We start from the raw sequence: 144,179 nt of genomic DNA, 5'->3' as shown, positions 1-144,179 counted from the left end.
TGGCTATTCGGTTGGTCTTATTCCACAGGGCCTCCCATCACAATTATAGCTGATCTGAAGTTTTCAGTCCCAGCAGAAAGGCCTGAGATTAAATGGATCTCTCTCTACTGCCCTTAGGGTCCTGCACTTAGGACGGAAGAACCCAATGCACAGCTACAGACTAGGGACTGAATGGCTAGGCAGCAGTTCTGCGGAAAAGGACCTAGGGGTGACAGTGGACGAGAAGCTGGATATGAGTCAGCAGTGTGCCCTTGTTGCCAAGAAGGCCAATGGCATTTTGGGATGTATAAGTAGGGGCATAGCGAGCAGATCGAGGGACGTGATCGTTCCCCTCTATTCGACATTAGTGAGGCCTCATCTGGAGTACTGTGTCCAGTTTTGGGCCCCACACTTCAAGAAGGATGTGGATAAATTGGAGAGAGTCCAGCGAAGGGCAACAAAAATGATTAGGGGTCTGGAACACATGACTTATGAGGAGAGGCTGAGGGAGCTGGGATAGTTTAGCCTGCAGAAGAGAAGAATGAGGGGGGATTTGATAGCTGCTTTCAACTACCTGAAAGGGGGTTCCAAAGAGGATGGCTCTAGACTGTTCTCAATGGTATCAGATGACAGAACGAGGAGTAATGGTCTCAAGTTGCAGTGGGGGAGGTTTAGATTGGATATTAGGAAAAACTTTTTCACTAAGAGGGTGGTGAAACACTGGAATGCGTTACCTAGGGAGGTGGTAGAATCTCCTTGCTTAGAAGTTTTTAAGGTCAGGCTTGACAAAGCCCTGGCTGGGATGATTTAACTGGGAATTGGTCCTGCTTCGAGCAGGGGGTTGGACTAGATGACCTTCAGGGGTCCCTTCCAACCCTTGTATTCTGTGATTCTGTGATTCTATGATTCTATGATTCTATGATTCTGTGATTCTATGATTCTGTGATTCTATGATTCTGTGATTCTGTGCCCTTTCTGTAGGATATGGAAACACCACTCACTTTCAGAAGTGGGCAGATCTGAAATACATTGGTACAGAAGCTTGTGGAGTCACAGCTCAACATGCTGTACCTTCTTGGTACAAGCCTAAACTACTCTATGTGTGATTCACCACTAACACCCTATGAAAAACAAAAATGTGACAAGGCAAGGAGTAAAACCAACATTGACTACAATGAACAGGCTGACAGACTCACTTAGAAACTAGTTACAGGAGCTCAATGCAGTGACCGTGATTATTAAAACAATATGCCATTGCCGACCTAGCAGAGGAAATTGCTAGGGATCCAATGTTCTGCTACTGCTCAGAAATGTGTAGGAGAGAACAACATGTAAGAATCCAGAATCCACAATTAAATGTGGCTGTTGGATCACTTCCCCCTGATTCCCCCTCCCTCAATCAAGCCATGCGCAAAGGCTGGGGATTACAGTATCTCCTGAGCCATACCCAAATGGGCCAATTGTTTTCCCTTCCAACCCCTCCCCCACACCTAAGCATCTGTGACACCCAGTCATGCTGCCTCAAGCTGCTAGGTTGCCCTCTGGGAGTCCTCCAATGAGGATCACTGAGTAAAGAGCGGTAGCCAATTTAGCCATATTTATACATGGGCTTAGGTCTGCATGGAAGACTGACCACTCCCTCAGACCACCTACATTTTCTACACAGATCAACCTGCAGCTTCTCTGGGGATGGGGTGGGGATGAGAAGGGCAGGTGTCTTTGCTTTCTACTGGAGCCCTGTGGCTTTCCCACAGACTCTTCTCCTCTCCACACTGCAGCAGAGGAGGGGAGACTCCAGTTTAAGAAAAATCTGTGAGAAACAGAAAGGAAGACTCAAAGCAGAGTATGGCGTTTGGGGAATATATTTTGATCCTGTGACAGGCAAAAATGTTTCCTCGAAAAGGACAGTTAACCAGTGTGTGTTTCCAGCACTGGTTATTTAGGAGTGACATGTGGTTTTGAGGGACATGCTGAAGCAAAGTGGAAGTTGTACAGCTGGTGATGGAGTATGTGATATTAAGGATGGTTTGGTGAGAGAGGAAAACATCTGGGTTAAGAAACAAACGGGACTAGAGGATGCTATGGGGGTTGTAAGGAGGTAGAAGGAAAATGGGAAGGATGTGTGGCTAGCAGGAAATAAAATAACCAGAAAAAAACTATGGTAGAATTACAACATCTGGGTTAGTTACAAGGACATTTTGAGATTACTCTGAATTCAGCTCTTTTCTGCCTAGGTGTTGCTTAGCATGTATGGGACTGTTCCAAACCTCTAGCCTGGTTGGTTCTTACTGACTCCATCAATTATAATACTATATAAAACATGACCAAGAGTGGACCTAATGCTAGAGGACAAAACATAGTTTTGTATCTGAATGGGATCACTAGAGTATAACCTAGTCAAATAACCACAATGTATAGTTAACACAGAGACAATGAGTGGAAGCAAACTTGGCAGATAGATATTGTACAATATTTTGTGCCAAATGGAGGCTGCTGGAGAGAGAAGTACTCTGGGAGGAGGAAGCTCACAGTGTGAGTGGCAGTGACTCGTAGGCATTATGCTTGCGAAAGCCGGGAAGGGACATAATGCTACTCAGCAGCTTGAGGAGGGCACATTCACCACTGTTCTTTTCTGTATCTTTTGAATAGGTGTAGCATGCGCTCTGTCAGGATGGTGCCATGGCCACGTCTTTCTCCCCTGGCCAGGGACGACAAGATGGGAAGAAAGGGGAGACAATTTTAATGGGCCCCAATCTCTACCCCCCCCCCCAAATGTCTGTAACTGGGATGAAATCGGGGTGACGTGGGTGGAGCCCCAGTGAACATGATGTACCAGGGTGCCATATTTCTCTCGACAGGCCTGCCCCCAGCCAGACTTGCCTCTCAGGGATTAGCACAGGGTGAGTTGGCCCCTTAAGGGAAGTTTCGCCCAGTCTCACCTATACCTGTTGTACCTCCCAGTGCAGGTGACTACGAACCAGGCCTGCTGGGAGCCGTAAGAGCGCTCTGTGTTCAGGCTGGGAGAGCTGGCAGGAAAATCAGTGGGAGAGTCTCTCCAGGAGCTGAGGTAGTGGCTGTGTCTCCATGCTGGGAAGAAGTATGCTCCTATTGCTGGGAAGTTTTGTACCCCTGCAGTTAGGGAGTGTGCAGAGCCAAATGATGGCTGTCTTTTGTGTGGCAGCACTAGGGTGGGTGGTTGAAGTGGAGAGGGTACTTCTGTTCCCGGGTAGCTGGTAGCTATAACTGAACCCTTTATGACTTTTTAGACCCTCTTACCCCCAGGATTAGAGGGTGCTGGGAGCAGAGCTGGTTGGAAATTTTCTGACAAAACAGAGTTACATTGGAAAATGCTGATTCATTGAACCTGAAATGGTTCATAAAACCATTTCGGGTTCAATGAACTTTTTTTGACTCACAGGCAGGAGTTCAATGAAAATCTACCTGGTTTCTGGTGGGCTGCTGGGAATCCCATGGCTCTGGAGTAGTCCCATTATGGCGACTGCCCTGGGGTCAGGGACCCTGGGGCTTCCAGGGTTTGTGGCTCTGGGGCAGACACGCCATGCCAGGGTTACCCTGCCATTGAGCTGGGAGCTTGGGACACCCAGATGGAGCTGAAACTCTCAGTCTAGGCTCCTGGCTCTGGAGCAGGGAGCCTAGAAGGCGGGAGGGCTCTCAGGAGGTTCAATTCTAGCCAAAGCTGAGCTCCTGACTTCACTTAGAGCTGTTGCTCTCGGTCCTCCAGACTCCATGCCATAGAGCTAGGAAGTCCCGGGATAGGTTCCTGAGGTCTGTGGCTCTCCATGTGGACTGCCCTGAACTGAAAACCCCAAGGCTTTCAGACTCCTGGGACAGCTGGCTCCCCATGCTGCCTGATTTCCAAGCAAGAATTAGGTCAATTCAGTCAGCATCCAGTATTTCCAAAACAATTTTTTTTTTTTGCTTTTGGGGAAATTTTGAAAAAATCGGTTTTGTTGTGAATTGGAACTAACCCAAATTTCTAAATATCCTATTTTTCCATGACCCAGAAATCCTGAGTTTCAGCCACTTCTAGTGGGGAATGCTGCAGACAAAGCTTGCTTAGGCCAAGGGAAGGAGTGAACGGGGTGCCTTGTGTCACTTGCTTGAAAACCCTCTCATAGGAAGAGAGATACAGAGGGAGTCTACCCAGAGTCACATACATTCTGACCACTAGCTCTCCTGTGATGTACAAATTTCATTTAACTGGGAGCTTTTGAGTATAAATGAGAGAAATTATACCCAACAAATAGAATAGTTGTTCCTCTTTTCATAAAGCCCGCTAAAACGTACAAATATGCTGGTGCCACTTTATGTCCCAAACTTTTTATACCTCCCTTCTAGTGATCACCAGTCATTACTCTTCTTCCACCAAACCACAACCTCTCATTATAGATAGATGTGTACCAGGAAAATCGTACACACCATTACTACTATACTCATCTTCACTTGGGAGCAAATCCTTCCCCTACTTCCGTGTCTGTGGAAAGGCTCCTGACCACAGAACATATGTGGTCCACTGTGCAAGGAGGAAGAAGATGGAAAAGCTTAGGGAAGTGGTAAAGGGGATCCACACTGTGTGCAGGTTCTGGGGGTGAGCAAAGGCTGCAGATATTCCAGTAATTCCCCATTCAGCAGAGATATATTAGAGTCATGTTGCCTGCTAGGTGTTAGGCTGGAATAGTCTCTGTGGTGTGGCCTCACCGTCACTTTGCAAGCTTTGAGAGTGGATTCTTCCTCTCGTCTCTTTTGGATGACATCAGCAGTCAGCTGAGATGTTTGGGCACTGTGCTGGGGATTATCTTGATCCTGTAGGGCACAGCTAGAGCAGAACCATCTATTTTCCACAGAACAGTTTATGTACATTATTCTGCCATTCTACAGCAGAAATCATCATCAAATTATAATAAATATGTATAGTGTACTTTTGTGCCAGCTGGAATGATCGGGGTTCATAGTATCTCATCACGCATTGTGTAGTGAAGTTCCCAGATCTGGCTCAATTCTGTGCATGCATGAATCTCTGGGACAGCCCCACAGTGTCTTTCCTGTGTCTTTCCTTTAAATAACCATTCTTGGCACTTCTGTCATTCCAAGAGCTTAAACCAGTTTGTAAGGTCATTACTATCATCTTGATTTTTCAGATGGGGAAACAAGGACACAGAGAAGTCAAGACCAGAATTCTAAAATGTGTGTGCCTAAGTTTATGGTCCCCTTATTAGGCAAATAGGGATTTGGGTGCCTAACTTTAGACACCCCTCTTTGAAAATTTTGACTTGAGTGGCTTGGGCAGAGTCACCCAGGGTCTGCTCCAAAGGTTAGTGAAGTCGATGGAAAAAGTCCCATTGTCTTTAATGGGCTTCAGGTCAGACCCATGTTGAGTCAGCAGCAGAGACAGAAATAGAACCCAGTGCTGCATTCTAACCACTAGAGAGCTAGATCTTGTTTTTGCATAGAGCCATATAAATAAAAATTCAGGTATTTGTGCGACACTTTCTTCATAATGCATGTATACAAATATCTGGGTGCAGCAATGGTTCAGAGGAGCCTGAAAAGACTACTTCAACTGTGATGTTTTCTGGAACCAATCCAGTACTTTCCCTTTGTGGATAAAGGCAGTAAAGTCTGCAGCCAGAAGATCTCTTATGTAGATTTAATCTAGCTGTTTTCCTCCCTGGGGAGTGGAGTTCACAATAGAGAAGTACAAGGCAGCATGTGCCTTGAGTTTTGTAAGCAGAATAGACTAACTTGTACATTCCAGCTTTCCTACAGAATAGGTGAGTAAAGAATAAGTGGCGCTTTTAATATTGACTGTATCCCCATGTTTAAATACTCATATCTAGTTCTATGTTATATTTCTATACATATATATATTAAGTGTTTAGAAATATAACATATATATATAATGTTTATAAACATTGCATTGCATATATACACAGATACTACTGATGATCTTTTTATTCACCTTGTGGCAGAACCATTTAAATGAAAATACGTTACCCATTTTCCTTGCTACTATAAATTCTATGCTATGGGAAAATAGTGAAGTGCAATCACAGTACATCCATAGAGAAATGCCCTGTTGAGAAGAAGAGTATTATACGGGGAACAATTGACAGCCCTTCACTTCAGTGGGTACATTTCTCTGTACAGCTGCATCACCACTAATGATAAATGAGTAATGTTTGATAGCTGGCTCTGTTGCCTGACAGCTACAGTTTTGGCCAGAGGGCCACGACAGGCTTTAGACTTCTGTTCAAAATGAGTTAAACATATTAGGTATTATGAAGGCACAGAAGCCTCAAGAATGAGTGCTGAAATGAGTTATCAAGGTATGCTCCTGGGTACACAACTTGCAAAGCAGATGTCATTCTAATAATGTGTGATATAGAACATGTCTGGCCTAAACCCTGCTGGATGAAATATGAAGCCCCGTTGGTGATATTTAATACCATTTTATGAGGTGCCATCTTATAAAGACAATGCCCGCCTTATGTGGAATGCTTAAGGTATTTTGCCAAAGGCACTGGGAGGTATCTGAACTAAGTAGAATTTTTATTATTTTATAAGCCTTTACTTTGTAATATTTCTGTTTCTACATTATTGTGGTACTAGCTGCACTAGCCCTTTGTCTAGTGAACTTCATGAGTGGTTTACTGATAGACTGACTGATAGCCATTGCTCTCTTTGGATGTAAAGGCCAGTTCCTACCTAAATATATTCTTTAAAAAAATAAAAAGACGCTGACTGCTAGAGGAAAAACAGCTTTTCAAAGGCATTCCTGGAAAAAAAAGGACTGTAACATACAAGTATTTCAAGGTTTTGAAGGGAGCAAAGCCTAGAAATACCATATTTTGTGCATTGTAAATGCAATGTTCTTTTCTTTTTTTCATAGATTCATAGATTCCAAGGCCAGAAAGGACCATAGTGATCATCTGGTCTGACATCCTATACAACACAGGTCATAGAGCTTTCCCAGAATAATTCCTAGAGCATATATCTTTTAGAAAAACATCCAGTCTTGACTTCCTGTTGTAATCTTGACCTTTGGTTAAGATTTTTGAATGACTGTGCAGATATCCCAAGGAAACAAATGTAATTGTTTAATACAAGGGAAGTGGCGAGAGCTCTCTCTCTGTCTTTTTCTTAATTTACATATTTAGGTTTAATGCTATTGTCACACACAAAATTTCATTCTCGTTCAATTCAGGGTGTATTTAAAAATGAATGCAGAGTGTAAGAGAATATTTCAACCCACTTTAGTTACCCCATTCGTGGGGGGTGTAAGGCCCGAGCTAATAGCTGCACCAAGTTAAAGACCTCAGTGAGGGATGTGTTGACCCGGCTGCTGAGTAGTGTAAATTGGCACAGTTCCACAGCTGAGGATCTGGCCCAATATAGCTATAGAATTGTTTATTGTCTCTCTATTCATGTTTTTCCATTTTGCCACTTACCTCCTCTGTCAGGGTGCAAAGTGGCGCTGTAGATACCTAATTGTGGAATAGCTTCCTTATGTGCCAGTTTAGCAATACTTGGTCATTGGGGATTTAATCCTGTGAGGTGTATCTTGCATTTCTTGGGCTGCATGGCTCTCCTCTAGGAAAGGTTCTACTCTGTTCAGTGAAGGTCAGATTTTATATGGTGCTGAGCATCTTCAGTTTCCACTGGGGTTAATGGCAGGAGGAGCTCAACACTTAGCAGGATCAGGCCGATGTGACTGCTTCAGGAGATTCCCCTCTATGGAGTAAATAATGGGTCTAAACAATTCTTCCTTTGCCTGAGCTCTTGGGGGCATCCTTTGTACAATTCCCAGCTCAAAAGGCAGCACTCTAATCCAACTTGTGGCTCTTGCTCTTAACGCTAACGCTGTAGAGTGGCGAGCACCCCATTAACTTTTTTCAGTCTAAGTGATCTCTGAGCTATAGTAGCTAAAGAGTCTACTGATTTGAGGAGCCATTAAGCTAATTTGATAGTAACTTTTTTGCCCTTGAAAAACTCACTATCCCCTCCAAAGGCGTCATCCTCTGAGTCCAAGGTTCACAGATACTCAGATTCATCTTCCCTTATACCATAAACATGCCACGCAGATATAATCCATTTGGAGTCTGGCAAGTGATAACTGTCACAGGCAGAATGGGTATTGAGGGGCCCACAGTTAGACACTAACATCAGCATGGAAGGAGCCTATCCATCCTGCTGAGATGATCTGTCTCTCTCTCTGCCTATGGTTTGTATCACATAAAATAAATTTTCATGCCAGCATAAAACTCAGACCAAATAGTCAGCATGTGCTGCCATAGTTTCAGCCTGTGCTTCCTACTTTTGTTTTTAAATGACTTAAAAGAATAAAAATGTTGAAGACGCAGCTTTTGAAAGAAATTTCTGAAAGTCACTGACGTGGCCATGAAGTACCAGCTTATTGCAAAATATCATAATAAAAGGGGATGTCATGTTGTAAACTGTTTAAGTCAATGTTTTTGTTTATCCCAAAGTGTATTTTGTGCAAAATTAACATTATATTTAGAATTTCTCACCTTTTCTGCCTTGGATTGTGGTTATCATACAATCAGTCTGAACATTTGGGGCACAAATGCAGGGCATACAGCAGGTCAGCCTTAATGACAATATTTATGAAGTGCCTTTCATCCTAAAGCAGTACTAGGCTTTCACAATAAGGCCCTACAGTAGTGCTTGTGATTATATTATGATATTCAGATAGGACTAGATCATGGCTGTTAGCCACAGCCTTGCATTGCATGTAGCGCAGTCCTGCCTGGTCCCAGGAGGGATTATAACTCAGAGGGGCACAATGCTTCCTGCGTGCGTGCCCCCCTCCCCCCGCTAGTGTCTGATGTGGATGCAGGTAATTTGAAACACCTATTTGAGAGTCCCAGCTCATGTGGAGGTGGAAGCAGGAATCCATAATGGAAAGCAACGCGGTAGCAGCCCCTGTGCTCCACTGAGTCCAGAGGACAACAGAGACCCTGTGCCCACTGAGTCCAGAGGCCTTTGTGCAAGCCATGCAGAGGGAAAAGGGTCCTTACATCCTCTCCATCTTCACAGTGGCATAAGGGCCAGCCACATTCCAGCCCATACTGTAGTGTAACATGTCCATCTCCTGTGGCATGGCCTCCCCCACTCCTCTCCCCCAGAGAAAGCTCATAAACTAGTTTGCAAATCTGTTATTTTAGCTGTACAGGTGGCTTGTGTTTATAGTGTTTTTTAACTCAAAGCTCATTTCCTTAAAATCTGTCCTTATGTTCACTAAATTCCACACACTCCCTGTTCCAGGCTTCATGATGATTTTATCTCCCCCCACTTTCCCCTTTTTTGCCTATATTGTTGCAGCAGTCAATGGGAAATACACAGAAACAGGAGATTAAAAATGTAAATTTTATAAACTGAAATCAAAGGTCCTAAATCCTTAGCAAAGAAAAGCCAACATAAGTAAGAACATTAAAAACATACATAAATAGTACTTCAAGGCTGAACATGTTAAATAATTCAACAGTTAAGTCATAAGTGTTCTTAAACTTAAGTATAAAAATGCCCTTGACAATATTTCATAGCCATGCATTTCTTTAAAATATTTAGCATTCTCATTAAAGAGAATGACTTTATTTTATATATTAGTTACACTCCTGCTTGTTAATATAAAGGAATTTAGAAGCAAGGAGCATTCTTATGTATATAAGCAACAGACAATTTACATATAAAGTTGGACAACTATTCACTTTTTATTTATTTCTGGATCATCTGCATCCACATACAACCATCCAGCATTTAAACAAATTTGTTCCTTAATGTGTAATATTAATATTTCCTGCCCAAAGTGTCATTTGCTAATGCTATCATGAAGACAGGTTCATTCAAAGCTACATGGACGTTCTTGCCTTTGAAAGACTTAATGAACCTTACATTTTTTGAATACTGCACAATGTAATGCCTATTACATATTCATTGCCAGAATGGAAGATTTCCTTTAACTCTGAGCTTCCTGGTCTAGTTCACTGTAAAACATTGTCAAAAGTCACAAGAGACTTTCACTGAAAATTGTGACGCTTGATAGCAGGATGTAATAGGAAGGTTTAGAGTAGAAGAACCTGTGGTATATGGGCCCTATGGGAATAGCTCTGACAGACAAATGGATGGATAATACAATTTTTGACATAATGGGATGAAAAAGTTTATGCCAGAAAGAACTAAATTAAAGTTATTACTTTAAAGAAATTCTAAAGTTTTCAAGACCATCAGTATTACCTGTGTGTGATTCATTTTACTGCATCTGTGCATAACAGATTTTTAAACAGGGTTGTTGTCAATTGATTTATAAGCTTACTAACAAATCTGCAATAAAATGTTAGTTACCTCCTTGGAAATACTTGCAGTAACATCATTTTGCATGGTGTTTTGGGGTTTGTTTTAAAGCAAGCCCTGTATACTCAGTTTTCTTCTCAACTTCCTTCTGTAAAGAAATATGGAGATAATTTTCGGAGTTTTGAGGAGGAGAAGTTATAAAACTATGTTATTTTGCCCTTTATACTTTGAATATGCTTTCCAAAGCATACTCACAGGTTTGGAAACTAGCAGCAGGTTATGAGCAATCTTTGTCTTAATCCTGCAATGACCACTGTGTATATGCAGGTATCTGCCCATGTAGAACCTATGGCAAGATATTGGCCTTAGTTAACTGCTTGGCTTTTTATACATACTATCCATCTTCCTATATATGTATATGTGTGTGTATGTATGTGTTTAATGCAAGCAAAGGGTTGAATTGCCCATCATTTTATTTGTGAGTAGGTGCCTGGATTTGACCACATGTCTCTAGAGATGGCTAGTTCACTAATAACCACTATGGCCCAAAGCTCCCACTTTAACTACGTTTAATTTTAGCTGACAGGGACTAAAATTAACCCAAAGGCTAAACAGAAGACATCAGTGTGATGGAGAAAGGCAAATAGAATATATATTTTTTTCTAATAATGATAAAGATGAGAAATCATTTAGCATAGAACACCGAAGTAATGCTAAATTTGAGATTCAGAAACCGGTCAGCCCTGGTGCCATGCTACTGTCTGAGCTGTGGTGAGATGTGTGACAGAGCATTGAGTAAAGGTGACTAATTATACTGCATTATTCACTCTTACTCATTAGATTTAGTGCAAAGGTTTTACTTTTTTATTTATATACCTTAAAAGCACAGTGATGTATTGTAATAGATAACTTGGATGTTTCTTTTGTCTTACTAGCGGACAGTTCAGATGGAATTCTCATTGTAGGTTACGTCTGTGAAAAAAATCACATTTTCAGGGGCTCCCAACTTCCCATCCTCCAGAATTATAGCTTTCACCTCACAGCCTCTCAAAAGCTCCGGAAAGGCAACTCTCACAGGCAGAAACACATGACAATATCCTGGCTCCTGGGGCACAAAGGGACAGTAGAGCTACATTAATGGTCAGATAGGGTTTCCTGTAGCATAGGGGTTTTCCAGTCTAGCCCCTCCTCAATGCAGGGGTCATATCAGGGACATAGCTAAGGAGAGGACGAGGGGCTGCCAGGAAGAGGTGGTGGTGTCAGCTGCCTCACCATACCATTCACCCCATGTATGTCACACTAGTTCTGTCAGTGTGTGTGTGTGTGTGTGTATGTGTAGGTTCATCCACCTTCTATGCACCCCTCTGAAGTGTTTTATACATGGACAGAGTATTTCCTTGACTCTCCTAAGGAGGGAGACTGTGACTGTCCTTGGCATTGGTGTTGGGCACTCACATAGAAATACTCCTTGCACCCTTTCCTCCTTCCTCACATATACACCCACTAATTTCAAGGACAACCTGGCAGCAAGTAACCCTTAATCCTAGCCACTGAGGGAAATATCTTGGTCCCATCCCCCCATGGTGTTGTTACTCATCACTCAGTCTCATAGAGCCACATAGTCCTTTGCTGAGTGTCAGTGAAATGAATTCAACTATTTAATAAACTTTGGCTGGCACGTATGATGCATTATCTGTTAGACATTCTATCTGCCCTACAATCCTTGTATTGCATTTGGATCAGTAAATGACCCATTAGGCAAAGATTAACAGAAAGGTGGAGGGTTTGTTTTATTGATATTATTTATATATGAGAAACACCTGATTTTTAAAATGTCTCTTTTATGCACAAGACACAGAGCAGCACACACAGAATCTAAAAGGAGGAGAGGAACAGGTTAAGTGCATCCACACTGGTGTGAATGAAATCAAATATGGGTATTGTAAAATACCCTTTTCCACTATGAAAATTGCCATGCTGTTCTAATTGTGAGTATCACAAAAGCCACTGCTTCTATACAATACCCTGGAGCTTCACAAAAGGATTGACTGGAGAAGCACACATCTACCAATAAGTGGCACTGAGTATCTACTCTATTTCTCACACAGGTTGGCATGACTCTCAGTGGTACATCTGGTAGAATTGGATGGCATTTATCAGGAAATAATCCAAACGTGGCATGCCAAACCCCTAACATAAAAAGTACTTGTGCCTCATGTCAATCATTCACCCTCTGACAGTTCAATAAACATCCTTTTTGTGATGGTTTTCAGCAACGCTGACACCCCAAATGCAGGAAACAATGCCAGAGATGGAAAGGACAAAGCTTCTGCAAAACATCAAAAGGGAGGTACACAACTTGGCATGAATTTTGCTAAGTGTTGCTTAGCAATACACTGCATGTGGGCCACCGGAATGTCAGGATTAGCCTCAAAGGGAGTGACAGTCTCACCTTCGCTGAAAATACATCATTCCAAAAAAGAATAAAATCGTGGGGAACTACAGCATCAGTGGGAGAATGAGATGCCAGAGTCTCAGTCTACACCTCTAGGCTCCTAAAGATAACGTACCTCCCCAGTCATCAACCTCTCTCACACACACAAAGAGGAGATCTGCAATGGGAAGAGACCGTTTACATGTTCACTTCCCTAGCACATAACAGGACACATTCAGTCTCTCGGACCGAAGAGCTACTTACAAAAATTCTTTGAAAGTAGTTCAAGGCAGACATCACTTGGAGAGTGTTAGTAGACTGAGTGCCTTTATCATTCTTTTCTCCATGATGATCAGAAAGGGCCAAACTCTACCATCAGCTGCAGGTAGCTCCCGCTGATGTCAACAGGAGCCATGTGCATGCAGAATTTGTATTGACTGTTGAGATTTAGATGAGGATGAGGATGCAAAGAAAGTTTTTTAAATTGCAGCTGCCCTGTAGGAATGAGTAAGTTCTCAAATGGTGCATGCGTTGGTCCTAGGAAAAAGGACCTAGGGGTGACAGTGGACGAGAAGCTGGATATGAGTCAGCAGTGTGCCCTTGTTGCCAAGAAGGCCAATGGCATTTTGGGATGTATAAGTAGGGGCATAGCGAGCAGATCGAGGGACGTGATCGTTCCCCTCTATTCGACATTGGTGAGGCCTCATCTGGAGTACTGTGTCCAGTTTAGGGCCCCACACTTCAAGAAGGATGTGGATAAATTGGAGAGAGTCCAGCGAAGGGCAACAAAAATGATTAGGGGTCTGGAACACATGACTTATGACGAGAGGCTGAGGGAGCTGGGATTGTTTAGCCTGCAGAAGAGAAGAATGAGGGGGGATTTAATAGCTGCTTTCAACTACCTGAAAGGGGGTTCCAAAGAGGATGGCTCTAGACTGTTCTCAATGGTAGCAGATGACAGAACGAGGAGTAATGGTCTCAAGTTGCAGTGGGGGAGGTTTAGATTGGATATTAGGAAAAACTTTTTCACTTGGAGGGTGGTGAAACACTGGAATGCGTTACCTAGGGAGGTGGTAGAATCTCCTTCCTTAGAGGTTTTTAAGGTCAGGCTTGACAAAGCCCTGGCTGGGATGATTTAACTGGGATTTGGTCCTGCTTCGAGCAGGGGGTTGGACTAGATGACCTTCTGGGGTCCCTTCCAACCCTTATATTCTATGATTCTATGATTCTATGATAAGAAAGCCAGAAAAGCACCTGGTGCTTTATATTTCTAGCAAAATAAATCCTAGAACTCAACCTGAAGAGTAATTACAATAATAACAAATGAACATTACCTAGCTCTTCACCCACATATCTGAATGTACTTTACAAGGTAAGTATCATTATCACCATTTCTCCACAGATGTGGACCTGAGGCAGAGAGGGAAGTGACTTGACCAGTGTCACCCAGTAGGCCAGTAGCAGAGGTGGGAATAGCCCTCAGGCTTCCTGCCTCTCAGCCCCTGCTGATCCAAACCTGGCAGTTGTTGTTCACAGGATCCAGATGAATCACTGATTTTATCAATACTTCATTTGTACAAGTGTATTAAAGAGAGATGGGACCAACGCATGCATATTAAAATCTGAATAGGGGCTATTCCCAACATTGGGGGTGTTTGGATCCAGAAATCTGGGTGAGGCCCAGAGTATGTGAGCTGCACGACTGTTTATTCATACTGCAGCTATACATACAGGGCTAAATAATTATTTGGACTAGGAGTGAGGGGGAATATGGACCTTCCTTTAAACTGGCCCGTGCAGGTGGGTGGGGTAGAAGAGGGAGGCACCAGACAGTGCCAACACATCTGAACTGCCTTGGGGGCTCTGCTACTAAATTGCTGCTTTCCTAGAGCAAGGGAGAATGAGAGAGGGAGTTGTATCTCAGCGGGATGTGTCTGAGGGTAACTCTGGGGCAGAACAGCTAACCTACCACCCCTTCTTTGTTCAAGGCTGTGCCTAAAAGGACAATCTAGCGAATAGATACTATGGTAGCAGGTGTCCTAGCAATACTATTGATTAGATACTGTAATCAGACAGACAGATGGCTATGCACAGAAATCTTGAGGTGTATAGATTCTTATATACCCTTATGACAGTTTTTCAGGGAGAAGTGCTAGCTAACTCCATCAGTGCTTTTGAGCCTAGACTTGTTAATTGGCATTACTTCTAATTCCCAGCTATATTTTAAGGCATGAACCTAAGGAATTTTAAAGTCGTTATGTGGGTGAGGGACTGATACAAATAAATCCTTCAGGTTTGAAAGTGGCAGAGAGGGACTAAAAGGTGTTAAGAAATTCATGAGTTTTCAGCCAGTTGGTTCAAAAAAGCACCAGGGTGGACTGAGAAAGGTCACTGAGAGCACTCTGGGTGCCTCCTTTTATCAGCTTTATGCATCCCATAAAATAAATTTAAAGCAGTTTAATTTAACACTCTAATTAGTAATGGGGCTTTCATTTGGTCTTTTTAACTGTATGTGAAACAAAGAAAAAGATAAAGGGCCAAATGCAGCACTGGCATGAGTGCACAAAGCAGCAGTCAAGTCAGTGAAGCTGCCACGCTGGATTCAGACCTTAGATATAAATGCTGACATTAAGAGTCAAATTCATCCCCGAGGTAACACAACTGAAGTAAAGACAGCTTTACCACAGAGGAACTTGGTCCTCCAATATTAACTACTCACTGTAGAGCTCATCCTTAGATCTCTATCTGCAGAGCCTGAGAGAGACAACTTTAAAAATTCTTCTCATTGATCAAACACTTGGAAAAAAACAGTGAAAAATCTGAAGTAGATCTAAACAAAACTCTTCTGTGCTTTCACTTCACACTGATTCATACAAACATTTTCTTCAGTTTCAGCCCAATGGGTTCATACACCCTGAATTTCACTTCAAGTTTCTGTATTCAAATGAACTCCACATCTCAAAGCAAACTGCAATCACAGGGACACATCTTCAGCTGGTGTAAATCAGCATAGTTCCACTGACTGTGTTTATGGCTACACCAATTAGCACCTAACCTCTGAGTTTCACCTTGTATCACATCATAGAATCATACATAGGTCTGGAAGGGACCTCGAGAGATCATCTAGTCCAGTCTCCTGCACTCAAGGCAGGACTAAGTATTATCTAGACCAGTGGTTCTCAAAGCCTGTCCACCGCTTGTTCAGGGAAAGCCCCTGGCGTGCCGGGCCGGTTTCTTTACCTGCCGTGTCCACAGGTTCGGCCGATCGCGGCTCCCACTGGCCGCGGTTCGCCGCTCCAGGCCATTGGGGGCTGCAGGAAGGGTGGCCAGCACATCCCTTAGCCCGAGCCACTTCCCACAGTCCGCATTGGCCTGGAGCAGCGAACCGCAGCCAGTGGGAGCCGCGATCGGCCGAACTGGCGGATGCGGCAGGTAAAGAAACCGGTCCGGCGCACCAGGGGCTTTGCCTGAACAAGCGGCGTCCCAAGTTTGGGGAACACTGCTCTAGATGAGGCCTAATCAGCGCAGAGTAGAGTGGAAGAATTACTTCTTCTGTCTTGCTTACAATACTCCTGCTAATACATCCAAGAATGATGTTTGCTGTTTTTGCAACAGCGTTACACTGTTGACTCATATTTAGCTTGTGATCCACTCTGACCCACAGATCCCTTTTTGCAGTACTCCTTCCTAGGCAGTCATTTCCCATTTTGTATGTGTGAAACTGATTGTTCCTTCCTAAGTGGAGTACTTTGCATTTGTCCTTATTGAATTTCATCCTATTTACATCAGACCATTTCTCCGGTTTGTCCAGATCATTTTGAATTTTAATCCTATCCTTCAAAGCACTTGCAACCCATCCCAGCTTGGTATCGTTCACAAACTTTATAAGTATACTCTCTATGCCATTATCTAGATCATTGATGAATATATTGAACAGAACTGGACCCAGAACCGATCCCTGCAGGACAGGACCCCACTTGTTATGCCCTTCCAGCATGACTGTGAAAATGGGCAAAATCACACATTTTACAAGGATGAGATACAAAACCATAAATTGGCCCGTAGTGACCTGGTGCCAAAGTTATGGGGATGGAATCGATCTCAGGAATCTTTAGCGAGTAAAATCTTAGGCCAAACATTTCAAACATGGGTGCCTATCCATAGTTAGGCATGGATTGTTTTGGAGTGTGGGGTAACCACTGCTATTGTTCATGAAATCAGTGGAGTTAGTCCTCCAAACTAGATTTCCTGAAACCTGATCAAGAGCTGTTAAAAAACAGTTTGCTTTTAAAACCAACTTGCATTTATTGGGGCACAATTATGACCTCTGTTATGCACCTACACAGGAGAATAAGGGGGCAGAATGTGCTAAGATACCCATACTTGTAAGATACGTGTGGGTTGCAGAACTCAGTGGAGAACCACAGATACTCCCTCTCAAAATAGGTATGTAGGGAGAGAGCGTTCATGGGTAGGGAGTGGGTGGAGTCTTATTCTGAGCTCCACTCCAACTGGCCTGCTAGGGCAGCTAAGCTGGTACAAATAGGGAAGGTACTGAGCTGATACATATTTTTTCCTCCCTAAAGCAAGGAGGAAATTGTGATTTTCTTTTGAGTCACAATATGATCCTCGGTCTGCTCTTGGGACAATGCAGTTATGTACTGCTCCTTACTCAGGGCTTGAGGTAAAACCACCATCTAGTTCCCAGTGATTACAACAAACTACAGTTATATAAAAATTCTTATGAAGGTGAAAAAAAATCAGATATATAACAAAGTTCAATGAAACTCACAGCTTTGGAAAATATAACCTCTCTACAAACGGCCCCATCAAAACAGCAAGTACATTTTGTCAACACAACATAAACAGATATTCAAAATCCCTTCCCTCCCCTTTGTTTAAAAATGAAAGTTCTTCCAGTTTCAAATTGTTTTGCTATTTGTTCAGCTACTGTGCCTCAATTGGTAAGGAAGTTGCATGAATGGGCACAGCTCTTGTAGTTCTGCAAGTTTCACCCTGAAAAATGCATACTGAGTCAAATTCATCCCACAGATCAATGCTAATGAAGTAAACTGAGTTTGACTATACATGAACTTTGCCTGCTGTACCTCTCTGGTGGCTCAGGGCATTGGGCTATAGCTGTAGTTTTTCACTTCTTGGTTACCAGTTCTAGCCCACGATTACAAAAACCAAAGTTTGTTATTATCTCCAATTACAGTAGTGATGACCTCAATCCCTTCCTAAGGGACAAGTGTCCACATCATAAAAAAATACCTTTTCAATTGTACTTTTTTGTCAGTCTAAACACGGAGATAAAGGCATATAGAGTGAACCATCCCCTCCCCCTGAAGGCTGATCCTTCTAGGTCATGATTGAGCAGTGTAGGAAAATTTATACCATGGCCAGTGTTGTACCTGGTCTGTAGATTAATAGAGGATTTCAGTCTCCAGAGCTCTTACTTTAGCTCTTTCATGAATACTAAATTCCCACATTTTATTATTGTTATTTTAAACTTTTCTCAGTACTGGAAAACATAACTTTTCTCATGTCTCTGCAAACCTATATGCAAGTCATTATTTGAAATAAAATGATGAACTACCTACTGAGGTTCAGATCTTCAACTGGTGTAAATTGTGGTTGCTCTACTGAGATTATTGGAGCTATGCTGATTTACATCAGCTAAGAATATCATCCCAAATTGTAAGGACATTTGAATACAAAGATAATCAACTGTAATGAGAGCTTCTTTAGTTTGGATCTTGAACCTCAGTTTAGGATACCCACATTCAAGCTGCAACTTAGCCTGACACCTAACAACCAAGAGGGTTGAGTGTACTCAAATGTATCGAGTGTTACCTCAGGTTCTGCATATTCTCCAACTTTGAAGCAGGCTTTATCTGCTTCAGGCTTGTAAACCCTGAGATGTATCTAATCTGACAGCATCTGAAATTAATTGTAAGGGTTTTTCTCTACCCACCCACAGAGATATATGCAGAGAAACCAATTTGGTAATTACCCTGAGTCCTGGTGCATTTCTGAATTATTCCAGAGCCAAAATAGACTAGGACTAGGAATATTTATCAAAAGATGGAACAAACATTTACATTCACTCCATCTACAACAGGAATCAGATTTCTCCCTAGAAGGGCAGAGCCAGATGGGTAAAGAGTTGGGAGAAATATTTGGGAAGGGGAATCATGGTCTTGTGGCTCAGATGTGATGGAGATCATTACAGGTGGTGAAGTTAATGGAATGATGTTGTCAATGGCACAGTGAAACTGTTCTGATGGTTTCACCCAAGCTAGCAGATTTATTTAATTAACTTTGAGAGAAACTGCTACAGTGTTTCATCACTCAGCCCCATAGTGCTAGACATCCTGGAGTAAATCAGCAATGTTTATTCTGATCTCCATTTTTCTGTTCTGTGTGTTTAAAATTTGGTATTGAAATATTGATGCAAGTGAAGAAGGCATCTCCTAAAGGAGAATGGAAGAGATAAAAGAAAAACAAATATTTTTGAGAAGGTGGGGGAGGGTCTTCTATAACATACAGTCATAGGTATAGTATGTGATCTACTCTTTTTTGTTCTGAAGGATAAAGGATGAGATAGGTGAGGGAGGGAAATTCAATTTAAAACCAGCTTTTTTGCAGGCTATAGGTAGGCAGAAAAGTGAAAAGCAGCATTGGCACCTGTTAGTGGCCATTAAAAACTACCATGGACTGCTAATCTCTGATCATAAAAAGGCCATCTGCTAATGCTCAAAGGTCATTAAGATACCAGCCGTGTTTACACTGTGCTTATTGGCTGAGCCAATCGTTTCTGAGAAAAGAGGGCTTAAATGGTTATTATGGTGGCGCCTGCTAACACATCTATATAGTTAAGGATCTGTCAGCATTTTCATTAGAAACCCCTACTTTCAGCGCTTTATGACTCAGCCATTTAAAAATAAACCAACAACCTCCCAGCCCCCTGTGGGTTTAATATGTCTTGTCAAATTTCAGGAGGAGAGTGAATTCTTTTTTGAATTTTTTTTTTTAAAATCAGTCTGGGCTCTTTTTAAATTTGGGGAATCCAGAAATTCAGAAAGATTTGTTTCGGATGCTTTGGTTAGTGCTTCTTTAACTCAGTCAAGATTATGCTTTTGCATGTAATGGTTTAGTGGGCATCAATTTGTCATGGAGACTATTTGTTATGGCAATAGTTTTTTTTCCTTTTTGCATTTTGAATAAAAGTGATCAGAGATACATCTGTGACTCTCTATGCCAATAGAAGCAACACAGATGCGTCTGAGGGTAAAATGTGTCCCTCCCTAGAATAGTCTCAAGCCTCAGTAATGCACACAAATAGCTACTCTTTTTCAATGCTACAGTGTTCTTACAGTGTGCATGTCTGCTGTCTGTTGCCCTCTTCCCCACTTGGTAATGACAACAGGCATGACATCTGAGTTGTCTATTTCCCCCCCTAACTACCCCGGAGAATCCCCTCCCACTTCTGATCCACCAAGCATTGCCCTCTTGTTCAAATATTTCCTTAAGACTCACTTCATCTGCCATGCCCATGAGCTCTGAGCCAACAATAATAATATGTATAGTAAAATAATTACCTGAACCATTAAGATTTGCATATACCTAAACAGGGTAAGCACGTGATTGCAATACTTTTAAGGGCAGGGACTATTCTGTTCTATTTGCTCTGTAAAATGCCTAGCGCTTTATGAGGTGCTGGCAATTAAATAAATAACAAACTAAGCTGCTGTCCCTGCAAATTTCTTCATGCAGTCAGATCCAAAGTCCTTTGCTGTCAACAGGGGTCTGTGCAGATGTAGGGTTCTGCCACATGGTGCCAGGATCCGGGTCTAATACTATAAATCTTTGGGGGTTGAGTCTGTCCCGGTGTTTGTTCAATTTGTATATTGACATATTACTGCTTTTGGACCAAAGTAAATTTGGTCCGACCCAATGGAAACAGGTTTCCATACAATTCTTTTTATTTTTCATTGTGCTCTTCCTCCAGTGCAAAACTCCCCTAAAATAACTATGGAAGAATGCATAAACAGACCTCTACATTAAAGAAACATTTGGCATCTGATTTAATAACACAAAAGCAAGTTATGTAACTGTAAAAGACCATACTTAACCCACCCATTGTGCCTGCATAATGACGGTGTCTCCAAATAGAGGGGGATTTTATGTACCATATGTTTCACAATACGTAGGCTCAATGGGTGGGTTAAGGAGAGAATTGGAGACTGAACTCCAGATTGCCTTGATTTTGCAGGTTTGAGTCAAACCCTTAAGGTTACATTAACATAATTTTTGTGGTTAAATGGAACTATTAAAAACTTAGACACTTCTTTTTTTTTCTTCTGAGATAAAATGAGATATTGCTGTTCAAGTTTTTACCCTTCATTTCTGATAATGACAACATCTCTCATAAAAGCCTGACTTTTATCTTCTCCAATTAACTGGCTAGCTGCACCCTCATGTTGAAAAGTTCTGAGTAGATTTCACCGTCTTCCTGAGCAAAGTCAAAGTGCCCTTACTAAACCTCTAAATGAGAAGTATGTCCACAGCACCCACCCTGAAATCTCTGCTTGTGTGAGCATCAGTTCAATCTTTTGCTTTCAGCAGAAGAGGAAAGAAGAAACCCAATTTATTGATTAATGGAAGCTCATTCAAAACCTGAGAAGCTTACAGATTGGTCTTCTCTGTCTTTTGTTCTGACTGGAGCTTCTCTCAGACCTTGTTTAATGGTTTTTATTGTCCTAAATGCAGTTTGGCTGTGGTAGGTTTTCATTGGCATGCATGGTTTGAGTGAGTTCTTCTGGTTGTAATGGTTTCTATTGTTGTTGGGGGCTCCATTGTGTTAGACACTGTATATCCAGTAAAAGCAGCTCCTGCCCTGAAGAGCTGACAATCTAAACAAACAAGTTATAGAGTAAGAGAAAATATGTATTATGATTACCAGTTTACAGATGGGAAACTGAGGCCAAGAGAGATTAAGAGACCTGCCATGGAGGGAGTGTGTGGTAGAGCAGAGAACAGAACCCAGATTTTCCAAGTTTTAGTCTACTGCCATAATCACAAGCATGTCCTTCCTCTCCTTGTTCCAGTTGGTTTCCCACATAACAAATAAATCAAATGCTTCTTCTGTCTTTTAGGGACAATGTACATTTGGTTTACACATCCTCTGATTTCTGATATGCAGAATAATGACTCAGTAGGTAAGGAAGAAAATATCTCATTCCCAAACCCAGTTCCCTTCAATGCACTGTAGTTTTCTTGCAGCTAAATTCCATATTTAGCTAGTTTATTGTCCCTTTGGTCATACTGTACCTTAAAAATGGATCCAAAGTATTATAATGAACTGAAATAAAATGTCCAAAGTACTCTATAGTTCAGCAATGATGGTTTTGCCAGAACCATCTTCCCACCAGCCACTCTTTCTTCTAAATATAACAGCCCGACAGGTAGTTAAAATGGTCTCCGCTAATTGTAAACAGGAATGCTGGCTTGTTCTGTGCCTATTGTTCCAGGGATATACCAGGGCCAAAAAACTTCAGGAGGTCTATAGACAAAGTTGTTAGTGTATCCAGTGAGAACGCAAAACAAGAACAACTGCAGGCCTGGGTGTTTTTTATTAGAAAGTGCTACAAAAGCAGTGCCTGGGTGTCTGTTATGATGTGGCAGAGTGCTCTTTAAAACCCTTATTCCAATGCTTCCCCTGTAACTATTTTTAACCTTATTAAACAGGAGAGAAAGTTTCGGCTTCAGTGTCACTCACTTGATTCTCGCTGTAAATTTCTTTGGTTTTTAAATCTATCTCTATACATGGCGGCTGTATTGGAGATTTTGAAGAAATGTAAATTGCACAGAAATCTGCTGTTACAACCATGCACTGTTAGGAAGGAGAGTGAGACCAGTCCTGGGATTCCAGCTGGGTCAAACAAGAGTGAGCTGTTCCCCTATTTGGATTTGGCTGTTCTATCTTCAATTCAATCTTGTGAAAGCAGAATTTGTGGCATTTGTGTAATAGAAATACAGACAGAAGTCAGAAGTATGCACCCCGACAGGTGATGTCTGATAACTTCAGATCTATGTGACTAGCTGTGCAGCACAAGGTCAGTGGTCCTCCAGCAGCCAACAGGAAAAGCGACAGGCAGAACTGGGGCTGGTGTTACAGGTCTGCATTTTTTTTCCTTCTGAGTAATGCAGCTCCCGTTATATCACTGTGTAGTGCTAAAATCTCATTTAAAACCTGTTCACACTTCCTAGTTTGGAAAGTCTGCTTGCTTTCTCTTTAAATAAAGTTCTCTTGGGCCTAGTCCTCAGTCTTATCTAGATTAGGGAAATTTTCAACAGTGTAACTGCAGCTTACCCCTACATCAGTGCATATATCCCTACCCTAGACAAGTCCTTCGTCCTGGTCTTTGTCTTGAATCTTGTGAATACCTCCTATTATGAGTCATTCATTTATTAGATCACACATTTTAGATGCCTGGCTTTCCAGATATTGAATTTCAATAAGTGAAATTATAGACGCTAATCCAGATCCTATGGGAACCAAACTAGTTTTACAAAAATAAGCATCATATCACATCATCCTGATGTATGTTATTTAGGAAATCAGATAGGCTACAGCATTGGAAAAGGGAATGTGTGTGATGTTTTCCGTTGTGACAGGGTCAGGCCAAATGGCTATAGGAGAGTAATTTTTTTTTTTTGAAGCAAAAGATGTTTTTATTTGCATAACACACTTACAAAGTAAAAACAGCAGCATATGCAATGTGTAACACAGCAACCAATCACAATTGTTTTCTCATTAGCTTCGGGAAAGGGAAGTGTTCAAGCTTGCCTGGGCCCAGAGCGGGGGGCTTCCTCGACTCTCGTGGTCTTCCACCCTTCCGAGTTACCTGGTGGCCCAGAGTGGGGCGGCTTCATCGACTCTTGTGGTCTTCCACCCCCTCGAGTTACCTGGCGCCACGCCCGAGTGTCACCAACAATTCCCTCCTCTGAAAGCACCCAACAAGAGGGGCAGGCTGTGGGTTGGACAATCCGGGGGGGGGGACATGTGCACCCACGTGTGAAAGGACCCCTCTACGGTGGTGGTGTCCGCAGCAGCAATGGCTGGGGCTGGGGTCCCTTACTCTCTCCCCCAATCAAAGGGTCAGACAAAGGGACCCGGATGGGGACACAGAGCAGAGAACCTTGGACAGTGCCCACCGCTCCTCAAAAGCATCAAGGGACGGCATCAAGAGTGGACGCCGCCCAGAGGAACTCTGCCCGGATACGTGAACGGACTGAGGATCAGAAAATGTCCCCACAGTCACAGGAAACTCCATCGGCCAACCTCCTCTCTCTGGTTTTATAGATGGCCATTTTAGCCAGGGCCAGGAGGAGGTTAACTAGGAGATCCTGCGACTTTGTGAGGCCACAGCTGGGGAGTGCATAAATAAAAAGGTGAGGGGAAAAATGCAACCAAAAACCTAATAGGAGATTTGTGAGGAGCTGGAACAGGGGCTGCAGCCTGGCGCACTCCAAATATAGGTGAGCCAGGGTTTCCCTCACACCACAAAAGGGACAAGTATCTGGGACGGGGGTGAACTGCGCCAAGTAAGTGCCCGTGCTCACAGCTCCATGAAGGAGCCGCCAACTGATGTCCCCGACGGGCCTCGGAACCAAGGTGGAATATAGGCTGGCCCACTGGGGCTGCTCACCCTTCAAAGGTGACGGAAGGTCTCGCCACTTTGTTTCGGGGCGGGACACTAGGGTGAGGGCGTGAAGGGTGTGGAGCACAAGCATGTATAGATGTTTCCTTGGCGCGGTTTGGAAGTGTACCGGCTGCAATTCATGCAGCAGGCTTGCAGTGAAGGGGTGAGGGGGTCGATTGGGTCTGCGGGGCAGGGGTCCAATTAAAAGGTCCGGCGGGCCTGGGGTAGAGGGGGGGCGGGGCGTGCCCTCGAGCAGGACCCGGTCGAGGTAAGCTCGAGCAACGGGCGGCAAAATTGTCTTCACCTCCTGAAGTGTGCGCCAGGGGGTGCGAGGTCTGGAGAGCCCCATGCGCCGGGCGAGTGTCAGAGGATCCAGCCAGTCTCCCCGGTCGTAGTCCAGGAGGTCTCCGACTCTCGTGACTTCTGCCAGGATCAAGCTCTGGCGCACCGAGCGGGACTCCGCCACCTGCACACGGAGCTGGGGGTTGTGTAGCAGGGGCTCCGCGAGGAGATCTACCCCCCCGGTGGCAGCCACGGATCTGGTCATTAAAAACAGTTTCCAAGTCTGGAGGAGGTCCTGGTAGAAGACTGACAGCCCCGAGAGGTCTCACAGAAGACCTCCCGGACGGAGATAAAAGAGCTGCTGGTCATATCGGAGCCCTCGGATGCGTCGCAGGATGGCGTGCGCCAGTGTGCTCCACGCCGAACTGCCTGCACCATAGAGGAGCCTCTGTAGGGCCTGGAGGTGGAAGACACGGACCTGAGTGTGTAGACACTTCAGGCCTGTCCTCCTTCCTTCAGGGGTAGATGAAGAACCCCTACAGGGGCCCAGTGCATTCCTGACCAAAAGAACCCCAGAATCGATGTCCGGAGGTTGGTCAGGAAACCTGGGGCCAGGACCAGGGTGTTGAGCCGGTACCAGAGCGTAGACAGGACTAGTTGGTTAAGCACCAGTGCTCTCCCTCCGAGGGAGAGACATTGGAGTAGTCCCATCCATTTCCGGAGCCGCTCTATCACCCCGCCATCTAAATTTTCCCAGTTTTCCAGTGGAGAGGGATGCGTGGCAGAAAAGTAAACGCTGAGGTAGAGCAGCAGACCCGCGCTCCACCGGATGGTCTGAAGCGCAGGTGGGAGGGAGCTCGCCTGCCGCCAGTCTCCTACTGCCAAGCCAGAGCTCTTGACCCAGTTGACCCGGGCAGAGGAGGCTGCCGAATAGATGGCCTGGCAAGCCTCCACCCGCGCCAAGTCGGTGGGGTCCTGGATCAAGAGGAGCACGTCATCAGCGTATGCTGACAGGACCAGCTGCAGCTCTGGCTCCCGCAGCACCAACCCTGTCAACCTCCTTCGGAGGAGACAGAGGAAGGGCTCGATCGCCAGAGCATACAGCTGGCCCAAGAAGGGCACCCCTGCCGTACTCCTCGCCCGAAGCTGACCGGTTCAGTCAGGGTCCAGTTGAGCTTAACCAGACACTCTGCGGAAGTGTCAGCACCCAGAGAAAACCCACAAACTGGAGTCCGAAGCCAAACGCCCACAGACTGCTCAGGAGGTACCTGTGGTCCACCCTATCCAACGCCTTCTCCTGATCTAGGGACAGGAGGGCGAATGACAGACCCGTCTCTATGCCCGAGTTCCAAAAGGTTATCAAAGATACTGCGGTCCGGGACAGCGTAGGTCTGGTCTGGGTGGATCACGTCCGCCAGCACAGACCCTAGCCGCAGTGAGATTACTTTCACTATGATTTTGTAGTCCGTGCTGAGGAGCGAGACGGGACGCCAATTTCATAAATCGCGGAGGTCCCCCTTCTTCGGCAATAAGGTGAGCAGAGCTTGCCTGCACGAAAGAGGGAGGACCCCACTCTGCAGAGACTCGGCCCAGACGGTGACTAGGTCTGGGCCGAGGATGTCCCAAAACACGCGGTAGAACTCCACGGTCAGCCCGTCCATGCCTGGAGACTTATTAGTGGGCATATGACGGAGGGCTTCCGAGAACTCGGCCAGAGTGAGAGGCAACTCTAGCCGGCCTCGGTCGCTCGCGCTGCCCATAGGGAACTCCTCCCAAAGCACTCTGCAAGCTCTAGGGTCGGTCGGATCTGGGGAGAAAAGACTTGCATAGTAGGCTCGGGCCCTTCCACACATCTCTGCTGGTTCCGTGAGGGGGGTGCCGTCTTCTGCCAAGAGGCAGGTGATATGTTTCTTGGCCCCTTTGTTTTCTCCAGGGCATAGAAGAAGCGGGAAGCCCGAAGGAGGCGGATGCGGGATCGAACAAAGGCGCCCCGGGCCCGATGGTCCTCGAGGGCTCGGAGCTCCTCCCACTTCTCCCGGCATGCTCTGCAGAGGAGCGGGTCTTCGGGGCTGGCAGCCAGACGCCTCTCCAGCTCTAAGACCTCCCGTTCCAGCTGCTCTATCGCCACATTTCTCCGTCAGCTGGTGCCCCGGGTGTAGTTGTGGCAGAAAAGCCGGGCACGCACCTTCCCCAGGTCCCACCATCACTGCGCCGAGGGAAAGGCACGCCACTGCTCTCGCCAGGCCAGCCAGAATTCCCAGAAGGACGTCACGAAGGCCTCATCCTCCAACAGGCTGTTGTTAAAATGCCAATAGGCCAGCCCCGGCCTCTCCGCACAGAGGGAGGCTGTCACGGTGGCTAGGTGATGGTCAGAAAATGGGGCCAGCCGAATGCTGGAGGAGTGGGCTCGTGAGAGATGGAAGTGTGATAAATAAATGCGGTCCAACCAGGAGTGGCTCGACCGAAGGGCTTCCACCCAGACAAAGGTGAACGTGGAAGTGTCATCCGGGTGGTGGTCACGCCAGATGTCCACTAGGGAGTGATGTTCAACTATCTCCTGGAGCGTGTCCGCGGCGGCCGGGCACTGCTCGGTCCCCAAGTGGTCTCACTCCTTGAGGGTGGTATTAAAATCCCCTCCCAGGACCAGGCACTCTTGAGAATCTAAGGTTCCGAGGAAGGCGGACGCCTGCTGATAGAATTGCAGCCGCTCCGGGCCCGATGTCGGGGCATAGACGTTAATGAAGTTAACCACGAGCCCCTCTATACGGACCCGGAGATGCAGCAGGAGACCCTGCACGGCCTCGGTGACCCCTAGCACCTCGGGCCGTAGGTCGGGGGAGAACAGGGTCGCCACTCCAGCCTGCCAAATCGTGGAATGTCTAAAGTAGACCCTGTCCCCCCACTCCAGCCACCAACTATCTTTGGCGGTCGGATCCGTATAGGTGTCCTGCAGGAAAATCACAGAGTACCCTCTCTCCTGAAGGAAGGAGAGCACCTGGGACCTGCGGAGAGCCATCCTACAGCCCGGGGTGTTCAACGTTGCGATGGTGAGAGGTGTCATGGGGAGGGCCGGGGGGGAATCCTCACTGGCAGGGATGCTTGCATCCCCCAGAGGGCCGCGCAACAGTCCTTGACCCATCCTGTAGGTGAGTAATTGGTCACGGAAGACACGGACCCGCCAGTAGGCCGCGGCATCCTGCTTCCCCGTCCCTTTACCTTCCCCGATGAGGGCCCTTGTGGCCCGGAGGATTTGAAAAAAATCCCCCCATCGCTGGAGAGCAAACTGTACCTTGTTGCGGGAGCCATGGACATCCTCTAAAAACTTCCGCAGCTCTCCTCGCAGCTCATGGGGGGGTGGGGTTATGGTTTCCCAGTTGTTTCCCGGCGGGGCCCTTGGTGCAGCCCTGTGGCCCACTAAAATGGACAAGCAGGGTGCAGACCCCCGACGGGGTGCCTGATGGGCTGGAGCTTCTAGGTCCGCCTAAAGCCCTGGGGCGATAGGGGGCGGTGGAGGGAAAATAACAGCCCCTAATGGGTCGGGGCAGGAGAACGCAAAGGCTGCTCCCTGGGAGTCATCGGTTGGAAAAGGGAAGGAGACAGCCCTGGGGGTGGTGATAACATCGCAGGAGGTAGGCTGGATAGGGGTAGGGGCAGGGGCAGAGGCGAAGTTCTGGGTTTCGGGATGCAAGCAGCTGGATGGTGGCGCCTCCTGATCAGGCTTGAGGGTTAAGGGAGTGGGGAGGGAGCTCTCAATAATACCAGGCACGGGCTCTATGGTGGATTTAGCGGCCACAGCATCAGGAGGTGGATTATCTTCTGTTGGACCCCCGCCTGGGAAGGAAATCGATTGCTCCGCACCAACGGGGGGTGCCCCTGGCGGCTCGTGTCCCGGCCGCGTGGCGCTGGCTGTCACCTGAGCAGGCTCGGTGGTCGTCAGCGGGGTGCCATCAGCGGCCGGGTCGATGGGGGAGTCCGGGGCTCCTCGGAGGTGGGAGCAGAAGCAGCAGTTAGGGAGAGGGAGCATGGGGAAAAGAAGGGTAGAGTGAGGTCACCCAAATCGAGGTTTGCTGGCAAAAGGTCATCCTCCCCCTGGGCAACCAGGGTCAGATCTAGGGCCTCGATCTCCTCGAACATGGAGGAGAGGACACTTTCCGTCACCCCGGGGTTCTCCCCACTGGCACCCGCCACGACGGTTGCCTCAGGGTTCATGGGGGCTTTGGGTAGTGTGAGGACAAAAGGGGCTTCCTCGAGGGTCTTGGAGGGGAGGGTCTCCTGTGGAGAGGAGACACTACCTTCCAGTGCTACCACGTCTTTCCAGGCTGACACCGGTGGATGGGACGCACTGGTGGGCAAAGCGGAAGGTTCGGCATTGGTGCCCCCCTTCCTGGTCTTCTGGTGGGCCTCCGCCTCGGGTAGATGAGGCGGAGCTTGAGCCTTCCGCTTGCCTTGCTTCCTCTGGACTAGGGCCCAGTCCTCCATGGCATCATCTGGGGGCTGGTTAGCAGGGGTCGTATCAGGGGGTAAAGGCGATGGCTCAGGGACTTGGGGGGGGACGGGGACGGTGGGGCGGCATAAGGGAGGGAGGATTCTCCCTGAGGCAGGCTCTCTCCCATGCTTGGTGGTATCTCTGCCACATCCTCCTCCATAGGCCCTGCCAGATTGTCAGCAGTGAGGGCGGGGCTCTCCCGCTCATCTGGGCGTTGTAGGGGAGGTGCCCCTTGGGCCTGAATGGGAGAAGTGGTGCTCCGAAGAGGAGAGGGGGCGGGTTCGGGTATCGGGCGGCCAGGGGCGTCGGCAATGATGGGGCTGATGTTCTGCCGGGTCTCGGGGATCCCAAGTGCCCCTCCTTGCCGGGTTAAGGGGCAGTCCCTCCAGACATGCCCTGACGCCTGGCAGAGGTAGCACCGGGCTTCCCCCGTGGAGAAATACACCCAGTAACGGGCCCCCTAGTGGGGGACTAGGAAGGACCCCTCGAGCGCCTCTCTGTCACACGCCGCCGATGGCAGTAGAAGCTGCACTTGCTGGCGGAAGGAAAAGATGTGACAGAGGGTGGGGTCCTTGCAGCCCAACGGGAGAGGGCTGATGACAGAAACAGGTTTCCCCAGGGTGGGTAACAGGGCAGCATTGGGAAGAAAAGGAGGGACAGAGGTCAGGACCAGGCAGACGCCCAGGTCCTCCAGTGGCTCTAGGGAGACAAACACCCCCCCCCCACCACCAGGCCCCTCTCCACTGCCTCCTGGGCGGCAGCCTCCGATGGTAAGAAGAAGATGACCTTCCCATACATTTTGGAGGCTGCCACAATGGCCGAGGGCCCCACCACCCTCGCCAACGCCCGCATGTAGGTCTCCACGTGGGGCGTGGCAGGCACCAGGAGGCATCGGACACCGTGCTTCCTTGTCATGGTGGGGAAGGGGCCCCAGCCATTGTTGATGGTGGCGGAGGCGGTGGGCGGGAGAGATGACGAGGCGGCAGGCGGAGGGGCTGCCGCCACCCGGGCATATGTCCTGGGGGGTGAGGGAGGGACACCCGCAGAGCCGGTGGAGGGGGCAGCGGGGAGGGATGCCGTGGTCGGTGGCGGGGCCGCAGCAGTGGGGGTGGCCCCTGCCACGGAGGACCTGGTGGTTTTAGCGGGGCCCTTCCCCTTCTTCTTGCCCTGGCCTTTCCCGCCGGCTGGGGGGGCTCCCCTAGAGTCTGGGGAGGCGGTGGGCCTGGCGGCGGCGGAGGTCACCCCAGTGCCCTCCATTGCCGATGCCCCAGCGGGGGCGGTGGCAGGTGGTTAACAGGAGTTGGGGTCAGGTAAAAAGGGACAGGCATTGGGATGGGCAGTTCGGGGGGGCCCAAGAAGAATGAGTTGAGGAGGAACTGAGAGTGTTGAAAGCAACATATAAATCAAGGAGTATGACAACAGAGAAGATGCTTCTACACTTGGACAAGAAGATGTCATTAAAGACCTTGATTAGAGTGGCTTTAACACTGTGGAAGCCGTAATAGAGGGGCTCCAAGAAAATTTTAGAGGATTTGAAGTCAAGACAATGGGAGAAGACAGCACAATCAAGGAATCTGGTGGTAAATGAAAGAAAAAAATGGTGTAGGATGCTGGAGAAGCAAGAGGAATGGAGGAAGGTTTTATATAATAGGTGAAACAAGGGCACAGGGACAGTAAGGTATGAAAATTAGAGAAGGCACAACAGATTCTGAAGTTGGGGTATGAAACACAGGCATACTGCATACATTGGGTGGCAAGTTGGTTATAGAGGAGAGAACTAAGTGGTGAGGTGATTCAGGGCCAGATCTAGGATGATTGCTTTTTAATGTGATTATTAATGACCTTTGAGCCAGGCAAAGTAACAATTTTCTGGTGACAATAAAATTGGAAACTTTCAGTAACTAAATTGATCAACTATGGAAGGCCTTAGCTATATGATAGGTGAAGGAAGCTAAGCCTATAACTGTTGGGACAGAAGACCACAGGAGGACTGTATTGCAGTGTACTATAAAAGTATCGAAAAGGGGACAAGGACATGGTAAAGGGGTACTTTGAACTAAGTAGGGTTGGGAAACATGGGTACTCATGGATATTAATCCCCATTCCGTAAAAGTTAAATTAAGTACATAGATTATGTTTAGTTTGTGCAGTAGATGGTAGTCAAGGGAGCCAGCATTTGGAATTTTCTGTCCCTTAGAGATATTGGCAGAATCCACCTTGTTAGGATACAAGAAAAAATGAATTAGGCAATTCATTGGACATCAATTATATCTTGGGCTATAAATGGGATTAGATACGTAACTATGGTGATTCTTGCTCAAATACACAGGGCTAAACTGATCCCCAGTTACAGGGTTGGAGGAAAAATTATGTCTAGGGCGGTTTGTGGCAGGGGATTTTAGTTTAGAGCTTTGGTTCCTAGTTGTCATTTTCTGAGGAGCATTGTGTAGATACCATCCATTAAGAGCTGATGGACATTATGATCCATGATCAACTTCCCACCTTTGTAGGAAAGCAAGCATTGGTGTTTATCTAGCTAGCTGCTTATGGCCTCCATCACCATTGTACCTAATTTGTGACAAAGACAGGTTCAACAACCACAGGAGGAATTTTAAAGGGCCAGGACAGTCAACACAATTTACCAATCCCTTTTCCATCTCCATGGAACCTATCATATTAGAATGTCTAATTTATTTATTATTTGGCAAAAAATCTTTCCCTGTATTCATATTTCCAATCCACAGCTTTATGAAAGCTACCTTTGATATTGAATAAGATACACTGAAACCTTTTCATGCCATCAATAACATAAAAGTTTGGATTGAAAAATTAGCTCATGGAATAAAATAGAATAATGAAAATCTGTCATTATCTATGTTTCAGAAAAGGACTGTGTTTTGTTTAGCATTTTGGTTAGAAATGATATATGGCTACATCATAAGACATTTATATTAAAAAGATCTTCTCGCCCTGCATTCAAAATATATATTGTACTCTCTTATCATGGAGTCACTTTAGAGTGAAAGTTAAAAATGTTCACCGTGTGGTAGTAGTCTTTGACAGTAAATCTTATAGCTGATATATTCTTCTAATACTTTTACTTAAAAGACCTATTACTCAGTACTTGTGTGCATGACCATTCATTTTGTTACTGAAAATGGTAATTCTGCAGATAGTATTTTTGTATTTAGGGTTGCATTTGCAGCATTTTTCTGCATGCCATCCTGTAACTTAGGTTCGGCCCAAATTACTCTTTGGATTATGAAAAGCAGTTGCAAGAGCCTACTCTTCATTTGTACAAAGATTTCATTCAGCTGCTCCTTAGGCCTTAAACTTCTTGCTCAGTGTTGTTGTACATTGTCCTGCAGGATAGCTATTGGGGGCCTGATTCTCCACTGCCTTGCACTTTGTATCACCCCTTACACCTGGGCAAAGGAATGTGAAGTGCTGTTGTTGTTAGTAGCATTTTATACTCAGTTTGTGCAGGTGTCGATGGGACAGTGTATGTGCTAAAAGTTAGGAACATGCTCAACTACCTTTCTGAATTGGACTCTAAAATGATTACATGAGATAGAAGGGAGTGAAGATTCAGCTGAGTGGCTTCTATGATTTTGTTTGAATGACTATGACCTTTTTCTAGGTTTTCATTTGTTTCAGACACATTTCTTCATGTGTTCCTAAACATATGGAAATACAGTAAGTAAATACAGTAAATTATACCCACTATTAACTAAAATAAAATGGGATTCCAACCCTGGTCCAAATCCTAAAGTTCTGAAGAGCTAATGGAAACCCAGGAAGCAACAGAAGGTTTGCCTGAATAAGATTTGAGTATGGATTTAAGGCTTTGGTTCCAGGTTAAGAATTAGGACACATAAAGTGAGGCTAGTCAGAATTAACCCAGTATGTAGAAGGGGAAGGAAAGGTGTCTGGGACGCAACTAACTTGCATGGTCCTTTCTGGCCTGCAGAACCATTTATTGAAGGGATGGTTAAGTGGCACAGATTAAGCTCTTTAAGAGTTCCTATTTGCTCAGTTTATACAATGCTGTCCAGAAAGTTATATTGAAGGTTGATAGCATTATCATAATTATTTATTTTGCTATAAGCCAGATTTATAGATATTTGTAGCATTTGTAAAGCTAAGCATCAGAAACATTAATAGCTTTACTAATTATATCACTACTTTAGAGAAATAAATAGTGATAAAAATGCCAAGTAAAGTGAGCTAGTAAAACATTTTAAAGAGAATTTTAAACCAAATTGCTGATTGATGATCCCTTGGGTGAGTCTTAAGTTTCTGGATGTAAAAATTGGGTTTCCCATTAGGTTATGAGTTCTACTTACCTCTACCCACTACTGCTTGGAAATTAAAGCTGATCATATTGAATGAGGGATTACTAAATCCTGTTTTACTGGGTGCTGCGACTCCTACTAATTACACCAAACAGAATCGTTTCACTATGACCTTGTCCTCTGCCCTTCCTACCTGTTTGACTGCTTTTTCTTCACTTCTTGTCTCTCACTGCATGCTAAGACTGTAAACTCTTTAGAGTGGGCATGTGATGATCCTGTGTCATGGTGTTATGAAACAAACAGAACTATCCTGTGCTTTGGGACTCAATTATCAAAATGTGGGTAGAAGGAGAAGTTTGTGTTTGACTTCTAGTTGGCTGAACTTTATAGTCAACACTGAACCCAAAGTCAAAACTCTTTGAGTTGCCCCCATACTCCCTGTACTAGATATTATACACTGTAGAACAGGGCTAAGGTTATTAGAGGCAAAAATAATGTAACTTTTTGTGAGCTGCATATTCTGAGGAGAAAAGGCTTAAGGTGTGGCTCTACTCTGGGAAGTGATGAGGGGAAAATGACACTCTCTTAGTTGGCAGACTTGACCCTGATGTGTACTGAGATCTTGCTGAAACAAAAGAATGTTTTTATTGCCCTTTACTTGCATGAAGCCAACATAACTAAGAGGGAATGCAAACCTGTGAAGGGCATAACTTGGCTTGCAGAACCTTTATTACAGATGATTAACAGAGAGAAAGAAAGAAACCAGCTTGACTAGAAGGTCTCTGGTTGAGTTTGCAGGCTGGCAACTAGCAGGGATTTGCTGGGGCATAGAGAAATCAAAGCCAAACCCTCCTTCTCCTGCCATAACCCCTATACTGGAGGTGAGGAGGGGTGTGGCATGGGAGTTGCTCTGCAAAAACGTGAAGGTTTACCCATGCACAGAGAATTCTTAGAGGGCGTGATCTGGCAAAGCAGAAGCCGGGATCTGGCCAAAGTGTCTTTCCCAAATGTCAGTGTTATGTGGATCGCAGTATTCTTGCCATTTCAGTTGACTGTCTGCAGTTTGCAGGCCCACATGCTCCCACTGGAATGTATTGCAGTTCTGGTCCTGCCACATACAGCAGAATGGAGGACTTCACTCTCTCCGATTTCCCTGCAAAGCCACTTGCTTCCAGAAAAGTTTGGAAGCACTGCAGTCATAGAATCATAGAATCATAGAATCATAGAATATCAGGGTTGGAAGGGACCCCAGAAGGTCATCTAGTCCAACCCCCTGCTCAAAGCAGGACCAATTCCCAGTTAAATCATCCCAGCCAGGGCTTTGTCAAGCCTGACCTTAAAAACCTCTAAGGAAGGAGATTCTACCACCTCCCTAGGTAACGCATTCCAGTTTTTCACCACCCTCTTAGTGAAAAAGTTTTTCCTAATATCCAATCTAAACCTCCCCCACTGCAACAGTCATCTCCTCCAGTTCTCTGCCAGGTTACCCGAGGGATTCATGTGCCTTTCCTAGCTCCAACTGTGCAAATATTTAGTTTTCTGCCGGCACTATGTAGGTTAAGCTGAACCAAGCAACAATCTCCTGCTGGTATGCTGTGCTGAACGTTTACTATTCCAGAATAGCCCAAGGTTGGCATCTCATATACAGTACTTTCAAATCTCTCCATATTTGTTCATGCTTCTTCCTGTTCTTAATGAGGGGAAGTTTCATGCTAGAGAGGAAGGATTCACAATGGTGAATCAAAGGACTGTTGAGATGTTCTCTGACGCAGTTAGTTTTTTACCATCCCATGGCTACCCTTCTTTAAAATAACAGAATCTCTGCATTCTATAAATGGTTGCTTATTGTATGTAAAGTTCAGACAGATTGAACTGGTTAGACTTATGCATGCTTATGAAGGAGCATAGTAGTCTATGACCGAAGAACAGAGGAGTAAGCCAGCTTTCAAAACCATGGTGAGTTGCTGAGTGTCCAAAAGGTGCCCTCTGGAAAAGGCTTCACATTCCTCAGTGTCCACAGGACCAAGTTAGCCAATCCACGCTGCTTTGCTGGATATGACAACCGCCTTTATCCATGTTAGCAGATGCCCGCATAGAACTGCACTTTCTGATCACAAAATCTAGTGATATGGATGTTGATGGGCCTGATCCTCCTCTTACTTGCACTGGTTTTGCACCAGAGTAATTCCATTGACTTAGTGAAGTTAATTCTGTTTGTGCTGGTGTAAAGAACTAAAGAAGCTGGTGTCTTACACCAGAAATAGGGAAATGATCCTGAACAATGAGATCCGCTAGACTATGAATATGAATGCTAGCTTCGCCTTTCTGCTGATGGGTAGCAAGACCTTTTAACCTCTTGGCCCTTCCCATTTATCTCCACTCCCTTGAAAGTAACATCAAGGGTTACATCTATTGAGAGAGATGATGTTCAGCACAGGGCTTTAGGGTTTTTTTTCCTGAACAGAAGTTTTCAGAAATGATCTTTGCCTTTGCATCGATCTTTTGCAAAATTATGAAAATATTATAGGGGCTGAATGGCTGGATTTGACCTTGCCAAGAAATACCGACACTGAAGTTTCAGAAGGTTAATGATGGCCTCTATATTGATAATAAATACTGCCCAGTATAATTATCTTGCCAATAAGGATAAGGGACTAGCAGTTTGATGAGATTATGTCAGGCCTAGTCAGATAATGCAGATATTTTTATCTCTGCACTTTTTTGAAAAGGGGGATGCTGCAGCTTTAATTAAATGTTATATGAATACATTTCACATAGACCCAAACATAGGGCAACTGTGTTTCAGAAATGCTGTTTCTACATTTAAAATGCATTTGAAATGTAATTTTAAAAAAAAGATAATGGAAAAAAACCCTAAAATAACTAGAAAGAAGCCAGAATATAGTAGCTCATCATTACACTAATATATCAAACAATATGAGCTTAGCTTAATTATCCCCTTTGAGAGTTGAGAAAACTAAGCACAACCTTCAATTTACAGCTGTTTGGTGCCGGGAACCTGAATTATTATTTAAGAAGAAGAGAAAAAAAAAGTTTATTTATTGTGACCTACACTCAGTTTTTATTCATCATGGAAAATCTGTATATTTACAAATGAGGGCTATTCATCTGCAGACTGCAGCATTCTTCAGCTGTCCGGGGCTGTATCAGCCGCACTTCTTCAGCTTTTGTGTTCATCTCGAAGGCTCTTCATCCAAATTGTTCATCATCTTGATGGCGGAGCTTTATCTTGCTCTAGTGCAGCTGCATTCCACTTATCCAAAGTGCTGAGAGATACGAGAGAGAAAGAGAGAGAGAGAGAGAGAGAGAGAGAGAGAGAGAGAGAAGCAGAATAGAAAAGAGAAAAGGGAATGGCCAGTGCTCATATGAGGATAATTTGTAGTTTCTCAATAATAATAAAAAAAAGGAGGACAGGCTAATTACTGGCTTAACTAGGGCAGCCTGTGGATCCTTATGTCAAAAGGACTGGCGTAATTATTTGCCATCAAAGCACATTCATATTGTGGCACAAAAGAAGGGCCTTTCGCAAATGGATCTCACTAATAAACAGGGCTGAGAGGAGCATTATGTGTCTCCCTGGATGCAAGCGCATTAACACAGTGACATGGAGCATAACTCTGAGCCTGGAGGAGGAAAAAAAAGAATGATAATTATCCGCTCTCCCCACCCTTCCGCTCCTTTTCCTTTGTGTTGGACTAGCAATCCGAACATGACCCATTTGAAGGCCCAAGGCAGGCTATTAGTGACCTTTGTGCATTGACAAGGTGGCTACATTCGTAAAAGCCTGGATCTTGATGTCAGGAGGGTCACATGAGCCAGCCAGAGTAGCTTTAAATGGTCCAGCAAACACTTCAACCTTAAAGACCCCTGGAAGGTCATGACCAATTTAATGTAGATGAATCCTGCATGAAGAGGGCTCTTGTGAATCCACAGACAAAAAGTTTTGGAGAATTTTTTTTAAACAGGCCTTACTATTAGAAATAATTTTTTTTAAAAAAAAGATTAAAAGGAGAGAGAGAAGAAGAAGAAGAAACTGGGTCAAGAAGGTCATTTCTGCAGCCAATAAGATATTATGGTGTAAGGAACTATTATGGGATGCAGATTTTCATTTAGAAAAAAGAATGGCCTTTTAAAAATGAATAAATATTTATATAGCTTTTAGGGATGGTTGTTACTATCTATTTTGGTTGATAATGGTTTCAAAACGGGTCAGAAATAAATTAGAAGATTTATTTATATTGCTTGTGAGAACAGAGGGCTGTGGATTTGCACTGTGGATTTTTAAGACTAAGCTACAATGAGTTGTTCACTGGAGAGTCAGACTGGCAAATATACCCAAGTTACAAGTTTGCCAGCCACTGAAGTTTATCTGTTAGGCTTGTGTTTGGCAGACAGATTGCTGCTGCTGCATATCATCACTGAATGAGCTGGTCTTGTTCCACACTGGAGTAGTCAGTTGAGCTATGTTAAAAGGATCAGCAGTCTGCCTGAGAAAAATGTTTGGAAATGTTAGGGGTTTTTTTTTCCCCTCTCACTTTACATTTTCATATGAAACCTCTATGAGGTGCTTAGGCTGAGTACCATTAACTGCTCCCAGTGGATATACACAGCACCCTGTGCCATAAAGGAGTTGAGGACATTCAACAGCCTACAGGAAGCATTCATTCAGTGCTTCATGTCATTGGGTGAAGGCTAGAGGTGGTTAAATTATATTTTCTTTTTAATTGGAGGGATTTCAAAATTTTGACGTTGTCTCCATTTCACAGGGCTGACAAAGGATCCATTTTTCATTGGGCTGCTAAATGAAACATTCTGATAATGGTTTCAATTAGAGCTGTACATAGGACAAAAGTTCTGTTTTGTGAAGAATTTCATGATTTCAAAATTTGGCTTTCTTCTAATTTGGAATGGAAACCGAAAATTTCAGATTTCTCTGTGAAGAAAACTCAGAGTAGTTTTTTGTTTTGGGTTGATTGAAAATTGAGGAAATTGAAATTATTTCAATTTTGACTTTTTAAGAATTTTATTATATTGTAAATGTAATTGAGAGAGAGAGATTCCAAAATAAATAAAAAAAAAAACCTTAACAAAAAAGTAATTTCAAACTGAAAAATAGAAATGCTTCGTTCCATAAATGTAGAAACTGGACATTTTGACATTGTCAGAACTCCCCTCCCCATTTTTCTTCCAAAACAGAATTCTGGTGAAATCAACTCAGTTTTGCAAAGCATTTTGATTTCAGCAGAATATGATTCCTTTGAAGATTCTCCAACCAGCTTTAGTTTCATTTACATTTTCTATTAAAAAAAAATTTAAAATTCGCTAACCATTTTGCAACCTCTTCCCCCGCCCCCATTTTTTTTTTTTTTTTTTTTTTTGTAAAAACATCAGGTTTTTCAAGAGCTTTGCCATTTTTTCAGTGTACAGCTTTTCACTTTAAAAATTCCAACCAGGTCTAATGGGTGTGCTTGGCTCCCTGCAGGAACAGGCCTTTTGTTAAGTGTGGTAGAAATAGCAATCGGGGCTGCATACTGTACCAAAACAATGTATCAAGGTGAACGATTCTATTTGAATTGATACATTGATGAGGGAAGTGGATAGGTCCGCAGCAGGTGGGATGGGGCAGACAATAAAGATAACTTGATTATTTTAAAATAAATCAACCTGGCTACAGGACAAGAGGGGAAGGGCAAAGGGAAAACAGAATTTTCATAAAGCTATTGCTCATAGATCATCTTCTCACACTTTGACACTATGGAATATTTTAATATAACTGCAAATACTTTTCATTACTCTGCCCTTAGACTCATGGTTTTGGAGAGCTTCTCTTTTTTTTTCTTTAGAGATCTTGCTCTCTAGATGGGGCTTTCCAGGATCTCACAGCTCCATTTTGTGCAATGGCAATTAGTGCAAAGTCTGCAGTGGTATTGTGTCTATGCATAGACACCATTCAGCTGCCCTGTACGTTGCACTCCAAGCCTCTGGAATCGCTGCTAGTTTATGCTGCGTAAGTTCTCCTCCGCAAGTGGATTAGGTGTTCCCTTTAAAATATCCTAGCTCAAATGTTGCAGTTTGAAATCAGGGGGAAGCAGCATGGATTCTTCACAAAGAACAATTGACCTGATATTGATGTTCATGTGCTATCAGGATTGTTAAACTTGTTACAAACTGCTGTGTGAAACCAGAGGCCTGCTAAATTGAACTACAGTTCAGTTCAGTTGTTACCCAGCACCTACACGAGGGAAAAAGGTAGAGTTTAGGTTGTGTTTAGCTAGTATATGTTAGCTAAGCATGACTTAAGCTTGCCCACTTTTTTTAGACAAGACAAAGCCGTCAGCAAGGGGGTGTCTGGAAGATAGCACTGATAGCTCCCAAACTACCTTTTACTGTCGATAAACCATATAGAGAAACCTCAGCCTCTAGAGCTGTCTATCTGACCATTTTCACAAGAGCTGAATTCACACGAGAAAGCAAAAGTATCATAAAAAAGAAAAATAGATTGGAACTTTTCAGCTAGTAATCTCATAAAACTACTTTAAATAGTAAACCTAAAGCAATCATTAGTGCTGTTATTTATGTTGACATTAAGAAAACCATTAGCCACTTCCCTGCTGGATTCCAATACAGCCAGTGTGGTGGTGAAATGTGGTAGTATTTTTTAATGATTCAACATTCCACTGAAATGTCACGAGTAATGACATGTTGGACCTAGTCCATGTGGCAACTCTGGAGGTGTACTTATAACATTAGGCAGCATTTAAGTGTCCAAACAAACCTGGAAAACCCCAAACAAACTAAAAATAGCCGAAGCTGAGTTTTTACTTTGAAAAGGGAGATGAGCCAGAGATTCCATAAAGTCCACTAGGGCCTTACAATTTAACATGAAAGGTGCTCAGGTTCTATGGCAATGGGTGGCAGTATAAGAGCCTGAGATAAATAGACTTTTTGTATTGACATTTATGGAAAGTCCCTTATTTATAATATCTCAGACTATATAAAATGGCTTTGGAAAAGTATTTCTGATTAACACAAAAAGTTGTCTTTATTTTGTTTATTTAATTTTGTTTAATAACGCTGAATAGAGCGGGAGCCTCCAGAGACAAAAGCATTTGAGGACGGTCCTGCAGGCTCTCATGTACTTCTGAGAAATGCTAACTACTCTTGACTCTAGTGGGTGTTAATGGGAGTTCTGAGTGCTCAGCACCCTTCAGAAGTACTCAGGACTTTACCAGATCAGGCTCTTGGGGGCCTATTGATAGTGCCAGTATTTTATACAACTTACCTGTCTATACTTCATCATTGTGGGACTATTCCAGAAATGCTCGCTCAGACAAATCTCCCGTATACTTGTCCTGACTAGTCATTCCCAGAATTGATGCCACTGGGAAGCAGATGCTGTATCATATATTTCCTGAAGCTCCACTTAGGAATGGTGTAAATATTATAGGGGACTTTGCCTTTTTGTGATTGGGCACTGGCAAACAGAGTGTTTAAGGGAAAAACACATCCTGCACCTTGTCAAGTCAGATATCCTCAGAGTCATTGAACACTTGTAGAATCTGCCTATGTTGCATCATTTTGTTTTAAAGGTAGTTTAATAGTTTAACAATTAGTTTAACAGATATTCAAGCTAGAATAGTATTTGCAATACATGCTCACAACATCCAGCATGCTACAGTAAATCAATTATATTTACAGTTCTTTGTTCCCATGGTACAATTACTTTAAAACTGCTGTCACAGGGCCCTGTTCTTGAAAATATATGTATGTACCAAAGTAAACTTTGAGGCTTTATGACTGTTACACAAAAAGCTTACGCTGAGTGACTCTAATGTACAGAAAACTAAAAAATTGGACCACATGCTAAAACGATGAGGTATTCAGCTGACATTCAATATTCTGTTTATGTATGTGCATCCCCAAACTAAGCATCTGCCAACTAGATACTAGTCATCAGGAAACAGATACCAGACAGGTACCCACCTGGAAGTGGGAAACCCTGGGCCCTGCTCCAACCTCTCTTTCATTCTTTATACACAGTGGAACAGCTTCAACAGGGGAGGCTGAGGAAGCCTCACATTCCAATACCCCATAGCTCAGTAGTTAGAGCACTCTTCAGAGAGGTGGGAAATCCCTGTTCATTTTCTTTCTCCCACTCTGGCAGAGAGAGGGAAATTGAACCAGGGTCTCACACATCCCAGGTGAATATTCTAACACTCAACTAAAAGGTATAAGGAGGGCAGCGCCACCAAAACCACCTTCCTCTCAGGATTTTGAATGGGATCCGATCCTGTTGGTGACCTCTGAGTTTGCCTACCAGATCAGGACGTGCATGCGACTTAGACGGCTGAATACCTATCTTCCCCTGGTTTGGGAATTGCTCTGGGGCTTAGATGGGAAACAGGCATCCAGATGCTGTGACAGGGTCAGGCCAGACGGCTACAGGAGAGTGATAGATATATTGGCCCCAGGTTAAGTAGGTCCCTTTTCCCTGGGTAAGGTAACAGGGAAGGTTCCAGAACAATCAGGAACTTTCTGGAAACAATTAAGGCAGACAGGCTGATTGGCTGCAGGTGTTCTAATCAAAAAGCTGCCAGAATCAATTAAGACAGGCAGGCTAATCAGGGCATTTGGATTTTAAAAGGAGCTCACTTCAGTTTGTGGCGTGTGTGCGAGGAAGCAAGGGGAGCAAGAGAAGCAAGAAGCTGAGAGTGAGAAGGTGTACTACTGGAAGACTGAGAAGTACAAGCATTACCAGACATCAGGAGGAAGGTCCTGTGGTGAGAATAAAGAAGGTGTTGGGAGGAGGCCATGGGGAAGTAGCCCAGGGAGTTGTAGCTGTCACGCAGCTGTTACAAGAGCCACTGTAGACAGCTGCAATCCACAGGGCCCTGGGCTAGAACCCAGAGTAGAGGGCGGGCCTGGGTTCCCCCCATCCCTCCATCCCCCCAACTCCCTACTTGATACCGGAGGAGTTGACCTGGACTGTGGGTTCCACCAGAGGGGAAGGCCTCTGGCCTGTTCCCCCAATCCACTAGGTGGATCAGCGGAGACTGCAGGGATTGTTCTTCTTTCTTTTCCCCATGCTGGCCAGTAATGAGGCTAACTGAGTGAATGGCAGATTTTAGCCACGAAAATGGCCAAACTGAGGGCTGCAGTGAACCTCTGAGGTGAGCAAATCCGCCAATAAGCGCAGGACCCACCAAGGCAGAGGAGGAACTTTGTCACAATGCCCACAGGGAGGCAGCAGTACATATGTTCACAGGTGGAAACATAGGTTCCAGGGAACTTTTACCCTGAAAACCTAGATGCCAAGTGCATTTAGGCACCTACAGCATTCAGTAGGAACCCCCTTTCTCTGTGCATCACATTGGTCATGGAACTGGAACTTTGGGTCGAAAAACAGAGCTTTAGATGCCCATCCCCCATTTTGGAAAGTGCTTTAAGATTCTTTGTTGGAAGGCTTTGTATAGGCATAACATACTATTGTACTAGAGAATAGGTTCTCACACGGAGTTCTTCTTTTACCTTGTCTACTGTAGTCTTGCAGAGATCTTATACTGGTTAGTGAAAACCAATATATACATAGGGTATGTCTACACTACGAAATTAGGTCGAATTTATAGAAGTCATTTTTTTAGAAATCGGTTTTATATATTCGAGTGTGTGTGTCCCCACAGAAAATGCTCTAAGTGCATTAAGTGCATTAACTCGGCGGAGCGCTTCCACAGTACCGAGGCAAGCGTCGACTTCCGGAGCGTTGCACTGTGGGTAGCTATCCCACAGTTCCCGCAGTCTCCGCTGCCCATTGGAATTCTGGGTTGAGATCCCAATGCCTGATGGGGCTAAAACATTGTCGCGGGTGGTTCTGGGTACATATCGTCAGCCCCCCGTTCCCTCCCTCCCCCCGTGAAAGCAAGGGCAGACAATCATTTTGCGCCTTTTTTCCTGAGTTACCTGTGCAGACGCCATACCACGGCAAGCATGGAGCCCGCTCAGCTCACTTTGGCAATTAGGAGCACATTAACCACCACACGCATTATCCAGCAGTATATGCAGCACCAGAACATGGCAACGCGATACCGGGCGAGGAGGCGACGTCAGCGCGGTCACGTGAGTGATCAGGACATGGACACAGATTTCTCTGAAAGCATGGGCCCTGACAATGCATGCATCATGGTGCTAATGGGGCAGGTTCATGCTGTGGAACGCCGATTCTGGGCTCGGGAAACAAGCACAGACTGGTGGGACCGCATAGTGTTGCAGGTCTGGGACGATTCCCAGTGGCTGCGAAACTTTCGCATGCGTAGGGGCACTTTCATGGAAAGTCACTTTGTGACTTGCTTTCCCCTGCCCTGAAGCGCATGAATACCAAGATGAGAGCAGCCCTCACAGTTGAGAAGCAAGTGGCGATAGCCCTGTGGAAGCTTGCAACGCCAGACAGCTACCGGTCAGTTGGGAATCAATTTGGAGTGGGCAAATCTACTGTGGGGGCTGCTGTGATGCAAGTAGCCCACGCAATCAAAGATCTGCTGATATCAAGGGTAGTGACCCTGGGAATTGTGCAGGTCATAGTGGATGGCTTTGCTGCAATGGGATTCCCTAACTGCGGTGGGGCTATAGACGGAACCCATATCCCTATCTTGGCACCGGAGCACCAAGCCGCCGAGTACATAAACCGCAAGGGGTACTTTTCGATAGTTCTGCAAGCTCTGGTGGATCACAAGGGACGTTTCACCAACATCAACGTGGGATGGCCGGGAAAGGTGCATGATGCTCGCATCTTCAGGAACTCTGGTCTGTTTCAAAAGCTGCAGGAAGGGACTTTATTCCCAGACCAGAAAATAACTGTTGGGGATGTTGAAATGCCTATATGTATCCTTGGGGACCCAGCCTACCCCTTAATGCCATGGCTCAGGAAGCCGTACACAGGCAGCCTGGACAGTAGTCAGGAGCTGTTCAACTACAGGCTGAGCAAGTGCAGAATGGTGGTAGAATGTGCATTTGGACGTTTAAAGGCGCGCTGGCGCAGTTTACTGACTCACTTAGACCTCAGCGAAACCAATATTCCCACTGTTATTACTGCTTGCTGTGTGCTCCACAATATCTGTGAGAGTAAGGGGGAGATGTTTATGGCGGGGTGGGAGGTTGAGGCAAATCGCCTAGCTTCTGGTTACGCGCAGCCAGACACCAGGGCAGTTAGAAGAGCACAGGAGGGCGCGGTACGCATCAGAGAAGCTTTGAAAACCAGTTTCATGACTGGCCAGGCTACGGTGTGAAAGTTCTGTTTGTTTCTCCTTGATGAAACCCCCCACCCCTTGGTTCACTCTACTTCCCTGTAAGCTAACCACCCTCCCCTCCTCCCTTTAATCATTGCTTGCAGAGGCAATAAAGTCATTGCTGCTTCACAGTCATGCATTCGTTTTTCATTCATCACTCAAATAGGGAGATGACTACCAAGGTATCCCAGGAGGGGTGGTGGAGGAGGGAAGGAAAATGCCACACAGCACTTTAAGCACAGCACTTTAAAAGTTTACAACTTTAAAATTTATTGAATGACAGCCTTCTTTTTTTTGGGCAATCCTCTGTGGTGGAGTGGCTGGTTGGCCGGAGGCCCCCCCACCGCGTTCTTGGGCGTCTGGGTGTGGAGACTATGGAACTTGGGGAGGAGGGCGGTTGGTTACAGAGGGGAAGCAGTGGCAGTCTGTGCTCCAGCTGCCTTTGCTGCAGCTCAACCATACACTGGAGCATACTGGTTTGGTCCTGCAGCAGCCTCAGCATTGAATCCTGCCTCCTCTCATCACGCTGCCGCCACATTTGAGCTTCAGCCCTGTCTTCAGCCCACCACTTACTCTCTTCAGCCCTCCACCTCTCCTCCCGGTCATTTTGTGCTTTCCTGCACTCTGACATTATTTGCCTCCACGCATTCGTCTGTGCTCTGTCAGTGTGGGAGGACAGCATGAGCTCGGAGAACATTTCATCGCGAGTGCGTTTTTTTTTCTTTCTAAGCTTCACCAGCCTCTGGGAAGGAGAAGATCCTGTGATCATTGAAACATATGCAGCTGGTGGAGAAAAAAAAAGGGACAGCGGTATTTAAAAAGACACATTTTATAAAACAGTGGCTACACTCTTTCAGGGTAAACCTTGCTGTTAACATTACATACATAGCACATGTGCTTTCGTTACAAGGTCGCATTTTGCCTCCTCCCACCGCGTGACTACCCCCTCAACCTTCTCCCCTCCCTGTGGCTAACAGCGGGGAACATTTCTGTTTAGCCACAGGCAAACAGCCCAGCAGGAATGGGCTCCTCTGAGTGTCCCCTGAAGAAAAGCACTCTATTTCAACCAGGTGACCATGAATTATATCTCACTCTCCTGAGGATAACACAGAGAGATAAAGAACGGATTTTGGTTGAATGCCAGCAAACATACACAGCAATGCTTTGTTCTACAGTGATTCCCGAGTACGTGTTACTGGCCTGGAGTGGTAAAGTGTCCTACCATGAAGGACGAAATAAGGCTGCCCACCCCAGAAACCTTTTGCAAAGGCTTTAGGACTACATCTAGGAGAACTGCAAATGCCAGGGCAAAGTAATCCTTTCACATGCTTGCTTTTAAACCATGTATAGTATTTTAAAAGGTACACTCACCAGAGGTCCCTTCTCCGCCTGCTGGGTCCAGGAGGCAGCCTTGGGTGGGTTCGGGGGGTACTGGCTCCAGGTCTAGGGTGAGAAACAGTTCCTGGCTGTCGGGAAAACCGGTTTCTCCGCTTGCTTGCTGTGAGCTATCTACAACCTCATCATCATCATCTTCTTCGTCCCCAAAACCTACTTCCGTATTGCCTCCATCTCCATTGAAGGAGTCAAACAACACGGCTGGGGTAGTGGTGGCTGAACCCCCTAAAATGGCATGCAGCTCATCATAGAAGCGGCATGTTTGGGGCTCTGACCCAGAGCGGCTGTTTGCCTCTCAGGTTTTCTGGTAGGCTTGCCTCAGCTCCTTCAGTTTCACGCGGCACTGCTTCGGGTCCCTGTTATGGCCTCTGTCCTTCATGCCCTGGGAGATTTTCAGAAAGGTTTTGGCATTTCGAAAACTGGAACGGAGTTCTGATAGCACGGATTCCTCTCCCCAAACAGCGATCAGATCCCGTACCTCCCGTTCGGTCCATGCTGGAGCTCTTTTGCGATTCTGGGACTCCATCATGGTCACCTGTGCTGATGAGCTCTGCATGGTCACCTGCAGCTTGCCACGCTGGCCAAACAGGAAATGAGATTCAAAAGTTCGCGGTTCTTTTCCTGTCTACCTGGCCAGTGCATCTGAGTTGAGAGTGCTGTCCAGAGCGGTCAGAATGGAGCACTCTGGGATAGCTCCCGGAGGCCAATACCATCGAATTGTGTCCACAGTACCCCAAATTCGAGCCGGCAACGTCGATTTAAGCACTAATCCACTTGTCAGGGGTGGAGTAAGGAAATCGATTTTAAGAGCCCTTTAAGTCGAAATAAAGGGCTTCATTGTGTGGACGGGTGCAGGTTTAAATCGATTTAACGCTGCTAAATTCGACCTAAAGTCCTAGTGTAGACCAGGGCATAGAGGATCAGCTTTTGTCCTTACACAGTGAGCATACCCCTCCATGCTGAACCGTATCTTTCTTCACCATCCCCCAGCTTTTACAATAAAAACCCTGATAATTGGTAACACTGTAATGTGGATGAACTACACCCTGGCACTGACGCAGAGCTCCATTGGGTGCAAGGGGTCACCACCTGCACCACATCTGATTGGAGGATTGGGGCTAGAATTCTCTTTCCAAGTGCATTCATTGCCTCAATAACACCACCTTCTTTTTCCTTCACCCCTATTCTCCAGGATTTTTTTACAAAACACGGTGGACCCAGTCCTTCCTTCTACGGGGAATTACAGCCATGTAACTGAAGTTAGAATCAAGCCTGTTCCGTCATGCATACACTAGAGTGTAAACAACATGGTTATTTTCTCTTTAAAAATATGTTTAGTAAAGCTATTTTATAGGCTTGATTTTTTTTTTAACTCAGGGTGAACGTTCCTGGCTTCATTACATTCAGCCTCGCCAAAGGCCCAGTGGCATTATTAGCAATAAAGACAATATTATTAATATTGCTACATCAGTGTAAAGAGAGTTACAGTTAACATTTGTAAAAAATACTATATTAATGGTTACTTTTTGTGCCAATAATGTTCTCTCTAGCAATATTCTATACACTTAGACAGAGTTTATGTACCTGGATATGTATTTCATAGCGTTGCCAAGAATAATCAAAGACAAATATAACAGTTGCATTTTTTTCTGATGAAATTTTATTGCTTCTTCTAAACTCAGAGTTGGCCTCCAGCAAGGGACTGTGTGTCTTCTTAAAGTAGAAGTGCCCCGTTTGAACTTTGCTATCATATAATGCTTTCAAGGCTGCTTGTCTAAAGTGACTTAATTTGTACTGCAGAACGAGTCTTGTACTCACAAATGCTCCAAAAGCCATAGTGAACTGGGGCAGCAGGGCTATTACTAATTTTTTTATTAAAATCCCTTAGGCATACGCACAAGGCCCAAAAGCAGCTTTAATAATAGACAACATACAGCACATTTTTCTTGTGTTGCCATGTAATCCAATCTAAAGCTTCTGTTCACTTTCTTTGTTTTACCTAGAGGACCAGCTTCCAATTTAGCTGTGGCCTGCACTAAACTGATTTTTCATTGTAATTAATGCCTGCTTTGGCCTCAGCCACTTATACAACTTTCCATAGAGGTTTGCAGCCATCCACAGAGTATTTCACTGAGTTACCCTCACAAACCTGCTACAGCTGCACTTTTGGTGTAACTTGATTGTTGTTATTATTATTATTATTTTGCAAAGAATTTTTAAATAACTCAGCCAAATAGGGTTTTTTTTCTTCTTCCTTTTTTTTTCTTCCCCTGTTGCACCTATTAAAGTGCTTGGGCAAGGGTCCAAGTGGAAGAAAAGCCTTTAAGTGATTTCAGAAGAGGCTAGTGGAACTTATTTAGGACCAGGGTCTGCTGTGGTTAATTTTCAGTCTGTGTTTTGTGCTGTCCATTTCCTCTGAAATCCTACCTGGGGTTTAAGGTTCCTCAGCACAGGATGTTAATAGACCTCTGCAAACATTCGCAAGGCAGCTTTCCCACCACTAACCTTAAAAAGATTGTGGCACTGGGCCCCGGGTCAGATTGAATAGATGAAAAAGTATATGCTGTGCTTTTGCTGCTCCTTGGACCTTTCCCTGTTGGCTTGTCTGACATTTTTTGGTGATTTTTCTTAGTACCTTATTTTCAACATGCTGTCTAGAACTTTCTGCTTATTATTGCGCTCTCCCCCACAACAGCATTACTAAATAGGAAAGAACAGCTATTAATACTTATACCTTGCCAGCTTCTTGAACTTTTCCTTTTCAGCTGTAAGGTGTTGCTTTCAAGTGGACCCAATGAATCAGCTAGGCCCCTCAGCACATAATCAATATAAAGCAGCAACTACAAAAGCAGGCTTGCCGATGCGAAGTTATCTGGATCTATCCCTTTGAAGGTCTTTGACATGCACCTTTCCTGCGAGAATATTTTTTGTGTGAAGCTAAAACAAGAAGTAATCATGAGTTAGATTTAATCTGATATATGTGATTTTTTTTCTCCTTCCAGACTCAAAGGGCATGAAGACATTAGTACTGTATGTGAGTTTGTGTGCGATCATGTGTATGTACAGACAGGTGCATGGATGTGTGTATGCACCTGTGTTGGGGTCTCAGTGTTAAATATTCACATGATTGCCAAGTGCTGCTGCAAATCATTTTCAGAAGGGCTTGCAAAGAAAACCAGTGAGACTGAGTGGATGCTGACATTTTTGGCTTGCTCTAATATTGCCAAATGGGAACAAAACCCATGTTAGATCCATGTGTGTGCCCTGATTTAATGCAGATATATCGACATACCTTTTAATTGTACCTGACAAATTAGACAAAGCCAATTTGAAGAGATGATGATGCCTTCCAGGCTGCAATAGCTCATTATTGATTGTATTGCTTTAATGTACTGTAATGATACTCGAGGAACCAGTTTTGTCCTCCTTTGCACAGGTGCAACTCCTATTGAAGCAGGAGCTAAACCCATGTAACTGAGGGCAGAACTGAGTGCAATAAATGAATTTTTAAAAACTTGCCTTGTTCTGATCTCCTGGATAGAGCAATGGAAAAGAATGTAATACAAGGGCTGTAACAGACCTGCACTGTATTGTCCTTAGGGCAGGCATTTCCATCTGCCAACAGTTGAATGTGTGAAGCATAAAAGGTATTTCTTTACATTTTGTCTTCAGAAAATAATGGTCATACTTCCATGACGAACAGCAGAATGATCTTAAATACTAGATGAGCAAGCTCCAGTAACCAAAATACTAACTGTGTGCGAGAGATGGCCCACAACTAGAGCCTTAAACCCAAACTTGTTAGGATTTCAGTGTTGCGGCAAGTTGTATTTAAATCCCTAGATCCCAGCCTGCTATGTTTTGATTTTGGTTCTGCTTCAAAACCAGATGGGACCCATTTTCCAGTTCTGGTTCAGGTGTAGCCTCATTCTTCTTTCATGCCTGTGTAAATCAGGAGTGACTCCATTGAAGTAAACGAAGTTACATTGGTGTAGAACTGGTGCACTAGAAGAGAGAGGGGAACCAGGCCCATGGAACATTGATAAATAGGGTGGCATCTGATTGGTGTGAAAACCATGTTTCAACAAATCAATATAATAGTGAAGAGCCCCAATATGTGGCTATCTTATTAAGCATGTTGCCCTCTTACATATGTGTCTGTAATTATAACCAAGGGACAAGGAATATGTAAGCACAAAATGAACATTTCCTGAGCACCTTTCAGTTTCAAATGAAGCCCAAACACCCACACCTTGTTCAAATTGTCCCTGTGTTCCTGGAAATCTAATGACATTTATATAATAAACCTCTGAGGTGCTCACAGCTGCCAATAGCAATTTACTACTGCCTAGCTAGGCAAGTGGTAACTTGAAATACCTTTTATATAGCCAGTAACATGTAGTTTCCAAGGTATCCATTCCCTTACTCCTCCCACGTTACTAGAGGCCTGACACTCGTTTATGTTGTTGGCAGATATCTGTCTGGTCCCATTTTTCTGCTGTAATTTGATAAGATATTGCAAGAGCTAGGAGGTTTGGGGCAGCACTTAGACTTCTGAATGTATTTGCTAATCCTTTCTCCATTCCACTGTGCCCTAACCATGTGACTTTGTGTGTCTATGGGTAAAATTACCTACCATGTTGTGAATCTTTCATAAATTTTGTCACAAAGTGGACTGTTTATCGTTCTGGCCCTGTAACATAGGCCCAGATACTTGAACCTTCCTCCTTCCCCTTTGAACCATGGAAGTGGTTCAAAGGGGCTGGAAAGCTGGATTTCCCCCTTCTATAGGGAAGTCCTCCATGGGCATACAACTATGGCAGCCCTGATATTGCTCTAAAGGTATGCTTCAGCTGTGGGCTGAAAAGGCTTCTAACTGCTCCCAGGATCAGAGGAGCACCAAGATGATTTTAAGTCACTTTTGCCCATCTCCCACTCCCCTCTGTTCCTGCACTAAGTGTAGCTCAGCCAGACCCAGGGATCTGGCCCATTATTTCTAGAAGTATGATTTTCCCAGCTAGTTCTTCTAAGAATGACCTTAAAACTCAAGAATATGCTCGCTGCATGTCCAGCAGCTCGTGAAGTGTTGTAGATAGTAAATCCCTTGCTGTACCTGTGCCTGACTGAATACCCCCTGTAGAGAAGTTCCTGATATTGTTCTAAACACATTTGTGTATCTCTCCCTGACATTTGCCCTCCTAAAAGGTCAGCGCTCCACAGTACAGACAAGAATTGTCTTCTTCATTATTACGTATTACTGTGAATTGCCATTTCTGACTCCAAAACTTCCAATGATTTCTGGTTGGCCCAGTGCAGGAAATAGAGCACAAAGCACCATGTGTCATGTTGGAGTGTCAGCTCTGAAATTAACCAGCCAATATTCAAGTGAAAAAGAAATGATGAATGGCTGGGGAATATTTGGGGAAAACCCACTGCATTTCTATCAGCAGCTAATTCCTTGCTTACTCGGACTAGGAAAAGTTTGGGAACAAGACAAATTTTGAAAAGAAATAAAATCTCCAGAAAGAGAAGTACATCCTAGACTCATTCACATGTTTTCTTCTTTTCTGGGAAACCTGTGTTCTCAGCATTTGTATCTAGATAGGCTCTGATATTAGGAGAGAGGCAAAAAAGACAGGCTAAATTTCAGTAAACATTTTGGCTTAAAGTAAATAGATTCTGGGATTTTCATTTGTTTGGGTGCCTTTATGAGGAGAAAAAAAAAACCCTATTTTTCTTCTTAAACTAAGGTCTTCCAGAAGGAAAAATACAGCACACAAAAGAGTGTGGGGATTTTGTGTTCAATCTAGAGGGTGTTTTAAAAGAGTTCACTTTGTATGAGTGTCTCTTTCTCTGATTTTAAAATGAAGTACCCAATACAACCTCAGGAACAGTTATATATTTTTATCTATAAAATGTACTGAACTGTTGATGGAGCATCATTGTTGGGTATTAAACAAATGTTGCTGTCTATTTTTGTATTCATTCTGTAATGTATCTATCAACATAGCAGTATAATATGCACAAAGAATGAATTTCCTCACATTGCAAACAAATCTCCAGGTGGCCTGGTATGCTAGCAACAGAAGCAGCACAAATCACTTACAGGTTTGGGAGTGATCTTGGGATTTTTTGCGCTCCGGCACAGCAGAATTTAGTCATGTCACAGAAGTGGTGCTTTTGAACTTTGCCAGGGAGACAGCTTCTGGCCATCCACTCTCTTCGTATCACCTGGAACAGTAGCCATTGAAGTAAGTGAATATTGAAGCCTGCCATATTACAGGGATACAACCATTTGTATCTAGACCGATGTCAGATGACTGGGCTAGGAGTCTTACCAGAACTCCTGTGTATCACAGTTTATTATATCTGCTTCATGGAAGGGCATTGTCCTAGCATACTGGCAGTCCTGTTTTCCCACCTATTGAAAATGCATTGTAAGGGTGGACACCCAATACATGTTGAAAGGTTTAGGGGCAGAGATGGGAAAGCTGATCATCCCAGAATGAGTTAGGGAGAACCCAAGGACCTTATTTATACTAACCACAGGTACTGAAGGAACCTGGGGAGCAGTCCTACAAAGAGCAATGGCTAAAGAACAAATATTGCATAATAGTTTTAATGACGAGAATTGTTTTCCCATAACAGCCACAAAGCAAACATGCACATTGTAATTTGTAATACAAAGTAACGCAAAGTAATTTTCTCATGTTCTGTGAATTAACATTTTCCTCATCTATATCACTGTTGCAGACTACAGGTCTGTACTCTTGAGAAGCAAAGTACATGCAGCTACTACTGTTCAGATAACAAGTTACTAAAGGTTATGGTAGAGGATCTGTTTCTGGATTGTGGAGCCAGCCTTCTGGATAGATTTAATTTCCAATACCAAAGTCTTTTAGAGCAGTGGGAAGGCAGTGAGAGTAAAAGCTGTGCTTTACTGAACCTGAGAATGTGTGTACTGCAATCTAGTGGAGGGAGAGATGACATAGAGGAAGAAGACACTTGTCTAGTACTTGATCTGCACATTTCTCTGAGGCTAATGGCAACTGTGCTAAGATGGGCAATATCCAAAGAACAATCACCAGAAATACAATCACCAGAAATAAATTCACAAGCAACCCCAGAGAGGCCTCCTAAAACAATGGGCCAATCATGCTTTTAATTGCAGAGGCTGAAAGAGTTTGAATCATCATGGTATCGTCTCTTCCTCCTTTTGACTCTGTAGAAACTATTGCACATGCTTTCTGTGTCCTTGGGTTTTTTAAAGGTTGTGAAAAATGGGGATGGAGCTGGAGGAAAAAGGGAGACACTGTATGGCACGATCTCCTCCAAATCTGCAGGGATTTCTGCACCACTGATAATCTTGACACTATTTATATCATTTTGCATTGGATTCTCTTCTGGGGAAAGGTGAAGACAGGTAGCCAGTGGAAAAAGAGTTGTTGGGGGATCCATACTGCTACCAGGGATGGGGTACAACGAGACTAGAGTCAAAGTTGCAGGATTCTATGAAAAGACCTAATAATCTCTAGTGTTTCTCCCCAGATGTGGGATAATCTCTGTGTCAAGAGGGCTGCTCCCTCTGCCTGATCCAGAGGGTGGAACCATCTACCATCCAAAATGCTGAATTGAAATTCATGGAATTTCCTGACCCCTCCATTGTTTTTTCCCACAGAGGACATGATTTGGCCGAATATTTTCAGTCAATCAGAGGGCATCATTTCCCCAGAACATTCATAAATGTTGTCAAGTATAATGTACCGTGTCACTCTGTTTAATATAGAATGAAGCAAACAAATAAAACTCCTTTAGAATTCTTTGCAACCCACTGACTTTCTAAGTGAAGATGGTAGGAATGTTACAAGATGCGGATGACCTCTTTTCATCCATCTGCCTCCCTATTATAGGAAGATAGCAAAAGTTAAATTGTGGTCTACCATTAATGAAAAATTCCACTGTTTTTATTAAATTTCAGAATCATCTCACCTTGCATGAAAACCATATTCAATTTCTTTCTGAATTAATAATGCATGTAACATTGGGGGAAAAGCTAACATTTACTTACTGCCTGGAAGCCAGGATACTGTGAGGCACACAGCAAACTGGAGTGTCTTTGGCCTCCTCTCCATTACATTCTTCTGGGAGCCGTGTGTGAGCGACTGTGCATGCAGAGATGATAAAAGTTGACACTTCTTGAGAGGTTTGCAAACTCCACCAACACCAGGAGGCAGAAAGCTAGAGCCGTAGCGGGAGAAAGGGTTACTTTAGTGGCTGGCCTGGACCCTGCCAAAAAATAGATTTGGGAAGGGAGCTTGGATGCTTGGCTCATGAAAACAGAAGATGTGAACCAATCCAGAAGATTTACCGGGATCCAGAGACAGGGTCAGGATAGATGGTACCTCAAATAAAATTCAGGTAGCAAGGGAGCTGACCAAAGAAGGCTTGGATGGGGGAGAAAGAGTTCTGTAATATGTGGAATGTCAGATGCTGTGGGGTTGGCCCGTGAAATACAGGGGGACTAGGTAAGAGATATATTGTCTCTTTGTATCAGCATATGCCTGCTTCCAGATATAGTCTCATGTAGTCTGATTTGTTATATTATTTTTAATACATATTTACTTCTCTTCTAAAACCCCCAGTGTTTATGTATTACATTGCTTGCCCTTAAAAATTGGTGCTGTTTTGAAAGTTTCTACTGTTTCTAGCCAAATCCCTCACTATATAAACAAGGGCTATTGCTGAAAATAGTAGAAACTTTCAAAACAGTGGAACCCTTTAGTTGTGCCCACTGAATTGAATTTAAAACCAAGGGTGAAATCCTGGCTCCATTGAAATCAATGGAAGTTTTGCCTTTGACTTCAGTGGTACCAGGATTTCAGCATAAAAGTGATATCCCTGCAGAAATTCTTGCATAAGATACAACTTTCATAGCTTTTAATAGATATTAGGAAGGGCAAAGTTTTGACAGAGAAGAATATGGCATTAGTAACATTATTTAATCTACATGTAAGAGCAACAAGAAAATATTTGCTTTCAATTAGAGCACACACTGATCACTGGAAACATAGTTTCGTGAACAAAATACATGTCATTCTTTCTCTTTTATTCCTTCATCTGGGCATAGAGGTCATAAATTGGTTACTGATACTTATTAAAAGAAATGAGAATTAGTGACAATGGAAGTTATTTTCTTATTCTATAAACCAGATTAGAGAAGGCATCCGATATATAAGGTAGGACAACAGAGCAGAGTTGAGGCAGTATATGTAAGATTTATGGTAATTATACACACTTATTAAAGGAGATAGTAACACAAATTCTTGGTCCCTGATCCTCAGCTGTGGCAAAGTGGATCTTCTAGGCATGTAGAGCCAACAGAATGGGTCCTGAGCAGTGCATGGCCAGAGATTCCCCATGTCCTAGTAATCCCTGGTTGTCATAATGGTCCCTTGTGGCAATTAGCAGTCAACATAATTTAGAACTGCCTTTAGTCAGCTGTATATTACACCACGTTCAGAGCAGCCCAAGATCTGTAGAGTGAAAAGGTTGCTTAAAGCAACCCTTGCAACCTTTCCTGAGTTGTGTTGAGCACTCCTTGGCCCAACTCAATTTATGAAGTATACTGCCGTGGGCTAAGACATCCCCCCATTTGCCCAGTCTATTTCTGAGGATCCTTTGCAGTCTTTCCTGTCTAGCTCTGCATCTATTTGCATGCCTTCCCTGGGCAAGTTAGCCATGTCCTTAGCCTCCAGTGTCACAGCCACATATATTTCTAGAGCCTCTCAGACCATGCAGTTGAGCAGGCTTCAGCGACCATTTGCCAGTGTCAGGATTTGTATGATGACTTATTGCATTAAACTGAATTTGGTATGCAATACAAGACTGTGATAAGGACAATCAAACTGCATCCCTGCAGGGCAAATGCTGATTTGTCTGGAGTTAGGACGAGAATTCCTCCACCCCATTATCAGTATAGCACAATTGGCTAAAGACAATTCGGATTTCATTTACCCCTGTGCAAAGAGCTTGTGCAAGGCTTATGCTCCACTAAATTGATAGTGATATATAGGCCTTGCTTGGGCTGTTTGTACAGGAGTTAACTTCCCCATGTGTGTTCCCTCTACCCCGACTCTCTAGGTTTCTGGCAGAAGCAGGATACCAGACTGGATGAATCAATTGACAGATTCTGCATGGAAATTCCTTCTTTACAATGAATGCTGACAAGACTGAACTGTTAATAATTTCTCCCTTTACCCATCATGGCTGTTTCCAATGATGGTTCAATTTTCCTTGCTTTAAACTCTTATACTTCAGGCTCATATTAAGTAGACTGTAAAGCCGTCTCAGTGCTCTCCAAGGAATTTTTCCAAGCTGAAACCCAAGCTGTCTCCCTAGGATCCTGAAACTCTTATTCTTTACATGCCCTTAAGGTGTCTTTATTACTATTGTAATTCTTTATTTGTAGGTCTGTCTGCCAGGTCCCTCAGGTGCTTGCAGCTTGGTCGACAACTCTACCACCAGAACACTTTCCATACCCAGGACTGCTGAGCACATTACTCCCACAATGAGAGAACTTCTCTGCCTCCTGTGAAGCAGCAGATCAGCTGAGGAATTATTTTACTAATCTAAAAGGCTATGTATGACTTTGCTCCATCATTTATGAGACCTTTTTAAACCATACCCCTAACGGGCTCTTTTAACTGTGGTTTAGAAATGCCTGACTTTTCTTCCCATTAAGAGCCATATACCTCAAGCCAGATGCCAGCTCCCATTATAACTGAGTTTTTAAAAGCTATGATTAGTGATAACATTTGTGGCTGTACATGCTAGGATAAGGATCGACGACTCTCATCTGTCATTGTATAAGCTGATCAAAACAGCGCTTAGCAAGAAATTTCCCTCCATTTCCCCATATGAAGAATTGTTTAGGCTCATTGGGGTGGGTGGGGAGTCTCTCTAGCTTTCCAAGGATAAGGTATTTTCTAGGGCTGGAGGTAGGATAGTAGATATGAAAGACCAGCACAGCAGCTATTGACATCAATGGGAGTTTCTCACACATATCAATGGTAGAATATAAACCTAATAATACAACATTTTTGGCCAGATAATTTATCATATGTGAATTGAGTTCATTGACTAATTCCAAATCATATCTAAAGGTATTGGACCAAATGTATTGCACTGTCTGACATGCTGAGCTGCTTCATTGATTTCTCTTGGGTTATGTGAGGCGAAATGGCCTGATCCAAAGCAAATTGAAATCAATGGAAAGAATCCAAATTTTGGATTCCACCCTAAGTCAAGGTGGAATTTAGCCTATATTTAGCTAATTTTTCTTTATTGTTTTAAAATTCTTTCATGTAAGTGTATTTGTTTTTATCTATGGTAAAGCATTCTAAAAATATTCACATGAAAGGTGCTGTGTAAGTATAAATGGTTGGCTGATTGGTTCTGATTAGCAGTTAGGAATTATAAATAGTCAAATACCTGATAAACCAATCTTTTCTTGTTGTGCAGCTATAGTAATAAATAACAAGTACATATTTTTGTAAGGCTTTTATTCTTAGAAAGAAAAGAGAAAGCTATAATAGGTTTAAAAAATACATGTCACATAATTTATTCCGACAAACAGATGTATTTTGTTGTTGCCATTATCATTTGATGAAATACTTTAAAGCTGGTCCTAGGTGGTACATTTTCAAATATAATATATACAGCACATCTAGCAGTTAACAAAATTTGGATGTGTAGCATAGAATGGTCATTATTTTTACTGAAAAAATAAAGGCACTAATTACTTACAGACAAGATACTTAGCACAAACAGATAAGCTTCAAAATGAAAAATTCTCGGTTTATGATAATTATGTTCTCTGCTTTGTTTTCAGAGACTGATAATTTGAGGCTTTAAAATCACCAGGAAGCCATTAATTGGAATTCTTCAATAAAAAATAAATTACATAGAAGTTCATGATGAGTTGTAAAAGCACAGAGACTGTATTATGCAGTGAGCGACATTGCTTTACTATTTATAGGCTTGCACAGATATGTCTAACTGAAAAACTGTACAGAATTTGAGATGTGCAGATAGCAATTATTCACGGATCCAAATGATCTGCAGATATTTCAAATAACTGCTTTTATCGGATCAGCTATCCAATAAAAGCAGGGCTTTATTTCCAGCCAGCACTTTTCTAACATGTTGCTTCTTATTTTTGACATCTTATATGACATTACTCCACTGCAGCCAATCTTAACTAGAGAACATAGAAACCCACATGTCACAGCAGACATTCCATTCCATTCATGTGCTAGTAAATATGGTTTTGAGAAGACTGTTGTTGCTGGAGATTCAATTCCTTTACTCCTGTAGGGGACTCAGATCCTATTATCCATGGTAATTGACTGAAAGAAAGGTTAAAGTGTTGTCTTCTCCTGACCCCATTCCCCCCACTTTTGATCCCCTTACTCCCATTAGGGTCAATAGGGATACTCATGGAGTAAGGATATGAGAATCTGGCCTTACTGTTTATGTGAATGATTGAAAGAAAAACTGCTCTTTAAGCAACTGGTCTGCTAAAGCCCTCCAGTCAGTTCTTGTTACTAGATGTAATGTGTCCTATGAGCTGCACCCAATACTCCCTGAAGTCCATTGCAATCTTTCAGCTGACTACAGTAGGAGTTGGAGGGAGCCCCCTGTCAGGATATATGTTAGCTATTGTGAGGGAATCTGGAAGATCTGCTACCAACTGCTTTAAACCAGCCAGGCAATTTAAAAATACAGAGCTGTAATGTTAAACATCAGGCATGCCAGCAGGGCATAGCATGAGATTTTGGCAGCTTCACATTGTTCAAAATAGTGGTAAATTCAATAAAGCTTACTGTTCTTTTACACTTCCTTCCCCCTGCCCGGCTCCCCAAGGCTACTCTAAGTTATATCAGGGACTGGTTCACTGTCGACCTTTCTTTCCCCCTTTCCTAAGCAACCATGCACACCCCTCAGCCATATCCAAGGATCTGGGCCAACGCCTTGAAAGAACTGCCCGGGTTCTTCAAGTATGTCATTAATATGCTTCAATGAGTTGTTTGACTTGGATAGGTATAAAGGAATGTTGTCTGCAAAGTATGCTTTTCTTCCTCAACATGGATAGCACTGATATCCTTGGTTACTACAAGGAGCTCTATAAATAAAGTGAATAATAAAAGAGGTAGTGGGGATCCTTAACATGTGCAACTTAGTAAGGGAAATAGAGCAGGTTTCAGCTTATTCACAAGTGAGATGTAGGAGATGCATAAAATAGCTTAATGGCCTTGGTATACCCTGGTCCAAAGCTATGTCTCCAGAACAGCGAAGAAGCATTTCCAGAGGAGGTGATCAAAGGCTTTCCCAGCATCTAATGCCAATAAAATCCCCTCCTCCTTATGAGCCATACATGGATGGTAACATTTAGGGTCCTTCTGATATTATGACTTGTGAGGCAGCATAGAATAAATATAGAGTGGTCTAGGTGAATTTATTCTAGTAATATCAAGGAGTGCTGCATAGCTAAAAATCTTATTTAATATTTTGTTGTGCAAATTAAGCAAAACTCTTTGTTGGTACTTTCCCCCCTAATTACCTAAATCTGACTTATCATGATGGCATGACCATGCAAATCTATGGAGACCAGGCTAATGTGAAACAATATCAGTGAGTGTCTGCAGGGGGAATATTACAGTGTCACAAAGAAATGACATAGTGTCAAGTGACAAAGCTGTACAATAAAAATATTGGATCTCTGCTGGCACTTGAAGTGTATCATAATTCTTAGAGAATAAAACCTACAGTAAATCATATAAAATCAATTGATAAGAGATCTCAGGCAGATTAAAAAGTGTTCCCTCCCCTTCATTAATAAAGATGGCTTCTGCCCAGAGTTGATTGTTGATGCAGGCCTACTTTGATAAACGTTCTTTTACCCACTGAAAAGAAACGTTCCTTAATGAGCTATCATCTTCTATTCTTTTCAGTTTCCAGATTGCCGTGGTAGAGGTATAGACAGAGTTCCTTAGAACTGACAGTACTGCTCAATGAGATGATACTCTATGTAATATTTAATAAAGTGATTGGAAATTTTTTCACAGATGCCCAGAACTTTGTGATGTCAAACCAGTCCCATGACACGGTCTTTGTGTGTCATTGAAATCACAACAGTAAATCTGCTGGATTTCTAACTTTCTTTAACACTCATTGTAATGCTAATGAAGGCCAAACTCTTCAAACTTGGGTGTTTGAACTTAGAGGCAGAGGGTCAGCAGCATGCTGGGTAGCAGGACAGGGACAGTGAGGGAGCAGGAGCACCCACTTTGCACAGCATGCTCCTTTGGGTGGAGAGCTGATTGATAACAGTTCCACTCACAGTGGCTGCTGCTCAGACCACTGACGTCCCAAAGGGGATTGTCAGGGGCTCACGAGTCCCTTGTTAGCTGCCCTTTGAAGGAGCATTGATGTTTTCATTTAACAGTAAGTGTCTTTGTATGAAGTTGTTGCAAAGTTCTTACTCCTCGAGTACAACAGCCATAGAAACCAAGGTAATGTATTTCTGAGTGTTGAAGGGATAAGCTACTGGATTCAAATCTGTATCAGGAACCCTTACCCTTCCTTCCTGCCCTCTACCCCCACTTTCAATGTTAATGAGTTAAGTTTGGGGTGTATCACAGTCACTGGCCCTCCCTCAAGTCCTTAGGCCCGGTGCATTCAATTCAGTTGGAGAATCTGGAACTGATAACTTCTATGGGAAAAAGTGATTGTTTCAAAGACCCATCCAGTCCCACTCAGGCAGCTGTCAAGCCATGACTATGGAGCTGCTACAAGGGGAGCATTCCTCCTGTATCCCCACCAGTACGGTTCATGAGGTATCCACCAGGGACAGTTACACCAGGGACAGTTCACAGGTGCTCAAGGTAAAGGAGAAGAAGAGCCAAACTGCTGCTGTCACTGTGTGAGGGTCCTACAGTGCTCCCTCTTCTTCTGCTTGTGCCTGCCTCTCTATCTTAGGTATTTGTACAGCCCTATTGCTGGAGTATATGAACACCTCACAATCTTTATTTCTTCTCACAACATCCCAGAGAGGTAGAGCTATGCTATGAATCCTCATTCTACAGGTGGGGAACTGAGGCACAGAGAGGCTCAGTGACTCTCCCAAATTATACAAGAAGTCGGCGGCAGAACAAGAAACTGAACCCAGGTCTCCTGAGTCCCACTGGGCCATCTTTCCTCTCAATTGCCCACCCCAACCAGAATTTGAAGAGCCAGAACCAGAAAGGAACCTGGAGCCTCATTCCTGTCTTTTGCTCCCCACCTACCGGACTTCCTTCCCAACATGACCCTGCCCCTCCATCAGCTAGGGGAGATAGCCGGTAGTCAACTGCAAGAGCTAATGGGGACTTATTACCAAATCATGACATCACTGGCTCATCCCAGCAGTAACTCCCTGTTCATGCCTTCTATCCTTCTTCAGGAGAGGAGTGAGGGGAAGGTCACAGGAGTTCAGATGGGGACCTGGCAGGAAAAGGGGTTAGCCAACAAGGGGGATGCTATGAGAGCTTTGCAGGGGGGTTAAATCTTTGAGATGATGGCTTGACACATACACAGCCAATGTTTGCATTGCCCATGGATCCTTGAGCTTTGCAGGCTGGCACCTACCCTCTCCTTGATCACCAAATCCTCTTCCTCAAAGAGGGGATAGTCAGACAAACACTCCAAGAACAACCCCCACAAAAAACATGTAACGATTTCGGTGGGATTTTTAGCATCACTCTGCATTATCCCCAGTAGAGTAGTGTTTGGTTACTTCACTGACTTCACTGTTCCTCCCTGTCCCTCTCCCCCTGAGTGTTACTAACTATGCCTGCAGTGGAAACTGGATACATTTTTTTTTGCCACACCTTAAGCTGGAAAGCTTGTGTCCAACAGCCCCTTGGACTCTAACATTTCTAAAAGGCATTAGGGGAAATAAAAGGAGTGAGGAATATTTTTGATATGCCACAATTTTCAAAGGATTTGTGAAATGTAATGAACTCATTTAAATAGTCATAATTGTCTCGAGTACATGTGAGAAAACTTCAGAAATAGCAGAATTAGGCATGCTCTATTTTGTAGCCTTTCAATGACCTCCAGCAAACGTGTGACCCAGATAAGAGAGCCTCCTGTCTACTTGCATAAACATGATGTTTTAAAAAGCAGGGAGGGAGAGAAATACAAATAAAAGAATTGGACTCTTAATGGCAATGGAACATAGAGAGACACACGCTGCTCTTACAAAACAAATGTCGAAACAGAAAGAGAATTGCCTCAAGACTCTAAATTCTGAAACTGCTGCAGCTTGCCGGGCTGTAAGTTGGATGGCAGCGGACCTCAACTCAAAAGATGTAATCTGCTTTGGATTTTCTTCAAGGGAGGGTTTCAAAGGCACAGATGATAGTTTTGTGCCTAACTCCCAGTTGCACCTGTGAAAATCTTCCCTTAAAACCTGAACGATGACAAGAACAGGTTCCATGGATATAATAATGACTAAGGTGAAGCCCACTTTTTATGTCATGGCCTTGGTCCCCCGTCAAAGGGCAGGGAACAGTATCTATTCACTGTAGTAGCTGCTGTTACACTGCTGACCAGCCTTCCTTTCTGCCACTTAACTACCTGCCACAGCACAAAAGACAGTTACTAATGCTAGAATAATTTAAAAAATAATTAATTAAGATATATTTTAATACATCATTGGTTTTATATTGTATTGGGAAAGCCTGCCAAATGTCGTTGGTATGATTCAACCTTGTACAAAAGTAGGCCATCATGTGAAGGCACCTCTCATCCATTAAAAATGATTAGGCCTTACCCTACTGACACTGCAGTGACCAGTGAAAGGTCTCTTCTCCCAATCCCCACCCTAACCTGTAATGCATTGTATAGGTAAACCCTATGATCAACATTTCTTATTTGAAGGGAGTAGGTGTCCCAATACAACTGGACTAGAATGGCAAGATGAGTGAAATGTGGATGTAGTAACCAAAGAAACATCTTCTTTTTACCTATGGTCTATATCTTGACTGATTTAACTGGGCCATGGAACCACAGTTTAGCTAACCTATCCTTTGGGCCCTGACTGACAGGCTTCAGAATTAATATCTCTGCCTGTGAACTGGACAGCCCCAGATGCACATACACACTAGATACTGCCACCATTGCTAGGCACCACAATTCATAGGCTGCCTGCCAAATTATTGACCCTCTTATCGGGGAGGGACAGGAGTTATTTAAATTAAGAGTGAAAGTTGGCACAAGAACAAATTGATATTAAACTGGCCATCAATAAGTTTAGGCTTGAAATTAGACAAAGGTTTCTAACCATCAGAGGAGTGAAGTTCTGGAACAGCCTTCCAACGGGAGCAGGGGGGCAACAAACAAACACATTTGTTTTAAGACTGTTCAATAAGTTTATGGAGGGAATGGTGTGATGAGACTGCCTACAATGGCATATGGCCCATCTGCTACTGCTTTTGCAAATATCTCCAGTGGCCAGAGATGGGACACCAGAAGGAACATGCTCTTAGTTACGACAAAGAATTCTTTCCCAGGTGTCTGGCTGGTGGGTCTTGTCCATATGTGAGGGTCTAACTAATCCCCATATTTGAGGTTGGGAAGGAATTTCTCCCCAGGTCAGATTGGCAGACATTTTTTTGTTTTTTTGTTTTTTTAGTTTTGCCTTCCTTTGCAGCATGGGGCCATTACATGGTTTGGACTAGAGTAAGTGATGGATTCTCTGTAACTTGAAGTCTTTTAAGGAATATATGAGGATTTCAGTAACTCAGTGAGAGTTTAAGGACAGGTTTCAGAGGAACAGCCGTGTTAGTCTGTATTCGCAAAAAGAAAAGGAGTACTTGTGGCACCTTAGAGACTAACCAATTTATTTGAGCATGAGCTTTCGTGAGCCACTGAGCTGTGGCTCACGAAAGCTCATGCTCAAATAAATTGGTTAGTCTCTAAGGTGCCACAAGTACTCCTTTTCTTTTAGTGAGAGTTTAAGGATCTATTAAGGAGAGGGTGGATGAGGTTCTGGGCCTGCAATGTGCAGAAGATCAGACTAGATGATCATGATGGTCCCGTCTGGCCTTAATGTCTATGAGTCTAGTTAAAAACAGAAACAAGAATAGTGTTCCTAGGATTTAAAGCTGTATCAGATTACCTATTAGACATAGCAAATTAGGTAAATATTTGTTCAAGAAGAATAGTTTTCAAATAGAATAGAATTCAAACCTCCTAGCTCAGGATATTGTGCAGCATTCCAAATCTGGGATATCCAACTTTCTCAGAAGGCATATATTAACCTCTTATTGTCTAATACACAGAGACCAAGATACAGTATTTGTACATATCTGAATGTAAAAATGGCACTCTTATGTCTATTAAAACTATTTCTTTTTAACAAAAATTCAGAGGTAGGAACAAAACACATTTTGTTTTTCAACTGAGCCTATGAAAACAGTGAGACAAATTCTTCCCTGACTCTGCAACTCTAGGCCCTGTAAGTCAGTGCAGAAACTGGTCCATGCTCTTTAGCTATTTCCCATGGCAAAGAAAATAGTTCTTCCCCCTGTCATTTCGGAGAAATTGGCAAACTAAAAAGAGACAAACAAGTCAATCTACAGATTAAAAATTCTTCTCCATTAGCACTGATGAAGAAAAGCACACAAAAAACCGTCACCCTCCTAACTTGCTTGGAAATCTGTGCTTGTTGTATCTGTAATGTTAGGGCTGCTGATTATGGGACAGGGCATTTTGAATTGTGGTAGTCAGTGGTAAAAAAAGGGAGAAAAACAAAACCTCATAACACCATTATTTTTTGTTTCCAGACACTCAAGGGGAAGGGGGAATGGTTGAGTTTGGTTTCGAGAGTCTCTTTCTTTGTCTGCCTTCATTGCTCTATAAAATAGCTGAGTGAGAGGGAAACAATTTTTGACCTGCAACATTTGTAAAGCAAATCCAATGTTTATTAAAAGTTTGCATCATTTCACAAGAGTTGTAGCACTGTGAGAATGGAGACAAACATTCATAACATTTTGAATGTGCAATATCTTTATAGGCATTTAGACACCCTGGTGATGAGTGTGATATAAATAGCTAGGTAGCCCTATTCTAGTGAATCCAAAGTTAAGGTACTGTAAATAATGTGATCACTTTTATTGGACTGAAGAATATAATGCACAAGCCACAACCCTGAGCCAAAATGAAGAGCATTAAAGGCCTCTTCAGCCACAAATATTGTGTATTAATCTATCGGTCTAATAAAAGTTATCTCATTATCTATCTTCTCTTCCTTTTCTTGAACAGCAATATGGCTGAAAAGCTTTTCCTGAAAAATGCCATGTACATGTTTATTTTAAGTAAATTTATTATGTTTTGCAAAAAATTATCTTACAATTCAATTGGTTGCAAAGAAATATATACATATTTTCCTCTTGACTGATAGAAAGGGGATGGCAAGGGAATGTGAGAGCTCATTATTGTCTATTGTACCATGTGGCAGGGGAACAGAAATTAAAGAAGCCAGGGGAAAGTCAGCAGCTTGAGCAGCACTGACACCAATAACTTTTCATGAGGGTGAGTCAAAGCATCCGGGATGTCAGCCCCGCGTTTCTGCCCTCTTGAACCTATTTCTATAGATCATGACAAAATAGAGAAGTGAAAGAAAGATCCTCCTCCCTCAAGCAGGGGCAAAGATGAAACCAACCACTGATGCAAATATTTCAGATGAGAAGTTAAAAACACATCCTGCTCACAGTGGCAATGACAGTCATGGCAGTCAGTGCCTGCATATTTTTAAACTAGAAATGGAGCTAAAAAGTAATAATAAATATATCAGGGACCAAGTGGGTCTTCCTCACGCCCACTCTACTGAAGTAAACTAGGAAGATCAAAACACTGACAGTGGGGACTGCAATGTACTGAAATGCAGCTATGGGGCTTCCAAAATACATTTGGCACAGAGAGTGGGAGGGGAGGTCGGATTGGGATTTCACTTTAATACAGATACACCGTAACTCTTATGGTAGATGGAATAAAGTGACAAATGAACGCTGGCCTGAAACGAACAAGAAAACTAGTGGCCAAATTCTTCATCCCGTCCATGGAAATGCAGGCCTTGAAACATCAATCAAAGTGCTAAATTCCCAGAGTGGAGGGTGCCAGGGAATGGATGGCCCATGCAGGGGGATCCTCTGTAACCCCGTGCAAGACACAGCAATAGGCTCTGTGGTTGATCTCTAAGTCGGGGCACAGCCAGAAGAACTCTGAGTGGGTGAGGGGATGTCTAGGTGCGGCCAGCAGCTTGGCTCGGGGGAAGCAACGCGCTTTCTCTCCTCCAACACATGTAATGGTGGTTACGGAGTGGCTCCCTCAGTAGCTCCTGCAGACTGAGCTGATGACTCTGTTCCTCAGCCCTGGTCACCATAACCCTGTTTATCCAAGCTGTGCGCTATTGGAGGGCTTTACCATTGTTCGTAATAAGCCCAAGGTAATGAATCCTAATTAATTTTTTAACATTCCATCCCTTGTGCTGTTGCTGATTTCTTCTTGTCATCCTCCACCTCCTCCTATTTGTCTTTCTTGCTTGTATGCAGTATGTCAGACACTAGACTTGGAGGCATTTTTACAAGCCCTTCACTGAGCAGCACTGAAAGTATGGCTGGAACCCTGGGCCAGGTCCTTCATCCAGCTAAGCAGCATAAAAGAGTCTTAACCATATCAGCATGGGGAATCTGGAGCTGGTGTAGCCTCTACAGCACCGTCAGTCTGGGGGAATATCTGGGGTAGGGCCGGGCTGTACTCTGGTGAGCCTCACCAGTGTAACAGGCTGTAGGGGGCCGTTAACAGCTGGCACAGCAGACAGCAGCTGTTAGGCTACTTTAACTTGCACCAAGAGACAGTTCCAGGATTGGGGGGAGTAGGAAAGTGGTTTAAAGCCACCTTGGCTTCCCCTTCCCCACAGCTATGCTGAGTGTGAACTCAGCACAACTGAGCACCGAACCTTGTGTTTTTAGTGTACAGCAGGAAAACCTCAGCATTTGTAAGTCTTTTAATTGTAATTTAACTTTTTTGGAGCCCCTCTCCCCAGGGTCCCTCCACCTGTTCTGAGGAGGAGCTCCACTTTTTGCTGGGAGTTGCTAACAATGGGTGGGAGCTTCAAAGGCTTACATAGAGCTCTTATCAGTTCTTCCATAGTCCCCTTGAACAGAAGCAGTAGCAGCAGCAGCTCTGTGAAGACATCTGGTTTCCACTGGGAATTACCTCCACCTTCCAAAAAGGAATAGCTGATTGGTGGGCTCTGGGATGTTGTTCACAGGGGCAGCAGGAGCGTGACCGCCCGTTGGGCATTAGAGATGTGGTGGGTAGCTGCAGTAATAGTACTGAAGGTCAATCCATTTCAAGTTGTGGACTGGTCTAGATTTGCTTTTGTTACACTCTCCCACAGTACTCGGGGCTTCTTTCTCACTACAGAGCTCTGGTGTGCAGTTGACAACATTGCCTGTGAGAATCTCTAGGGCTTTAGATTGGCCTCTCCTCACTGAGTGAAAAGACGGCAGGGGGAGTCCAAATCTGGGATCTCCGTGTGTAGACGAGATGCTGATCCTTTTTCATTAGGACTAGCATATAGTTGTGTGCTCCCATAATAACGCACTGAGTGTATCAGACCCAGATTGACTGAACCCATCAGTTCCAAGTTATCTTGCCTGTGCAAAATTTCTTTCAAAAAAGCATGCTATGACTGAGGTCCACATTGTCAGGAGTGAGGTGGCCTGCAGTTGTGAACTGAACTCAACTGAGCCCTGCACAGGATGTGATGGGAAGCCACACTGCCCCTAGGGAAGCACCAGGAGAGACTGTGACTTACCATCTCCCCTGGGGCTGCTCAGTGCACATGGTGGGTGCACGCACTACCACAGGGACTGGTATGGTGAGTCACCCTTGCATGCACCATGCAGGGGAATGGGGAGGGCTCTTTTGTGGTCTGTGCGCATTGTGCATGAGTATCTCACAAACTGGCCTTTACTGTTTCTTTAGTGATTGGAATATGTAGTGATACAATATGAAAGTGAACTAATTGTTGTTATTTTATTATTGTTCAATTCCAGTAATATTCTCAGGTTGTTCCGAGGTCTTACCCCAAGGCTCCACTGAGCCGGGGTCTGAATCACAATGCCCCTGACAAGTCCCCTTTCCAGCTCTTCAGACTCATAAGTGGCTGTGGGTCACCCAAACATTCAGTGGTTGGAGTCCCCCTGGGCTATAGTGATACCACTTGTTAACGGGACACAGAATTAGATAGTCTGTAGTATTAAAAAAGAAGTGACAAAATGAGAAGTGAGAAACAGCTGGCTTGTTCACAGACCTTTCATGAAATGGTGGCCACAACATGTCCTCCTGCTGAATTAAGAAATTATGAGCAGTCAAAGTAAGGTAATTTGAAAAACACAAATGCTCCCCCAGGATAGTATGCACATAATTTTGTCCTTATTTTAAGAACCAGAGAAAGAGAGAGAGAGAGAGAGAGAGAGAGAGATCACACCGAATTCACTCCTGGGGATTTATTGTCCCATCACGAGATACAAATGATTTCCAGTGACGGCGTCAGTAGAAGCTATATGTGATGTGTGGCTGTAGAAATGCTATTTATTTTTATTATAGGTATTACAATAGCAGTAGAGACTACAGCTGAGACTAAGGCCTCAGCGTGGTAGACTCTGTACTTTGTAAGAGACAATCACAGCCCTGAAGAGATTCCAATCTCAATGGATAAAAGGTGTGAGGGAAAACAGAGGGGAAGTGACATGCTAAGGATCATACAGACCAGTAGTAGAGTTGGAAATAGAACTCAGCTTTCCTGACTGCCAGTTCAGTGTCCTATTTCGTAGACCAAACTGCTTCCCTATACTATGCTCCAGCTGTGAATCTGGCCCATAAACACAGTGTAAGACAACAGGCTAACACTTCCTACACAGTACCCACAGTGAGGCATTTTTTAAAGCTGCACATGCAGACTGTTACTTTACAACAGACTATTGGGATTAAGTGAGAAATTTAGCTGCCGTATGTTGATATGAATTGAACAGATAAAGACTTCCCATTGCTTTTCTATATAGATATAGTCACTGGGTGAAAAGAAAAGGAGTACTTGTGGCACCTTAGAGACTAACCAATTTATTTGAGCATGAGCTTTCGTGAGCTACAGTTCACTTCATCAGAACACTCATCCATCTGTGCATGGCAAGACGTCATGTTTTACACTGAGAGGTAGATTTTCAAAGACGCACATGGCAATTAGGTGCCTTGCTCTCACTGAAAGTCAAAGGGAATTAGGACTTTTCATTGTCATTTGTGTCTTTGAAAATTTGTCACAAGTGCCTACAATCCCATTGACAGTGCTTTTTTAAGCTCTTTGGACAACTCAAAGGAACTTCTTCTGGTAAAGCAGGTTCTACTCAATTTTTGCCAATTACAGTACCAGCGTTATGACCCATGCCGCAGCTATCTAGAACTCCCTGTTACCCAAACCAGGGTCATATCCTGGCACCAATAATGCTGAAAATTCTGTAAGTCATCCAAAAACTTCATCATCCAAATTTATTTACAGTCCCTATGGTATTCAGGTAGCTCTGTGAATTTCCTAGAGTGTTTCATGCTGATTCTCCCTTCACTTATATCAATTTTCCAGCAGTGTAATTCCATTTATTTCTACAGAGTTATTCCTGACCGACAATGGTCCAAGTGAGAGGAAATCAGGCCCTTGGACTATATAATCAAAAAGTACTGCATGTTTGTAGCTATCTTCATATTTAGTATTTGTAGGATGTTTTCCCTTGTATTTTGTTCTACTTTCAGGTTTTTCTCCTTCAGTAACTTAAATATTTTTTAAAGACTATTGGAAGCTTGGGTAGCTATGCAGAGGTAGGAATGAGTAGCAGACATATTAACACCTATGCTTCTGATTTGGAATTCAATTTGATGCTAAAAGCTGTTGGAAAAAGCCCTCCTTTAACATGTCTCAAACTATATGAAAACATACATGAGTATTTTGGTCAGACCACATGATGCAAGGCTGAGAGCAAACACATGCCCCAGAAAGAAAAGGAGTACTTGTGGCACCTTAGAGACTAACCAATTTATTTGAGCATAAGCATCCGATGAAGTGAGCTGTAGCTCACGAAAGCTTATGCTCAAATAAATTGGTTAGTCTCTAAGGTGCCACAAGTACTCCTTTTCTTTTTGCGAATACAGACTAACACGGCTGTTACTCTGAAACATGCCCCAGAGACTCCTGCTGTATTCTGCCACAGAGTGACCACAGATAACAAAGCAAAATCACTATACTAAAATGAAGGGGAGAAGTACCCCAGCCAGGCAAAAGAAGCAAGGGACAGATACCCAGACCTAGCCATAACTGAAAAGAAGCAAGAAGAAGGGTCAGTGGGAGTTATGCCCTGGCCCTGCAAACATAAACTGCAGCCCGACAAATTGTTACAACATAGGGTAACAGAAAATCTGACCTCTGCAATGAACATAGAATGTGCTGAAACAAAGAGCACCCAGGAAATTATTGCAGCTCTTGTGGACAAAGTGGATAGAAGAGATGAAACAGCTGAGCAACAAATTGCAGCATCACCAAGAGGTTCACAAAAAGCCACAGAAATTAGTTCAGCACCTGGAAAGCAGACTGCATCGTACAGAAGAAAATGTGGATGAGGCAGAAAACAGCCCACAGGAGAACTCTGCACGTTATTGTAAACCCAGAAGGAGAAGAGGGCTCCAAGCTGGGTAAGAATTTTTGAAAAGATGATTTGCCAAATATTTCAGATTCCTTTAGAAAATAACAAGGTAACACTGGAAATAGCCTGTAGATCTTTGAGTTATGAGCTAACGTTTTCTTATAGGATTTAAACCCAGCTATGAGTAAGAATAAAATATTAGTTGTGTCCCTACTCATGATTGTTAATAGTAGGATGCTCCAGAGATCCACATTAATAGTAGTTTTGTTTCAATATGTTTATTTATGACGTGGAAGAGGAGGAGAATGATGAGAAGACAAAAATTGTGCATGATAAAAAAGTGTCATAGATTAATCAAATTTTGAAAGGATAGAGAAAAATAATTTTGAAATTTATAAAATCCATTGTTAAGTCAAATTAAACTATTATGTCTGTTGGGTTATTTTACTAATTGTCAAGGACAAGCACTTTTATGTGTATAACTATGAATAACCGTATTATTTTGCCAACATTAGAATCCAGTTTGAATAGCCCGTAGTGGCAAGATTGAAATCAAAGGGGACTAAAATACTTAAGAGTCTGTTGAAGAATGGCCAACTAAAATTATTTCAGGACTTCTGTCACCAATATAGCTCACCGTGTGAGCAATTCTTTATATTACTTATAACTTCTAGGAATGAAGGAAAGAAATGCATTTGATCCGTGTTTTCTAAATAAGGCCACAAGAACACTTCCAATGGAAAATTTCGTATCAAGAGCATATAACTTTTATATGCAACGCTACATACTTTAAATCTTGACCCAGAAGAGAGCAAACAATAGAGGCAACTATTAGCTTTAAAATGTGTAGTGGCCAATATATTAAATTAATACTGACTGCAATATTTTGTAAACACAATCTGTAAGGACCAAATGTTGCTCTCGGAAGCCATTGTGTAAACCTGGAGTAACTCTATCAACATCAATGTTACTCCAGGTTTACACTGATATAACTGTGGCCCTATATTTCTTACCTTATCAGAACTTCCAACTGAGAACACTATCCATACATTATCAGGCTGGCAACTCACTGATAGTTGATTTCTTAATTCTAAGGGCCACATTCTGTTCTCAGATATGCACACAGTTTTGAAAGCTTTGCACAAGTACCTGGAGGCAGATTTTGACTTTACATGGTCAATGTTCACAGAGGAAGAAAGAAGTGCCTCAGAGCCAGTTCCTTTCAATCTTTATTACTCCACACAGATACGAACTTGAAGACCCAAAACTGCAGTCCTTCCTCTGTGATTGTTTCCTTCATTTCAGTGGCACCACTTATGTGAGGGAGGGCTGCAAGACTGGGCCCTGAAAGTATTCGAACAGGGAACCATTAAGCTTCTATCTTTGAATGCAGTAAAAGGCAAGTCTGAGGCAATTGCCCACCATTTTGTTCTTCGGGCTAATAGTGCTGACCATTAGGCAGTTGACTATATGTGGCCAAAAGCCACTTTGCTGCCAGTCAGGTATTTGCCTGGAGATTGGTGCAACATCTTCTGGCGGGCAAGCTACGTTATGTGTCTGTCCCTCTGCTCAGAAATAAACATTTCATTTCTTTGCGTCAGTACATTGCAGTATGCCAAGGCAAAATCATAAACTTTTCTTTTCAGTCAAGTAGCCAAGAAATAGGCAACAGTAGAGACCTCTCTTAAGATTAGGATGGGACACCATCTATTTGGAAGGTTTGCTAATACAAGAATCATTATAAAAAGGAGACTTGACAATTGACCCACCGAGACCTAAGAACTGGCTGGTCAGCTGCTTCAGGAAACAGAAATCCCTTTGCAAGTGCTAGTCTTTTTCTGTGTCATCCAAGTTGCTTTTTAAAAAAACAAATTTTTTAGTAACATATTTTCTTTAATTGGGTCATGTGACCATTGCATATAAAGTATCATCTGGCACAGTATGAAGATTATTTTGTGCATGTGTCTCCTTTCACCTCATTAATCTACCATGTTTTTCTTTACACTTACATTTTCTCTGCTACTCCTGGTTGTGGTAAAATGGACGAACTAATTATACAAGTGAAGATTAACATTTTACTGCCCATGATGCCTTTCTTGTTGTCATGGAGGAGTCCATAACCCACCCCCCTCCAATCCAACCTATCTGTCTGAATTGCTGAAAGCATAAAACTCACATAGAAGAGATAAGTAAGTGAGCTTTCTTTCTTTTCCATAGGGATGAACTATAGTGTATGCAGATTATTAGGAGAGGAAAATAATATCAGAGCAAGGTGGCTTTCTTAAAAGGCATCAGTAGCATTAGTGTCATGTGTGAAGCACCCATTTGTGACAACTGTACAGACCTTTCAATGGAAAATTGTGCTGTGCTACCTTTTAAAGTATGAAATGCTAATTTGGGATACACAGGTTTTGAACTGGAAGGCTGCATTTTGCATGGAATTTTGTTTAATTTCCCAGTGAAAAAAGGCATTTGAAACACAACTGCCTACAGCCAACTGTCAACAAAAATCAACTGTAATAGCACACAGGCTGTCACTGATTTATGTGGTGATGTGGTAATCTTTTCAATTTAGCTAGATATTTCTTCTTCACACAAAATAGCTGAAAGTCTTGCTAGACATTTATGAATATTGGGAGGTACTATTAGGATGATAATGGGGCCAGATTAAAGAAGTGTTCACTAGTTCAAAGTGTCAGTTAAAGAGACAGGGACTAGAAAGATATATATGGCCCCTTGGTATACGTGAACTTCATATTTTTGGGGTTGCTTAAGATTTGGAAGATGGCATATTGAGTTCCATCTGCCAGGAAAGCATCTTTCAAAAGGAGGGAGGGGGGTCAGGGAGAAGTTGTTATATTAGAATTTTTTCAGAAATCTGTTTTTGTTTACCAAGATGGTGAAACGAAAATCTTTGATACTGAACATGGAGAAGACAAGCCAGGGTGATCTCCTGACAGCTAGAGTTCTGGGGCCTTTTCCCATCTTCTTTGATGGCCTATCCTTTTGATGTGGTCATTCTGCATTAGGCCATATCTCACTGAGGATTGGCAAGTGAGATGTCACACTCTACATCTTGCAGCTAAGCAAAGTAATCAGCCTCTCATACAGAACAAGAGTGAATGCAGACAAAATGATACAGCAAGACTTGAGCTGCAAATAAAGAGTCAAGTTTATGGTTTCCAAAAATGTATAATTTACCAGTATAAAAAAGACAAAAATGATAATTGAAAATAAATATGGCTGCCTACCTACAGTATATGCTGTCAGCGTTACTTGAAATAGAAGCACTTTCTTGATACAACTTCTGTCTGCAGATTTGTGAAATGTACCTTGTTAAATTGGTTTCAGTTTGAGTATTTGTTACAGAGCATCAGGCACAATTTAAGGATATGTCTGTGTATTTACATATCTGCAGGTTTAAACAATTAAATTAATTATTAACAGCATGTTCTGCAGGTGCATGCCTGTATGCATGTCCAAATGAATATATGTAATGTTACATTTATTACTGTGGGCTCCCAGAGTTGCCTGCTATCTTTAAGGTTGCTGAGAAATTCCATTATAAACCCTGTTTTTATGAGGAACAGAGTTACTAATACAGATGTACCAAAGTAATCTGTTTTTTCAAGCAGAAGGAATTCTGAATTCTGTTTTTTCTTGAGCAGTATACAAAGAGTGGATGTACCTTCTAGTAAGTGATGTTAAGATTCAACCAGAAGAGAGAAAGGAAATGTGCCCAGGAATTGTCATTTCTTCTACTTTTGTGCCAGCAATTTCCCCCGATTTACTCTCTGGCAAGGACAAGTGATATGCATCTTGGCCGTCTATGATATTCCTATCTCACAAGCCTACCTGTGGTAATCCTGAAGGTCCCCACTCCATTTCCAGAATGGGAGAAACCTCTCTCAGGGAAGCATCTTATCGTGTCTCTACATTTCTCGGTAAAGTGTGTGCTGCTACAATCTATGAGCCCAATTCTAACTGATATTCACTAAGAAAGGGAAGTGTTTTTATAAGGGTTGTAGCCTGACAATACTGAGTTCCCTTGGGTCTGTTTTGGAAGGAAAGAGGGATCCTTCACCCAGAGACTTTCTGACAGTGGAGGACTTACTCCTCTAGAAAGATGCTTTCAGGGTGAGTAGCTCCCCTGATAATGTAGAATCGCCAAATGGTAGTTGCTTAGAATAGCACAGAACTGTTTAACTCCCATATTGCATGTGTCCCACGAGGAAAAGATGGGGAAGGAATGGACTGAGGATTGGGAATGGGAGCGATACAGGGGGGAAGCTCTTCTGGTTTTGTTTAATTTTATCATTTTAAATCTTATATTTTTATGTTCTATTGACTTTCTCCAATAAGAAAAGGAGTACTTGTGGCACCTTAGAGACTAACCAATTTATTTGAGCATAAGCTTTCGTGAGCTCACCTGCTGGGGGAGGTATTTTTTCATGCTTTGTGTGTATAAAAAGATCTTCTACACTACACAGTATGCATCTGATGAAGTGAGCTGTAGCTCACGAAAGCTTATGCTCAAATAAATTGGTTAGTCTCTAAGGTGCCACAAGTACTCCTTTTCTTTTTGCGAATACAGACTAACACGGCTGTTACTCTGAAACCTGACTTTCTCCAGATTCCACCCCCACATACGGCCTGTGTTGCTCAGAAGGCTGTGGCTGTATTTGGCTGGGTCAGGCACTATGAAATTGCTTGGTCATCATGCAAAAATTCACCGCCAGTAACCAAAAATAAACTATTCGTTTTAAAATAATGTATTACACTGGTATGACTTTCAGGGGCATTAATGGGTATTCTTTTCTCTGTTATCTGCCTCTGGACTTCTTCCCTTTCCAAAATGGCTTGTGTCTAGGTGTTGAAATTTCTAGTTCTTAAAGCTCGGATGGAACTGGTGAGCTGAGCCTGAAGGGAATATTTAAAAAAATATGTTTAACGCGTTCAAAAGTTTATTTTTAAACTCCAGCTGAATACAAAAAAAAAAAAAAAAAGCCAAATTCGTGCCTCAATCACACCTACTTTAGTGGGCTCACCCACTTATACCTGAGCTTGGAAAGATTAGATTTCTGATGGCAAATGTTGGTAAATATCCCTTTCACTGTGCATACATAATCTGACAAAACCATATTTTTGTTGATAATAATCAAAATTTACAGATAGGCAAAGTAAGAAAAATACTGCTTGAGACTTTATTAGAGTCCCACCTCAATGTGACTAAAATGCTTTGTAATGCCCACATTAGTGGAGCTGGAACAGGGGTACCTCTGAGGTAACTTTAACTTTTAGAATATCATTGTCTACTGTCATTAAATAATTATTGTCTGACATGCCCCCAACACACGTCTGTGCAACTATGAAAATTTAAATTGATAAAAATTTAGAAAAAGCGTAAAAATAAACATCGACATTTTCTGTAGCCACCTTGCCCTGAAGTTCATTGGCTAGAAGGGCCATTTTCCCATAAAACCCTGAAAATCTCCACTCCAGATTTCGACCAGGACTGTGGAACAGCCAAAGACAACATGCTCAAACCATACCAGAGAATCCATTCCAGGATTTAGAGCCTGCTGAGACATGGCTTTGAAAGTTTAGTCAGTGCTGTGCGGATACTCAGGTGCAGTCAGTAATGCTGATAGTTATGTTCACAATAGCAAGACTTAGCATTTTGATTCAAAGGATACCCCATAACTGGGTACACCCCACTACCCTTCAATCTCTGTCTGATCATCTCTGTATTAACTCTTTGCTGGCCACACTGTAGCTCTTCTGCCTTTTCTGCATGTAACTCTCAGATAACTCAGTTCTCCATTGACCACCATTTCCACTGTGAACAAATAGAGTTCCAGCCTTCATTGGGATCCGTACTGCCTACCAGGACCATGCCTGAGTTCCAGGTCAGCCTTTTCATCTTCCTCCAGGGCCTAGACTCTCCTAGTCACCATCCCTTATGTAAGGCTAATAACAATGCTTCAGCTTAGAGGATGATTGCCCCCAATGGCCAGTGTGACACTGTAGCTCTTTCAAGGCTGACTCTGAAGTTGGGGTAAAAGGGAAGTGGTCATTTGAAGTCAATGGGACTGATGACTTAGGTGCTGAAGTCTTTTCAGGATTGGGGCTTAGGGCTGATAATGGCATTAATAATCATCTTCAGCCACCATTTTGTAGTGATGAAAAGTGGTTATGGCAGGAAGAAAACACAGAAAAGGAAAGAGCTGACCTCCCATTTTTAATACAGGGTTGATTTGATATGAAATGAAAAGTAATTTTTTTAAAAAGGGACAGTGATAACAACAACAGAAAAACTAAAAACAAAAGAGGAATTTCAGTAAAGCAACTGTTTGGTTTTAGAAGACAACAAAGACCCAGGGAAAGGTGTTTATAAGGCCTCTTCAATGGTATTTATAGCCTTCAACACTTGTAGATGTTTATCATATCTCTGTTTAGTAGTTATTCAGCTGATCATACAGAGATAGTAGCAAAGATTTTATAAGAGATCATATTTTTCAAGAAAGTCATACTTCATTGATTTTCTGTCAGAATAGTGGGTGATGGCTTTGTTTATAATCATCAGACCTGTCAGTTGCAGGAGCTTTATGGTATTTGTAGTAGATGGAGTCAGAGCTATAGTCCTTACTCTGGCAAAGCTCCCATTGACTGTCATGGGAGTTTTGCTTTCAGAAGGATTCTATCCTGCAAACACTTATGCATGCACTTAATATTACATACATGAGTTCTCCCACTGAAGTCACTGGGCCCTGGTCTACACTAGGACTTTAGGTCGAATTTAGCAGCATTAAATCGATGTAAACCTGCACCCGTCCACACGATGAAGCCCTTTATTTCGACTTAAAGGGCTCTTAAAATCGATTTCCTTACTCCACCCCTGACAAGTGGATTAGCGCTTAAATCGGCCTTGCCGGCTCGAATTTGGGGTACTGTGGACACAATTCAACGGTATTGGCCTCCAGGAGCTATCCCAGAGTGCTCCATTGTGACCGCTCTGGACAGCACTCTCAACTCAGATGCACTGGCCAGGTAGACAGGAAAAGAACCGCGAACTTTTGAATCTCATTTCCTGTTTGGCCAGCGTGGCAAGCTGCAGGTGACCATGCAGAGCTCATCAGCACAGGTGACCATGATGGAGTCCCAGAATCGCAAAAGAGCTCCAGCATGGACTGAACGGGAGGTATGGGATCTGATTGCTGTATGGGGAGAGGAATTCGTGCTATCAGAACTCCGTTCCAGTTTTCGAAATGCCAAAACCTTTGTCAAAATCTCCCAGGGCATGAAGGACAGAGGCCATAACAGGGACCTGAAGCAGTGCCGTGTGAAACTTAAGGAGCTGAGGCAAGCCTACCAGAAAATCAGAGAGGCGAACGGCCGCTCCGGGTCAGAGCCCCAAACATGCCGCTTCTATGATGAGCTGCATGCCATTTTAGGGGGTTCAGCCACACTACTCCAGCTGTGTTGTTTGACTCCTTCAATGGAGATGGAGGCAACACGGAAGCAGGTTTTGGGGACGAAGAAGAAGAAGAAGATGATGATGATGATGAGGTTGTAGATAGCTCACAGCAAGCAAGCGGAGAAACCAGTTTTCCCGACAGCCAGGAACTGTTTCTCACCCTGGACCTGGAGCCAGTACCCCCCAAACCCACCCAAGGCTGCTTCCTGGACCTGGCAGGCGGAGAAGGGACCTCCGGTGAGTGTACCTTTTAAAATACTATACATGGTTTAAAAGCAAGCATGTGAAAGGATTACTTTGCCCTGGCATTCGCGGCTCTCCTGGATGTACTCCCAAAGACTTTGCAAAATATTTCTGGGAGGGCAGCCTTATTGCATCCTCCATGGTAGGACACTTTACCACTCCAGGCCAGTAACACGTACTCAGGAATCATTGTACAACAAAGCATTGCAGTGTATGTTTGCTGGCGTTCAAACAACATCCGTTCTTTATCTCTCTGTGTTATCCTCAGGAGAGTGAGATATCATTCATGGTCACCTGGTTGAAATAGGGTGCTTTTCTTCAGGGGACACTCAGAGGAGCCCATTCCTGCTGGGCTGTTTGCCTATGGCTGAAAAGAAATGTTCCCCGCTGTTAGCCACGGGGAGGAGGGAGGGTTGAGGGGATAGCCACATGGTGGGGGGGAGGCAAAATGCGACCTTGTAACGAAAGCACATGTGCTATGTATGTAATGTTAACAGCAAGGTTTACCCTGAAAGAGTGTGGCCACTGTTTTATAAAATGTGTCTTTTTAAATACCGCTGTCCCTTTTTTTTCCTCCACCAGCTGCATGTGTTTCAATGATCACAGGATCTTCTCCTTCCCAGAGGCCAGTGAAGATTAGAAAGAAAAAAAAACGCACTCGTGATGAAATGTTCTCTGAGCTCATGCTGTCCTCCCACACTGACAGAGCACAGACAAATGCGTGGAGGCAAATAATGTCAGAGTGCAGGAAAGCACAAAATGACCGGGAGGAGAGGTGGCGAGCTGAAGAGAGTAAGTGGCGGGCTAAAGAGAGTAAGTGGCGGGCTGAAGACAGGGCTGAAGCTCAAATGTGGCGGCAGCGTGATGAGAGGAGGCAGGATTCAATGCTGAGGCTGCTGGAGGACCAAACCAGTATGCTCCAGTGTATGGTTGCACTGCAGCAAAGGCAGCTGGAGCACAGACTGCCACTAAAGCCCCTGTGTAACCAATCCATCTATGGCCCCACCACAGTTAGGGAATCCCATTGCAGCAAAGCCATCCACTATGACCTGCTCATTTCCCAGGGTCACTACCCTTGATATCAGCAGATCTTTGATTGCGTGGGCTACTTGCATCACAGCAGCCCCCACAGTAGATTTGCCCACTCCAAATTGATTCCCAACTGACCGGTAGCTGTATGGCGTTGCAAGCTTCCACAGGGCTATCGCCACTCGCTTCTCAACTGTGAGGGCTGCTCTCATCTTGGTATTCATGCGCTTCAGGGCAGGGGAAAGCAAGTCACAAAGTGACTTTCCATGAAAGTGCCCCTACGCATGCGAAAGTTTCGCAGCCACTGGGAATCGTCCCAGACCTGCAACACTATGCGGTCCCACCAGTCTGTGCTTGTTTCCCGAGCCCAGAATCGGATTTCCACAGCATGAACCTGCCCCATTAGCACCTTGATGCCAGCATTGCCAGGGCCCATGCTTTCAGAGAAATCTGTGTCCATGTCCTGATCACTCACGTGACCGCGCTGATGTCGCCTCCTCGCCCGGTATCGCGTTGCATGTTCTGGTGCTGCATATACTGCTGGATAATGCGTGTGGTGTTTAATGTGCTCCTAATTGCCAAAGTGAGCTGAGCGGCCTCCATGCTTGCCTTGGTATGGCGTCCGCACAGAAAAAAGGCGCGGAACGATTGTCTGCCATTGCTCTGACGGAGGGAGGGGCGACTGACGACATGGCTTACAGGGTTGGCTTCAGGGAGCTAAAATCAACAAAGGGGGTGGCTTTACATCAAGGAGTATTTCAGGCAGGACTTCACAGAGGACTTCCAATAAGAAATGGTGCACCTAAGTTATTGTTCTTATTGGAACAATGAGGTTAGTCTGGCCTCTGATTGATACATGGCTAGATTTACCTTGCTGCACCTTCTCTGTGAGTGACTGCAATGTGACCTAGAGGATTGAGTCCCCTAGACAGGGGAGGGGGGGAAGCAAATGAGTACAAAACAAATCTGGTCTATTTCTTGTTTTGATCCACTCCATCTATCTTTTACATCTTTGGCTGGCAGCAGATGGTGCAGAAGGACTGCAAGCCATCCACATCTCATGGCTGCTCGGCAGAAGACGGTGCAATATGACTTCTAGCCATCCTCATCTCTTGTCTGCCCGGCAGAAGATGGTGCAATATGACTGCTAGCCATCCCCATCTCTTGCCTGCCCGGCAGAAGATGGTACAGTACGACTGCTAGCAATCCACATTGCCTGCCTGCTCACCATAAGACGGTTCAATAGGACTGACTGCAGGACTAAAGAGAATGACCTGGTCAAGTCACTCCAAACTTAGTCCCTGCACCCATGTCTGTCCAGGAGCCCCCAGCCGACGTGGCCAGGAGCACCTTGGACATGACAATGACGGCTACCAGTCCTATTGTACCGTCTGCTGCCACAAGGCAATGGGTTGCTGCTGCTGTGTAGCAATGCAGTACCGTGTCTACCAGCACCCAGGAGACATACTGTGACGGTTACCTGAGCGGGCTCCATGCTTGCCGTGGTATGGCGTCTGCACAGGTAACTCAGGAAAAAAGGCGCGAAACAATTGTCTGCCCTTGCTTTCACGGAGGGAGGGAGGGAACGGGGGCCTGATGATATGTACCCAGAACCATCCGCGACAATGTTTTAGCCCCATCAGGCATTGAGATCTCAACCCAGAATTCCAATGGGCAGCGGAGACTGCGGGAACTGTGGGATAGCCACCCACAGTGCAACGCTCCGGAAGTCGACGCTAGTCTCCGTACTGTGGAAGCACTCCGCCGAGTTAATGCACTTAATGCACTTAGAGCATTTTCAGTGGGGACACACACACTCAAATATATAAAACCGATTTCTAAAAAAACGACTTCTATAAATTCGACCTGATTTTGTAGTGTAGACATACCCTGGGAGTAGTCGTGCTTAGAGTTAAGCATGTGTGTTTTCAGTATTAGGCTCTAAATGACCTTAATTAAAACACTGAGGGCTAAAGACTGAGAAGTCAATGGAAAGACACCCATTGGTTTCAATAAACTTTGGATCAGGCTCTGAATTTTGTCTTCTGTACTATAGCTAAGAAAAGGGGGAAGGAGGCCTCTTACTGTGTGCGAGCAGGCAGGATATCTTCATAGTATACTAAAGCATGATGGCCTGAACATAAATGTCTGAGGCTATACTGAGAGAAGTATAGTGCCTCCTTAAGAGAAGCTTGATGGACCTTGTGATTTGTGTCAGTGGATGCAGGTTTACTGTGTGAGATTCCCACCCCCATAGAAACTTCTGCTGACTTCAGTGGGGCCAGGATTCCACCCATAGTGTATAGCTATATTTTTTCCAAAATAAATATTTATTTACCTATTATCTACAGATATATTCTAATGTATATACTATCACATACTACATACATCTGCACTGCATATACAGCATATATGTGTGTGGGTGCGCACGCATGTGCATGTATTCCATGCAGGTTACTTTGCGTATTAATAAGACAATCCATATATTGTGTTAGGACATAACTGTATGCACACAATGCTCCAGGTACTGAATTTTTTTTTAATCCTGAAATATGGCTGATATGGTCCACTGCAAAATGAACCTATATTGGAAATGGCAAAATTGTAATGTAAAATATACTGGGGTCAGTGGGGTGTGATGTTTTTTGCATACATTTTTTCTCCCTTGACCCATGCCATTCTCCTGCACATAGGGAAAAAAGCTTCATCTCGCACAGAAATGTGATGTCCTTTACTGCCAGAGGCTGTTGCTGTTTTAAATGAGGAAAAAGCACAATGCATGAAGAAGGAAAATTAAAGCATATTCATTTTGGAAATTAGATATGGTGTCAGGAGACTCTCTGGAAATAGCAGTCTGAATGGAGCACCAGACTACAAGACAGTTCACTGAACTTTTGACCACTATTTATACCATGGAAGCTTTTGAAATGGGAAGATAGCAAAGCATTTTATAGCTCCTTAATAGTGGGTTGTGATTTTTAGTAGACATTTATCTTTTTCTCAGTGTATATGAGATATGTAAACAAACTACGTACTGTAATTACATTATATTGGCTGGACTTTAGGGTTTTTTTTTTTTTTTTCAATTTATGTTAGAGAGAGGCAGCTACTGAGATGTCCATTACATGGTATATCATAAATGGTAGAGCATAAATATTCTCTGGTTGCTGCTGGAATCACCATCTTGAAGGGTCAACATTCTTCCAAGAACACCATGGTATTGCGGCTTGCCATCTTTGGAGAATAATATAATTTTAAATGGGGCTAGTCACGGGCTCTATTTCATTCAGGTATCCGAGTACCCATCTATTTCCTTGGTATTTCTTTCCACCCAACCCTTCTTAGACTCTATATTAACCGGTCTCTCATTTATATGTTTATTTTAATCCTTTTTAACTGCTTCAGTCCCCCTTTAACATGCCAGGTACATTGTGCAAAATAGCCCTCCCATTGTGCCCGAGGTACCAGGTTCAGCATGTTGTCCCATTGTGACTGTAGTGATATATCAACAGAAAGACATCAGTTAAATTATATGACCTGTATGAAAGAACCTTTACTATACCTAAAACGTTATTATTTTAGTTTTGCAAGGAAAAAAAGCCCTATTATTTTAATGACTGAAATCAAACAATAATAATTAATCTGAAAATATGAAGGTAATAATTTTAGAATCATAGGTTTAGAAGGGACCGCAAGGGTCACGTAGTCTAACAACCCGCCAAGATGTAGGATTTTGGTGTAACTGATTTTCCCCAGAAGGCTATGTCCTGGTTGAGCTTTAGCATTGGCTTTCAGTGAAGTCATGTTTTTTTGGTCTAGGTGACTGAAGTGCAAGGCTTGCCTAAACTTGTACCACTAAGTTAGAATGTCAAAATTAAATGGAACCGAAGAAACACCTAGTTCCAAAACATTTGCTGTTGTGGAAGGGCTTGTTTGAGGGAAGAGAGGTTGTCTCGCAGGTGGCTAACTGAAAGGTCCAAAGATTAAAACGGTGTTGTTTTGTACTATCATAGCTGCTTCTTTCTCCTCCCCACTCTACTTAGACAATGTTGACATGATCCAGTTTACAGTATTTAAAAAGTACAACAATGCCACATTTTTTTAAAATTTGACAATAAAATAAGCTTAAGCTTGAGGACATTCATTATGAGGAGACTGGTTTGTCTTTTGTCTTTGCTGTTTAGCCTTACATATAGTACAGTACACCCCCTTTTTTTGGGGGGGGGGTAACAGACAGTCCTTCTGCCATAGATGTTTTTCTTCCTTGGACCAGAAGCTCCTCTCCTATCACTAGCCAGTAACAACCCTTCTGTTCATCCTTATGTCAAAGCCGCACAACTGCACTAATAGTGATCTCTGACAATTAGAGATGAGCTGAAATGATTTGGCAAACTTTGGGTACTGCTGAACCTAAGGGTGTGTTCAGATCCCTTCGAGTAGATTGGGTATCTTGCCAACCATCCACTCACCACCTACCCAGTCCTAATGGTGAGATATAGTAGTTAGGACTTTTAGTCCAGCTGGGCCTGGAGGATGGAGGAGAATTAAGGAGGGAGTTTTGATATAGATCCATCTTTTTAGCTCAGCAACTGTTTCTTGTTCTTGCCTGTGCATTCCAGGCACAATCAGCAGCTATTTCATGTTTCCTTTGCCTGTGTGAGATGTACACATTTGGATATCTGTGTTTCCTTCTGTCCATTTACAGCATCTAGCTAGATGGGTTATATCCTGAGATAGGGATGTCATGTAAATGACAGAGAAAGTCAGCACATTAAGTAAACTTTAAAAACAAATAAAATCTCAGTTAAAAATAACCTGACCAGGTTTTGGTTTTCAAGTTGGCTTTTTTGTTTTAAGATTTATTATGTTGTCTGTGCCCAGTGAATGAGAATGGGGGACCAGGGATAGCTCAGTGGTTTGAGCTTTGGCCTGCTAAACCCAGGGTTGTGAGTTCAATCCTTGAGGGGGTCATTTAGGGATATGGGGCAAAAATTGGGGATTGGTCCTGCTTTGAGCAGGGGGTTGGACTAGATGACCTCCTGAGGTCCCTTCCAACCCTGATATTCTATTCTATGACCATTCAGGGCTCCAATTACAATGTTGATTAACCTAAATTATATAGGCCAATAGCCTGAGATACTTAAGCCAAAATTTTACAGAGTGAGACGTGATCTTGGATGCCTCCATTTTTAGGGGCCCAATCTGAGACTGCCTTAAGAGACCTCATTTTTCAGAAAATGCTGATCATCCACCCTCTGAAACTCAGGCTGCTTTAAGATGGCTCAAGGTGGGCACCTAAAAATTGAGGCGCTGTAATGGAGTGGTACATCATTGAGAGTGATTGACTGTCTGGAGTTCAAGTGAAACGGGATTCAGGAGCTATAAAGAAAAGACAGGTTTCAGAGTTACAGCCGTGTTAGTCTGTATTTGCAAAAAGAAAAGGAGTACTTGTGGCACCTTAGAGACTAACCAATTTATTTGAGCATAAGCTTTCATGAGCTACAGCTCACTTCATCGGATGCATACTGTGGAAAGTGTAGAAGATCTTTTTATACACACAAAGCATGAAAAAATACCTCCCCTACCCCACTCTCCTGCTGGTAATAGCTTATCTAAAGTGAGGAGAGTGTAAGGAGAGTGATCACTTTAGATAAGCTATTACCAGCAGGAGAGTGGCATAAAGAAAAGAAAATGTCTAGTCAGGGACTTGGTCTAGCCTGAGTCCTGCTTCAGCTTTGGAAGATTTCTTATCCTGGGACTGAATTTAGCCTGTAAGTCTAGTTATGGCAGAGGTCTGTTCAAATCTTGAAAAACTCAGTTTAACTTGGATGTCTGTCAGAGGCCTCCACCTATCCAGAAAGATTTTGTTCAGCCCAGAATAACGTGTAATAACTTGTTCTAACTCTGAGACTTTTACGTCAGCTGGGAACTATATTGTTATAAAGTTGCTTTGGGAATTACAATTTGAGTTATTTTTATTCCCATGGGACAAATATATAATATAATATAATATAATATAATATAATATAATATAATATCCCCCCTATATTTTAAATGTTCCTGCGTCCCTTTCTACCTCTTTCCCCTTCATGGTATCTAAGTCTCTGACCCATAGTCCATATCCATCAGAACACTGTGTGTCAGACATCCAAAAATTTTAGCCTTATTCTTTACTCAGGTGAAACTCCCACTTACTACAGATACAAACTCACATTTATAGGAAAGGGGTAGTGAATGACGATAATTGACTGTAATCTAGAGGCTAGTAAATTAAAATATCCACTTGGTAGACATATGAAGTATTGTTGTGGAATTCTTAGCAACAACGTAGTCCCATGGAGAGCGACTTCATTGACACTAATGACCTTGGACAAGATGGCTCTAACACTTCACAATTAAGACTGTGTAAAACCCCAGGCTAGAGCTCTGGCAATTAAATAAGATAGGAAAGGACATGGTCACATCATTTGCAGTTGAGATTTTGCAAGCACATGCTACACACATTGACTTCCTGTGAATGTGAAAAGTAAAAATTAATTTTAGACCTTACACAAGTCCATGTAATAAGTGCCTCATTTTTCTGACAGCAATGTCTCAGGAAAAGCCAGTGGCCCAGAACCAAAAGTTAAAATGTCCTAAAATTTCCCAAATCCTGCCAGCTTCTTCCTTCCTAACTCCGCAAACTTAATGAATCAAAGGGCTGGTGGCTTGATCACACCATTTCCCTTGTTATGTCAGTGACACTCATGCAGTTAGGGGGCAGAAATTATAACTTGTGACCTAATATGACCAATCTCAAAGTGGTAACAAAATATGTTGAATATACGCAGCAAATACAGTTCACGAACAATCCATAGTCTGAAATGTGATTTAGTGGAACATTGATCTACTAATTTCATGGAACACACACATTTGTATAAAGAAAGTCAATTCAAGAATAATTTGCAAACAAGAAAAAAAAGGTGAAATTTGTCAAATAATTTGTTCGCTATTGATAGTTTGCTCAGCTCTACTCAAGTTCCCAACAGGTTCAGTTACCCAATTGTTTTTGAGAATAACTTTTTGTTGTGGTGGTGGTGATTTTTAAGTTCCATCCCATTTCTATTGCAGGGGCCATTGTTTAGTTTTGATACTGGTGAAGGGTGAATTCAGGTTACATTCTGACATTACAATGATATTTTTAATAGCAATCAATGACTTGTCTCATGACAAGTTAGGGTTTATGAGGCAGCCTAACAATGTTCTCATATCTCCAATTCACCTGATTGTGCTACCATCCTTAGGAACCAAACGACTGTCGTGTTATAAAAAGGTGCTGTCAGAGTTAAGGGGATTATAATGGAGTTTAATAAACCTGGAAGATAAGGCACAGAACCCTAATATTGGAGTGTTATAAAGCTATGGGTTGTCTGCAAAGGCTGATATTTGTATCCACATTCATTGACCTCAAAGAAGTAATATAAACGGAAGAGATAGAGGTCAAAAAGCTCACCTTCTCAGTTGCCGCAGATCTCCATGGAACTGAGCAAGTCTGTACACAGTGCATTGAAATGCCACTGTATCAATTCTGTCCTCACAAAGACCTCTGCTTATTTGGCCATGGTTGCTTTTTAATGCCAGGGACAGACATTGTGACTGCATTGCTTTACTATAGGGATAACACCAGGGTAAGTATTTCAACTATTACTCATGTGACATCATCCAAAAGGGAATTTTGAACCTCTGACATTACAAACAGATTTGTTGTTAAAGGGGGCCATCTACCTTATTGTGTGTATATAGCATCTGGGATAAAGTGGATAGGACACCATTTTGCAACTCAGGCTTTCATGGCAACTCCTGGTTGGTGGGCTGTGCTACACAGAACACCAAACTGTGCCTTTCCCCAATATGGGTGAGTTGGAAAGGTAAGGATTCAAGGAGCCTTTCCTCTACCTACCACACCTTTCATGCCCCAGGATGGGGCCAGATCTCTGTGTTTTGGGAGAGCTGACAGAGAGATCCCACCTACCATCCCTAGGAATGCAAGCCACTTCAAGGGAGTCTGGGAGAAAGTGGCCCATGTAGCATGGTCAAGAGAGCAGGTTGCACCATCCAAAGGGACAGTGCAGCCTGCTCATTGTGCCTATGCCAGCCCCAAACGTGGGCCATATTGTAAATGACACAGTCTGGTTCGCCATTGTTTCTGGAACATAAGTGCCTCCAGCTCAAGCTACCTTAGCTCAGGGAAGAGATGGCCCAAACAGAAATTGTTTAAAAAAAAAAAAGACCCCCACAGAACATGATTTATAATAAGTTATAGGAACAATTTATTCTGTCTCTCCATGGATTAGAGAGGTGGTACTTGGAGCAGCTTGTTAAACAGAAGTGCTTGGCCCTTGGCCTTGCACTGCTGGTTAATGATCCACTCTTCATGTGCCACCTCTCTAATCTGCAGAGAGATAGGTACAAATTGTATCTATAATGTTATATTACTTAACAGTATAATGTATTATAAATCATAAAATTGCATCCCTGCCTTGTAATTCGTGAAATGTGTTGCATGAGAAATCCCCTAATACAATATAGAGTGGTTGCTCTTATGCATAACTACCTCTCTGGATCAAACCAATTCAGTCCAGAAGTGGTGAGGGGAGAGTTAGAGCTTTTTTAATTAAAAAAAGCAAAAATATGACTTAGAATGGCTTTATAGGCCCCTCATTGGCTTTATAAGCCCCTGGCCTCAAACTGGTGTTTAATAATCCACTACTTGCTTGGAACTTCTCTCTCTCTCTCTGCAGCAGGAATTGATCTCTGAGATGTTTAGCATATATCTGAGATGACATGCTCAATATACATATACAACACACACACACACACGTAACACACCGATGCATATTTGTGTATGTAGCGCTACATATCTATTTCTTTCTCTCTCTCTCTCCCACCTCACACACACACACAGATGCATAGCATATGTATATCTATATATCACTCTCTGAGCCACACAGCAGAGATATAAAAGTTATTTTCCCTGCAGTGATATCACAACTTTCCCAAAGAGACAAACACTGTCAAAGGCTATCTTCATCTGATGTAGAAAAACTTGCTGGAGAGCCAAGTTAGACAAGTTGGTCCTGAAACTGCAAAGATCCTTCTGCATCATGTATCCTGTATTGTTTTACTGTATTTTAGTTACATATGGGTAATAATTTTGTTGTATGGTTGTAATGGATGTCCAGAGCACATGGATATATGACCTATTTTAGCATTTGCATAAATCCAAGTAACATTTGAACTGACAGCAGGTTTTTATAATGGAATATGTTAGGCACCCTTCATAATAGGAGGTGCCACCATTCCCGCCTATAATAGTGGAGGGAATATGGTTTTGAAATGTGTGGAGTAGACATGGAGTTTGACCCTCCTAAACCATGGATGTCTCAAGATTTGCAAGGAATCCTCCCCCGCCCCCTGTCCCCCCAACTCTCAGGTCCTCTGTATCTGGAGTCTTGTTGCCAATGTCTCCTCACCTGAAGTTTTCTTGTACACAGGATTCTGTTAGGGTAATAATGCTGACAGGTTCCGCATTCATTCTCACTGGTCTTTATATATTTGCAGGAGGTGGGTTGGGTGAAAGAAACTCTTCCCCATCTCCCTGCCCGGAGACATCCACCCGAGATTTGGGATTGTTACTGTTATTTAATTTTTGCATACAGTAACACCTAAAAATCCCAAGTAGGGTTAGAGCTTCATTATGCTAGGTACTGAACAAACACATAGAGAGAGACCATCCCTGCCCAAAAAAGAGCTTACAATCTAAACAGACAAGACAAGGCTTTACTCACAGTATTTGATCTTGGTATGGAATCAGTGGGCTGTATTTTGCACCCATTGAAATTAATGGGCTCTAAAGGGTAGGCATATTTTTTTCTTTCCCACCCTCTTCACTGTGTGTTCCAGTCAGAAGGTGAAAAGTGACCAAATCACCTCTATTGTTCCCCTCACATATCCTGTGTAAGGGGGTAGCTGATGCACCCTTTTTCTCCTCCTGTGTGCTGGGAAGGGTGTGTATGCCGAGGAGTGGGGAATACTCTCATACCTGCTTGCATATTCAGAAGTCAGACTTAAAGAACAGGGCGTGGTCTAATGGCACTCAGCTGTGTTTCATGTTAGTGCTGAAACGCCATATCCTGTCTTTTCACCCCAAAAGCCTCCCACTGGTGTTATCTGCCCTTATGTCTGAAATTATGAGGGAGGGTCACTGGGATGTTTCACAGATATTTGCAAAGTGTAGCACATTGGGGGCTGCATGAAGCTGGAAGTACCTCTGTGGCCCTAGCACCTCCAACCACCTGCTGAAATTTCAAAGGGTCAGAAGAAGGCTGTGATTTGGGCAATAGGCTTTACAAACTTGAGGCCACCATTCTCATTATGAGCTTTGTCCTGGTCTTTTCTCTTTCCAGCACTGTAAACATTACACTTTTCTATCAATAGATTACTCTGTCTATGCTACAATTAGACACCCGTGAATGGCCCATGCCACTCAGCAACTTGGGCTCGGCCTTGTGGGGCTGTTTAATTTGCAGTGTAGACATACCCTCTAGACAGATAAGTAGACACTGGGCAAGTATACTATAACTGAGCTTTGGTGATCTCTTACTATCACCAAAAGCTATGGTACTGTCTTCTATCTAAAGTATCTATCAAAAGAAGTTCAGTTAAGCATCCAAAAGTTCAGATACTTATTGGACTGTTCCAAACCATTTTGATTTGAGTGTTGAGCAAAGGAACAAGTTGGTTCTCATTTTAACCGAACTGTTCTGCTTGTTCCTTACAAAATCCCAATGTGTTAATAAAAATAAGCAGAAGTTAAGGCCCTGATTTTGCTCTCCTTTTGCACCACAATTCCTAGTGAAGTCTCGGGAAACAATATGTTGTTAAGAGAAGAAGGATGGTCTGTATGATCTTGGGCAAGTCACTGAATCTCTCTGCAGCTCAGTTCCCCAACAGTAAAATCTGGATAATAACACTTCCTTTCTCTACCTCTATTGTAAATTCTTTGGGCAGGGACTATCTTTTACCATGTGAAGGTACAACATCTAGCACAAGGAGGCACTATGCTTAGATGAGGCCTGTGAGCAATACTGTAATACAAATTATATGGCTCCTATGAGAGCTTATTTTATTTGTAAGTCATTTGTAACATGCATTTTAGTGTTCATACTTCCATTTTACAACTGACACATTCATATTTAATTTTAATCTGTATTAAAGTGAGGGAAGTACATTTCCAAAAATAATGCCAGCTCCTGCTTTTCAGTTTCAAGATGCCAATTTCTGCTGGGTCTTTTGTTTTGTTTTTTAAATTTATTTCCGTAAGATGAAAAAGGTACCCTCAAAATTAACAGCAAAATGTATTTTTTCCTATCACGGTTCACCCAGAAAACCTAACATAATGCTGTCAAGACACTTTTCCACAGTAATTGAGTAAGATTTTTTTAAATCATTTTAAATCAGATTTGTTTACGTTGCAAGTGAGTCGCCAGAATTTCTGTCCTGATTAAATCTGTGTTCATCATTGGATATGCAAATGGATGTGTTATTGTAAAATTGTTCCTAGCCTGCTCTTGCTGACCAGTATTACCTGTTCCCACAGGACGGAGCCTAGGGGGAGGAAAAAGTCCATCAATATCTCCTCACAGAATGCCCCCAAATCATTTTGTCAGGTTGTGGTAAGTGTCTACAGTTCCACCCCCAAGCTGTGTGGATCCCAAAAGAACTGCCAGAGACACAAGGAACCCTCTCTGTGCTAGATCTGGGCCTCCCCGATAGCCTTAATTCTCTGGTTCCATTGAAACTCTGCTACCAGTGGCTACCTCCAAGACACTCCTTAAAGCCCTGAGTCAGCTAAGCACATAAGCACATCCTTATTCAGCAAAGCATTGAAACACATACCTAACCTTAAGCATGTTCTTAATTCACATCAAAGCGAATGGGACTAAAGCAGGTGCTTAAAGGTAATCACGTGCTTAAGCATTTTGTTGAATTTGAGCCTAAAGGAGGGATCCCTAGTGCAGAGAAGCTCTGGATAAAAAGATAATATAATCTGAGCTTCATTGCCTGGAATGGGACTACTCACATACTTAAATTTAGGCATGGCAGGTAGGATTTTTAAAAGAAACTAAGGCCCAGATCTTCAAAGGTGTTTATGCGCCTAACTCCCATTTGATTTCAATAGGAGTTAGGCACTTGGATACCTTTGAGGATCTATGCCTTAGTGACTTGGGATCATAAGTGATTCATCAGTGAATCTCTTGGTCCTAAATCACTTCATCACTTTGGGTTTTGGGTGGGATTTTCAAGTTTCTTACTGTTTCAACATGTAAATGTACAAAACCTGAATTCCTTGAGGTTTTCCCCTAACTGAAGACTCTTGCTACAGTTTACAGTGTCTGTCTTTTCTATATAATAAATATCTCAATCTCTTTTCCTGTAAACCAAAGCAGAGAAGTAGTGAGAAGTATAATTTCATAAAGAGAAATTATACGATGTGTAGCAACAAAGGAATGGGCATAATGAGAATTCACTGAGAAAAGAGCATTTTGCTAATCAGTCTCATATCATACATTTGTAAAAATAACTGCCTAACAGGTGAAAAACCTATATTTCTGACAGCTTGCACTAAGTCTTAAATCAATCCAACAGAATAGTTCTTTTCCTGCGTTATACAAATGTGCTTTCACCTTTTGATAAACTATACTCCGATGAGCAGTAGGACTGCTTCACTTGCCTACCTTTCTCTGCATTAAGGCAATATTTTGAGGGTGATGTAAAGCAGATTCATTCTGTGGAATGTTTTTATATGCATAGCTGTACAAAAATAGGTTTTAATGATTTTGAGAATTAAAGGTGTGGTCAGAAACTTTTTAATATGGTATGAAATACTTGCACTGAGCACAGGTTTTTCTGACCTGCCAAGACCTTTGCTAGGCATGCTATTTTAACCTCGTACAGAATGCACAATAGCAATAAATCCTGGAGCAGATTATACAATTTCCCCCATAGTAGTCTGGCTTTTGGAGTTTCAAATAACCCAGAGTAGCCTTAAACATTTGGATATTCCAGACTATATCCCCTCAGTATGTAGACAGTTGATGGCAGGGCAGCATCCTGTACTCTGACTGCTTGTAAAAGTTTAAATTGCTGCCCTGCTGGGTTGAGTGAATGCTAATTATTTTGCTTCTTACAATATGTCCAGACTACTTATTAAAAAAAACAAAACAAAGCAAAACAAACAAACAAAAACAAAAAAGACACTGCTTTTGCATGCCGGATATATTGCATTCAACAAAATAAATGCAATACTAGGCATTTTGTGTGTGTGTGTACTATTAATGCAATTCTTAATTTGATTTTATAGACTTTTTTATTGTAGTTTTACCTTACTTGTGTAAAAATTCCTGGCATCTCCAAGAAAAGCTTACTTTACTATAGCATGCCAGGATAGCTGCAATGCACAAAATCTAGTGTATTTCTCTTAGCACTGGATAACATGTCACTGAAACCAAAGATTGTCTTAAGATTGTGGCTGTAAGTATATCTAAAATGAACTGAGTTGTTGCTTACAATAAATTAGGAGGATTTACCACTGTACCCATATCAGGGTGGACTTTTGTATTGCAGACAGTTAAAGCAAGAGCTAAGCTGTAAATGATGAAACAGCAGTCAAAGAGGCTGTATATTTAATTGTAGAAGCTCAAAATCTTTGCTGATTGTACTGGAAGTACAGATGCTTTTTGGTTAGCCAGAGTCTAATAATTAGTAATAGTTATTTAATAACAATATTAAATTCTGTAGAAGTCTACATTCACTTGTGATTGTTTTCTTCCTTTCAGCAATTATGAAACACAATTAGAAAGTCAGAAATTATGGGTTCCTGTCAGTTTAGTTCTATATGGGCCACTCAGTAGACCGCTCCTGTAGAACAAAGAGCTGTGGCAATAGTGACATTTCACAGGGCTCATGGAACACAGTATCAGCTTATCCCTCTGCCAGCATATGAACCGAGCTTATGAGAAACAATAGCTTAGAAGTACGGACGGACAAACCACAGCAGGAAAACAAGAACCAGAACAAACTGGCTCCTGACCAAGAGCTCTGTCCACCTCTAGATTTACATCTTTCTCATGCTGGGATACACAGTGTACTTTTTACCCACCGTTTTTTATGCCCAAATAAATCTGTTAGTCTTTAAGGTGCCACCGGACTCCGTGTTGTTTTTACAGTGTACTAGAATGCATACTTGAGAATGCATCGAAACAAGAAAGAACAAGAATTGGTCTCCATGGAGAGTATGTGTCTATCCTAAAACAGGCTGTATCTGAATACATCATGGCCAGTTGCAAGAACTGTTTTTAAAGTGCAGGAAAGAGTCATAATAAATACAATTTATATACACAGTGTGCAGCAGGTTAACACGAAGAGTAATAACTGGAGCCTACTGAAGGGCCTCCGTTTTTTTTAATTCTCAGGTAAGTACATCCTGCTCCACAAAAGGAAAGTACAGTTAGTCCGTCCCTATTAGATGTTCAATCCAAGTTTAGATGAAGGTCTGACTTGGTTCTCACTTCATCCAAAACTGCTTCTCTCATGCTGAGTCTCTTCAGAAGTTCAAAAATATTCAAATAACTTTTAAAAATATGAATTGAAGCCAGTAATTAATCTACAGGAGCAGTGCAGCATAGGAAGCTGCAATGCAAAACTCTCTCATGCACACAGAGAAATAAACCACTCCCCATTGTGCCTCAGCTACGGACTATAGAAGAAATCATCTCTAGGGGTTAGAGGATAGCTCAGTCTGTGTGCCCATTCTGCCCTTGACCCTTCAGCTGAGACTGCTAATAGAGTTGCCAACTACTGACGGTTGCGATAGTCTTTACTGTAAAATGAATAAGATCCTGCAGACCCTTTGGCTACAACTCCCCCTGTTCAATCTGAGGGATCTAGAAAGTCATGGTTTATCTCATCTGTTTAGTTTAAATTGAGTGTCACTTTTCCTTGCAAAGATATCATTGAAAATGTAAGCTAAAGTCATTAGCACAGGGCATGGGGTTATTCATGGTTTCCCCTTTATGGACACCTAAGATTGGCCTTTGAGATCCACAGACATAAATCTTTCTTTTTTTGGTGAGAGACGGCAGACAAAAAGGAGAATTTCACAATCAGTTTGGAAGCAGAAAAAGTGCTCCAAATCAACAAATACATGATTCATTATGACAAATTGGCTCCGATGTCAAAATGTCACGAGAGACTGTTATAGAATATTTAGCCTGACTAGAAGTAGTAAAGGACTAAACAGAGAACTTGTTTGAGAGAGCTTGTTCTTGTGAGAATACTAACCTGACTTTGCAGTCTAAGGGGTCTAGACAACCTCAAATCTGGCTGGCATTAGGGCTGGCTGGAAAACCACAACTCCATTTTGCAAAGAATATTTCATTATTTATACAAAACGGAGCAGCTCCAACAGGAGAGCTTGGGAGAGACTGACACTATATCCTGGTGGTTAGGGCAATCACTTGGGGTACGGGACCCCAAGTCACCACTCCAGAGTGTGGTAAGCATGAAGCTTTTGGTTATTCTTGGGTGACTCTCTCTCCATGGTTCTGAGAAACATTTTTGTCAAAATTGGAAACTGCAAAACATTTCAGTTTTGATAAAATGGCTTTTTATTAATGGGAGAAAGTATTGTCATAAATGTTTTGACCAGCTCTAATTGGGACAGTCATCTGTACTTTTCATTGTTAACTGCATTGAATAAAACTGGAGACGTCTCATCTTTAATTTTAAAAATCAGTATAATGCTACATTTTTGATCCTGAATAAAAAGGAGACTGTAACGTTTTTGAGACTATATGAGGCCTGCATTGGGGAAGGGTAGAAATTAAAATCATTCCTGTATATAATGAAGGCACAATTCTGGTAAGTTAACTGATTTACCGAAATAGTTCTAACAGCAAACAGAACTGCGGCATTTGCAGCTCTGTGTATAGGGCATGAGATGGCTGATCACAAATGTGAAAAGTGCACATCCTCTGGACTTAATGTTAAGAGCCATAACGGAAATCATCACACCGTGGACCCCCTTCTGGAGCTTATGAAAGGTCACCCAATCACTTTTTACCATATGATGATCCAGTTGTGCACCACACCAAATATCAACCTAGCACTCTCTTTGTGGATGCCTTGTCCTCAACAAGCAGACACATAAAGATGCCCTTAGGTACCACTCTGCATAGAAATCATACAGGTACTGATTGTCAGCCATGCCTAATTCTGTAACATACCGAGCAAATTTTCCATATCCAATCTATGGCTTGGTAGTATCAGAATTAATAACTCTATTTTAGATTACTCCCTGGATTTATTACTTTATGGAGAAGAAGTTATTTCTGGACCCCCTGCCAATTCTCAATTTCTAGAAAGTGAGAATATACTAGTTCTGGGACATGGGATGCTATATGAAAGAAGAAGAAAATGATGAAGGAAAAATTATTCTGATCTAAACAGAAATCCAAATAAAGGATTACCAGTGTTGTTTGAGCAGACAGTGCATAAACATGACTTTATATTAGAAAGAAGAGAGACTTGCAACATCCAGGAACTACTTTATGCACAAAATAAAACTAGGCCCATTTCTGCTTATTCAAATACCACCCACAACTTTCTAGGGAAAGAACATATGCAGAGCATATTTGGAAACATTATTAGGAATGCATAAAGTACAGTATTAGTCAATTTTATATGCTCAGTTGCATGAAATCTGTGTGTTTAAAAAATATAATAATTTGCATTTCATGGCTTTTGATAACCTCAAGAGTGCACTTGAAATTCAGCACATGCCCACAGCACCTCCCAGCTCACCCCATTTTTAACTGAAGACCAATGGTTTCTATTAAGGGATCAGGCAGGGACTCTGACAAGCCAGTCAATAACTATGTGAGGTTACTTCATTAATGCTATAATGGCTGATAGAGTGAGAGGCAAAAAACAGGTTCCTGACAGCAGCAAATGAAAATGATAGAGATTCCTGAAGCAATGCGCCTTTCCTTTGTCATTGTCTTTTGCTTGGCTTATTCAAAATGTGGCATTTATGTATTCAGCCTTGATGAATGTTGCAGGCTTTAAGTACTTTTTCCATCTCTAATGCAGTGCCGATTGCACATTGTTCTTTCTTTCTCTCTCTCTTTTTTTCTATAACCTCTGCTGTCAAGGCATTGCGGGCTGAAGGGTTGCAGGCACTGGCTAAATAGCTTTTTTGCTGTAAACGGTGAGGGTGATGGGACAATGTATCATGAGTGCTGGCGGGGTCACACAGCAGAGTGGGTGGTGGAGGCTGGATCCCACAGCTAAATGATACAGGATTCCCCATCCTCTCTTCTTCCTCTCCCCACCCCCCTTTCGCATAGGAAGCTGGGAGGGAGCCATATGTAAAAGTGAGAGAATCTCAACTGAGTTCAGAACAATGGGCAGGGATGCAGTTGTAGGAGAAAATGCAACTCAGGTAAATCAGAAAGCCAAGTCTTATGACATATAAAGGAAGGAACATTTTGTCTGGTTCATTATAGTACATATGTTTGTGGTTGGAAGAGTTTGGATGTGTGGACTTGTCAGCTGGAGGTTGGGACTTGCAGACCATTTTGGATGGTTTGCTCTGAGGTTGCACTGTAGGTAATTATAAGTAATAGTAGAATAGCATGAAGATCTCATTCAGAAAGGTACTTAAGCACATACTTAATATTAAACATGTGAGTAGCCAACTCATATATTTAAAGTAAGATACATGCTTAAAAACCTTGGAGGATCAAGGCCTAAATCAAGACAGCGGAACAGGGCAGACTGCAGATATCCGGCCTTCAAGGAATTAAGCCTTAGAAGGACTTAATGATTTATCTCACCAGTGGTTCTCAAGCTTTTCTATACCATGGCCTTGGGACCTCCCTGCAATTTAGCCATAGGGGTGGTGTGATCACAACCCTCTGACACCTGTTAGTGGCCCGCAGGTTGAAAACCCAGGGTTTATGCAACCACTGCACTGACCCCGACTGGACTAGCCCTCATGAGGTGCATTGGATTTATGTCGTCCCTCCTTCGCAGAGTCACATGCAGAATATGAAATCAGGGTAATGGCTCTGCACAATTTAGTTCCTTTAAACAATTTTAAGTGTAGCATATAAATGCTTGGATTACATTTGGAGACATGAAACAAAAACAAAAAAGACAGTAAGAATATTGTTTAACTGCTTATTGTACTGCACACCTGACATGCTATTTTACCACATCCCATTTTCCCTTTGCCAGACAAACCATTAGGTCATCCTGTGCCTGTAACCTAGCATGTGTTGTGCCCTTCGAAGAAGCAGCAGCAGCTATAATTTAGTAGTCACATTATTAGGTTACTTTATCATCCTCCATTCTTTTCATAAAACAACACTAAAGTTGATATATACCTCACCAAACTTGTCAAAGTTGCCACGTGATGGATTTCAAAAATACTCCCCATTTATTGTTTCACTCTTTTAATTATTCCTTATATGTCAGCCATGATATGTTGAGTATTTTAGTTAAAATAACTTCTCTCCTTTACGGATTCTTTGTGGAATGTAGTAAATACCTTCTTTCAACATCCCCCCAACTTCTCCTTAAAAATAAAAGAGAAAAAAAACCCATAGAAAGACAATTCTGTACTCTTAATGGAACCAATGTGTTGCTAGTGAAGAATATTACAAATTAGTTAAGCCCCCGTTTAACTTCAAGAGGTAGAATTATTGAAGTCAAGGGGGCTACACATATGCTTAAAATTAGGCACATGCTTAAGGATCTCATAGAATAGAATAGAATAGAATAGAATAGAATATCAGGGTTGGAAGGGACCTCAGAAGGTCATCTAGTCCAACCCCCTGCTCAAAGCAGGACCAATCCCCAACTAAATCATCCTAGCCAGGGCTTTGTCAAGCCTGACCTTGAAAACCTCTAAGGAAGGAGATTAAACCACCTCCCTAAGTAACCCATTCAAGTGCTTCACCACCCCCTTAGTGAAAAAGTTTTTCCTAACATCCAACCTAAACTTCCCCCACTGCAGATTGAGACCATTACTCCTTGTTCTGTCATCTGCTTCCACTGAGAACAGTCTAGATCCATCCTCTTTGGAACCCCCCTTCAGGGAGTTGAAAGCAGCTATCAAATCCCCCCTCATTCTTCTCTTTTGCAGACTAAACAATCCCAGTCCCCTCAGCCTCTCCTCATAAGTCATGCGCTCCAGCCCCCTAATCATTTTTGTTGCCCTCTGCTGGACTCTTTCCAATTTTTCCACATCCTTCTTGTAGTGTGGGGCCCAAAATTGGACACAATACTCCAGATGAGGCCTCATCAATGCCAAATAGAGGGCAATGATCATGTCCCTCAATCTGCTGCAATGCTCCTACTTATACAGCCCAAAATGCCATTAGCCTTCTTGGCAACAAGGGCACACTGTTGACTCATATCCAGCTTCTCATCCATTGTAACCCCTAGGTTCTTTTCTGCAGAACTGCTGCCTAGCCATTCGGTCCCTAGTCTGTAGCAGTGCATGGGATTCTTCCATCCTAAGTGCAGGACTCTGCACTTGTCTTTGTTGAACTTCATCAGATTTCTTTTGGCCCAATCCTCTAATTTGTCTAGGTCTCTCTGTATCCTATCCCTACCCTCCAGCATATCTACCTCTCCTCCCATAGAATCATAGAATCATAGAATATCAGGGTTGGAAGGGACCCCAGAAGGTCATCTAGTCCAACCCCCTGCTCGAAGCAGGACCAATTCCCAGTTAAATCATCCCAGCCAGGGCTTTGTCAAGCCTGACCTTAAAAACCTCTAAGGAAGGAGATTCTACCACCTCCCTAGGTAACGCATTCCAGTGTTTCACCACCCTCTTAGTGAAAAAGTTTTTCCTAATATCAAATCTAAACCTCCCCCACTGCAACTTGAGACCATTACTCCTCGTTCTGTCATCTGCTACCATTGAGAACAGTCTAGAGCCATCCTCTTTGGAACCCCCTTTCAGGTCGTTGAAAGCAGCTATCAAATCCCCCCTCATTCTTCTCTTCTGCAGGCTAAACAATCCCAGCTCCCTCAGCCTCTCCTCATAACTCATGTGTTCCAGACCCCTGATCATTTTTGTTGCCCTTCGCTGGACTCTCTCCAATTTATCCACATCCTTCTTGAAGTGTGGGGCCCAAAACTGGACACATATCCAGCTTCTCGTCCACTGTCACCCCTAGGTCCTTTTCCGCAGAACTGCTGCCTACCCTAGTCTGTAGCTGTGCATTGGGTTCTTCCGTTCTAAGTGCAGGACCCTGCACTTATCCTTATTGAACCTCATCAGATTTCTTTTGGCCCAATCCTCCAATTTGTCTAGGTCCTTCTGTATCCTATCCCTCCCCTCCAGCGTATCTACCACTCCTCCCAGTTTAGTATCATCCGCAAATTTGCTGAGAGTGCAATCCACACCATCCTCCAGATCATTTATGAAGATATTGAACAAAACCGGCCCCAGGACCGACCCTTGGGGCACTCCACTTGATACCGGCTGCCAACTAGACATGGAGCCATTGATCACTACCCATTGAGCCCGACAATCTAGCCAGCTTTCTATCCACCTTATAGTGCATTCATCCAGCCCATACTTCCTTAACTTGCTGACAAGAATACTGTGGGAGACCGTGTCAAAAGCTTTGCTAAAGTCAAGAAACAATACATCCACTGCTTTCCCTTCATCCACAGAACCAGTAATCTCATCATAAAAGGCAATTAGATTAGTCAGGCATGACCTTCCCTTGGTGAATCCATGCTGGCTGTTCCTGATCACTTTCCTCTCATGCAAGTGCTTCAGGATTGATTCTTTGAGGACCTGCTCCATGATTTTTCCAGGGACTGAGGTGAAGCTGACCAGCCTGTAGTTCCCAGGATCCTCCTTCTTCCCTTTTTTAAAGATTGGCACTACATTAGCCTTTTTCCAGTCATCCGGGACTTCCCCCATTCGCCACGAGTTTTCAAAGATAATGGCCAATGGCTCTGCAATCACAGCCGCCAATTCCTTCAGCACTCTCGGATGCAACTCGTCCGGCCCCATGGACTTGTGCACGTCCAGCTTTTCTAAATAGTCCCTAACCACCTCTATCTCCACAGAGGGCTGGCCATCTCTTCCCCATTTTGCGATGCCCAGCGCAGCAGTCTGGGAGCTGACCTTGTTAGTGAAAACAGAGGCAAAAAAAGCATTGTGTACATTAGCTTTTTCCACATCCTCTGTCACTAGGTTGCCTCCCTCATTCAGTAAGGGGCCCACACTTTCCTTGGCTTTCTTCTTGTTGCCAACATACCTGAAGAAACCCTTCTTGTTACTCTTGACATCTCTGGCTAGCTGCAGCTCCAGGTGCGATTTGGCCCTCCTGATATCATTCCTACATGCCCGAGCAATATTTTTATATTCTTCCCTGGTCATATGTCCAACCTTCCACTTCTTGTAAGCTTCTTTTTTATGTTTAAGATCCGCTAGGATTTCACCCTTAAGCCAAGCTGGTCGCCTGCCATATTTACTATTCTTTCGACTCATCGGGATGGTTTGTCCCTGTAACCTCAACAGGGATTCCTTGAAATACAGCCAGCTCTCCTGGACTCCTTTCCCCTTCAAGTTAGTCCCCCAGGGGATCCTGGCCATCTGTTCCCTGAGGGAGTCGAAGTCTGCTTTCCTGAAGTCCAGGGTCCGTATCCTGCTGCTTACCTTTCTTCCCTGCGTCAGGATCCTGAACTCAAACAACTCATGGTCACTGCCTCCCAGTTTAGTGTCATCTGCAAACTTGCTGAGGGTGCAATCCACACCATTCTCCAGATCATTAACGAAGATATTGAACAAAACTGGCCCCGGGACCGACGCGTGGGGTACTCCGTTTGATACCAGCTGCTAACTGGACATGGAGCCATTCATCACTACCCATTGAGCCCAATGATCTAGCCAGCTTTCTATCCACCACTCACGATCAGGGCCTGAGTGACTTAATATCCTAATAATTAGATTAATTTGTGGCATGACTGTGGAAGATAATGGATTTTGTGAACTGTGAATTGGGGTTGCAAGGGAGTGTAAAACTGGGCATGTATGTATGTATTTTGTGGATTATTTGGAAGAATTATGAGGAAAATTATGGGGGCATTTTTTGTTTGGGTTTTTTTTATAAGTGTGTTTGGAAGGGGCCTCAAAATAACACACGAAACAAACGTCTTGAGGAATTAAAAAAAAAGTACTAGAAGAGTTGAGAATTTTTTTCCTGTAAACTTTCATAAAAAACATTCCACCTATTTCAACTGGTGGTATTTATGGAATACATGCAGTACAAAGAATGACATTTAATGAAGTTAACAAAGCAAATCAGTAAAGAATATTTCACACACCTTCCATGATCTGTCTGCTCTTTCAAGGCAAAATTCTATTCAAGCCAACCGAAGAGTAGATAGCAAATATAATACACGAATACCAAAAGTTAGATGATTCACATTTTAAGAAAGATGTTAAATGAAGGGCATTAATGCATGTGTTGTATATGAATAGGGAACATTTAATGGTATATATATATAAAGCATTTTAAGAATCCTCTGCAAATTAGTCTGCATTTAGTCATTTTTCTTTTAAACAAAAGTTAGACAAATTATTGCTATTTTTTAGACAAACACATTGTGTCCTGAAAGATCCAGTTTGTCATGTCAACAGTCTCATTGGCTGTGATTTGTATATTAAAAAGATTTTAATTGCCCAGGTAAGTGCCTGCACCTGCTAAGACATTGTACATTAGAGCACTTTATTCTAATCTTTTACAATACAGAGCACACTTCACCCATAAAATTATTCTCTACACAATTATAGCTCAGTTTTGCTGAGGTAGAAAGTGCAACTTAACAGTTTGGTTTTACTCATTATTATTAAAATCATGGAAATTAGGATCATTAGGTAGCAGTTGTGTAGTTAACTACTCAATAGCCTGGTCATTTCTTTCCCTTTACAGTGAAAACAATGACAGAGATTTAAATGAATTTACATTGGCAGTATTCTCAATACTATTTGGTGTGAAATGTGTTCTAATCCCACAGAAGGTATTTTAGAAACCAGGGAATGCCTTGTTAAGCCTGGGACCTTTGTTACTACAACAGTTACGGAGGCCCAGATTCTGACTTGTGATCTGCCCATATGTAAGTTAAAAAATTCAAGCAGAAAAAGCAGAAGTGGAGTTTATATCTAGAATAATTCCTCATTGAAAATCCCCTGTAAGAAACAGCTGATGAAAAGCAGCTACCAATCTTATTCTCTTTAACTAGACTTGTGAGGTGCAGGCTAGAAAGGGGTGGGGTATTTGAAAAATGTTGCACTAAATGCTGATCAAATTATTCATCAGATCTGGCCATTTTTTCCTATTGAGAATTGTCTGTGATATTACAAATTTGTCTGTTGTTCATATTTGTTCATCAATCAGTTTTGAGCATATTTGTTCTGTGGGTTTTCTGTATTTCTGTATTTGATATTTATCATTCAATATTCGGCCTATGCGATTGGTCACCTAAGTCACATAGCATGATCCTTGTTCCCTGATTGGTAGTCTGAACCTTTATAAAGCAACCTGATGAAATCATCAAGGCATTAAACCTCACAGGTGATAAGCAGACCTAAGAAACTTTAAGACATTTAGAATCTTTTGTTTTCCATTTTTGCCAAAGAAAGAACACCGTACCTAGCTATGTATGTGGTCTCCAGAGTAGGGAACTGATCCAATGCTTACTTGAAGTTAATAGGAGTTTTTCTATTGACTTCTTTAGGCATTGGATTTGGCCCTTAAGGGGATGTTTACACTGCAGCTGGAAATGAGCTTCCCAACACGAGTAGATAGACTCGCCCCGGGTGGTAGATCTTGAGTTAGTGGCTAAAAATAGCAGCGTGGACGTTGTGGCTCAGCCTGCAGCTCAGGCTCGCAATCCCACCCGACCTGCTCGCATGGCTAGCTTGAGTCTCTGCCCAAGCTGCAATGTTTTTATGTCCACATTGCTATTTTTAGCACAATAGCTCAAGCCCCACTAGTGTGAGTCTGTTTACCCATTCTGGGAGGCTCACTCTCAGCTGAAGTATAAATGTACCCTGAAAAGCTCCTTTATAGCTTTCTCTCCTCTTTATTCAAAAACCAGGCTCATTTGGTATCTAGCAGACTTTACATTCAATTTTCCCTTGCCATATTTCCACCCCATAATTTGTGTAAGTGTGTGTATAGGTCCTGCTTCTCCATTGCCTTGAAGCTTGTGTAGTCATTTACACCAGTGGGATTGTGGATGTGAAATGCTGCCATTCTGATGCGGCAGCTTTTCACACATGTTTTGCCCAGCTGTCAGGAGTGTAACAAGTTATGGTTCTTAGGGCAGCATTTACTGGACCTCACTGCACATGTGCTACATTCTTTAATTGTGTTCCTTTTCTTTTTAAATGGATAATTTAATATTTGTGTTGTTTGCTGCATACATAAAGCCTACAGGATGGATTGTGTGGCTGAGCTAATGTGAACCAAAGCTTCTCCATTTCATGGATTTTGAGCACTGAAGTTTACTCTCACATTAATGCACATTGGTGTATTTTAACCTGTCGTATGAAAAGGGCCAGATATCCCTTTGCCTTTCATGGGTGCTGTGATGGGGTGGACTAGGCCCCGATGGAGACCTTGTGGCCCTGCTACACCCCACCCCAGAAAAGGGCGGTAGAGAGGTCCTCCAAGCTTCCTAGAGTGGCTGTGTGGGAAGCAGTCAATCGGGGCCCAGCAGATTAGTATAAGTAAAGCTGCAGGGCCAGAGTGAGTTCAGTTCCTTGCTAGAGCTGGAGGAGGGTGGATGGTTCTCTCAGCTGGCTCCTAAGACGCCACAAGGGCAAGGACCTGAGGTAAGGGTGAAGAATGTGTGGGGGAAGTGGCCCATGGAATTATAGCAGTAACTCAGTTTATTTAAAGGGACATTATGGACAGCTGCTACCTACAGGGTCCATGAGCTGGGACCTGGAGTAGAGGCGGGCCCAGGTCCCAGCCACTGGGAAAGTGGTTTGGATTTTGAGGCACCCCAGAAGGGGAACTGAACTGTAGTAGCCCAGCTGAAGAGCTGGGGCCAGAAAGACCCTGAGAAGGCAAAGACACTACCTCCAGGGAAGGAGTCCTGGGGCACTGCTCTATTCCGGAGCAGAGACAAACAGAGAGAGACATTATAGAGGGCACTGAGAGAGGACCCTTTTGGACTTGTACCCCCAAAAAGGGTTTGCTTTGCTTTTATCTCACAGGCAGACTGTGTATAACTTGGCCAGAGGACTGAGTCAGCAAAGACCCAGCAGACACAGGTAGGGAGAGAGTGCAGGCACAAGCTCTCGGCCAGAGGGTGCTCACAAGAGGTGAGTACAACCCTGTTACACTGGTACCAAGAGTGGGGTTTGTTCGGACTGGCCCCTGCAAACAAGGGGACTATGGAAGAACTGATAAGAGCTCTATGTAAGGAGACTGTTGCCCCCTTACTAACATTCAGTGGGGGTGTTTTAGTTGCTAGCTCCCAGTACTAAAAAGGGGGAAGGGTCGATGGGGAATCAGGACCCTGAGACTGACAGCCCCCAGGAACAACGGGGAGAGGCCAATGCTCCAGGTCAACCTGAATGACAGGGCGAGCAGGCTAATCAGGGAGTCAGGAGGCCAGGGAGGCCCCGTCCTCCGTGTGAGCTGCATTTGCCTGGGTCAGACAGAGTGGGGCCGAGCTAAGGAGAAAGCAGGGGCCCAAGCTAAGCTGGGGAGCAGAGCTGTGCCAGATCCAGAGGGACCGGAAAAGCAGTCCAGAGAGAGCAGACCCTGTCCTGGGAGCAGAGCTGCAGCCCCAAAGCCAGAGGCACAGCCCAGAGAGAACAGACCTGTCCTGGGAGCAGAGCTGCAGCAACCAGAGCCAGAGGGGCCAAAGAAGCATCCCAGGGAGCTGGAGGCAGAGCAGCAGCAGCAGTGCAGAGACAGAGTGGTGCAGCTGGGGCTGGAACAGTCCGAAGCTGGGTGCGGTGAGCAGCCGAGGAGACCAAGGGGGACCCTGGGCAGTGGGCCAGCACAAGGAGATGCCTAAGCCAAGAGGCTCTGCAGGCCAGGCTTGGATCGTAACCCCGACAGGGCGGGGGCGACACTGGCAAGAAGTACCACTTAGAGCCTGAGAGCGTGTGGCTACCACCAGAGCAAGTGTCCAACCCACAGCATCCCTTCACCACAGCCAGGGCCTGAGAAGAAGGCCTGGGACTTACAAGGAACAGACTGTGAACGGCCCTGACATTCCAGAGACACTGTTTGTGATGTTCCCTGCCACAGAGCGGGTTGATGTGTTTCCTTTAACCTTTCCCATTTTTCCTTATTCTTTTTAAAATTAATTGTTGATTAAATAACTTGCATTTGCTTTAACTTGTATGTAATGGTCAGTGGGTCAGAGAAGTGCTCAGTGCAGAGAGAGCACCCCGCAGTGGGGACACCCTAGCCCCTGTCCTAGGTGACCACAGCAGGGTTGGTGGTCGAGCCCCCCAGGAATCCTAGGCCCAGCCTTGTTGGGGTTACGAGGTCTCTGCCAGACAGGAGAGTGAAAGGGGAGTCCTCAAGGGCAGGGAGGCCACTGGGTAAAGGAAGTGGGAGTGAGGACTCAGATCCTTTCGCTAGCCCACTTCACCGAGGTAGTGCAGAAGCCAGGAAAGTTCCCCACAATAGCGGGACTGTTCCCCCGCTTACATAATTGGCGTCACAAACAGGATCCTATCCACAGGGTCCACCCCATTGGTTTACTGGTTGAGTTCTGGTAGCACTGTCCAAGCCTGGTCAAGAACCCTACCATGGCTGGAATTAAAGAACTACGGGCCCAGTTTGCTCAGCGCAGATTATCAGACCAAGCGGAGGCATTACAACAAGCTAGGACAGAACAGAGAAGCCTTATCACTGGCTAAGGCAGTAGTAGACCAACAGGCAGCAGAAGTTAAGAAACCCCCTACTATTTATGTCCCATGGGAGTGGAAGGTCACTGAGTTTGGTGGCTTCCTGACTAGACCAGGAGACATTAGAGTAGAGGAGTGGGTCAAGTTTGTGAAGATGGCTCTGCGTGTGCTAAGAGTATCTGAAAAAGATCATGTGGACTTCGTAGAGGAGCACCTCAAGGGCCAGGCCAAGGCCACAGTGAAGGTCATGGCAGTGGCAGACAAAAAAGATGTGGAAAAGGTGTTTGAACTCCTCCTAGAAGTGTATGGAGACAAGGTACCTATTGGAACCCGCCTAAAGGAGTTCTTTGAGCGAAAGCAGGAGCCCGGTGAAACTATCCGGGCATATGCATATGACCTCCAGGAAAGAATGAGCAAAATGGAGCAGCGAGACCCTCAACGAGTTCCAGACCCAGATACGGTTCTGAAAGAGCAGTTAGTGCTGGGGCTCCAGGGTGATTCCCTCTGCCGCAAAATGAAAAGGACGTTTAAGGAAGAGCCCAGTAAGAAGTTTCATGAACTCATGCAGGCTGCCATTATGTGGTCAGAAGAAGTGGAAGTTCCTGTGACAGAGACAGCCAAGCCTAACCCCCGTACACGAAGTGGGGGCCTAGTGAATGCAGCTGCTGGGGAAAAGGCCCTGCCCCAAACACAGCTAACACTGGAAAGCTTAAGTGAAGCTGTCCAAAAACTGGTGGTCCAACAGGGGAAGATGATAAAAGTGATGACTGAGTTAATGAAAGAAAAAAATCCCATTAGTATGTCAAAGTATCCAAGGGCACCGGGATCCTGAAGAACCCCACTAAAGGATGAGCTGGGAAGGTACATCTGTTACACTTGTGAAAAGCCAGGGCATACTAACCGGGAATGTCCACTGAGAAGGAGAACCAATGGTACACCAGAAGCGAGTGGTCCATCTACAGTAGAAGGCCAAGCAGTGGCAGAAGGATTCCTAGGCCTCTCCTTGGTGGAAAATCACTCTGCATACAGTGTTGAAAGGAATGTGGGCAATTCCAGCATATCTAGTGACTTCTGTAAGCGAGCATTTGGAAACTGTCTAACTGCTGAAGTATGTATAGCAGGGGTGAAGACTAGATGTTTGTTAGATACTGGCTCGGAAGTCACCACCATTACTGAGTTGCATTTTCAAAAATATTTGAAAGACAAGGAGCTGCATGCACAGCACACAGTTTGTACATCTAACAGCAGTTAATGGACTGGCAATCCCAGTGGTGGGATGTCTTGAAGCAGTCATAGACTACATGGGCCAGAAGCTGCCAGGGAAATGCATCTTCATCCTGAAAGACAAAGACTCTGAACGGAGCCATATGGGAAAAGGAGTCCCAGGGATTCTAGGGATGAACATCATTAGTGAGCTGAAGGAGCTACTGTTGCCAGAAGAAGGAACCAGGAGGATGAACCGTCATGGGCACTCCAAGAAGAATGCTGTGCTGAGTAGAGTACTGGCTCAAGCACGGAGACAAAACCATGCATTGGGCCCTGCGGAGCAGATTGGAAATGTTAAAGTGGGCAGAAAACAGAAGACTGTTATTCCTCCTCGGAGAGGGAAGTTCCTTGACAAACACTGCTGTGTATCAGAAAATACCAATAGATATCAAGCTCTTGTAGAGCCTACATCTGGGGTAAACCTACCTAATGGACTTCAGTCAGCCAATGTACTGACTAGTGCCATCAAAGGAAGAGTACCAGTGAGTCTTCTAAACTCAAGCGTGAAGGCTATGGAGTTACCTTCATCTGAGGGATCACCTCCTCAGGCTGTAATATTTGGGGAGAGGGGAGAACAAGTTACCTTTCCTCAGGAAAGATGTGGTGGGAGACTGCCAGTTCCAGTTCAAGCGGCATGCCAAGGGCTGATTCCTGCACAGGTGGCTAACTGAAGGGTGTTGCCAGAGAAGCATCAAGAAGCCTTGGATGAGGAGACCAATTTCGATGACTGGGTCAAAGGTGTCCACAACAGACCAAAGACAGCCAGCGAAGTTGCTCTCAGTACAACTAAAGACAAAGCCCAAAGTAGGAAAAGGACTTATGATCGCAAGTCCAGTGGGGCTCTCATCAGACCTGGTGACAGTGCACCAGTTCGTAGCCACAGACACCAGAGACGTAATAAAATACAGGACAAATGGGAGCTAAATCCCCACACTGTGGTCACCCACAACAATCCGGAACTGCCAATGTACGCTATCCAGCCTGAACAAGGAGGTCCTGAGAGAGTAGTACATAGGGACCAGCTAAAGCATTGGACTTTTAGTCTTACCAGGGCTCATAGGAGGCATAGAGCAGCATTTCCAGAGGAGACTAAAACCAATGGGGTAAACCCAAACCCTAACAAAAATGGCTAAATCCCTCAAGCTGACCCAGTTTTACCTGAGAACAGGAAAATAGAAAATATGAGTAACGAACCACCAGTTTTAAGAAGGTCCCAGAGGTCTAATAAGGGTGTACTTCCTCTTAGACTTAAAGATTATTATGTTATTGGTTCTAGGGAGTGTTTTAATGAATATTGTTATGTATAGTATGAAGAAGTAGATGTGAAATGTTAAATGTTCTTTTGACCATTGTTAATGGGTTTTTTATATGATATGATGTGGGTATATGTTGTTACTATGGGGCCTGGATGTACTGGTGTGAATATTGTGGCTGTGGCAGAATTTTAGCAAGGGGGAATGTAAGGGGACTGTTGCTCCCTTACTAACATTCAGTGGGGGTGTTTTAGTTGCTAGCTCCCAGTACTAAAAAGGGGGAAGGGTCAATGGGGAACCAGGACCCTGAGACTGACAGCCCCCAGGAACAACGGGGAGAGGCCAATGCTCCAGGTCAACCTGAATGACAGGGCGAGCAGGCTAATCAGGGAGTCAGGAGGCCAGGGAGGTCCCGTCCTCTGTGTGAGCTGCATTTGCTTGGGTCAGACAGAGTGGGGCTGAGCTAAGGAGAAAGCAGGGGTCCAAACTGAGCTGGGGAACAGAGCTGTGCCAGATCCAGAGGGACTGGAAAAGCAGCCCAGAGAGAGCAGACCCTGTCCTGGGAGCAGAGCTGCAGCAACCAGAGCCAGAGGGGCCAAAGAAGCAGCCCAGGGAGCTGGAGGCAGAGCAGCAGCAGCAGTGCTGAGACAGAGTGGTGCAGCTGGGGCTGGAGCAGTCCGGAGCTGGGTGCGGTGAGCAGCTGGGGAGACTGAGGGGGGCCCTGGGCAGCAGGCCCAGCACAGGGAGACGCCTCAGCGAAGAGGCTCTGCAGGCCAGGCTTGGATCATAACCCCAACAGGGCGGGGGCGACACTGGCAAGAAGGGTCCTACCACTGAGAGCGTGTGGCCACCACCAGAGCAAGTGTCCAACCCACAGCATCCCTGCAGCACAGCCAGGGCCTGAGAAGAAGGCCTGGGACTTACAAGGAACAGACTGTGAACGGCCCTGACATTCCAGAGACACTGTCTGTGATGTTCCCCGCCACAGAGCGGGTTGATGTGTTTCCTTTAACCTTTCCCATTTTTCCTTATTCTTTTTAAAATTAATTGTTGATTAAATAACTTGCATTTGCTTTAACTTGTATGTAATGGTCAGTGGATCAAAGAAGTGCCCAGTGCAGAGAGAGTACCCCGGAGTGGGGACACCCTAGCCCCTGTCCTAAGTGACCACAGCAGGGTTGGGTGTCGAGCCCCCCAGGAATCATGGGCCCAGCTTTGTTGGGGTTATGAGGACTCTGCCAGACAGGAGAGTGGAAGGGGAGTCCTCAAGGGCAGGGAGGCCACTGGGTAAAGGAAGTGGGAGCTAGGACTCAGATCCTTTCACTAGCCCACTTCACCGAGGTAGTGCAGAAGCCAGGAAAGTTCCCCACAATAGCGGGACTGTTCCCCCGCTTACATCTAGGCCAGCAGCAGCAGCAGGCTGCAGGAGCTGCAAAGCCCCGGAAAGGTGCCCAGCAACAGCACGGCGAAACCCTGGAAGGGTTTCAGCAGCAGCAACTCAGGATCACCAGTCTCAGTCTTGGCAGGGAGCTCGGTACCCACAACAGCATTGCCCCGGGTCCAGCCGCCACAGATGCTGCAAAGGAAAGAGTCAGAAGACCCCACTGTGGAGCTGTAGGTACTATGGACAAGTGGGGCAGGTGAGATGGGTTTACCCTGATACAAGCCCTGGTTGTAAGGCCAGATTGGTTGCCTTGAGCACCACTGAGACCAGTGAAAGGCAGGCTGACCAAGACACCTGGCTACAAATGGCTGAGGTCCAGGCAGTAGTGAAGGCAGAACAGAGCACCATTGGGACTCAGTTTAGGGCTTGGAAGGCAGCCCCAGAGACCATTTGTTTCCATTGTGGGGAAAATGGGACACATAAGAAGGTATTGCCCTGAGAAAACTCTAACTCAGGAAGGCAGTACTGATACTATCAGAGACCCAGGCCTCCCCATAACTGGCAAACCTGAGCTAGACAAGGAAGCAGGACTAAGGCCCATGCGATAGAAATGAGAGGATATATTAAGCAGTCTTGTCACAGGTTTTAGTCAGAGGGATTTCCAGGCCTGGGAAGTGTCCTGCATGATATCATCGAGTGAGTCAGGAGTCCCATGCAGATCACATGGCAAAACCATGACTTCCCACAGTTTCCTGCCACCTGCTGCTCCATTCCTCTAAGGGCCACTGAGCTCCTCGACAGAACTGCTCTGCATATCCTCCCAGCCACTTTGCAGCTCCTGCTTTCATGCATAATAGCAGATGAATGGATGGGGAAAATACATAGGCTCTGTCCCTTGATAGACCTTGGAATAACAGTCAGGTGACAGGCAGGTGGGGTTGAAAGTTTGAAATGAAAAAGATGACAGACATAGGATTTCTGCCCCCTCTCAAGGCTGTGATTGTGATTAGAAAGGAACTTTCTTTCGTTCGTCATAGTTTCAACACTGCTGGCACTGTTGCCATCTCTCATGATTTTGTCACGAGTCTCATGATGATTATTGTTTTCCTTAAAGCCCCAGCTCTTGGATTCAAGTGGATCTGTGATGATTTCAGCCTTCATTCTTAAGGAATAAATAAGTTTCTAGCCCTCATGGCTGTGGAGAAAGCTTCAAAATGTGACCCCAGTGCACCCTAAAGGCTTGAAAAGCAGAAGGCAAATAAAAAGAACACCACACCTATTATTTTTACATAATCTCATGATTTTTAAAGCCAATCTCATGATTTTGGTGAGCCTGACTCTTGATTTTTCAACATTTGGGGTTGGCACTACTGGAGAAGTGTTCCCGTAAGGGGTCCTCTCCCCCAAAAAGGACATGCTGGGGGTGGCAGGGGTGGGGTGGGGGGAGAGGCTGCGTTAGGCTGCCCTGAGGATTTGGAGATGGAGCAGATGAAGGAGGAGATAGAGCAGATGTTGTTTTTCCATGGGGAAAAATCCCCAAACCAAAACTAATTTTTCTTTTGTTAGTTACTTTTGTTATTGAACATTTCCCTATGTTCTTTGTTGCATACTCTTGTCTCAGTATCAATCTTGATGTAACAGCAAGTGGTAAAGCTCATTTGTCCTAGACTCTCACAAAGACCAACTGCAGAAATATTTTCTAAGTAACAGAGTGCTCAGTCTCATCCTTCCCAGATCTTGGTTTAATCTTCAAAGAATCCTTGCCCCTTTTTATCCATCCCTTTCTCTTTTTCCTGGATTCAGGGGGAGATTTTCAAAGGCATAAATCGGAATTAGGTGCCCGACTCTCAAACTGGAGTGACCCAGGACATTTCTTATTTGATACCAAACCTAGATCTGTGCAGGAACAGGAGTTTCCATTTTTCAGGAAAATCCATGAGTTTGGAATTTGTCCTCATTCCAAATTAGAACACAAACAAAAAAATTGGAAATGTCCCATGAATCAAAATTTTCTAAAACAAATTAGTTTCAAGTCAATCAAAATATTCTTTTTCAGTGAAATCAAAATGGTTCTAGTTTTGACTTTATTTTTATTTTATTTATTTACGATATAATACAAAAAATTTTAAATGAGTTTTCATTTTGAAAGGAAACATCAAAAGAGTACATTCCAATAAGGTCAAAACAGAACATTGCAACCTAATCACAACCCTTCATTTAGATTTTTTTAAAATTAAATTTTGTCAAAACCAACATGGGACTTAGTGTCAATTTCCAAGAAACGGGATTTTCTGATGGAAAATGTTCAGTCAGATTTTTTTTTACTGGTTCTAAGCAAAACCCAAAATTTTCCAACCGAAATAACGCCTCTACTTTATTCTCTCCCTGTTCCACCTTCAATATTTCAAGCATTTTGTACATTATATTGTTGTCTACAGTATACTGTATTTTGTGTAGGTCCTAGTTGCAGATAAGAAATAAAACAGAACTACAGTATAGTTGTTGGCTCTAATTCATCCCTCGGGTTACTCCATAGCTTCAATGGAGTTACTTCAGGGATGAATCTGACCCACTGTTTTTATAAGCATCCACTCGGGTTACTTGAGATTGCATCATGTGAATGTAAGCCAAACAAATAAATCATTTTATCGCAAAGTTGCTGCACACTCTGAAGCATATTGCTTTAATTATAACAGTGGTTTTATTATTTTGTTTGTAAATAAAAGGAAAGTCTCTTTTCTTCTTATGTATTTTGCTAATTGTTGTTTTCTTCTAGAGATAACCTGTCAATGAATGAAAAGACGCAAATAAGAAAAGAGAGAGAAAAAAGATTTTTTTCTATTATTTTTCCTTGCCTGTAAAACAGAAACAAACCTAGGATTATAAATATAGGTAGAAGTCTCTCTTTTAATGTCATTTTTGACCACTCCCTAGTCAGCTACTGAAATGTAAACTTGTGTTGAAATGTTCCATTTCCCTCCCCACTCAACTCTTTAATTAAAAAATATGTGCCAAAAATAGTAAGAATGTGTGAATGCTGGAAAGACATGGAGAACACAGGTATTTGTGGCTGGTAAGAGAGGCTGCTAGATGCCTGGGAAATGCAATGAAAGCACCCTGCATATCAGAACAGGAAGTATGATCCCTGGTATTATATCATGCAGCTAGTCTGGATCATATTTCTATCCAGTGGAGTAACTCCGTTAAAGTCAGAATGAAGTTATCAAGGGACCACATAGTTCAAAGGAGTCAAGGTGATGAACCCAGTACATAAACTGTGCCCTTGCACTGAGAAGTAGGCAACTATTCAAAAACACTTGATTCTGACAACTACCAAAACACTGGTGCTTGATGCATATATTGATGAGACAGGCAGAGGAGAAAGATGGCACATGGAACCAGTGCTGGCTCTTTGTGAGTTTCTTAGCAAGGCTGACTGGGTAGAGTTAAAATTAGGGATAAGCAAAATAGCTCATTCCATCTTTACCCACAGTGAGGCAAAGCTTAGCAATAGCCCAGCTCAGCAATTTGCCACCAACTGGAGCTGGTGCCTGGCCAACTGGATCTGGTGCCTGGCTATGGCTGCAAGCAGAGCTCTGTCCCTAAGCTGGCATGAGATCACTGAGAAAAAAACATACAAAAGGAACAGTATATATAAGGCCTGGCCTAAAACTGGTTGCATGTGTAGGGAGTTCCTTTTGGATGGCGGTTTTTCTTGTTATGGGCCAGATTGACTCTTGCTGGCAGAAGGAGATTTAACTTACATTTCCCTGCTCCAGCCTACACCGTTGCATCCCACTGGGATTCATGCAAAGGAGGGCAGGCATTTCTACTACCACCTGCCCTCTGTTATTGCTTCTCATTGGGAAAGGCAGTTTTAATATGCACCATTGGCTCTATGGGAACCCTGCCAAAAGAGACTGAAGTAGGGAATGCACTAATTCAATGCATTCCATAACCAGGCCCCATCTTAGCCAGCATGGCCAAGCAGTATTGACTTATCTGATGGCTTCCCAGTAGGGGGGTGCTTTGTACTGCCCCGTAGTGCACTTTTGGATGATGGAGAATCTGTGACTGGGAATCCCTGTGCTGAATCAAATCCAGAATTCTTTCTCTGGTGGGATTGCTTCCTTCCACTGAATTTGGAGGGTGAATGAGAATGGAGGGACCTGCTTTTTAAATATAAGGATGTTCAAAAAGCAGACTAGATAACAAGGAATAGTGTGTTAGTGTGTGCTGCACCTATCCAGGCCAGAACAAGTTCCTCATCACCTGTACTTCTATCCTCATGGACAACCAAACAGGGCATCTCATTCAGGGTATCATCACACCATTAAACAATATCACAGTTACTGAGTTGGAGCTCCATGTGGCTAGAGGTAAGCAGCATTAGTATCCTAGGCGTAGACAGGCTAGGTGTCTCCTACAGCTGCAAACTGGTATGAAAACTCCAAAATGGAGAGACCTTTGGCTATAGACCTCAAAGACACCTGGAGAAGAGGGATAACCCAGTGGCAGGGGCACTAACCTAGGTCTTGGGAGACCTGGAAGTCTCTGCTCCACCACAGAGTTCCTGTGTATTGTTGGACAAATCACTTAAATCCAGATTCTCAGAGGTATTTAGTCTCCTAACTCCCACTGATTTCAATGGCAGTTAGGCATCTAAATACCTTTAAGGATCTGGGCCTTTGTCTTTCTGTGTTTCAGTTCCCTGTATGTAAGATGGGGATAATAGCACTGCCTTATCTCACAAGGATGTTGTACACTAAAGATCCTATGGGGCTCAGATAACATTCCATTTAGGTACAATAGACTGATAGTTGCCGGGAGGATGCTGAAGTTAGCCAGCATCTTCAGGAACACTCAAAGGCAAGCCATCATCACTAGGGATTAGTTTACATTACATTTGCTCAGAAAACATTTTAAAAAAAAAAGTTGAGACTAATTCTGACATTTCTAGCCTCAGTGTTTTTAGGATTCTGCAGATCAGCGGCGGCCTGTGGCTGTGAGCTATGCAGACTCCCAAAGCCATCACTCTGGAAAGGCAGAGTTTTCTCAGCCCTTCTCCTTCAGACTGGAATCCTCAATATATTCATCTAGAGTTCTCTAACTGTTAATAGATGACAAGTTAATGCCTTGGAAATCTGCTGTAGAAAATGGGAACTCAAGGCTACTATTATTCCAGGGAATTCTGGATATAAAATTGACCCATCTTTGGTGGCATATAGGGAAAAAATACAGAGTGATCAGATCTTGTTTGAAGAGAGGCAACGTGCCATTTGGGGGAATAGAAAAAGATGGCCATCACAGTTAAAGGTAACTGCCTTTGAAAAGGAGTACTTGTGGCACCTTAGAGACTAACCAATTTATTTGAGCATGAGCTTTCGTGAGCTCACGAAAGCTCATGCTCAAATAAATTGGTTAGTCTCTAAGGTGCCACAAGTACTCCTTTTCTTTTTGCGAATACAGACTAACACGGCTGTTACTCTGAAACCTGCCTTTGAAAGTTCGTTGTTTTTGCCAATTCTGTGTAAATGGGCACTTAGACACACAATTTCCTTAAGTGTCCATTTGCATGCACTAATGTTGGATTTGCACTTGCAGCATTTATGAAACCACTTTTGAAAACAGGGCTCCTTGTCTTACCCTGGGAGAAGCTCTCAACATAATTGACTCATACCTGACTGCATTTTCCATCTTCATACTCATTTTGGCCTCTGCCTGCACAATCCCTCACCTCACAAAAATGGAGAAGCAGACTGCTGGGTAATATGAAGCCTTTCATTCATTTTCAAATTTACAATTGACTGATCTCTTTTTCTTCTACATACATTAAAGTAAGTAAGGGACAGTTGCATCATTTCTGTGGTGGGGCAGTTTTGCTTCAACAGAGGCATGTTTAAAAAGAAAGGAGAAAAAAGGAATCCTGAACAAATGCTGTTAGCAAAATAAAAGCAGTGATCTATCTATACATCTCTTGCTCTGAATGAGAACTCAGTATTAGTGTTCTGTCAGTGTGTTCCTTTTTGCTTTCTCTCTAATGGTGCTAGATAAGGAAAAAGGTTGTTACTATATTTTATAGTGCCAAAGTCAGTATTAGGGTCCTCCCAGTATAAACAGAGAGACATGATCTTTACTCCTAGGACCTTACAAATTAGTTTCAGACAAGATACAAAGATAAGGTAGTGAGACAGTGGAGAACGGTAGAGGAGGAAAGACAGGGATAACCTCAGGAGACATGGTCACTCAGGGATGCTAGTGCATAGTATGCTGGATTAATTTTTTTTTAAAAATACATAAAGTAAATGTTATCTGTGAAAGTATATGGAGAGAGAAATATAAAATGGATTGCCTTGCATGCCTTCCACACTATAATGACAACCTGGGTTTGCTCCAGTTTTAAGAATATTTTTAAAATTTCTGAATTACCTTTTCCTTTATTGAATGCCTTAACTAGGCTTGGTCAGTTAATAGAAGTTGCTTTTACAGTTGGTAGAGCAGCAGGATCTTATCTAACTAAAGAGCGGAGGAACCGGAATCCACAAACTAATCTGATGTGAATGTTGCAAGACTGCTGGCAGCACACAAATGTGCTCAGGAAGTTCTTTGAAAAGGAAGTTCCGGCTGGTTATGAAACAAGCACTTTGGTCTTGATTCTCATTTACACTAAGGCCTGCCTACATCCCTCTGGTAGCATAAAGGGGCCTTAAAGTGATCATAAAGGGCCTTTAAGTGGACACAAATGAACATTTTAAGGACACTTTAAGCTGCCAGAGTGGTGTAAAGGCAGTGTAAATTAGTGTAAATGAGGCTCCAGTTTATTAATGCTTTTAGTATCTGAAGAGTTACATATGTATCCAGATGAGGACTATGGATAGATATGGAAACTGCCCGCATGTATATGATGAGCATAAACATCACGGAGGAAGAGGAATTATTTAAGGTGCCTCAAAGGCATAATAATAAGGAATAATAAGGAATAATTGGATGAAACTGTTTAAAGGAAAACTTAGGGTGAATACCTGGAAAATGTTGAGTGAAGTCTGTTAGTTTGTGGAATAGTCTCACAAAGGGTATGGAGAAAGTGCCATCACTTGAGTCAGTTAAAACAAAATACTGTCGAAAATACCCAGAAATATAGTGGAGGGAACATACTTTAGTTGCCAGCAGGCTGGACAAGATGCCTTAATGGGGTTTTAGAATTATTCAGGGATTATTTGTTTTCATGTTTTCTTTTAAAATTGACTGAAACATATTCAGCCAAGTCTCACAAGCCCATGTTAAGTCAGTACTCTCACTGAAGCTGAATCAGGAAGAGGTTTAGGATCTGGCCTGCTGAAAAATGTCTGCAAGGAAGAATTTAGGAGAAATTAAACAGAACAATTCCCCCTCAAAATGTCCATTTCCCATAACTTCCCCAGCAGAGGAAAGGCTGGGTGTGGTTAATGCTCACTTCTAGTAAACAGCTCCTTAATCCTGATAACAACTCATTTTGAAGGAAACGATTGTCACTACAAACATAATATATGGATGGGCCTCTCTACTGGTAACTAATGGTGTCTAGCTGTGGAATGCCTCTATTCACAACGGAATACCTGCCAGTCATAGTATACACTGCAAGGTTCTCTCAGTGAGGTTCGTGGCTTGCCTTCCATGAGTACAATTCACAGCATTATGGGGAGATGAATACATTTCTCCAAGACAGTTGATATTTCACACCATGACAGTTCATGGTTAATATAGGGAAGTGGATGGTCTCTGTATATTTTGGCTTTTGAGGAAACATCCTACCAAATAATCTCTTAAGAATGATTGAGTTTTTCTTTTTTAAGCACTTAGGGTAATATTCTCCTTTGCTGTGCTGAAGTAAGGTCCTTACTGTTAATGTGCCTACTTGGGCAAATCCTTTATTCTTTTGCCAAGCCTCAGAAGCTGGGCATGACAAAGGGGTCCTGAGGTACTGGGAGATGGAATACTTCTCCTTTCCATGCCACTATTTGTTGTACGGCTGCATCTTTAGGCTTGTACTAACTAGCCTCTCCAGCATTTGCAATCCCTACCGTGTGGGAAATGACTGGTGGAGCCTCTTAATTGTGCATCCTAGGTTCCCTCCATCTCCTCTATTGCCCCACAAGTTGCTCCCCCACTTGCTTTTTATGCAGTCCCAGAATGCTGCCTTTCTCCATCACACCCTGTAGCACAATACCACAATGGTTCTATTGCATCAAGGGCCTTCAATGGCCATGAGTGAGGAGACAGTATTTGTCTAAGTGGGTGCTCATAAGAGAGTAACACTTAATTTTTTTTAAATATCATCATACGGTGACTACTTCCTTAACCTTATTAATTGGAGTAATGTACATAATACCTCCTTGCTGTGCAGGACATTTCTCTGTAGACAGTTTTCTAAATAATAAATACATACCAATTTTGAAAATTCTACAAGCAGTTTATCCCTAAAGGCACCAGAACAATACTATTATTATTTATACAAAATTCTACTTGTGTTGTTGAGGTTCATGACTTCCCCCATTCTTCACTCCCCAGCAAAAAGACCTATTATTCAAATAACTGTAGAGAAAGAAAAATATTTTTGACAGTGTATACCAGGCATTTGCTGCCCCCTACTGGAGACCCTGACGCCTGGGCACTCCTTGCTTGAAGAAGGTATACTTTTGGAGAAAAAGAGCAGTGAGTTCAGACCTCCGATAGTTGCCTAGAGAGGCCGCCCAGGAGTAGTTACTGCCCAAACGAGCAAGATGGTCCTCCAGTGGCTAAAAGGGCTGGGAGCAGGCAGAAGCCAACTGGGGCACAGTAAGTCAGATAAAAAGGGCTGGCTGCTTCTTCTAGGGGCCAATTGTGGATGAAGCTGGGACAGGGAAGGAATGATTTTCCCTGTCTGAACCTAAGCCACCCAGTCTGATCAGGGGCCTAATTCTAACTGCACTCTTTTGGTTGGACCAGTGAAGGACTGTTGTTTCTGTTACGGAATTTAAGGCTCAGGTGACCGTGTTGAGTTAAATATCAGTTTGTCTGTAGAATTCAAGTGAACTCACTTTGCAAGATGCCCCACTGAATCAGGACAGCCTATGACAGTATTTGATATATTGGGTTGCTCCTAGCCAGAAGAGTTCCCCTTTAAAATAAGAATAATTAAAGCTATGTTCTGTTCATATGCATTGTACACAGTAGCTCAAAACACCATTTACTTCCATGGGACCATGCGTGGATTGGGGTACTATTCAACCTGAATAAAGGTATCAGAATCTGGCCTTTAAGTTGGAAATACACCTTGTCACCATAGCCTTTCTCTTTAGTTCCCAGTGCTTCCACTTGGTGTGAAATACCATAAGAATGTCCTGGAGTGTTTTGGTATTACCACTCCCAGTTGGAACCAAAACTGATAAGAGTATAAACAAAAGTAACAAAAGCTGAGGTGGAGAAAGTGAATCTGGTTTGGATCAGTTCAGTCTGAGTCTTGGGTGAAGATTTTCTGGGCTGGAAACTTCTTATTTTTGATGAACCAGTACATCTATTGCTAATGGCAAATGAAAATAGGGTGGTTTTAAATTGGTGGGAACCACTGATGAGAGGGGACATCATGAATTGTGATGACCTACTTTATTTTAAAGGGCTTCCCTTTTGCCCGTAACTGTGGAACCCACCCTTCCACCAACACCTCTGTTGTCCAGTGTGTTTTACTTCAGAAGTAATAACTTCTGCAGGAGGAAAGGAGTACTAGTGGCACCTTAGAGACTAACCAATTTATTTGAGCATAAACTTTTGTGAGCTACAGCTCACTTCATCGGATGAAGTGAGGTGTAGCTCACGAAAGCTTATGCTCAAATACATTGGTTAGTCTCTAAGGTGCCACTAGTACTCCTTCTCTTTTTGCGAATACAGACTAACATGGCTGCTACTCTGAAACTCTGCAGGAGGATACCCCTGTGAATGCAAAACCTTCATTGAGGGCCCTCTTACTGTTGGGTTAGGTGCCTGGACAGATGTCCAAATATCAGCAAAATGCTGTACACCGTGCTATTCATCCACAGGAGGAGAGCATTTTCTGCTCTCAGCCCACTACTTACAAATGTGAAAACCTGCAGCCAGGCACATCTCTTTTACAATGCAGTGAACCTTCCAAACCCTTGTCCTAGTCTCTTGGAACCAAACAAATTACATGTCATAGCACACTGTATATCACATAAAGAATGTTTATAATGTAGGGCTGAGCAGAGCTTTGGAATGTGCTTCTCTAGAGCTGATCAAGTTGTTGACTGACAAGCTGCCATTTTCATGGAATTTTACAATTTGGGGGCCTCACCTATCCATGAGTGCAAACCTTAACTCCTTATCTTTGGCTTTTGACCTCAGTATTTTTTATATACAGTAACCATACATACATTTATCACCCAACTTTATGAACAGTGAAGGTTTATTACATTGCACTTAAACCTCATTTAACCTTTTCTCTGGAAGCAATACTTTCAAATAGAATTGTGAGAGTTTGCGAAATCCTGACTAGCAGGCAAGTCCCTTCCTGGGCAATCTGTGTTCACTAGCTTTCCACACTCCTACCGCTGTTTTTTTTTTTTTTTTTTTTTTGCCATCAGGCAACATATGTGGCCCGGTGAAAATTTAGCAGTGGGGACAGCATGTTGCTTGAGCTCTTTTTCACTTCAGGAGGAATAACTTTAGAAGGTTTATTTTAAAAATGACCTCTAGTTCAAGAATGAGAAGCCCCTTGGACATGGGAAGCAGATCTGAAAGGTGCCAGAAGACACAAATCATGCATTTATACACAAAATAGGTATAGCACAGGCAATGGCAAACTTTCTCCTGCCAAGACCCTCACACCTGTACTGAAGAGGGGGTAAAATATATTTCATATATATCCACAGCAATTCAGTCCTAGTGTCAAATCATTATCTATTACTTGTATTATAATAGTACTCATAAGCTTTGTGTTAGGCACTGTACAAACATCTAGTAAGAGAATGTACCTGCCTCAAGGAGCTTACATTCTAAATAGACAAAACAAGAAATTGGAAAGGAAAGAGTGGCAGAGAGAGGGGAAGTGATTTGCCTGAGGTAATGCAGCAGGTCAGTGGCAGAGCTGGGAATTAAACCCAGACCAGGTTCTCCTGTCTCCCCTTCCAGAGCCTTAGCTACAAGACCACACTGTTTCATTTATGATGATTTTTTTAAAGTGAACATCTGCCCACTGAGAACTGGATTGAGACAGATGCCATCTCATTTCACCTGCAAGCCAGCTGGTCTGGGTTTAAAGAGGCAGAAGGTTATATACTGTGTCCAAATACCAATTACTCAGTCCTCTCCTAACAGTATAGCTCCATGTAGGCCAATCAGATTAAAAACCAGAAACAATTGCCCTGTGTACACAGAATTATTCATTGCTGTGTGCACCAAATACTGCCCAAGTCAGCACTACAGAAGAATCAATAATCCTGATTCTCTTCTATGTGGGAGCAACGGCAATGTAATCTAGGTACTTCCACATAGAAGCTTCTCCACTCCGACCTGACTGATCTTGAGGGTCAGTACAGATGGAGGCATGCTGGCTCTGCAACCAGTTCTCTGTTGGGACCCATGCAGCTGGCCTCTCTGTATCCTGCCCCTCTCTCTCGCCTGAAAAGGCGCCTTTATGTTCACTGAACTGCTGGGGTTGTACCAACCCTTCTGGAGCAGTGAGAGAAGGAAGAGAGGATTTTGAGGAGAGGAGGGAAATATGGTTTAGGGTGATCATGGCAGACTGTGTCATCTCCCATCTACTCCAGTTGTCCAGGAGAGTGTTCTTCAACGCCAAAGAGCTCATCCTTCTTGATTGACAGCTCTATTCTTGAGCCATCAGCTGCATCTGTTGGTTCTAGGCTACATGTCTCAGTCTGACTGGCTGACACTCTACTAAAATAGTCTGCACATTGTTCTACTGTTATAAAATGTAAAAAAGGAAAAGTAAGGCTGAATATTGAGGGAAACTTCCCGACAGTCAGAATGCTAGGCTGTGGAATAGTTTCCAAAGGGAGGTGGGCAAAGCCCTATCACTTGGGACATTTGAACATGCATGAATAAAGCACTAGAATAGAGCTTCTAGGGAAACAGTCTTGCATTGATGGGGAAGTGGACCGGATGACCCAATTCTGGAAGTCTCTTCTATATGCATTTTGTATGCTCTCCATTGGTGGCAGGAGTTAGCCCTTTGTTTGCAAAGTGTTTTGCACACCTTGGAATGAAAGGCTTTATATATAGATGATCAATAGCAACAATAGCATAATTTGAGAGAAATGAACTAAAGCTCCTTAATTCTGACAGCACTATTAACTACTCTGGGATAGCACAGCATAAATAATGGTGTTACTTGAGTAAGGGACCCCCCAGCTTAAGGAAGGATTGCACAGTCAATTGCACTAGGACTGATTCTCTTCTCCTTTATACTTATTTTACACCAATATAATATCATTGACTTCAAAGACATTAGTTTTGATTTATTTTTCTGGAAGAGGAGACTCAGGCCCTTTGCACTGAAGATCTCATTCATTACACAGGCTGGGGAGGAAAATGGGGATCTATTTATTTATTTATTCATTGCTACTCACTTGTGCTTTATCTAATTCGTAATTGGGGTTCTTTCAAGATTTAAGATATTATTTGAGTGAAATGACTCTTTTAGTGTCTTTCAGTCATTCCAGAGTATCCCAAGCACTTTTCAAGTGGTGAGCTAACCACCGAAATTAGTGGAGATTGCAGAAATTAGAGATTGACTAGAACTACAGGAGTTACTGGGTCATCTAGTCCAATTCCTTGCCAGTGCAGAATTGTTCCTGACAGTGTATATTCTAATGTTTTATCCAAGTTTTAAATGTGCAAAGAAGTGGGATGTCTACCACTTTCTGTGAAGTTACATAAGAGCTCGCAAATGTAAGGGTTCAACTACTGGAAGTGTGACTTCTCCTGTCTGGGATGCTGAACTGTTACTAGTTTCAGATAAAATGCAGACAAAAGTGTCTTAAACAATCATTAGTAAATATAACCTTAAGCTGGCAAAGAATCTATATTGCATGGCACAGTTTATGGGAGGTTGATTTTGATGATTTTCTCTAACTCAAGAAAGCAAGCAGATGCCTGTTGAAAAGCCACCTCAGAGATATTTCAAGATGCTTCAGCCAGAGAATGATGCCTATAAGAGAACTTGACAATTAAATCAGTTACTTACCTTGTGGTGCTGTTGCAATGGTTGAGTCTTCCCAAGTCAATTTAGAGGTAAGCAAGAAAGTGCCATAACAGTGTGTTTTTGAGCCACAGCATAGTGCCTTAATTGATTTACTCTTTATTCTTTTTGAAAGACAGCAGAATGTCAAAGGTCTTTCTTTTGTGAAGTACTGGAAAACCCGTTGTCAAACAACCTCTACTCATTTAATAATTTATCCCATTTTGTAAAAGAAAAGGCAGCTGACATGCAGTAAATCTAGTCCATGTTTAAATTACTGCATTGAACAATAATAAGGCAAATGAATAATCTAGTATATCTATTTAAAATTAAACATATATGAAACTGTTTTTCCAAATGATCACCAAAGGCTATAGTTTAAAGGCAGGACTGAAACCATGAACAGAATGAAAATGCCTAACAGTAGTCTGTGAGTGACAGCAGAATTATTTATTCTATTTTTTCTATACATAACGAATAGAGCTAAATGAACAATGTTTAAGCATGTCAGAATTTCATCAATTTTGCATGAGCATTCACAAATATCCTGGTGGGGGTAATTGCTTGCAAATACATTTAAACTAATGATATGTTATATCCTTACTTGATATAAAACTATTAAAAGATACGGTATTGCATTTGACAATGCCATGCGGCTGGGTCAAATCTTAATGACAGATTTCTGCATTTGTAAATTAAGATACACTCTGCTGGAAGCAAATATTTTGTAAAAATAAAAGCCATATACTATGAAAGTTTGATCATTTATCTAGGATTTCTTTTCCGTTTCTCTAAGCACTGTGTTTGCCAATATGGGGAGAAGGGAGACCTGCTATACAGGAGTGGAGGGAACTCTGAAAATCCAATTTGGTTGTTTTTCATGTTGCAAGGATATACGGGGCTTGTAAAATATACCATATGGGTTTAACAATCCAATTGGAGAGTTACAGGCAAAGGTAGCCGCTGTGCAACAATTCAATTAGAATAGTCATGTTCTCCCAAACTATGCTTTTATTTAAAGTAAGCGAGAGAGAGTGTGTGTGTAAGTATTTTAAACTGAAGTTAGTGTAATCAATGTGACAGAGGCCTGGCTGGGATGGCCTGGTTGGTTCAGAGTGACATCAGCGTGTTTTATATAGACATTCAGCATAGATTAGTTATTATTCTATTTTCCTGCTTAGTTTGCAATCAACATGACTTTATGCAACTGAGCAATTTTGGTTATTTACTAAGGATGGAAATAAATATGAAATACCTAAATATTAAATTTCCACAAAATGCAGTGATGTATCCTTAAACAGATGATAATGTGCTTAAAGAATTACAGAAATCTAGGGGCTAACCTGATTTCCCAATGGGAGCCATATTATGTTATGATTGTAAAAGACGTATTGATACACTTTCCCAAATTGTTTCTTGGGACTTAGAATTCTATTATGATGTCATCACAAGGCTATGCATTATTGCCGTAATCTCAAAGAAAAAGAATCCCTCATGAAGGAAATTGTGTCCCACTGAGAGAATGCTGCTGCGTATGGCTTCCATACATCCAGCAGCATACGTATAGTACCAAATAATAAGACAGCATGGAATAATGGTAAATTCTAATTTACTCCATAAAGAAAGCTTCCAAAAATTGTCACTATTGCTGCTTAATTGATCCACACACATTGAAAGGCTCTCAGCCTTACAGCCTTTGTCACTATGCCCCATCTCTTGACGGAGACAGTGCAGAAAGTGTTTAGTGACACAAGCTTGATGTTGCAATTGCCCTCAACAAACCACCTATTGCACTGCTTCCTTCTTCAGCATAGGCAGCACAATCCATTTTATCCACAAACCGGGCCAAATTCTGCTTTATTAACTCCATTGGTGTTATTCCAATTTACATGAGTGTAACAGAGCAGGGCACACTGTTGTTAGGATACTCCTGGCTGCTGCTGTTCTTTCTGCAAGCTCAGATTTAAATAGAAAGATAAAATATATGTATTGATGTGTAATAAGATAATGCTGTGTATCAAACGAGCTTTCCAGAGGGGAGGGCGGAGCAAGGAAGGGAGGTATATTTCATTGTGGTTTTGATGTTATATGCCAGAAAGTCTTCCGCTGACTCTGTAGAATTCTATAAACCTGGGGCCAGATTCTCAGCTGGTGTGAATCAGTCATAGCTCCACTGAAGTCAGTGAAGCTATGTCAGTTTACAGCAGCTGAGGACCTAGCCCCAGATACTATATATATATATCCATCCACATCACCTTTACTACACTATGAGGTTTTCTGTTACATAGCAATACTGAAACACTCTTTTCCGTCACATCTCTCTCTCACTCTTTGAATTGCTCTGATTTCTAACATCACTGAAGATTATAATAACCTTCCTTCATAATGTACTGCAAATTTTATTATAAAGCACAAATTCTTTGGCTCCTAAACACTGTCTTATAAGGAGCCAGTGTGCTGTAGTTCTTACACTTCCAGTAATGTGAGCAGAGAGCTAATGAAGGTCTTTATGTAAATTTTCCGGTTATCAGGTAAAATCGTCACATAGAAATCTGTCACATGTTATAAAAATTCTTTATGTTATCAAATGCTAATGATAACTCAGAACACAGAGCCCATGGAGAATCTTTGAAACCCTTCATAAAAACTGCATTCCGCCCCAATGTCTGGAGCCTTGAATTTCTACTACTACTACTCCAATTTGTAATTAGCATAGAGCAGGCTTCTCTGCCCTCTGAAACCATAATGTTAATTACAAAAATTACACTGTGTTTAAAAGTGCAATTAAGAGACTGTGCTGCACAAAGGGAATCTTGGAACCGCTTTTCACACTTTGAAGCCAGGTCACTATGCAGCCCATAAAAGAGAGGCCAAGGCTCATTCCCCTTTAAAGGCTTCGGAAGATCATACAGGGATCTCAGCTAAAATGAGCTCTGGTGGGATCTGCAGAGTCCTTAATGAATAATACTCTTCCTTAGGAAGGAAAGTAGGCAAAAGGAAAAAAACTGAACTAAGTAAGGGCCCAATCCTGCAAATGCATAGTGTACGTTGCTAGGACTACTTTCCAGAGTAAGCACTGGGGTCAGAAATACATGGACACGTGAGCCCACATCAGTTACCAACATGCCATGCTATGATATATCTGGATGGTGCCTAAAAAGCATTTGTTATGCTCTAGTGTGTTTGCTCTGTTAGTAACTTTTGTGAGATTGAACTCTTTAGGTGCTGATCCTTGCTTGAGCTTCTGAGCTGTCGTGGGGCATATTGGTGTTCCACAGGAATGCTGGTGCATCCGAGATACTGTACCTGGTACATGGAGCAGGACTAGAGGTTTGTCTTGCAGTATTTCAGGTGTGTGAACTCCCAGTGAAACAGGTTTTTTCCTTTCAGACAACAAAACGGATAAAATACAATTAATAAGTATTCAGGGAATGACCAGGAAAAGGCGGGAAAGCCTAATGTTCACCCAGGCAGCGAAGCGCTTTAAAAGAAAAAGCAAATGGATTTATTTTTATAATAAGCATAATTCTTCGGAATGTCTAAATCACATTCCATCAGAGGATTTCAAAGTGCTTTCCAAGCACTGAATTAATTAATTAATTAATCACTCCTCAGAGCAGTCTTGTGTGGTAGGTATTTGTTACAAATAGGGAAACTGAGGCACAGGCTGACGTGACTTGTGCCAGCTCACAGATAGTGTGTGTGGCAAAGTCAGGAAATGGAACACAGACCTCTGGACTCCCAGTCTTTCTTTTATACTCTCATTGACATGTCTTTTTGAATAATTGGGAAGCTGGCTCTATATTCTCTATATATCCACCCACTATGAGTATTTTGAGGGTGTACAGTACGCATACCGAACATCCAAATCATACTTTTTTAGTGACCTCCTAGGGCAAAGCATATGACCACCTCTAGTGACACAAATGGGCCATATCTCTATTTGGTATACACGATAGAATTAAACAATATTGGTGGGTTTAAGACATAATTATAGACCAAGTTGAAATATGAAGTGTGATCCATTAACTTAGTTTAGCCCTTTCTTTAATTCTTCGGGAACTTTTCTATACAACCTTATGTAACAACTTCAATAACTGTTCAATAAATCATCAACCTGACCTTTCCCAGTAAAATTGAATACTGGCAATGCTGAGGATGAAGGAAGGCTGAAATTTGCTGAAGAGTTTATGAAGTGCAGTTGGCAGATTCAGAAAAAGAATCTATTTTCCTCTTCTTTGCCTTTTACCTGCCCAACTGGTTATAGAACCAGACAGTTTACATATGTGATCCTTCCTATTTAGAAAATTAATGGTGTTTCCTGGCTCCAAATCGCAGCTTGTGGTGCTCTGCAGGCGATGAAAAACTTGGCCAGCTTCAACAGCAAAGCAGCCATTAGAAAATTAACCCTTGGTGGCAAAAGAGCAAAGGTACCCAAGTGAGGTCCACAAGAAGTGGCAGACTGTAGCTTTCAGGTGTACCTACATATGTTAACAGTGTAAAAACAGCAAAGCAGATCCCCCAGAGAGTCCCCATCAAGCATGTTTGTAGTTGGATACTGTGGAGAGGGCATGGCCATATCACTTGGCAGCAAGAACAACCAATATGCCATGATTTTCATTAGCGCAAGAGAGAAGCACTGAGCAGAGATTATGAATCAGAGCCATACCTGTAAACTGTACCTGATTGTGAGGCACAATATGTTGTTTATTTTAGACCCAATTTTGCCTCTGCTCCAAACAAATCTGGCATGAGCTGTTGCCATTTGTCATTGTAAATTACTTACATCAGAAATAGTCAGTCATGAAAGCAGAGGTTGCAGAAAACTTTAAAGAAGTTAATCCCACATCATTTCAAGCCTTCTCCAGCAGCCTTTACTGAGTAATGCATTGTGAGTAGAGATGGGCCCAAACCAAAACCCGGGTCCAAGTACCTCATCCTCAAAATTGTGGAGATGATTGGAATGTGAAGCATATTATCCAGTTCTGAATATTGCAAATATCCGTAATTTATATAATCATGAACCAAAACCCTGGCTCTAAATGCACCCAGAGTTTGGGGTGTTTAGAATCAAGGGGCCAGATCCTCAGCCCAGAGTAAGTCTCCTTGTGTCCAGGGCTCAAAGGGGACTTAAAGCCGCTCAGACTGCGCAGATTTGGAATCCTCTAGCTCTAAGGCATGTTTCACTTTCTCTCTTTTACACACACACACACACACATACACATGAACACTGAACATTTCAGTGCCAGATCCAGGACCAGGGGAAAGTATGGGCAGATCACATTACAGTTTAGTGATCCTGGGCCAACATAACAGCTCCTAAGGGGCCATACTTAGAGCATCCTGTGGCTGTCCTAACTTGAACAGGAAAGAGGAAAGCCTACTCCCAGCTGACTCCAGTATTGGAGGGGCAGAAAGATGGCAGAACAGAACCTCTTCCACCTTCTCCTTAGGCGTACCAAGCACAGCTCTGGATTTGAATTTTGCAGCTTGATCCCATCTTTAAGTCATGCACACATTTTAAATGCCTTTGTGTTATCCACTTGGATTGTGGTGGGTTAAGTGTTATGGTGACAGCCTTTCTCTCCAGAGAATTATCTCAGTGGCATTGTTAGCTGTCCACTGTGCATGATGTGAAGTAATGTAAAGAAACACCTCCATGCCTCCTGTACTGTGGATTGGTTTTTGATCCAGGATTCCTCCTCCTAGTCTGCTGCAATTTAAACATGTCTGCTCATCGGTCATTACCTTTCCAGTGTGCACACTAACCTATAGTCCCTTGGATCACATCACAGGAATATTTTTTATGGTATGTTTTAAAAACAGATAAGAGAAGTATCAGAATGAATTGGCTTGTTGCTTGGGTACCTGTGGCAGGTAGAAAATAATGGGGCTGATAATTCTGCCTTTTATGTCACAGAAATAAGAGATGAATAGTCACTATACTACTCCAGCCTTACGTACCCTTATTCTGCAATATTAAAGCTGGTTTTATTTTTAGGCTCATGATACAGGAAACTGCAGCTTTTAATTTCACTGCCTCTGAATTCTGTGCTCTGTGGTATTCAGTGAAATCAGGCTATATTCATCTCTAACATTGTGTTAACACCAGCTTTAATAAAAACAGGGGTAAATAACACTAGAGTGTTAATTACTCCTTTCTAGTTTACTCTGACAAAAATGCACTAACATGAAGACTAACATAATTATAAATGATGCATTTTCAATTAGCCTTTGTTAATGCTATTAATAAGATTAATAATATATAGCAAAATGTCAATACGTTTATCTAATTTTTTATAATTTTATATCACCTTTCAAGTCACAGTATCAGGCATTCTATGTGCATTGTCATTGTGCTCAAAAATAAAGTTACACTGGTTCAGTTTTATTTCCAGAGGACTGACAAACACACAGAAAGAGTGTGTGGCTACATCCAGCTCTCACAGCCTTTCTGCTGTACCATTTCTATAGTGTAGGTGCTTACATTCACTCAGCTCAGGCCAGGACTTCTCAAAGTTCCTACCCATTGAAACCGTCTCACTCAAAAGCCCATTGCTTATTACATGAGCTGACGTAAGTGGCATCTTTATGAACTGAATGATAAATAGTATAAGAAGCTTGCTTCCCCCCCACCCCCCTTCACATTTTTTTAAAACATACAACACAACAGCAACTGGTGTTAATGTATTAAAATTAATTGCCTCAGTGAGATTTTTTTTCAAAAAAGCAATAATAGTCAGGATTTAGCCTTGCAAATGTGAAAACCCTCTGGTATACTAATAAAATGAAAAGGTTTCACAAAATAATATCCCAAATAATTGGGTTCCCTCTACCAAAGTACCCCATGTTGTTTCTCTTAAGCAATATAAAAAATGGTGATTATTCCTTTGGACTTAATAAAACGTAATTGGAAAAAAAGTATCTTTAAAGACAACATAGGATAATCGTTTTCACTTTTCCCAATCAGGTTTATGTTTCTCCTCTCCCCATCCTCCTTCTTAAGGTACATTCAGAGCATTCAAGGAACGAGAGTTTTTTCTTTGCAAACGAAGCAATGATGTTTATTTGTAGCATTAATATTCCCACTTGTGGGTTTTCTATTGTTTTTTTTTTTTTTTTTTTTTTAAGAAGCATTTGACCATTCAAACTTTTAAACAGCCCTGGCTTGTAAATCCACTCTCCCAACGCTCACCAGAAACTGCACGCTCCTACTGTGCTGCATTCATAATCAAATCAGTGCACTGTGAATAGGTGCTGCGGCCACCAAAGATACGTTAGCCCACTCCCCCAGTGCCTCCCTCCTTTTTTTTTCCCCCCCTTCCACATGAGACATAAAGACACCCACACGGACAGAAAGGTCTTTACCTTACTTCTTCCCACTCAGCTTCTTTATGTATTCATGTTTTAAAACAAAACAAACAACTAAACCGACCACAAATGAGTCCCTTCCAAAAGAAATGGGGAAGGGGCTGGGAAGCTGGTAGGCTGTAAGAGACACGCTGTAGAGAGACTGTACTGGAGATAGTTGTCCCAGCTACGAGATAAAAGCTACATTACATGAAATTAATGGAGGCTGTCTGAGACATACATGAATCACTGTTTCAACACTAAGAAACCAGCACAAAAGAATAAAGAAATCTGAGTACTAACTATATCTTCAAAGGTCTCCTATTTACCCAGCTATACTGGGTACTGACACAAGTGGGGGAAAATATAAGGAAAAATCACTGCTGTGATCGAATGAATGAGACCATATGAGCTATATTGGTGCCGTATGCATTCTATTTAGCTGATATCAAACACAGTTTAATGAAAGTTAAATAGTTTCTGAGGAGTGCATGAGCTGGAACAGATTAGATTCCACCGAGAGGTCTGTCAGCATATTGTTGCTCACATGTATTCCCTGCTCAGAGCTGCCACAATTCCAGCACTCCATTAGCAATACACAAAAGACTTATGCAGATAGCGGGCATAAGCACATACCGCCATGTTGGGGGGGAAAAACAGATGAAGGTTTTGTTCAATGTGTTCATCTGAAAATAGATCTCTGTAATTCAAAAGTGATAAGAATAGATGGAGAAAAGAAGAAGTAGGGACTCGAAAAAAAAAAAGGAAAGAAAGAAATATGTAAACAACCTTAGAAGAACAGATATTGCACCAAGTATATAATGAGGTTTTGATCTTTCAGGGGACAATGACATGGGTGAATGCTGTGCCCTTTTGATCTGCAAGCTACATCTGGTCTTAAAGGAACAGCAGCTCCCATGTTCAGTTTCCCCCAGAAGTTATAGTGGAACGTGCTATTGAAAAAAAATCTTCACACAAAACAACATTTCTCCAGCTCCTCTGCTATATTTTAAGATGCAGAATTCATCCCACAAATACCACTGAACAGCCTGAATGACTATTAACATTGCTGTCACTGAAACTAACATGAATTTAGATTAATTTACATCATTTTAGAGGATTTTATTCCTCTCCCCACAAAAGAAATATGCTTTTTAGAGGTGTCTGTTTTAAAATTAGGACTAGGATCAGACTGATGATGCTGTTTAGATATCAGATGGCAATTGCTCAGCAATTATTGCATTGATTTAATCTGACAGAATTTATCTTGCACTTTGAAATCTATATGTCCACAGGAAAATAGAAGTTGCCATACTGGAACAGAGCATTTGTCCACCTAGTCCAGTGTGCTGCCTCTGGCAGTGGCCTGTACCTGGTACTTCAGAGGAACATTAAAATCACCTGGCCAGCTGTGCAGTTCTGTACTGCAGGGGTGCTTGGGGAGAAAATTCCTTCTTGACTCCAGCTGTCAATCAGATTATGCCCTAAAGCATGAGGATTTATAGCCCTGAAACTTTTTCTAATACAGCTAGTATAACTGCAAATTATATTCTTATTCAGAAAAAAAACATTCTAAACCTTTTTTGGAGTGTCAAGGTCAGTTCGTATATACAGGCCATATCCTCCTGGGTGACATTTTACTCTGGCCACCAGAACATGTTCCTGGTGAATAAGAGCACTAGAGTTCTCCCAAAGGCCCCTGCTCATTGTCAGGAATGAAGGGCACAAGTCTCCTGTAATTCAGTCAAAGAAAATGGGACAAAAGTGAAAACATGATAATTTGTTCAGGTTTCTTTCTCTGCTGCTCGAAGACTTCCCTATTAATATTATCTGGGCTGAAAATGTGCAGAATTTCCTCAGGCATCTCTTCTAACTCATTTTATCATTATTCAGAGGGATAAAAATGGCCCAAACTGAGGAAGTTGAGGATCCATTTAGGGTTGCCTGTCAGATCCACTAAGGTAATTGGCTCCATTTCTTCATTCCTCTTCTAAATTAAAATAATTTTATTAAGTGGTACAGTAGGTGTTTCACCTGTGTCACCAGCTGCCTATTAGAGCCAGAAAGGGCTTTTCCACATTATTTCTGTCTGTTCTTATATTATGTCATCATATTCAATGTTACATCATGTCAGAGGTTGTGCAGTCTCATGTATTTAAATCCAATAGTTACAAAATGTAGATCCAAGATACCTTTTCAAAGGAGGAGGGGGAGCCAAATATACTTGACTGCCAAAGCTTTGCTCAGTTCTTAGATTTAATTCATGCATCTATAAAAACTACAGTATAAGTGAGGCTAGGAGCCAAAGCATAACTGAAAATGGACTAGTAACAAATTATAAACTAATAGTAACAGCAGCATTGATAACATAATTATTCTGAAGGGGAAATCTCTTGGGGTTTTTTAAGATCCCTTCCATATTTGAGAGGAAAACACAATGACATAATGAACTTTTGCAGACAGTAATGATGCACAGTGTAATTGTCCCATACACTTGATAATTCATTCACAGCATTAAATAAATAATTAGTATCTGCTAATACTATTCAGCATTTATATGTACTTTTAATCTTTCAGAACACTTTGGCTACTCCTCACAATGCCCCTGTGCAGTAGATAGGAATCAGTAACCACATTTTACAGATCCAGAAACTGAGGCAGAGAATTTCAGTGGCTTCCTCAAGGCCACTCAATTTATTGTCAGAACCAGGATTAAAACTCAGTAGTGCCTAGCTCCCAATCTCAAATTCAGACCATTAGAATGCCAGTTAGATGTAGAGCTCTGTTTTCGGTCACTAGTATACAAATCTCAAATCTTAAGGCTCAGATCAGTTCCTGAGCAAGAAAACTGATGTGCTTAAATGCTGATTTTTTCATTCAAATTTAGGAACTGGATGTCCTTTTCAGGTGCCCACATTTGATGACTGGGATCTCCATGTCATGCTGAGACATGGTTCCCAAAAAAATAATTGAATCTGGTTACAATAATAATCAACATTGCCAGTGTATACATTATGTTATCCTCCCCATAAACAATGGTATTAGTTCACAAAATTATGGAAGTTGCTAACATTGATTCTACAATTAGAAAAGGTATTTTTTTGATAAAGACAAAGACATTTTTCTGACTGTGAAAGGTGCACATGCCTTGTATTTAGATTTTTAAAAAAGGCATATATTTGTTCAGCTTTCAGGAATCTTGCAACTGTTTTTCTTCAACCTGCAGGTGGCATTAGCACTAAAAATTGATTTTCTTTCTTTCTTGAAAAGTGTTTAGAAATGAAATGAACAAAGCTGCAAGTGGATCTATAGTAGGACTGCATGCTTGGAGTTAGTTATACTAACTGCAGATGGCATTTTTGCATGCTTTATAATGCAGGGATGTAAAAAAAAACATTCTGGCACCCTGAAATGTTATATTTTGTTCCCAGCAGCAATAGAAATGGGAGAACCAGAGAAGTATGAGATTTTACAAAGTCTTTGTGACTATAAAATTAGTTAGTTTGTACACAGAGTGCTGATCACCACAGGACTTGAGATCACAACTGTCCATAACAACACAGAGAGAATCCAGTGGTCTGACTGCAGGCTTGGGAGCCGGAGACTTCCCTAATGCATTCTTAATAGTGATTTCCCCTGTGGCTCTGGGAAAGTTACTAAGGAACAAATTCTGATGACCTTCGTCATGCTGAGTAGTACTTTCTTCTGGGCATGACCTGCTCCCATTCAAGTCAATGTAAAAACTCCCATTGACATGACTGGTCAAACTCTTTGGGTGCACTGCCACTGAAATCGATGGAGCTATTCCCAGAGGAAGACACTACTTAGTGTGAGTTAGGGTATCAGAGCCTGGCCTTTAGCCTTTCTGTGTCTCAGTTCCTCAGTCACAAAATGGGAGATAATACTACGTACTTCCATACCTCATGGGGAGGCAGATGGTGGCTGGGACGATTAATTAGTTAATGCTGGAGAAGTGCTTAGAATAGGAAATGCTTTCTTTTTTATTTATGTTCCGTGATTAAAGAAATAAAAGCGCATGAGGGAAGAAAGTGAACAAATCTGAGTTCTAATCACAAAGTTCATGGATCCCAAACCCTACCATGAGCTCAAGGGTTTCCCCATCCTCCAGAAACAGTGACATGTCACACATGGTATCTGTGTTGTGAAGACGTCAATGTCACAGCATCACGGATGGTGCTCCGAGCTTCATCTTGCTCTCACAGAAGGGAATTTTCCCACTGACTTGAACTGGTGTGGGAACAGGTCCTAAGTGTGACAAACATGAACTCACCGAAGTTCAGGTTTGGGTTGACTCCTGGCCCACTGGGGCGAATCCTCCTGCCTCTCTCCACAGCTGAATCATTCAATCAGCTCTAGTAACAATGTAGCGCAAACAGCAGAACTGGGGAAATGAAGTAGACTAAGGGTGAGCCAAAGTCCTTTGAATCTGAGTTCCCACCTTTTTGATTGCTCCAACAGATTCAAGGGAATCCAAACAGTGACAAAACAAAAAGCAGACAAGAAAATCATCATAGATTTGTGTGACCTTGTGCTGTTTCAAATGCAATTGACTTGTCACACAATATAAATAAATGCAGCAGGAAGATGCAGTATGTGAGAGCGAAGCACCCACTAAATACTCCCAAGAAAAAGAGCTGATTTTCAGTGGGAATTAAAATAAATGAAAAACCTTTTTCTGATATTAAACACTGGCTACAGAACCAATGTGCCACCACATATCAGTTAAACCAGGCTAACTTTCTCCGATTGCTGATATCTGCTCCTGTGCTTCTCACTTGTAAATCTCTGTTCTTCACATGCATCGACTTCTGTGCCATCCGGTCACCCGAGTGTATTTGCATCTCTTAATTCTCCAGAGCAACATGCCAGAAACAGAGCTCTAGAATCCAGAGACTCTCCATTAGCACTCCCTCAACACACAGGAGTAAACTAGGAAAGCTTTGATGTTTTATTACCATTTCAGAACTTGAGCGAGGAGGTGTCATCTGGGCTGTTGTAGCTGCAAAAGCTGAAAGCTGTCCTCTGTTCTTAAACTGCTCTCTTCTTTTCTTAGTTTTCCCTTACCACTTGAGTGCTCCTTCAATAACCAGACAGTTTACTCTGGCTAGCCTGCTGTCTTCCATTCTAAGCTAGTCTCCCCCTTACTTAGTTTTATGATGCCACTGGAGTGTTGCTTTATTCTTCCTCTCACCTGCCACTTGAATGCTTTAATTGCAAACTCAGCCTTCACAACTCATACAGCTCAGCTGTTTGTTCTTTGTACCGCTGCCACATTCCTACCATTGAGCCTTTACACCTCACGTTCAGGAAAGGTATGATCTCTCCTCCCCCATGCCCTGTTTCCACTTCACTTACTTTATCTTGCAGGTTTTCTTTGGGGTCGATGGCTCTTTCCTACACACTGACTACAGGTTCACTTTTAAGAGGGCCAAACAGCTGTCCCTCTTATTCCCCATGAGGGTAGCAGGTTATTTTCAGGGAGAAGCCAGTGGCTGTACTCCAGGGGCAGCAGGACTCAGTCAGCTCCTCCACTGGACCTTATTGCAGCAGCCAGCAGTATATTAGAATTTCCCCAATACCAGAACCATTTATATTGTTCTGGCAGGAATCACTAGGTGGCACTGTTATACATACTCTTACAAGTTGTTTTGTTATCATGAAACTAGTGTACAGTCTGAAAAAATGATATATTGTTGTTAGTTGTGTGATGTAATTTTCTTTTGCAGGGAACTGTTGCAGGCATCAGGATAGTTTGCTCTCTTTAACTGGAATAAATTGTTGAAGCAGAGTCGGTCCCTGGGACCTGGGTAGGTGTTTTGGTGGAAATTCTTGGAAGGGGCTTTTCTGCATGCTATTCATGACCACCTCTGTTCCAGGACTAATATATATAATATAAAAAATTCACCAAAAATAACCACACTCTGAGTAATTGATTTTTCCTCCAAAGGGAAACCAACCTGCAATGCCTTGCATCTGTTACTCTTGGGCAGAAGGATGACAATATCTTCTGCTCTGAAATTTCAGAGGTGCATGCGGTGTCTGAAGCACAAATATTGGCAAAGGCTAGCCTAAATGGGGGCGGGGGCGAAGAGAAATATACTGTGTTTTTAAAGCTGGACTTCATTTACCTGTGAAGTTCTTCATACGGGGCCAGACCCTCAGCTGGTGTAAATCAAAATAACTCCAATGACATCAAAGGAGTTACACTAATTTACCCCAACAGAGGATCTAACCCAGAAGAGTGTTTGATTCCTCTTCTTGTTTCATTTATTGTTTTTATAAAAACACATCTATGGTGCTGTGTGTGGAGTGGAGACGTGGAACAGATTCATATTTTCCTTACTGACCCTTTGGGGCCCATTGAACCAACTAGGGTAGGACAGACATCTAGAGCGGGCATAAAGAGGTGGTAGGGAAGTCATAACCACCCTCGGAGAATAATTGCGCCCCTGGTGAGTTAGCTCTGTGCCATTGCTACAGGATATCCTGGTGCAGGAAGTGTTCTAGGCCAGGAGCAGGCAAGCAGCAAATTGAGGGAGGAGAGGAAAGGTATCTTGGGGGTTCTTAGTAAATCTTATTGGGAAAATTTCAACAAACCATATCATCAAAACCAAAAGTGTTTGCAGAGAAAGGGTTGGTTTTGACAAATTTCCCATATCATTTTCTTAAAGTTTCTAAATTGTTGAAATGTCCCATTTCAGCATTTTCCAAATGAAAGGCTTTTTGTTTAGAAAGGTAAGTTAATTTATAATAAGAAAGTAAAGAAAAAAATTAAAAGGTTAAAATCAAAACAAAAATTTTCAAAATGATTGAAATGAAACATTTCCATGGATCCCATCTGAACTGTTGTTGGTGGGGGTGGGATTTTCAGTGTGTGACAATTTTTGAGATTTTGAGTTTTCTGTCTGATTCAGGATGGGAAATATGTTTGAAATCTCAAAAATTCTCATGGGACAAGAAAACCCTGGGGTCAAGGAGTGGCCTCTTCCTCCCACTCCCCCCCATTACTGAATCAGAGATAAGCCACCTCCTGGTAAACGCTTCCGGGCTGTTAAAAGACGATGCCAAAGCTATTAGCCATGAAGATTCAGATTCAGCCTCTGGGCTCTCGCCAAATTACAAAACTTGTTTTGCCACATGATGGGAGCCAAAAGATCATAGAATCATAGAATCATAGAATCATAGAATATAAGGGTTGGAAGGGACCCCAGAAGGTCATCTAGTCCAACCCCCTGCTCGAAGCAGGACCAATTCCCAGTTAAATCATCCCAGCCAGGGCTTTGTCAAGCCTGACCTTAAAAACCTCTAAGGAAGGAGATTCTACCACCTCCCTAGGTAACGCATTCCAGTGTTTCACCACCCTCTTAGTGAAAAAGTTTTTCCTAATATCCAATCTAAACCTCCCCCACTGCAACTTGAGACCATTACTCCTCGTTCTGTCATCTGATACCATTGAGAACAGTCTAGAGCCATCCTCTTTGGAACCCCCTTTCAGGTAGTTGAAAGCAGCTATCAAATCCCCCCTCATTCTTCTCTTCTGCAGGCTAAACAATCCCAGCTCCCTCAGCCTCTCCTCATAACTCATGTGTTCCAGACCCCTAATCATTTTTGTTGCCCTTCGCTGGACTCTCTCCAATTTATCCACATCCTTCTTGAAGTGTGGGGCCCAAAACTGGACACAGTACTCCAGATGAGGCCTCACCAATGTCGAATAGAGGGGAATGATCACGTCCCTCGATCTGCTCGCTATGCCCCTACTTATACATCCCAAAATGCCATTGGCCTTCTTGGCAACAAGGGCACACTGCTGACTCATATCCAGCTTCTCGTCCACTGTCACCCGTAGGTCCTTTTCTGCAGAACTGCTGCCTAGCCATTCGGTCCCTAGTCTGTAGCTGTGCATTGGGTTCTTCCGTCCTAAGTGCAGGACCCTGCACTTATCCTTATTGAACCTCATCAGATTTCTTTTGGCCCAATCCTCCAATTTGTCTAGGTCCTTCTGTATCAAAAGGACTAAAAGGAATTAAAAAGACTCTTTCTGTCCAGAGATCAGTCAGCTGTTGGGGATCTGTTCAGTCTGACACCTAGAACCTGCTGGGGGAGTTTGGAGACGCTAGATCCACCTAGATCAACATCACAGAGTAGTAGGCTTTAGGTAAGTTAGACATTATGACAACTGTTGTTTTAAAGTCCTTTTCTGTAAATGATTTGTTCCTACTGTTCAGGTTAAACAATATTTTGGTTTAAGAAGGCCGTTTGGTCACTGTATTCATCACTGGTCACAGACTTCCAAAGGGATGAACTGCAGGTGTCCAAATCCAGTAGGACCTACATGGTTGACACACAGGGCATTGTAGCCCAGAGCCTGCTCTCAGAGTGGGAGAATTGCAGAATTTTGCTTTACATCACAACATACTTTATCTTTCAAACTCATATTTAAAGAATTCATATCACGTATGTCCTCTCTTTAATTCATCTGGAAACATGAACACATTTTTGAGTTTGCTATTACTTGAGCATTAAAACTACATGGAGATCCCCCAGTCTCCTGTATTTTTATGCATAATTATATACTCCTCTGTATTTAGGGGGGGCTTATTAATAATTATTATTTGAACTTATACCTTGGGCTTGGATACATCAAAAATTTTCCTCCTCAGAAGCCAGCTATGTGCACTAACCATGTTAGAAATGTAACTCCCAGCTGCTGTCTTGGCTTCCATCAGCTCGTATTATGACCACACTGGAAAATTTGAAGAGGGCACCCTGGACTCTGAGTGCTGGTTCACCTCATTGTGGCCTGTACTAAGTATGAATAACCAACTGTCATGCAAACAGCTATGTTCCGTGCCCCATGATGAGCGCTGATTCAGAAGCTTCCTCGAAGTGTAGTGCCTGAAGCCAAGGATCTAGTTTTAACTCTTTCCTATTTGCATTCAGTTTAATTGTATGAAAATCTAAGTCTGCTTACTACTTCCTGGCTATGTAAATATTTGCTCACTCTTATTTTTATTAATACTTTTCACTTATCAAATCTGGGTTTCTGTTTTCAGAAGTGTCTAGCGGTTTTAAGTTCCTCAGTTTTTGGCTGCCTAGTCGGGACATCACGGAGCTAATTTCCATAGGGTGGGTGCTCATCACTTTGTAGAAATTCGACCTCTTTAAGGTGTCTTACATTGGACATGTGGAAATTGACACCCCAAAACTACCATTAGAACTGGATGAAAAAAATAATGATAGTTCATGAACAATTTCAAAAAAGAAAAGAAAAAAGAAATAAAATCTTTTCTCAAATCTTTTCATTTTTCAATGAAAATTTTCAAAATGAACTTTTGAATTTTTTTTTTTAAAAAGCCATTAAGTTTCAGTGGTAACCCCCCAACTTTTACTGTATTTTAGGCTTTGTCTACACTACACACTTCTGTCAATAAAAGTCATCTTTCATTGAAAAATCAGTGGAAGTGTACACACTGAAATGCTCCTCCCGCCAATGTGACTCCCCTGCTATGCTGACAAAATACAACCACCTCAACAAAAGCACCGCTTAGAGCTTTCTGCAACGTAGTTAGAACGACACAGCATTAGTGTGGACACCTCACTCAGTTATGTCACCCTAACTGGCCTCCAGGATGCCCATCATGACCGCTCTGGTCAGCAGCTCAAGCTCTGCTGCCCTGAAGGTACAGCGGTATGCATCCCTCCCCCATTTAAAGACCCAGGAATTTTTGAAATGCCTCTTCCTGTTTGCTCAGTGTACAGAGTTCACACAGCATCTTCCCAGCAGACCATGCCAGTTTACACAGCAGATGTGCTTCCATGTGGAACACACTGGAGCTGTTGGATCTGCTGAGTATATCGGGAGAGGAGGCTGTGCAGCTGCAGCTTCCCACTAGCTGTAGGAATTTAGATACCTAGGGACTGATTGCTAGTGATATGCAGAGAAGAGGCACAAAAGGGCCATGCAGAAGTGTCATGCTAAAATAAAGGGGCTGAGGCAGGCATACCAAAAGGCAAGGGAGGAGCTACCTTGGTGGAAATCCCATCTCCACTGCCATGGTGGCAACCCCATCTCCACTGCCAAAATCCCTGTGGATACTTCAGAGGAACTGGAGGCAGTCGCTAGTGGACTCAATCCCAATAAGGAAGTGGTGGATGAGGAGGTGGAGGTGGAGGATGATGTGAAGCACACAGCAGGGTCATCCTGTGGTGCAGCAAGTCAGGACCTCTTTGCCACTCTGGGGGGTCTAGCCAGTCGCAGAACTCCAGATCTGGCATGCACAATGCAGGAGGGGGGAGCTCCGATAAGTGCTCATTTTGCTTTAATGCTGCACTGTGAGAGGAAATTGAGGTGTCATGTCCTTTTTAATATGGTAGAGGAGGGAAAGGGGACATAAATTAACAACAGAGCCTGTCCATCTACGCAGTGAGGCCATGGCAGAAAAGTTTGTTAACATACACAAGGATGTCCCTGGAATCCTCCAGAGTGATCTCTAGGAAACTGTCCTGTAAGGTATTCTGCAATCCTCTGCTGCAGGTTCCTTGGCAGAGCTGCCTTGTTTCTCCCCTCATTGTAGGAAACTTTGCCATGCCATCCAGCAATTATTTCTGCAGGGACCAGAGTGGCACAAAGGCAAGCGGCATATGGAGCCGATCTGAAACCACACACATGCAGGAGATGCTCACTTGCTTCCTGGGTTACCTTTAGGAGTGGGATATTGGTACTGTAGCCTATGGAAACGGGTACCAATATTCAGAATAGGCTCCCTAGCCACTTATAGTAACCCCCTTCACAAACCACCCTTTGTCCCTTCCTCCCCTTTCCCTCTTACCAACCCTCTCCATCCCCACAAACTTATCATAATTGGGACTTGCGGTGACCTGTGTGCTAGCCAAGGGACAGTGAGAAAGAGGTATGTGTAACTTTTTTGCTTCATGGTTGCAAGTGCACTCACAATCATAGTTGCTGGAACTAGGGGTGCTGGGGGTGCTGCCACATGCCCTGGCTTGAAGTGGTTTCCATCATAAATAGGGTTTACAGTTTGATCCAATGGCTCTCAGCACCCCCACTCTATAAATTGTTCCAGCACCCTTGCTCACAATACTATCTCTGTTCATTATTTCTATGTCTTCTGCAAATGTGCTTTTTACAACAAACTCCTCTACACCGGCTGAGTGCCTCCATCAGATAAGGCAGAGACCCAAGAGGGGTAACGAGGATATCTTTTGTGAGGTGCTGCAGTCAACAGATGCAGCACAGAGTGAAACAAGAGCATGGAGGGAGACAATTAATGAAAGATTGAAGCTGCATTGCCAGGAAAGGACACGGGGTAGGAGCTGATGATAAAGCTCCTTAAGGACCAGACAGAGATGTTGAAGTCCCTCATTAACCTGCAATTGCAGCAAATCTGTGCCCGACTCCCCCTCCTGCCACTACAGAACTCTGGTCCCTGCCCTCCCCAAACTCCCTCATCGCATTCCTCGCATGTTCCCAGTCCCTCACAGTACCCATGCGCTCCACACCTGGCGACAGGTTTCCTCAAGGAAGCTGGAGTTACACCCGGCTGTGAGATCCCCTAACCGTGACACTGTTCTTCTTTCTCATGTCACCTGTTTGACCAAAAGTTTGTGTTTGATCCTGTTATTAAACTTGAGTCTTTGAAATTAAATGACTCTTTATTTGTGACAGGTTTCAGAGGAACAGCCGTGTTAGTCTGTATTCGCAAAAAGAAAAGGAGTACTTGTGGCACCTTAGAGACTAACCAATTTATTTGAGCATGAGCTTTCGTGAGCTACAGCTCACTTCATCAGATGTATACCGTGGAAACTGCAGCAGACTTTATATACACACAGAGAATATGAAACAATACCTCCTCCCACCCCACACAAATTCACTCTCCTGCTTGTTAGGTGGGGTGCTGGTTAGGGGGGGTGGAGGGTGAGAAAACCTGGATTTGTGCTGGAAATGGCCCACCTGTTGATCACTTTAGATAAGCTATTACCAGCAGGACAGTGGGGTGGGAGGAGGTATTGTTTCATATTCTCTGTGTGTATATAAAGTCTGCTGCAGTTTCCACGGTATACATCTGATGAAGTGAGCTGTAGCTCACGAAAGCTCATGCTCAAATAAATTGGTTAGTCTCTAAGGTGCCACAAGTACTCCTTTTCTTTATTTGTGAAATTCATACATCGCTCAGTGCTAACACTGAAACACATTGGCTATAGGTAGGACTATTTGCTCCTTGCAATTAACGCCCAAGAAGCAAGCACTACAGGGGTAATTCATGGCAGCAAGTAAACATTGTCTGGCCAAATGCATCACATAGAGACACATTACTGGGAACTATTGTCAAAGCGCTCCTTCAAAGCCTCCCTGATTAAAATAGCCTCCCACTGCACCCCTCTAATTGCTCTTGTATCTGGCTGCTCAAAATCAGCAGCCAACTGATCAGCCTTAGCAGCCCACCCCTGGGGAAACTTTTCCCCCTTAGATTTGCAATTATTATGTAGAGTACAGCAGGCCACAATGACCATAGAAATATTTTCCTCATTGATGTCTAACCGGTCAAAAAAATAGCGTCAGCAGCCTTTTAGTTGGCCAAAGGAACATCACCACGATAGTCAGTAGCTCAGGACCTATGCTGTCAGGCAGAGAGGGTGGGTGCACATATAACCCACACACTTTCTGGTTGGGGTATTCTGTCCCGTCTAGTGGCACCGAGACCACTTAGAGAGAGGGTTAAATGAGTCTGCTCTACAGCCTTAGTTAAGAGCCAGTTGGCTTTTAGCTCACGCTGTAGAGGCTCATACACTAAGCTCCAGAGATCCCAGGTTTGATCCTGCCTGCCGATGACCAAAATTAGGGGTCTGTTTGTGTTACACACAGTTTACAAGTGCT

The 144,179-nt window shown here is 43.0% G+C and overlaps 1 long non-coding RNA gene across 1 annotated transcript; it reads right to left on the bottom strand.

Annotated features, from left to right (window-relative positions):
* Nucleotides 1–36,593: 36,593 nt before the first annotated feature.
* LOC142071645 (uncharacterized) lies at nt 36,594–136,822 on the bottom strand. The gene is made up of 4 exons (XR_012667848.1): nt 131,282–136,822; nt 54,283–54,452; nt 52,321–52,445; nt 36,594–36,806 (listed from the first exon to the last, which is right to left on the bottom strand). It is a non-coding gene; the product is annotated as an uncharacterized LOC142071645 (long non-coding RNA).
* Nucleotides 136,823–144,179: the final 7,357 nt, after the last annotated feature.

This window comes from Caretta caretta, chromosome 3 (assembly GCF_965140235.1).
Source record: "Caretta caretta isolate rCarCar2 chromosome 3, rCarCar1.hap1, whole genome shotgun sequence".
Classification (NCBI taxonomy): Eukaryota; Metazoa; Chordata; order Testudines; family Cheloniidae; genus Caretta; species Caretta caretta.
Note: the sequence above shows the minus strand (reverse complement) of the source record. Positions and strands in the feature narration are given on the sequence as shown.